Source organism: Astatotilapia calliptera, chromosome 16 (assembly GCF_900246225.1).
Source record: "Astatotilapia calliptera chromosome 16, fAstCal1.2, whole genome shotgun sequence".
NCBI classification, from domain to species: Eukaryota; Metazoa; Chordata; class Actinopteri; order Cichliformes; family Cichlidae; genus Astatotilapia; species Astatotilapia calliptera.
Genome location: NC_039317.1, coordinates 15,101,745 through 15,223,640, shown reverse-complemented (window position 1 = coordinate 15,223,640; position 121,896 = coordinate 15,101,745). Strand labels below are relative to the sequence as shown.

Below are 121,896 nucleotides of genomic sequence, written 5' to 3'. Positions count from 1 at the left end.
CTGCTGCACATCCTTTTTTGGAACAGCCTAGTAAGTGATACTGAACACAAAACGAAGCTGAGGATTGTTAAGGCATAAAATTCAAAACAAGAATACATTAAATATTCAAGGTTTTCCTCAGATTACTCAATTAAACATAAGGTTTAAATGTTTTGCAAATCACTGCATTCAGTGGGGTTTTTTTAAGTTGTGGAAGGAAGTTTTTTTGCTTCAAGGACAATTTGTATTTTAGGAAAATATTTAGTACTGACTTATCGAGTTCTCCTGTGAATCATTTGCCCTCTTAACTTTCTCTCTTTACTTGTCCTCGGGCACTTTTGCAGACTGCTTCCTCACACTGACGCACACAGGAGCACATCCTTCGCACTAGACATATTTAATCAGTGTTTGCAAATTCAGACACAGATGCACTGCATGTACAGAGTACATCCTTATTGGGAAAGGTGCGACATAAATATTAGGTGAAAGGTCTTCCAGTTCATACAGTAAAAAGACTTTTTTTTTTACAAAGTAGTAAGACAATTATTCGGCTTTGAAAATAATAATAGAACAAATAAAATACAGACAAGACACAGGAATCAGTATGACTGTAATGCACTGTGTGATTAGCACCATGACTGACATCCAAACTTTTGACACACACACACAAACAAACAGACATGCTCGCGCACACAGGATACAGGGCAGATTTGGTTCAGGTAGGAACGTGTGACATGTGGATGGAAACGGGAGATCCGAGTCTTTTCTGCTGTGACGAAGGAGGGAAAGCTCAAAGATGGCTGACAGTCCATGGAAGTGTACTGGGCGTTTTATGACTGGCAGGTCTGGCCCGCCTCCTGCTGTACCAGCATCTCGTCTTTGCGGAGGGGGAAAGTGTCGATGGTGGTGAATAATTCAGCCGCTGTGATTGGAAACGGGTAGCGTTGTTTGTCTGTGCCCTGCTTGTCTACCAGCACCATTTGGAAAGACCTTTGAGGAATCTGGAGCAGTAACCTAAGAAATGCATTCAGTTCAATGAGCAGGAGCGAGCAAAAGTCACACATGCTGAAGTTAACAGAGGTGGGTGTGTTTGCATGTTAGTACCTGAGCTGCAGGGCCAGTCCTGGAGAAAGCAGGTTGTGTCGAATCCGGCCGACTTGTGCCGGGTAAGTCCCGACCAGCTCGATTACTGTCACATGTCTCAAGTCCAGGCCACACTGAGCTTGCTGTTCTCACAGGACACAGACACACAGATCCATCAGTTTTATGTTTTTGATTACGTTCAGCGCCACTCGAAAACAATGCTGTCTCTGTGCATGTGTTTTCCACATGTACGTATGACTACACTGTTTTAGACTGTGACTAATTTGGAGCCAATCTTGGCTCTGTTTCAAGTTAAGAGCTTGATCTGGAATCTCAAATCCGCAGCACACTAGAGAAAGCAGAACTGGGAGACATCGTGTGTCCAACAAGTATACACACTGGATTTTTGTTCATGAAGAGAGGGGGAAATTTTAATCCAGTGGAAACCCCACTCCTGTCCTTATTGCATGAACAGGAATTCAAACAATCTGGCAGGCTGTTGATGTTGGTCAGCAGGTTAAAGTTAACAAAAATAGATTTTAAATGAGACATTTTTCACACCAATAACTGAAAAAAAACAATGTGCCTACAGTGCTGTGCAAAAGTCTTGAGCCACCTCTTAGGTCCAACAATTTATTTAAATGTCCGGGCTTCTTGAAGGACTCCCAAAGCTTTTCTTTGGATGTTTTGTGCCTCTTGTTCCGTTTTCTGTCAAGATGATCCCACACTGCTTCGGTAATCTTGAGATCCGGGCTCTGGGGAGGCCAATCCATGTCTGATAATGTTCTATTGTGTGTGTTTTTTCTATCCAGGTATGATTTTATTGCATTAGCAGGGTTCACTGCCATGCTGAAAAATGAAGCTATTGGCAATCAGACTCTTTCCAGATGGTACCCCTAACTACATGGTGGATTAAAATCTGAAAGCACTTTTTCTGCATTCCTATTTGTCCTTACTTCTCTTTGCTCTTTTCTCAGACAGCTCATTTTTTCTGGTTTTGATTAAGTAATATTGTAGAGTCCTTACCTTCCAATATAATACTCCATGAGGTGACTGCTGCTGTGAATTGGCACTTTGTAAGTAAAACCTAACTGAATAACTATTGCAAGCATATTAATAAACAATTTATTGTAATATTGATATTTCGACTCATCCATTTATATAAACGCACGAATGCTACAGGATCCCTGCGTACGTGGGTTATACATCTGTGAATGTACAGGGGGATTTTTGTCAGTGTTTCGAATGATGTTCAGGTGATAGAGAACTTGTACAGCACTGCAGTTTGCTACTTATTTAGTATTAATATACTAAGGTAAGTATTAGAACAGTGTCTACACATGTGCTTATCTTGCTATTAAAATGTGAAACTATCTGAGCTAATTATTAGCCCTTTATTTATCCAGGTAAAAAATCTAATTGAGATTAAAATTCTCATTTCCAAGAGACGCCTGACATCATGGCTAATCTGCTATGTTATTATGAAAGCATACAGTTTAGTACATTTACGCTAATTTACAGCTACACTGACACTCCTTTTGCTTTTTAAGCTGTGAAGTTGTGGCACACAACACAGATAGATTTGGACAGACTTCACTGAGCCCTGAGGGGAAAATCTCTCCACAGTTTGCATAAAAACTCATTTCAAGTTAGATCTGCCTACTCCACACAGCCCAAACTTTCTGACAGTTCCTTTGTCTGCTACTGCAGCAAGATGATTTTTAAAGTGTTTGCAGTGAATAAATAACCATACTGATGGGTCAGTTGTGTAATTGTGTAAAATTATCACCATTTTCCCAAATAAGGTGAAAATGAACTGTTTTTTCCTTCACTTTCAAACTAACTGTAGAAATTCCTGATAACCAGTCGACAGACTGCAGGACCGATCAGTCATCTTGTTCACAAACTGACACCGGTTTATCTTTCAGCTGATATCCGAGTCACTTTGAAAGGTCAGGCATTTAAAAACAGCTCTGACTTAATGCTGTCTGATGATGTGGGAAAGCATCCACCCCAGAATAGCCTTATCAGAGCCAGTGTCACTATCATTTATTCACTGCCGTGACATTTCGTGTTCATCACCACAACACCCTCTCTCCTATTTATTTATGTCACCACTTTTACCCACTTAGGTGGCAAATCGGGCGAAAAAACCCCCCACAAACACACTGAGGCTGTCTTTGTGTGCATCATCACAGAGGACGCAAGACGCTCCGGCGTTGACTTCCACCCCTCCATCTCAGTCGACTCACATTCAGCTCATTAACTGAGAGTCGTGCCTCACCTGCAAGTTAGTCATCTGGAAGCGGTAATTATGATTGGCAGCCGTTGGCGCGGAGATAACGAGGAGCCTTCGCTTCTCATAGAACTGGTCCAGCAGCGCAGCAGCCGTACGCACTCCCACGTTGATGTTCATGGCTGTGATGACATTGAACGGACAATTTAAAGTGATGAGACAAGGCGTGACACACACGCTACAAAGAAAAGGGTGCTATTACAACACATTATTTCTGTGAGATGTTTCATCATTGATTGTTTTTGGCTGCTCAGGTGATAAAATCAAATTAATGGCTCACGGTCTTTGACCCTTGTTTTCGATTATAATCCTTACCTTTTAATGGTCCTTTGTGTTTCTGGAGGGTTTTCCTCGTTTTCTGTGCCTCCTATGTTTCCTCTTTCTGCTTTTCATCGTTTGTCTGTGTGTTTGTTTCTGAAAGTCAGTCCCTCCTGTGGCTGTCTCGCCTTTGTTCCTTTCCCTGCCTTCATTATTGTCTTGACTGAGTCCATCCCTGCCTTATCCCTCTCCCTGGTGTGAGCATTTAGTCTGTGTCCTCTGACCCACAGTCCTAACCCTGTTGTTGTCCCATCACCCTCATGTTTTTTAGTCGCTCTTGATTTCTCCAGCTGGCTCACTGCTTTCTTTTAGTCTCTTTGCGATTGGATTTTATTTCTGTATTGATTCTCGTGCCACAATGCGCATCACTTTTTACGTTTGGTAAACAATAAAAGCACTTTTTATATTTATTCTGCGTTCCAGTCTGTCTCTGTAGGTCCAACTTATGAGTTTCATTGGAAATGTGACAGAACCGAGTCGAACACATGACTTTTGTTATTCAACTGTTGCACTTTTTCTGTCTTCTTGAACATTTAATGGAGGACCGTCCAGTATTGATCTGTCCAATCGATCGGTAAGAGGCGCCATATTGTCCTCATTTTGGATTCTCATATAAAACCAGAAAAGGTTACAGGAACTATATGAAAAAAGAAAATGCACTCCAATATCTCTGCATTAAGCAGGATCCCTCTGAGTTTCTGTAGTCAAAAAATGACCTCCACCTCTGTTTTGATTACATTCAATGGTGAAGAAACCCACTTACATAAATATCAGGCCATATAATATTTAACAGGACAGAATTTCGATTTTAAAACGTCATATTGGGCTAATAAGTAAGCAGATTTTGTAAATGAATGCAAACTAAATTCTCTAAAGTCCTTGAGCTCTCTATTGAGTAATGTCCAAGGCTCATGGTTTCAGTTTCTGTGATCATTCACCTTTTCAGACTTCAGGATTCCCTCTCATACTGCAATATTTCTACAATTAATTTAATCATCAGCAATTTCAGCTACTTGTAAAAACTCCCAGCAGGTTACAGGACAACAAAGTGTCTCTCTTACTGACTTGTTGCACGAGCAAGCTTTTTCCTCTGAAGATTTCATCCCAAAAAGCAAAACTAAACAGTGAAAATGAGGCTTTTAGGGAAGCTAGATAAAAGCTAGTGGTATATATATTTTTTAATTGCCAATTTAAATTGTATTTTATTATTTTAAGTTGTATCATATCGACAAAAAAACTGATCTATCAGAAGTTTGTCTTTGTCTTTAAAGTCACTGTATATTGAACCTTCTCTTTAATGAAGTAGAGATTCGCTGCATTTCAGCCAGATGGGGGAAAAAAACTGCCAGACAAAGCAGCCAAAATGACGGCAAGACACAAAAACATTTTGACAGCCAAACCATATGAAAAACAGACAAACTGAGTAGAAAAAAAAACCACCTAATGAAAACCACTGCATATGATTCAAATGGTTGGAAGTGAAGCGTTTATACTCACAAAAACATAAAGAGACATAAAACAGAAACCCACTGGAGAAGATGTGAGCAGTGAGATGAAAACTACTTGCATGTGTGTTGGTTGTTACTACAGATTTTGTCTTTTTAATAAATCCTGAAGTACACAATGTCTACTTATAAATACAGGCTAAGCACATGACACAGTGATGGTAAAACGAGTAAGAAAGGTCTATGTCTATGTTTATCCTTCCATTTCTGAATGACTTAAACTAATACAATTATTAAATGAAGATTGTCATGTCTGTACGAGAACAGCTTGTATGGCTTGAACAGGATGCAGTACTTACGTGCACAGGTTGTGTCTGAGCCCGACCAGGTGAGTCCATACTGACACACTCTGGCAGCGCTGCCCCGTAGCTCGGAGCCGCCGGTGCAGGTGAATTCACAGGTGGCTCCGTAGTTGTCTTTGTCACTGTCACACTTCATGTAACCGTTGTCCGGAGGAAAGAGAGGGCTGCAGCGACGCACTGTTCACAAAAAGAGACGGTAAGATTCTGGAGAATTAGCTTTTTACAAGCCTGATTAACTCTTGCCTAATAGATATTTGCCATATTAGTCTGTATCATACGTTCAGACTTGGCTTATGCATAAACCGTTGTGCTAAAGGGGAAAATAAAAGCTGGAGTTGCATTCAGGTAACTGCCACAGTACTGTGCAAAGGTCTTGAGCTGCCCCTAGTTTCTATTTTGCTTCCAAGCAGCCAGTCTTGTCATTTTTTTAAAAAGGGATCTTTGGAGATTACATTTTCAGAAAAACGAATCATTCAAGCATAAATAAGGTACCTTACTCAAGGAATGAACCAGTGTTTAGTCCCCTCATAATAAATTGTATCTTTAGCCACTTTGATATGGCTATTTTATCACCACCAAGGTTTTTAGCAGAACCTCTGGCATATCTAGACATGAAAAAAAAATCTGAGGAAACTAGACAAGAAGAATAAGCAGTCCTAAAAAATGCTATCTACAGCAGATAGACATTATGGGCATTAAAATTCAAGCAAAGATCTGAAACAGAACCAGAGAGATGGATGTATGTAGGTGGATATATACTGTATTTCCATATATTTTTGCACATGTTTATTTTTGCAATAAATCACTGCACTTATTTTGCATTATACTGCAAGACTTTTGCACACATATTCTGTATGTACCGTACATCTGTTCTGTCTTGATCTAACACGTTTAACACGCATCCTAGCAAATATTGCATTGCATAATGTTAGTCTACCAATTAAATATATATTTCTATAATCTTTGGAGACTTCTTGGAGATAACCCCCTGAAAAAGTGTGTGACCAAAAACCCTGTTCCAGACAAACGATCAAAATCTTATCCTCTGCTTTTAGAGGCTCACCTCGCACTCTGACAGTGAAGCGGCAGGACCCTTTGTTCCCAGCCCGATCAAACACAGTGTAAGACATTTTATGGAGCCCCTCTGGGAAGTTGGATTTTGAGGGCTTTCCTTTAAGGATAACACTGGGGGGGGGGGGGGGGGGGGGGGGAACAAAAAACACATTCTCAGTTTTAATCTTTCAACTTGCTCTTGGGGGCTTAACAAGGAAGCAGAAAAGCAACTGACTCTGTGAGGATGCCGTCTGCAGTGTCAACACCCTCTGGTGTGTCCCAAGTCACCCTCGCTGTCAGCTTTCCAGGTTCTGCCCACTTATCCTTCACATTTGGACACTTGATTTTTGGAGGATCAATATCTACAGGAAATTTAAAAAACAAACAAAAAAACTTGTCAAATCTTGTCATCACTGTAACTCTTGCAACATAAAGTTATACGGTGCATCCTCCTAAACCAAATCTAGCCTAGATGAAAGACATGCTTGAGGTACATGAAAGCCATCTAAAAAATCTTTTAAAGCAATACAAAAAGTAGGATGACTGCAGAGACAAAGATGAATCTTGTGAGGAAAGTGTCCTCACAGATTCAGGTGATGACACTGTCACTGGCTTTAGTTCTGTGACACTATGACACTATGTACAGGTCACAAAGCTGAAAGCCATTTTTAGTTCAGATTGGCGCAAAGAAATGAAACACATTACACACTGGTGACGGTCAAAGTCTGCGTATGTGTCTCTGAGTATAACACACAGAGTTCTAACTTCGCCAAACACTGTATCAGGACAAATAGTAATAGAGATGTATAAGTGAGAGCTGGAGCTGACGGTGTGCCTCTGGCAGCTAATTACTTGTTAGCAGCTTAGAGGCTTCAGTCCTCTGTGGGAGATCAAACTGTACACAAAAGAACAACAACAACAACAACAATGCAAACAGTCTTACCAACACAGCTGGGCACTCCTGCACTCCACACCACGTTGTAGCGGCACGTTGCCGTCTTCTGGCCCTTCAGAGTGAATCCGGGTGAGCAGAAGAACTCACAGCGAGAGTTGAAGTAAGAGCCGTCTGAGCACTTGTAGCCACCATTAATGGGCATATCCAGCTTAGGACAACGGATCTCTGAAAGCAGGGTGAGCTCATTGTCATTGTGGTGCTTGCATGAGGGTTTCATTGCAAGAGATGCATTTAAATACTTATACACACACACACTCATGTCTCAGGAGGTGGCAAAGCCTTCAGCTGCCAGACTCCTCTCCTATGGAACGAGCTCCCAGATCAGACTCAGGATGTAGACGCTCTTTCCACAGTTAATGTTTGGTTTGAAACTTTGCTTCTGCTGCAGGTTTTTGATCCACAAACTTCTTTTGAGTCTGGTTCTCCTGGTTAATGTCTTCCTGTTAAAAAAGGGAGTTTTTTCTCCTAACTGTCACTCACATTGTAGCATCTTTACCTTACAGCGTTGAGTACACTGAACTTGTGAATTGGACCAGTATAAATTAAACTGAACCGAGTTGCTGACGTTTGCATGCATATGCAAATTCCTAAGGAGACAAGTGGCACACAAAAGTATAAAAAAAAAAAATCCAACAAACTACATCCCCTAAAGAAGACTGTGATATGTGGTTCAAAGCATATAAAATTTCTACTTCTAGAATCAGGAATGAGCTCTAATCACGCAGGAATCACTTTGACGTGATGCTTTAATGTGCAGCTACAAGCTATCTGGCTGCACTCAGAAACAAAATCTCTCTAGAACAGTCAGTACGGTCTCATTTGCTAAATTTGGGCCGTCCACAAAGCGTGCCTGTGGTCATTTTGGATGACGGCTCTGTTAATAAGATTTGAAGGCTTATAGACAGCTTTGGTTTCTGCAGTTTTTCTGCTGATTGGCAGCTCTGTGGAAGGTTCTGGCTCCAAACAGCGGCATCTCTGGGTTCCCAGTTTGATGATATCCCACCTCCCTTCATCCATTTTGATAAGCATGGCTATAATGCGTGTGTTGAATACATGCATGCATTTAAACAGTGAGAAACACAATGTGTGCGCATGTTCAAGTGGACTTTCTCACCTCGGCAGGCGTAGTTAGAGGACCAGTGTTTGCTCGCCATGCACACCACCTCTGAGCTCTGAGCTTCATATCCCTGCTTGCAGCGGATTTTACACCGTGTCCCCATCACGTTCCTGTAGTGCTCTCCTCTGGGTGTGCGACAGCTCACGTCACCATGTTTAATTTTAATGGGTGCGCACCACGGGGTTCCTAAAAAACAGCAGAACGAGGCACTGACCTTTTCTTCATCGTTTTATCTCATGTCTTTATGGTGTGGCCTTGAGTGACAGACGCTCAGTAACAAGCACTTACCTGTGATCATAGAAGCTTAGAGAGAGACTTCCACTGCCAGAGTGAAAGAACAAAAACCCACCCATCACCTTGAGTACAGGCAGATACAGTGGATTTCTTATTACCTTTTCAGTGACTTCCATTATCCAACAGTCTCATGAGGCAAAGGAGATAGTCTCACTCGAGTAAAAGACTGATAATAATGTGTGTAGAGAGCACTTAAGTTTTTGTGTGTGCGCGTGGTTTCAGAGCGTGAAAGGCACCACACCAAATACAGTCTTTATTAAGAATGCAGCTCTTTTTTATCCTTATCCTTAACTGATTTAGGAATCAAAGTTTATGGTACCCTGGATCCATTATCATCTTTCCCTGATTAGGACTGTTCCTGATGCTGATAAGGATGACCAGGGAAAGTTAAAGTCTCGAAAAATAGTGCCTTAATTAAAGGAAGAGTTTGACTTTCTTGGAGATCTTAGACAAGACAGTTAAGAAGTCTATTTCAGGTTTTCATATGGAGCTACAGTACTGTGCAAAAGTCTTGAGCCAACTATTATTTCTTTGTATTATGTTTCAAAAGCAGTCTTGAGCAATTTGTCTTTGAACACTGGCTGCTTTTTCACTCATTTTCAGTCCAGTCCTTATACCTGACCATTTCAGATGTATGTTTTTTGTTTGTTTGTTTGTTTGTTTTGTTAAGCCACTTAAGACTGACCTATAAATTATTCAAACATACAAAGGGCACCAAAAGCAAGGAATGAACCGGTGCTGTGTCTACACATAACAGACAACTTAGCAAAACCATTTTTTTGTTTCTTTAGGCACTTTGTTAATAGCAGCCTGTCATAAAAACACATAATTTGTTTCCATTTCTTTGGTTGAATTGACAAGAAATGCCAAAGATAGAACATCTTGACAGGCATAAAATAGTAATTTTGTCCCAAGAACGTGACTCGCAAAGAGCTATTAGCTGAAAACTTGGCATATTTCTAGGCACTGTGTGCAGTGTGTCCTTAAAGACAGTAAGGACCCAGTGCACATGGTGTGAAGGAAAAAATAAGGAAGTGGCAAAACAATCTACAGCAGATGAACTGTATCTGAAAGTCATGTCCTGAAGAACTAGGAGAAAATACAGCAAAAACCTGTGGGAAAAACATCAGGTAAGTGAGTCGTGACTGGTCCTTTGGGCCAAAGTTGAATCATCATCAAAATGTACAGAGGAGGTCAGGAGAGAGGTACAGCAGTGAATGTCTACATCTGTAAAACTATGGCGTTATTTTTGTGCCACTATTCTGAGCGCACGTAAAAATAAATTGCAGGTACAAGTGTTGCATTTTGAGGAGAAATTTATTATTGAGCAAAGAAAAGCTAAATTTGAGTGAACAAAATTCATTGCTGCGTGCAAAAAATGTATTTCAGTGTTTGCTATTATCCATACACACGCACACAATAGCAGCCCCTGTCGCTCAGTTTTTGCACTTGCGCTCGCTCGCAATGTGTTGCTCGCGCTCTCAACATTTCGGAGCAGCATTTTGGCAGTCGTGTTGGAGATCGTGTCTGTCTTATTTATCAGTCATGTATTGGCCTCCCCAATACATGACTGGACCTCAATGGCAGTGTGGGATTATCTAGACTGAAAACAGAACAAAAGGCAGCCAACATCCAAATAAGAGCTTTGAATGTCCTTCAAGAAGAAAGTATATCTAAGTGATTTCAGGCTGTGCTGAAGAATAAAGGTGGTCGTACCAAATATCGATTTTTAAACTTGTTTGAATTGTACAAACTCAGTTTTTGCCTCATATATTTTCCATGTATGTTTACATATGTTTCAATCATTCATTACATCCATTTTCCATTTTTCTAGCAAAGTATAAGGAATTGAGGAATTACTACTACAAGACTTTTTGCACAGTGCTGCACTTTCAGTGACTCCGCATAAGCTAAACTCTGCAGACTGAATTCAGTGTTCACTTCTGATAGATTCGTTTATTAAAGAGACTGAATCAATCTTCTAATCTTCTCAACAAACTTAAAGTAAGAAAGAAAGTATTTCTTTAAAAAAAAAATCAAACTATTCCTTTGAGATCTTTGCTTGAAATTGCACATTTCAACTCGCTTCCTCACAGAGTGGATAGCTGCCCATCTCTGTGATGCTTGTGTAAAATTTCTTGAATGTTGCCAAATTTAAGGGGCCACAAGGTTCTTATTCCAATACAGGAAAATCAAAATCTGCAGTTTATTTCCTGCTGGCTCTAGTTGAACATTGAGCCTGCAGACCACCACAAACACACAGAGGAGAATACACACAAGCTCAGGCTTACTTCCAGGTGGAGTCAAAATGAGTTTTCATTACACAGCAAACCACCCTTGCTCCTTCTCTCTGTGCTGGTGTGTGTGTTGGCAAAACTTCCACAGCCAACGAGTAAGAGAAAATATTATATCTGAGCTTTTACACGAGGGGAGAGTGCGGTTTGGCCGGGATGATAATGTTCCGTGTCTAACTGACCCTAGATTTAAAATGGGAAGCTACTTTGACGTAACAGTGTCAGTTTACAAAACTGGCTGAATGAGCTGGTGTTGAATTAATGGAGGAACTGAAATGAGTTCAGCTATTTTTGTTCAAGCTAAACAATTTTTTAGTATTTTATCGAAAATTTTATCCTGTGAAATTCTTGCCTCAATTTAAACTTGGGTGTATACACTATCTGACCACTTCATTAGGTACACATTGCTGTGTATTCGGCCTTCAGAATTACTTTAATTCTTCATGGCAGAGATTCAACAAGGTGCTGGAGACATTCCTCAGAGATTTTGATCCATATTGACATGATAGCCTCACACATGCATGATGAGAATCTCCCATTCTACCACATCCCAAAGCTGCTCTTTTGGTTTGTGGAGGCCATTTGAGTAGTAGTTACGCCACCAACAGTAGCATGAACCACTGATACATTACAGGATGGATCCATGCTTCCGTGTGGCTTACACCATCTGAATGTTACAACAGAAATTGAGACTCATCAGACCAGGCAACATTTTTTCAATCCGCTTCCTGTTTTCTGAGAGGAATGGCATCTTCTGCTGCTGTAGCCCAGCTGCTCTTATGCATGCCTTATTTATAATGAGTGGTTTCCATTTTTGCCCAGGAAACTGAATATTTTCTCTTTTTTCGATCACTCTCTGTAAACCCTAGAGATGGTTGTCTAGAGAAAAGCCCAGTAGATCATCAGTTTCTGAAATCTTCAACAATACCCAACAACCACGCTACATTTAAAGTCACTTAAATCCCTTTTCTTCCCCATTCAGATGCTCAGTTTGAACTTCAGGGGGTCATGTTTACCATGTTTAGATTCACTGAGTTCCACCCATATGATTGCATTATTGCACAGCTGAATAGGTGTATCTAACAAAGTGGCTGGTGAGTGTACTTTCTTAACTATAGTGCATTAATTGTCTACTTCTAATGTAAAAACGTCTTGAATTCAAATGCGAGTTAAGTTTAAACTGATCCTGTATGTCTGCGTGCATGCTGTGGCAGTGACAAACCAAGTGTCGTTACCTCTATAGGTATGAGAATACCAGTCCTCGTCGTCTCCGTAGGCGTACCGTCCTGACCCTGGGGGTAAAAGAAAGCAAGAAAAAAGCAACTAATACAATGAAGAGCTACGTTTATGTTGGGCAATGTTTGAAAGCTTTGTCCTGAGCTGACCTGCAGGGCTTTTATCCGCCCTGCAAAACAGCACCAAGAACAGCCTAAAAGTATTGCTCAACTTCATCTAATCCAGATACCACGGGTGGGAGTAATCAGAATCCACTGGACAGAACACATGCAAGAAGAATAAGTAAGTCCCAAAAGATCTCTGTTTTCCAGTTGGCTTGGAAAAACGAATCTTTTTAACACAGGGATACACTCTGTGATCCTCATTTGAAACGTTTTGCTACAAAACAGCTCCTAAACATATACCCACCATAGCCATCGATATTGTGTCATCTTTAGCAGTGACACATTACTGAGAAAACATGAAAAAAAAAGCTGAAATGTGACACATCATTGAGAGGCACTCACAGCCAATCTGTGAGGAGCCAGGGGGATTCATCTAGGAAAGAGGATGAAGGGATAGGGAAGATAGAGCAGGCCTGGAGCTAATAAAGCTGAGAGGAAATGAGTAAGGATGGGGTTAAAGAAGCAGGAATAAAACTGGCTCAGAGACGTTATGAAGCCCGGCGTGAATGTGTTCTCTGTTCAGGGTCCACAAAGGAGGAGTGTTCAGACCTCCTTCAGCACCGTATATCGGCCACATGTCAGTCAATGAGCCCAAGATAAAAATCACCAGTAGCTACCACTCCTTCTTCCTCAGCGTGGTTTTTCTGTCAGTCTAACAAATGCTGTCTGGGCGAAAATGCTGCAAGTCATATAGCACACAGTTACACACATGCACACACACAACAAGCTTTGAGGTTTCAGCATTCAGATCACACAGCATCGACTGCACAGAGCAAACCCACATACTGAGTGAGTCAGATTTAGCTGTCTAATGGGAAAACTTAAGTGTCTGCTTCTTAATGGGGCGAGGGAGGGAGGAAAGAAAGTTATGGAAAACCAATTACAGGTGTGTCTGTGTGTCTCTGTGTGTGTGTTTCAGCATTATAGTGAACACTAGTTAGAACCACATACACCGTCAAAGTTATCAGCTCTGAAGGAATTTGCAGCAACTGCAAACAAACAGGATGTGATCATTTACACTGTGATGCAACTGGCACTCATAACCCTATTTTTGTGCTTTTTATGGGTAGACTTAAAGATACGTTCATTTATAGAGAATTTGAAGGACTTGTGCATTTGTTAACGTTATCTAACTGATTAGAACCTCGCTGTTTACTAGATTACTAGTTCAGTTTGCAAGACATGCAAAAAACGTGTTTTTACAACTATCAGTTAAAATGTAATTGCTGTGAATCAAAAGGTAGGAAAAGCAGTGCATTTGACACCGTTGCTAGAGCTGTGTTTACAAAAAGAAATAAAAATCATCACTGGATCCTTTTTCACTTTTACTGTGGAGTAATGTACCAAGATGGAGCAGTTACAGTGAGAAATTGCTTGCACTTTGCATAACAAGAAATCTGCTAATTAAATATTGGGAAAAAAGCAATTATTCACAGACTTATTTATTAAAACAGGTTGTTTTTTCACCAGTTACTAGAAAAGTAGCTGCCTAAGGGGTGCCAGGAGAAAGCCTCTTCTCTAAAAAGAACATGGCAGCACAGCTTAGTTTTGTAAAGCTGCACAAAGAAAAAGACTTCTGGAACAGTGTCAGCTGGACTGTTAAGACCAAAGTTAAGATGTTTGGCCTTAATCCACTGAGCCACGGTTAGGGGATCCATCCACGCGTTTGTGTTGTTTATGCCAAACTCTGATCCATGCAGAGCTGAGTGATTCCCTTTGGGTTTCCTAACACACATAAACAGGCTTTAATACAATAATCTTACTCATCTTTAACACCTTTTTTAAAAAATTGAGTTCCCATTCCTTCTGCAGTTTTAACATTAGTGAGCTAATTTATTCAGTCACCCTTTATCTTCCTGAGTTTTACTTCATTTAATCCATTTTGTTCTAAATTGTGTTTTTTGGTAACTGCAGTGTGAGAGTTTCAAAGCTTGTGACATAAATAAAGTGCATTCTATCGTATTCTATAAAAATGTGATCACTGTTTTACAGCCACTCATTTTTCACTGGCTGCATGTTATCAGAATGGGTCAGTGTGTCTGACATGATCACTGAAGTTGTTGTAATAACACAGTTTGCCTTACTAAAACCACAGACAATATAAAAGATAGATGTAGCTTCATAGTCGGAAAAGTGAAGCCACGAAGTGCCTTAAATTTGCATTCTTTATGTGGCCACCAGGGGGCAGTGCTTGTGGCTGCAAAAATGCTCCCTGTCCTATTGAACTGTGTGAACTTTTCTGCTGAGTTTATGGACCCAGTTGCTAATTTTGGTTCATACTGAATTAAAAAATAAAGTCTCCTTTCTAAATCTTGGTCATTCTATATTTTAGAAATGAGGATAATCTTGGGTATGTTCATTGGCTAATGATATGTGATTGGCAAGGTGTTAGCAAGTGAGCATGCAGTTTCACAGTCATCCCGTCTCTGGACACAGGAGGGTAATGAGACACAGGTGAAACCAATAAGGACACAAGTGAAAGAAAAGCTAAAGACAAATGTGTATCTGAACTTTTACAGGAAATACCAGGAAAGGCTGGGAAACTTAAAACAAATGGATAAAATAACCTAAATAACTAAGAGGATGAAAATAAGTTAAAAGCTTCACAATAATCCAAAAACAACTAACAAATCATAAAAACAATGAGACCATGACAAGTCATGCACATCACTACTTTTCATAAGCTTAAGGTAAAAAAAAAACCATTTGCCTCACTGTGTAACTTATAACTCCTTATCATTCACAACTAAAACAGCCAACATGTGTAATAAAGATCAATAAAACAAACAGAAATGCTCCTCTCAGTATAAAAAAACGCTTTATGTAACACTTTTGTAGCTTGGTGTTACCCAAGAGTGTGTTATGGTGTTTCTCATTCACCCATTCAGAAACACTCACACATCAAGGTGGTCACCTGCCACCAGGAGCGACCTTGGTTTAGGAACAGCCTCAGTCTAAGGACACCTCACCAAAAGCTGCATCTTTCAGCTATATTGGCTAAAAGAATAATAATTTTCTTTAAAATGGGATCAGATACAAAATCCATGATGAATGATAATCTCACCACCAGGAGAGATACAACAGCCATAAATCTTAGTCGAGCCGATCAATAGCCTCTCCCCAAACTCAATTATTAATCTCTGTATAATTAAATAAGATGAAACGCTGTTGTGCCACACTGGCCTGCAGGGAACAAATAGTTAACCCTTCCCACTCTCTAAAAATGCTTAGCACACATGTAACTTATTCATCCACTTTGTTTACACGTTGCAGAAACCAATTTGGGTCTTGGCTCTGTAATAAACAAAAGCAACTAAACAAAAGCATTGGAGCTCAGATATTCATCTTCAAAGAACAAATAACTTTTTCTTATATTGTTTACTTTTGGAGTAGACATCTTTTTTTATCTTTAGACAAACAAGCAGCCATGAAGGACGGAGGGCACACAAGGATGCTCAGAGCAGCGTGAACTCTCCCATCACTGATGTCTCCATCTGCAGCTCTCAACAGCTGCTGATACCTTTCTCACCCATAGGTGGGACAGATTTGATTGGATCACAGCAGCTACGCAGCTGGAATAAATGGACTGGGTCTGGTTTGTGCTTGTTGATGAGAGAGCTCCACATTCAAAGGATTTCAAAACAGGGATTGAGCGATCTGAGACTTTCCTTCATTTATATTTAACGAATCTGTCAACGCGATGAGGAGGGGATCGGCAGCCAGCATCATCTTCCTGTCCATCTCCCTTACTTCAAAGGAGTTGTCAGTGTTAACAGTGCAGGAACGGCAGGAGCTTGCCTTCCTGAGAAACCTCTGGGAGTGAATATGCTTTAAATTACAGAGCCTGATTCTCCAATTAGCTGTTCTCTGCAGGCTTGTAATACAAACCGTCATTATGTGGAAGAAGCTCTTTTCCGGTAAATGTGGAATCGTGGCTGCAGGCTACTAGAGGGGAAGAATAATAAATAAAATGCGCTGTCATTTCTGTAGAACTCAATTCAAAACGCCACGATTACAAACTTACATAATTCCCTTTTTTCTGCACTAATGACTTGTGTCTCACTTACACTCACGTCTGCTTTGCTTTTCTCATTACATCAGCAGTTTCTGACCCTGAGGAGCAAACTGCTCCGGGTTTCATCTCCATTACCTTACATAGAGGTACAGTGTTACACCCTACAACCCACCACAGCGAGTGAAAACCTATTAAGGAAAGTAAACTCGCCTAAGTGCTCTCAACTGATGACGCCTTGATGCATCTGGTTTGTGTGTCTCGTGTAAAAGCAAATACTTATATCCAGTAAAACCTCTGTAGGTACTAGCCAAGCAGGATGAAGCACTTCATCACCTGAGAGATACAAAATAACTACAAGCTGTTGGCAGCTGAGGTGTTTGACTCATTCAGTTAGTGTTCACCAGGTTCACTGCTAGAAACCAATCATTCCACACCGGGTCTTTATTTAGCATCTGTTTGTCCATTCGTAAAGCAGAGACAATCAATATTTCTGCATCAACAATGGGTCGGATGGACCCCAGGAAGGATAGTGAACACTAAGGGGGGATGTGGGGAACACTGCAGTTTCTCCTGTTTTAGTGTTTCAGTTCACTCAACATTTTCAGAGGAAGGCAACAATTTTTAGAGAAACATTTGATCAGCACCACACAGACACATGCCATTCAAATGGATGTATGCATCATGTATCTTCAGGATTCACAGTCCAAAATAATCTGCATTTATCTTAAAGTGACCATTGTTGCAGCCCTTCATTTCATCCACCTTCTCAGACAAGCTGTTGTCCCTCATAAACAGCAGAGCGATAGACCCATACATCGATATCCGGTGATTTAAAAATATAACAGAGTGATATTTAGACACACGAAACAGATTTCTCTAAAATTTCTCAAACATGTGTTTCTCTCGTCACTTCTTTACTCTTGATTTTAGGTTATTGGTTGTTATAAATGCTGATACCATTATACCGACAAACAGCTAATACTGGCTCATATATCAGTCCAGCCAGTATTGCTCGGACTCTAATAACCACCAGGCTTGGATATCAGTTTAGTGGGAGAACTGTGTTCCTGAGATGACCTCATGAAAAGTTCGTGAGAGTTTGCAGACAAGACGGCATCTTCAGGGCAAACTATACTGACCACTGCGATCTGCTAGCAACGAAAGCAATCAAAAAGAGGTTTTTGTTGCAGCATCCTCTTTGCAACCAATTTCACAGCCAAGAACCACTCAGGCACACTTCACCTTAGCGACTGGAGGTAGCCAAGGGCCCGTCTCACACTGAACTTATTGAGTTCACTCTATTAATCCTTACAAATATGGTTTTAGTACATCATGGCCACAAGTGAATAATGAAGACTTCATTGAACATTTTGTAAATCCTCCTGCTGCTTTCTCTTTGAGCCACATGCAAACGCCTCTAATAACACTTCAGTCTAAAACTAGCTACCCATTAACCAGAAAGGCATTTGGAAAGTGCATCCTTCACCAAGGTCAATATCCCTGTATTGCAATGAAGAACGTGAACCAGATCCACCCTCAACTCAAATATTGTGGATCCAGGATGGGAAATTTAAGAAAATTCTAAAAAGCTCTAGCACTGACTGAGGAATTACTAGAGAGTTCTTGGTCTGGTCCTTGTGCATTGCTTTGTAATTATGCAGGTTGCGTTCAAGCAGACTTCCTCAATGATGGTACTTGCTGGCATTTCCTCAAACTACTCCCTTCATGAGGTGTATGACCCACATCAGTAAAACATACCCTCATGGAAAATGTGATCTGGCTGTGATTGAGTGACTACATGGCCGTACAGTAAGCCCCCCCCCCCACACACACACACACAAAAAAGAGCCCAAAAGGAGCAAAAGCAACTGCACATCTCTAGATTTGACTCTGGTGCACTGCCAAACAACCCTGGCCATGCCTAACTAATAAAAGGCTTACTAACCAAAAGAAAAAAACACAAACAGAGCCCAGTAAAATAAACTCCTCATAATAGATGCAGGCGCATACACAAGAACAGACCAAAGTCCTGACTGTCGGCTCAATGAGCAGTTTTTAGTGTGTCAGTATGAATCTGCTCCACAGCTTGTGTTCATGTTTCAGCCTGTATGATCATACAGCAGCGGTGAGCCACTCTCAAACCATCTACAGGCACACAGCCACTGCAACTGGCTGCACAAGCTGGGACACACACACACACACACAACACTTCATCCGGACGTACGCTTAGAAGTCGTTTCAGCTTCTCGCTGGAGGCTACAGGCTTTATGTTTCTGGATCTTGCACATCAACGGTGATTAGTTGCATTATGGAGTGACTGCTGTGTTGGACAACGTCTTGTTTCATTCATCCAAAGAAAAGCAGTTATTTTCCACGAAGGAACAGTGATAGAAAAGTTAACAGGGGCAGTAAACTCTTTGGAACTATATGTATTTGGAATTCAACATTAGAACAGAAACTCTTTAGTGTTAAGTAGTGTAAATAATTCCAAACACCCAAAGCCAAAATATGTGAAGGCCCTTTGTTTATTTTAATTCAAAGCTCTTAGTTATTGGGGTCTTTTCAGCCTCTTAGCGCGGTATCAAAGATTAAGAGGTGGAGGCATGAAGAAGCGAAAATTAAACTTTGAACGCAGATCAGCTGCGGGCCTGTGATTAGTGCCACCGACCGAGCTGTGCGCACAGAAACGTCCCCCACATGCACACTGCACTCCCCCCGCTCACCACCCCCTCCACGTAAACACAGCCGCGGTTCACCAAACACCAGCAGCAGGGAGGACGAGAAACCTCAAACTCAGTTCAACTTACAGTCATCTCTAAGCCCAAAGCGCATAATTTAACTACACTTACCCTTCCACCAAGCCACTGGCACCGCCAGAGTCTGTCCATGTGGACTCTCTCTCAAGATAAGCTGCTCTACCATTTGATATTTCTTCTTTTCAGCACGGTTAAAAACGTCCGGAAGATGAATGAGAGGCTGTAAGTTGCTGTTTACCTTCATACCCGGAGCAGAAGCAGAGCTGGACAAACAGGAGCAGCAGCGGCCACATGTCCATGTCGGGACGCGGGACGGACGTTCCTCAACATGTGAAGGGGAGCCTGCAGGAAAGCTTCAGTGCATTCCTTCTTTCTAAAGGCCCGCCTCTTGCTCCAGAAACAAGGGAGGATTCTCTCCACACAGCCTGGCCCGACCACCGGCATGAGGGAGCCAGACAGGGAGGACAGTGCCAGGCTCAAGGCTAAACTGTGACCCAAGTGCATCAAATCAGCCCATTTTATTTTTATTCCTTTAACTTGTTTATTTACTGATATACTTTGTGTATTTTACTCAAGTGACTACTGTGCATATATTTATTTTATCTATCTTTAAAATACACGAAAAACTATCAGTTGTATAGATAGCTAAGTTTATTTGGCCCCTTAACGACATTTGATTGGAGCATTTTCCCTACACCAACATGGATACAACACATGCACATTTCATTGTGTGTTGCTCATATTTAGCTGATGGCTTGAGGAGCAAAATAAAGTTATAAAGTGGTGGATAGGTTTTATTTTGAGACTGAAGTCTCAAAGTCACAATATTTTGGTTTACCTGCAAATGTTCTGTCATCATGTTTGCCTCTCCACGTTTTGGTGCCCCTTGTAAGGTGTGAGGATTGGTCCAAATACCGATGGTATTGGATCAACACTAGCACGATACTTGATTTTGATCCTCTAAGTTCACTATGAATTAATATATATTATTTTACTTATTTATTTTTTAAATAGTTTTATAGCTCATCTGCAACCCAGGTCTCTACAAAAAAGAAAGCATAAATTTGCAGTATCCCACCCCACCACTTTATTGGTGAAATAAGATTTAATGTCACCCCTGCACATTTCACACTTTTACAGCTTCGCTGCATCTCAGAAAAGTAAGTAAATGAGTACAGTTTTGTGCTATGTGCTATGCAGCACATCTCAAGACAAATATCACAAAGTGCTTCACAACAAAATACTAAAAACATGGAGTCCAAAAAAGTTACCTGCAAGCAACATTTTCAGCTCCTTTTTAAAAGAGACCACAGAACTCGGCTCAGTGGGAGAGAGTTTCAGAGTGTGTTGCAATAGCACTTTGTACAGAGTTTCAACATCTTTAACAGATTTTAGATTTCAGCCTAGTTTAAAATCAGATGGACACTTTTCAAAAGTGACAAGTATCAGCCAGTTGTACAACCAGTTTGTAATTCCAGTGAATCTTTTTAAAGTTTTTCCAGAAAAAATCATAAATCTTCAGAAAACTCAGAGCCTTTCTTGCCTTTTTTTAGCAAGTTGATTTAAAATGAAGATAAAAGTAGCCTCGCAGCAGTGTTTTTCACACACATCATCAAACAAGCTTTTATTAGAGTGTGAGTTCTTTAATCTATCACATTTAATGTGAGAAATGGAAGGGGGCTTTTATGCACACTTGGGTATATTTAATTTTATTTTACAAACATGTCCAAACTTCAAAATAATGAGGTCAGTAATCTCTGTGAGCCAAGAGTTCAGGCTTCAGACTGGCCAAACGCGTTTTGTTTTGTTTTGTTTTTCACTTTTAACTCTGTGTGACGTCAGTGAGAGCGGATATCCCTAATATGGTCATCTCAAGCATACACGCCTGACTGTGAGCACACAATCCCCACCTACCTGCTGTTTGCAAGGGGTAACCAATCAGAAGCAACTTGCCTTAAAGAGAGAGGGAAATAAGCTAAAATAGCTTCTTTAAGACAGTGGATGGTAGTAGTATTAGACATAAAATTATAATTTTGAGCTGTGAATCACAGAGCAACCTTAGAGTCCAAGAATTAAAAAAAAAAAATCAGAGATATGGCACTTTATTTTTTGTCCTGTCTCCTTCTGCTCTCTTTTCTTTCCCCTCCTCTTACCACCAACCAATCGCAGCAGATGGCTGCCCCTCCCTGAGCTTGGTTCATTATGAGGTTTCTTCCTGTTAAAAAGGAATTTTTCCTTCCCACTGTTGCTATGTGCTTGAGTCGTGTGATTGTTAGGGGTTCTTTCTAATATTGTAGGATTTATCTTACTATATAAAGCACCTTCAGGGAAATGTTGTTGTAATTAAGTCCAATATAAGTAAAACTGAATTGAATTATTAGGTGCTATTAAGCCTCCAAATGCCTTTTCTATCACTGATCTAAAACTGCAAGTAGAAAATATTTATGGTTAACTTACAGAGTGAACCACTGAATAGTATTTTATAAAATTAGATATAACTGGAGCCACAAAGCTTTTGTACTTATGACTCTGCAAACACATCATTTTAAAAGTCTACAATCAAGAGTTCATGAATGTAAATACAGAAGATCTTACAACAAGGTGCAGACAGCTGGTTACGCTAATGAATATGGGGCTAGATTAGACTTTGGCAGCAAGCATTTAAAGGCGCTTGCACAGTTCTGATGAACTTGTAGCAGAATGATGAGCAGAGACAAGTATGGAGGAGGAGAGAGACTGCTCATCATCCAAAGCATCTGTCAAACACAGTGGAGGCAGTGTTATCGCATGGCTGCAAAGGCAACCCAGGAGTTTCTCAAGGCCAAGCAGAAAAGCAAGGAAGGTCAAGCAGAACATCTCAGTGGATTCTAGACTTTATTCAACTATTAAGAACAATGTGCATCATCCAAACACTTAACGAACCTAAATGTGACAGATATAAAATTACGCATGCACATACCGCACTGCTGACACTTTTATTTATGATCTTGTTTGCATGTAGAATAGTATAATATTTGGTACTCTTAGTTTAGCGAAGGCAGGACTTTTGATCTTTGTTTGTTTGCTTTAAGTTTATGTTCAAAGCATTGCATGTTTCACCAGAATATAAAATAATTCAGTAAAAGTAAAGGTAAAGTAAAATAAACATTAAAAGGTTGTAGTTAGTAAACCGTTACAAATTTTGTCTGAACTTCTGTATATTTGTAAAGTTGAGTGTTAATGAAATCATTTATGATTGGAAACGAGTATTGATGTGTATTGTTGTGGCCGTTTTCTCTGCTCTGTTCCCTTTTGGAAGCTGAAATATTCCCCCGCAGAGAGCTCTTGTTTCTTTCTCGTCCCCTTAATAAGTCACATCCATTCTGTCTTAACAGTTGAAAATAATATCACATAAACAATGGCTGCTTACAGCAACACAGCTCAGCACTTAGTAATGTTAGCCGTTCATTGTGTTTGTGATTCACAAGTCAAAATGTCTGCTGTGAACCAGCTCTGTTTACCTGATAGGGTTTAAATTATATTAACCTTTATGCTGAGCCGCTCTGCTCTTTCATCACCACTGGAGAGCTGCAGAAACAGTGCAACATGGAAACTTGGGCACAAGTTTGCTCCCTGTTTCAGTTTCCTAATGATGAACATTTTATAAGAAGTCGAGCTGAATCCAAGTTGTTTCCTAGCAACAATACTCTGATGAGATGTTCTATAGTAACCATCATGATCTGTCTTTAGTGTTTTGTCTCCTATAGCTGAAACAGAAGCTGTTTCTGTAGTATGTTTTTTGCAAGATCTGACTTGACGTTTACTTGACAGTCTTCTAGAGCTAATGATTGCTCTGTTTCATAACACGTGTACATGCACGCACTGCAGAAAAGCTGAGAGAGTACAGAGCTCCTGCAGGACTAATTGGTGTTTAATTTTCTGTCTAAGACAAGCATGAGGTTTGGATAGAAACCCTGTGTAGTGTGTAGTGCAGCAGAGCGAGTCCACACATGAAGGTGTCAAAACTCTCCTTGTCTCGACAGGGAACAGGAAAGAGGGGCGTGCAGTGAAACGACTGTGAGAGGATCTCCAGAGCAGTAATTATATGTGGGTTCAGGTGACCGTCTTGGCTTTGGTTGATTCGTTTAACACTTTGTTGTGCTGGTTACCACCAGTAATTTTGTCTTAGGACTGTCTCTGGATTTAGTCCGATGAGTTTAACTGTTGTTTACAGGCAAGAGCTGCTTTCTGATCCAGCTCAAGACAAGAATTGTGCCTAGTGTAAACACAAAGTAGTGTTGCAGGAATTTAGTCAACATCAAGGTAGCAAAGAATAACTGAACTTGAGCCATATGCTGAATGTAAAATTTGAATCAGTGAATTATTACAAATAAATAAGAAAGATTTCTACATAATTTTTATGCATCCTGATAAAATTTGGGCTTTTGATGATTTCTTTGAGCTGCAAGTTTAACCCCCAGGGTGCTTTAGGGGTTCGGTTTGTAGGGTTTGATTACGGGTTTTGAGAAAACATTTGGACTTGCTCCACTGACAAAAGGCAGGAGACTGGAGACCAATTAACGGGGTTCAGCTGACAGCAGGAGGGAACAGAGAGAGAACAGATTATTACTGATCGGGGCATGGAGGTGAAGACAATCTGGCAACGTGTGCTGCACACGCCCACTTAATGTGGGGCTGCTGTCCAAGTGTGAGGAGAAGAATTGAGGTCTTTGACTCTGCCCTGAGGCAGACCTGCACTCCCGAGGAAAAAGTAAAAAGCAGTTTTAACAGCCCAGAGTATGCTACTATCACCTGCCACCATGCTTGACAGCTGTTCTTAGGTTTGAAAGCCTCACCTTTACTCCTCCAAGCATACCTTTTCTAACATCTGAAACTCCTTGTAAGCACTGTAAGCAGACTTGTGGGTAATTTTTGCAGAATGTTTTTCCCAAAGAAGAAAAACATGTGCATTAAAAAATTAATTATTGTCACTCAAATGCTGTCCTATCTTAACAATAACATTTGTCTTATTATTCTAAGCTGAGTGGCCACAAATTACTCATTTTACTCTGCAGCAGGCAGCAGTTTCTAATGAAGGTGCTCTGAAAACCCCACTGTAAAAACTCTGTTCAGCATCAGATAACAGACACAGCTGGTTGATGTAATGGAGCATGTCTGAAGAGCCTTAAAACAGAAATATGTGTGCATATTTAACTTAAGCCCAACTGAATGATGTTTTTGTCTTAAAAACAACACTCACACATCAAAATGCTTTCTCTATTATCTATTATCTTTTTCTATTAACTACACTGTGATCAACACAAGTTTTCTCCTATTTCTGTGTGACATGTTTCAGTACTTCATTGTACACTTTTTGCTGCAAACGTAATATGTTTTGACAAATATGAAATATTCTGAAATAACTGACTCATAAAAAAGCTGTTTTCAGTATTTTATATACATTCATCAGAACAGGTGGAAGACTGGAGCCTAGATATACATTAGAAAATTATACAGTATTCAATTCAAGGCTCTATAATAAATACATAAACACTCTGATTAGGGTTAAGACAATAGGAACATACCATCACCAGTTACTTTTAGGTACATTTGCTAATGACTGTCTTCATGGCATTCCTCAGAGATTTTGATCCACATTGACATGATGGCATCTCACAGTTTGTTAGCTATACATCCATCCAAGTGACTCGTGAGTATAGCAGCGTAATTAGATACACTGAAACCTGGAAATATATGTGTCCATTGAACATAATCATGTTATCTTAAACGTTCATTTGTTTCAACAGCTGCAGCTTTTGAGCTTCTTTGGAACCTAGTGTGTCGTACCTCCATATCATCATTATTATTATTATTAATATATGTCATTCTCAGTGTGTTTTCTTTATAAATATCAATGTCACTCATGTGCAAAATAAGCAAATTCGCAAAACAGTTAAGTCATGTCAAGTCTATGTGTTCACATTTTGGCTTCAGTGCCCTCAAGCTAAGGTTTAAGCTAAGGTTGTCAAGAAGCGCTGTGTGGAAGGCAGGAGCCAGACCCAAAATGCAGGCGCTCAGGCACAAGGTTTAAACACAAAGAACTCAGCTTTATTTGCTGGCAGGGGAAGTCATACAAAACTAAACTGGGGAAAATATGAACTACAACTTACAGAAAGGAACATGAGGAAACACACAGCTTGAGGGACAACACGACACTGACGCAGAGAAACACAGGGTTTAAATACACTGGGAAGTAACGAGGGGAATGAGACACAGAAGGAGAGCACAGCTGGGAGAAATCAGAACTGATGAGACAAGGAAGCAAAGCAGAACACATTCACATAAGACACAGACCTTCAAAGTAAAACAGGAAGTATAACACGGAGACGCGAACTTGACACGGTGGAGACAGCAACTAAGAAACACAGAGACTTACATGGAACAGAGGGGGCACAGAGAAACATGAAGGGCAGGGGATCAAAACTAGAAACCATAGAATAAATCACACGAGTACAAAATACAAAAATCACAAAGAACTAAAAACGCTGGTTCAGGAGACCCAGGATCCTGACAAAGGTAGTGCCAAATACACCACTTTAGTGTTGTTCTACACAGAGCACCACATGGATATCAATACGCACATGAAAATAGTTCTTGACAAAACTTAGATTGCAGTATAAATGGCTTGACTGCCTTGGACAGTGTAAGGGTTTTTGAAAAGTGCTTAGACACACTTGTTATGTGTTTTCAGAGCATAAAGAATAACTCAGACGAAGCTCGTGTTTAGCTGAGATTTCTGTGGGTGTGGCTTCACCGTGGGCGTGGTCACTGAAGGTCTAGGTATTGAGGCAGGACATCGTTCCAGAACTGCTGAGAGTCCTCAGCTTTCGCCCCCCCTGCAGCTCTCTGCCTGGTCCTCGGTGCTGGTTTGGGTGCTTCTTTCTGTTTGCTGCTTCTGTCTGGTGGCGGTTTCTGTCGCTTCTCTTTTTTTTTCTTTGCTAATTTTGCTTGGTCCTCCTCTTCCTCATTCTCCTCCTCCTCTTCTTCATTTTCATCTCCTTTTTCCTCTTCCTCAATTCCCTCTTCTTCTGCCTCCTCCTCCTCCTGGTTCTCATTTCCCTTTTCCTTATTCTCTTCATCCCTTTCTTCTTCATCACCCTCTTCCTCACTATCCTCATCTTCATCATCAGTTTCCTCATCATTACCTTTCATGTCTTTCCTTTTTCCTCTTAGCCTTGTCTGTTTTTGCTGTTCTTCCTCTTCTTCCCCTTCCTCCTCACCTTCCCCCTCCTCCCCCTCCTCCTCCTCCCCTTCATCACTCTCTAACAGATTTTTTTTAGCAGGCTCCATGCTTTTATTTTTTCCTTTTGATTTCTCCTCTTCCTCACTTTCATTCTCTTCCTCAGCTTCTTCTTCTTCATCCCCTGTATCCGCCTTCTCTTCCTCAGCTTCTGTTTCTTCGTCCCCTGTATCCTCCTCCTTCTCTTCCTCTTCTTCCTCAGCTTCTATGTCTTCGTCCCCTGTATCCTCCTCCTCTTCTTCCTCTTCCTCTTCTGCAGACTCTTCCTCCTCCTCACTCTCTTCTTTGTCCTCATCCTCTCCATCTTCTGTCTCAGCTTCCCCATCACCTACGGACTCACTTTCTTCCCTTTCCTCACCTCCTTCTTCCTCTTCTTCTTCATCACTTTTTTCATCTTGGAGTTCCTCTTCCTCATCCTCGCTATCTTCTTCTTCCTCTCCCTTATCACTGTCTTGCTCTCCTTCACTCTTATCTGCCTCTTCATCTTCAACCGAGTCCTTCTCCTCATCCTCATTTTCTGTGGAGGCATCATTTTGTTCCTCAGTTTCGCCCTCTTCATCTTCATCATTTTCTTCTTCTTCAGTTTTGGCAGATTCTGCAGTGTCTCCTTCCTCTCCGTCCTCCTCCCCCTCTGACTCTCGGTTCGTGCTCTCATCGCTCTCTGATTCATCACCGCTTTTCTTCTCTTCATCCTCACTCTCCTTCTCTTTATCCTCTTTACTCTCTTCATCACTGGACTCTTCATTTTCACCTTCCTCCTCAGCTCCTTCACTCCCATCAGAGTCACTCAATCCATCACTTGTCTTCTTACTGCTTTCTTCCTCTCCTTCAGTTTCAGCAGCATTAGTTTTATCACTTCCTTCATCTTTATCACTCCTGCTTGTTTTCTCGTCACCCTCTTCTTCCTCAGATACATTATCTTCCTCTCCCTCTCCCGTATTGCTCTCCTCTCCTGTTTCTTTGTCACTACTACTCTCACATTCTTCCCTTTTATCTTCACTGTCACTTCCACTCTCGACATCTTCATCTTCATTCTTTCCCCCATCCTCAGAATCCTCATCCTCTCCAGATGCCTTGTCGGATTTCTCCTCCACTTCTTTTTGTGAATCTTCCATGTGTTCACCCCTGATATGCTCAGACAGGCCCCCTTTCACTGCCTCCCCCTCTGATGGATCACAACTGCTGTCATCATTTTCTACTTCTTGGGATTCATTTACAGATTCCGATGGAACACCAGCTTGAGCATCTGTCTTCAGGCCATCCTCCGTTTCATTCGAGGAAGAAAAATGTGACAATGTGGAGCACAAGGACGGCTCCGTAACTGCACTCTGCTTCGTGAATTGTCTGACTTTACTGAGCGTTTTAGAGGGTGTCGAGGTGGCTTTGTCACTGTCAGACTGCACACTTGTCACTGCCTCACGAAGGACCTCAATAGCTGCACCTGCAATCCCAGCAACTGGAAGAAGTGACGCTGAATTACTGAGAATTTCTCCCCAATTTGTTTTTCCCCCATTCTTGCCCCAAGTGTCCTCTTCATTTGTTTCAGAAACACGGGAATCCATAACAACAGGCTTAGCGCCTCGCAGGGGTTTTGCAGCTCTAGGAGAATCCACCTCTGGGCTTTGAGGGGAAATTGGGTTACCTCTCACTTCTGTAGGTGTATCCTGCTGAGATGACGGCAGGCTGGAAGCTTCACTCTTTGGTTTAGCCTTCATCTTATTCTCAGAGTCAACATCCCCCTCACCTTTAACTCTGATTTCCTCTTCCTTGCCTCCTCCTCTTCGTTTTGTTTTTGCCCTCTGTTCAGCACCGGATTCCTTTGCCGTCTTTTTGTCCTTTATTTTTGACAATTTCTGCTCATCCACAGTTCCACCTTTCATCTTCAGAGTGGCGTCTTTGGCACAATTTAACTCATTTTCCTCACACTTTTCTTTGCTTTCACCTTCAATGAGGGGATTTTCTGCACATTTACTTTGATCCTTGACTGGTGTTGGTTTAAGCTCTTGCAATTTTCCCTTAACTTGCAATGGTGTTTTTCTGGAGACAGATTTCTTGGTTTCAGCCTTAAAAGGTGTTGTGTTTTCTCCCTGTGCTGCTGGCGATTTAGCATCCACTCCTGGTACAGATTTAACCTTGTGCTGATCTTTTGTTAGAGTCGATTTGACTCGCCGTGTCCCCCGACTCGCCACTTCAACAGGTTTGACGTCATCACTTCCCCTCTGAGTTGCTTCATTTTCCTTTACGGCATTTTCTGTGGATGCTAGACTGGCTGCTTGATTCACTTTACTGACCTTGATAGAAGGAGATTTCGGATCTAAAGATGATGATTTCTTTGTCTCCTTTTTTGGGGTCCTTGTCAAGCCTTTCTTCAGAGAGCTGTTATCCTCTTCATTTGGTTCATTACTTTCTCTCAAATCCTCAGTTTTCCTCGTCTTGTGCTTCACTTCAGTCACTCTCTCCTGTGCATCTGTCAGCGTCTGTTGTGTTTTTGTGCTATGCTCTGACGGTTTCCTCTTATCTTGCTGTGATGATTTAAAATGCGGGAGCTGCTTTTGAGCTTGCCTGTTTTCTGAAGGTTTGATGTTGCTGGACTCCTTGGTGATGTTCTCTTTGCTGTTTGAAGTCACTTTGTGATTTTTCTTTGTGCTCTTCAGAGGAGACACTTCTGTCTTCAAGGTGCTGGGGCCCTTCATAAGCTCTGTTGGCAAAACCTTAGGGGAGTTTCGGTCGGTCTTCTCGTTAGTCTGGATCTGTTGTGCAAATGGTTCTTCTTCCTTTACTGCATGTCTAAAAGCTCTGCCCTTTTTCTTTCCCTGTAACAAATCACATAAGGATTCAGAAAGATATAATACGAAAAAGAAAAGTAGATTAAAGAAGGAAAGCTGCACAAGCGGAGCGGCCGTCAGTATAACTGCATATGTAATTTGTTCAATGTTTTATGTGTTTTTAATGCTTTAAATATCATCTTACCTACCTACTGTACTTGCACCCTACTATTATAGACTACTAGAGGTATATTTCAGTGGTTTTCAAAGTGTAAATAGAATGTCAGGGTAGACTCGTATAATTAGTTGCACTGAAGACTTTAGTAGGTGTGCACGAATAATTAGTGTCAGCAGTTTGGTGAAATATATTCCCCTTCTCTTCCCGAGTTATGGCACTGACAAAAAGTGAATGAAAAAAAGTGTTTCTGCTGAAAATTATGATGTCACAGTGAACCCGCCTTTTGACCACCAATGACTGTAAAAGTTCTGTTAAATCTCAACGATTTCAATGTCAATTCATGCTAAATTACACATATATAGATTTCATTTGTAATACCAAGAATCAAGCATAACACCACAAAGTCAAGCTCGGATACAGTCCCAGTGGATTACCTGATGCCAGCATAAATCCACTGTCTGTGATGTCTTAGCTGAAACTTTTCTACATATTGAAGTAGAAAATCTTTCACAGGGTGTCACTGAGGTGCTATTTAATCACACAGCAGCCAGTCTGCCATTGTGAGGTGTTTAAAAACAAGTTCAGCACCTCATAAACCTTCTCTCCAAAATTGATTGTTTTCATTAAATACCTATGTATAATACAATATTTTATTCTCTTGATTACTGATTATTTTAGAAAACATACTGGCAGGGATAGCTCAGTAGGTAGAGTGGTGGTTCGACTCCACTGAACGGCTACCCTGAGGTACCCCTGAGCAAGGTACCGTCCCTACACACTGCTCCCCGGGCGCTACACTGGTGGCTGCCCACTGCTTCACTGGGTGAATGGGTTAAATGCAGAGGAACTATTTCCCTATGGGGACTAACACGCACACTTTACACTTTTACACTGTCTCAGACTGACGCTGAAAAACTAGTTCTAGGCGGGACTACTGTAATTCGTTATAATCAGGATGTTGTAAAAACTTCCTAAAAGGCCTTCGGTTAATCTAAAATGGTGCAGCAAGAGTACTGACAGGGACTAGAAAGCAACAGCATATCTCTCCTATTCTGGCTTCTCTTCATCTGGCTGCCTGTTAAATGCTGGATCGAATTTAAAATCTTTCTCCATGCATACAAGGTGTTGAATAATAAGGCCCCATCTTATCTTAATGACCTTATAGCACTGCATCACCCCAGCACAGTACTGCACTGCCAGACTGCAGGTTTACTTATGGTTCCTAAAGTATTTAAAAGTATAATGGGAAGCAGAGCCATCAGCTTTCAGGCCTCTCTTCTGTGGAACCAGCTTCCAGTTTGAATTCGGGAGACAGACACTATCTCTACTTTTAAGATTAGGCTTAAAACTTTCGTCTTTGATAAAGCATATATTTAGGGCTGGATCAGGTCACCGTGAATCCTCCCTTGGTTATGCTGCAATAGGTTTAGGCTGCTGGGGAATTCCCATGATGCATTGAGTTTCTCTTTTTCAGCCACCTTTCTCACCCACTATGCGTTTATACACTTCTCTGCAATCATTATATGATATATTAATAAGAAAACTAGAACGTTATGGTGTCAGAGGGGTAGTTTTAGATTGGGTCCGGAGTTATTTAAGTGACAGAAAGCAGTTTGTGAAAATAAATGGTGGTTGCTCCTTATGTATGGACATTGCTTGTGGTGTACCCCAAGGGTCAGTTTTGGGTCCAAAATTCTTCAACTTGTACATTAACGACATCTGTAAAGTGTCCAAAGTATTAAAAATGGTTCTCTTTGCTGACGATACAAACATTTTTTGCTCTGGTGATGATCTGCAGAATTTATTGGAGGATATGACTAATGAAATAAGTAAAGTGAAGTTCTGGCTTGATAAAAACAAATTATCATTAAATTTGAATAAATCTAAACTGATGTTATTTGGAAATAGTAGTTTAAATACAAATGCAAAGATTCAAATAAATGGTGTTGATATTGAAAGAGTCAGTGAAAATAAATTTCTGGGGGTAATAATAGATGAAAAACTTAACTGGAGAGCTCACGTAAGATATATTCATTCCAAAGTATCACGAAGCATTGCAGTACTAAACAAGGCAAAACAGGTATTCGACAGAACATCACTTCATATTCTCTACTGTTCACTGGTTTCACCATACTTAAGCTATTGTGCAGAGGTCTGGGGCAATAACCAGTGTTGGTCAAGTTACTTGAAAAAAGTAATCAGTAACTAATTACTGATTACTCCCCCAAAAAAGTAATCCCGTTACTTTACTGATTACTTATTTTCAAAAGTAATTAATTACTTAGTTACTTAGTTACTTTTTAAAAACACGATTTACAACCTGAAGAGGTGATAAAGTGATAGATCTTTCAGCCCAATTCTACTTTTTCTACATAATCCATCATACAAAATGTAATCAAATGGAAAAGTCTCTTTTTTTTAACTTGTTTTATCGGTTTTAATCTTTTAACTTTATGCATCAAGCAAAACATTTAATTATATGCAACATTCTCTGACTTGAATAAATTAGTTTAACATTTAAACCTATTTTCTACACATTCCAGCACATAAAATAAAAATATTTTTTGTGTTTACACTCACTCTTTCAAATAGATGCAAGTAAAACACAGCAGAAAATAAATAAAGTCAAAGACTCAGCGGTCCTTTTGCTCTATTTTCACCTGTAAAGCAGGAGCAGGGTAGGCGGAGGGTTACCCTGGTGCAGGTGTGCTGCGGTCAGTTGAAGAATCCGCGCGAGTGTCTCTGTGAGTTTCCCATCATGTCGTAGCTACTCGGTGCTTGCTCGGAAGTTTAGGGGTTTTTTTCGCTGTAAAAAGAAGTTTTCTTCCCACGCACGATGGACGCTAATGTTTTTGTCACTTTTTATGGAATCAAACTCAAAGTAAGGTCAGTACTTCCACGCTTTAAACGCTGCACGCTCATACTCTCTCCCGCACTCAATATATTATCCATTGTTGATCTGCACACAGCTGCTGTCACCAACGTCGCACTTGCTTACGTCACTGTCATGAGACATTCTCGCAAAAAAAATCACGGTTTTAGTAACGCAGTAACGCAGCGTTCCTACGGGAAAGTAACGGTAATCTAATTACTGATTTTGCAATAGTAATCCATTACTTTACTCGTTACTTGAAAAAAGTAATCAGATTACAGTAACGCGTTACTGCCCATCTCTGGCAATAACTATAAAACCACATTACATTCACTTTTTACTCTTCAAAAGAAAGCAATTCGAATCATCCACAATGCAGGTTATAGGGAACATACAAACTCACTATTTTTGCAGTCTGAAATATTGAAAATTGACGATATAGTGAAATTCCAAACAGCACAAATTCTATTCAAAGCAAAAAATAAAGAACTGCCAGGTAATATTCAGAGTATGTTTTTTTTGAAAGAAGGAAGTTATAATTTAAGGGGTTTTTGTAACTTCAAAACAATGAAGGTACGTACTACAAGAAAAGGCTTTTGTGTTTCTGTTCATGGAGTGAAACTATGGAACAAACTGAATATGGAATTAAAGCAATGTCCAAACATAAAACTGTTCAAAAAGAGTTATAAAAATATGATCTTCTCAATCTATAAAGAAAAGGAAAATATTTAAATTAAGTGAATGTCTCTATTTAAAAACAAACAAACAAAAAATTCATGATGTGATATTATAGTATATAGTATATCAGAAATCTGTTCACTATTTTTATTACAAATTATATCAGTAAGGAAGCTGACTAAATATTCACTGATAATTTATGGGACAGAGGTGGGATTAAATAAGTGTATACTTCTTCCCACTCCCTTTCAACATGTAAATTAATCAGAATGTTTTTTTGTATGTAATTTGTATAGTATTTTTTTTCTCTCTTATTTCTTTTCTAAATGTACTTGTATATTGTTCACATGTTGAAATAAATTACCAATCAATCAATCAATTAGTTATTAGTCATCTCTGGAACTCTGCCACTGCGCGTCTTTGTACCATCTTTCTCCCCTCACCTCCAACCGGTAGCGGCAGATGCCAGTCCCTCCCTGAGCCTGGCTCTGCTGGAGGTTTCTTCCTGTTAAAAGGGAGCTTCTCCTTCCCACTGTCACCAAAAAGCTTGCTCATAGGGGGTCATATGATATGTTTTCTCTGTTTTCTCTGTGTTATTGTAGGGTCTTTACCTTACAATATAAAACACCTTGAGGCAACTGTTGTTGTGATTTAGCATGATATAAATAAAATTGAAATTTCTCTCACACTTAAAACCCACACATGTGAGGACACACATACAGTACTGTGCAAACACAAATACACAAATTTACCCCTGCAGTGAGGACAGGATTGCTGGGGGGGGGCACCACATGTTGCAGTAACCCATAGCACACAGCAAAGTAGGAGACTCTTTCTCAACTTGCTTCATCACTGGTTGTGGAAACACTGATGAGATGTGGCAAGATTCCTGAGAACTTTTCCAAAGCACTGCATGTGTGTGTGTGTGTGTATCCGTGTGTGTGTTTGTGCATCTAGGGGCTGGAGCACAAACAAATTTGTGTATCAGCAGAAGCTGTCCAAATATCTGAAACTGGCTGATGAAGATTCATTAGAGATATTCAATTTTATATTTTTCTTCATTGTTTTACCAAGTGGAAAATTTCTTTACACACACACACACACACACACACACACACACACACACACACACACACACACACACACACACACACTTGCAAGAACACACACACATACAGTATACACAGCACGTATGCTGATGTATGCACATTTCCTGGAAAAAGTCAGTGTTCTACGTTGCTGCTTCCTGCCCTGCAGTGCATTTAATCCAAACCAGAGAGAAGAAGCCAGAAGAGGAAAATAACAGTCGTCTCACTCTACATTTAAGACTCTGTGGACTATACTGTATTTATCTGCTCTATCTAAGAGAAACCATCGCATAATGAGCCATCAAAAATGTCTTCTCTCACCATATATGGTGAAAAGACTTCTTTCTCCTCCACTTCTTCAGTGATTATTTGTCTCTTAACATTTCCTGAAATAACAGACAAAATTAGGTTAAACAGCTTAAACCCGCTCAAGCATCAGCTAAAAGCTGGCTATAACATTTATTGCCACTTGTTGAAACCATAGAATTCAAGTACCTGTTTGTGTTGGGGCAGAATGTTCTTCCTCCTTTAGATTTTTAATGAAAACATTACTGGGGGGTCTAGTCGGGGTGTAGGGCTCTTTAGGTGGCACAGGAGATGAGAATTTGTTACTTAGAGGCTTCTTAGTGGCTGCTGCTCGGTTTAGTCTAGGCTTTGCAGTCATTTTAGTAGCTACAGGACTGCTGGGGTTTAATTTTGTTATAGACTTTGGTAAAAGCAAAGGAGAGGGCACCTTTTTGCATTTAGACTTAGAAGAAGCAGACGTGGATGCTTTACTTTGAAGCGTGAATGATGATTGTGAATGTGGGGTTGATGCCTTAGAGGATAACAGTGGACTCTGAGGGGATATGGATCGAGATCTGGGGGAGAGAAGTGGGCTTCCTGTCACCTCTGATTTTGGTTTAGGGGATGATGAAGGGGTAGTAGCATCATTTGAAAGGGTTTTCAGAGTTAGGGAATTTCTGGATCTTTGCCGAGATGTGTTGAGAAAGTCAGAGTTAAGCCGTGGGAGGCTCTGAAACTTATCCCCAAACAACTCCACAGAACGAACCTGAAAAATAGGAAACGAGATTCTCGAGTTTAAGTTTGGAAATGTATCTATGGAGCGTCAGCAACCAGTGGCAGATTTGCAGTGTGGTGCAACACTGCCCCCTATTGATATAATACAGGTCATACAAGTTTTCCAAGGGGTTCTGCAAGCATGGGTTTCAAATGTTTAACGTTTTATTATCGCATAAAATACACTTAAATACCTGTTTCATGACTGCACAGGTCAAATAAAAAATAAAAGAAAAAAAATCAATTCCACCCCAACCCCTTTACTGATTTCTTTTTTCAACATGCCTGCATGTTTATCACACTCAGGTCCTCAAATAAAATTTAATATTAGACAAAGATAACCTGACTAATTACAAAATGCACTTTTTAAATTCATTAAGGAAAAAAGGTATCTAAACATGCCTGGCCCTGTGTGAAAAAGTAATCTGCACCCTTGTTGAATCATGAATTAACTGTGGTCAACCACATTTTTTTGGAAGTCTGATCCATCCATTGGAGAGCACCAAGGAGAAAACCACTGCTGATCTAAAACAACACAAAGGTTCGTCTCACTTTTGCCAAAAAACATCTTGAGAACCAGGGGACATGGGAGAAAAAAAAATTAAGACGGACTTTTGCGAGATCTCGCAAAACAAACTCGGGACTCGCAAAAGTTTTAGCCGCATTCTTAACCTCCCGTTAACGGGAGGTCGAGACCTACTACAGCCGGGTGGAACACCGCTTTCCCGGCACATCGTGCCTCGACCTCCCGGTTGGCTTCGAGCCGGCGTCCGAAGAATGCGGCTAAAACTTTTGTGAGATCTCGCAAAAGTCCGTCTTAATTTTTTTCTCTCCCATGTCCCCTGCGGGGCTCCGTAGAAATCCAATGGAGATCCAAAATGCTAGAAAAAAACCCTCCAATGTGGCTGAATAAAAAAAAAATCCTGCAGAGTGGGCTAAAATCCCTCTGCAGAGATGTAAGACTTATTGCCAGTTATCACAAATACGTGAATGCAGTTCTTGCTGCCCAAGTGTGGCACAACCAGTTCTTAGGTTTAGGGGGCGATCATTTTTTCATTCAGGGCCAAATAGATTTGGGTAACTTATTTCCATGAATTAAACTATAACATAAAAAACAATTATTGTAGGGTCTACCTTACAATATAAAGCTCCTTGAGGCAACTGTTGATGTGATTTGGCGCTGTATAAATAAAATTGAATTGAATTAAGTGTTTTAAAAATGAGCAGTAAGTTGAAGGGTCTCACTCTGTCTCGGTGGCGTGCCCGGGCTGAGAGGGCTGAGAGTGGTGATGGTGGAGTTGGACTGATGAACTTGTTTTTAAAGATGATTTTGGTAAAACTTGACTCCAGAAAGTAGTCTGCGATTAAGACATCCTTCTCTGGCACCGCTTCTTGGCTCTCTGCTGGCCTGGGTGTAGCCACGACCAGCATGTGGTGACCACCGCACGACACCTGACGGGGAGAGAGGACACAAGAAAACATCTTTGTTACATTTAGCTGATTAACTCTCAGTCTGCTCTTCACTCATTTACCTGCTGACATACAGGATATTACTCCCTCAAGGCTACAGCAAGATTGTTTTCGAGATTACGTTTGCCTTACTTTGAGAGAAGTTTACCTCTGATGTATCTAAGAATACTGCTCCCTATGAACAATCAGCTGCCAAATAGGAGAAAGCCTGCAGATGCAAAGAAAGGCGATATGATGTGACACTACACGATCCATTCAGAGCTCATTACTCATTAAAAGGCTGATCTCTGAAAGTATCCAGGTGCTGGCTGTGAGCACAGCTTCAGCTGCTCTTCCTGGGGTGATTGGTGAAGAATATTCTGTTATCGATCACTGATGGTGCTGTGGATACATCCTGCTGTAGTAGGCTTCCTGTTACAAGCTGTGGTGCCTCTCATACATTTTATGGCCTTTTTGGAGGGAGTTGACTGATTATGAAGATTACTTTTAAAGCCCTTCACATCACCTTCACTTACTGACTGAACAGCGTATTGAAGAAAACGTGTGCAGAGTGTCGGGCTGAACTGGTTGATGAAGTTTTCCTCCCCTAACCCGAGTTTTCCATGACGACCATCACCAAACGTGTACAGCAGCCCGCTGTCTGTGGAGCAGGGGGAGGATAAATGCATCAAACACAGACTGAAGGTTTTCTATCCTGGCTGAAGTCGTTTTGCTTTTAACACATTTTATAAACAACAAAATCCTTGATTTTTATTTAATTCCCTTTTTAAATGCACATAGGAATGAAAAGTTTGAATACTGAATATTGGTTTTTAGTACATTGTTTGGCTGAAATTAGATTTATCATTTAGTTAACTGACAAAACTTGGATTTATCTACCCCCTCGAAAACTGACTCACATGTGGTGATAATCAACTGAATACCTCTAGAGGCAGACAACATCTGAGAAAGTTTATGAAATTAGTCACTTTAGCAAATTCTAGAGAAAGCTTGTGAGTTGCTGAACTTGCATTTGAACACCTCACAGTGGCAGACTGGCTGCTGTGTGATTAAACAGCACCTCAGTGACATGTTTATGCTGGATGGGGAAAAAAGAGATTCCACTTCGTCTTCATCATCAGTTAATTTGTTTTATTTACCTCACTAATGGTACTTTTAACCTGATTACAGGTTTGTTGCTGTGTGTTTAATTATGCGTGGTACACAAGTCATATGTCCTAAAGAAGTTTGTTTCTTGAACTTATCACAGAAAAACTTTTTTAAATAATTCCTTCCTTAAAGCTTGTAGATATATTATATTCCATTAAAACAGTTATTATTGGCCTTTATATGCTTTCATATATAAAACATGCATGGACATCTAAAAAGGTGAATGGGAAATGCTACTTTTAAAGTCACAATGACCTTCAAAGATGGCTTACCTGTGACCACAGCTGTGTGGTTCTCTCCACACGCGATGTGTCTGACCTTGCTGTTACAAAAGTGCTGCAGCGCTTTTGGCAAATGAACCTCAAACAGAAATGTTCCGTGGCCCAGCTGACCGTACTGACCTCTGCCGAATGTGTACACGTTCTTCTCTGGCACAGCAAAGCAGACAGAGGGAAAGAACCCTTTTGATTCAAAGCGATGTATAGTACATTTACTCAACTACTGTACAAGAGCACTCAGGGGAATTTATTTTGATGTTCTTCTTCATTGTGTCTGTGCTACATTTGAGCTGAGATCACTTATTCTGTCCCTTAAAGTGTCTAACATAATCAAACAAGTTGAGTTCTGTGGCAGATTTTAAAGAAGGAAACACGATGTGATCACCACATGTGTTTTACAGTTAAAATCAGCCCTACTTTGATCAGCTGACATTAAATGTTGCATACATATTAATGCATACAGTAAAAGCGATTGTATTTTCTCCTTATTTTTTCCCACAATAATGTGAAAATCATTATCAGGCACACTGATACTTTTGCTTAAGTTAAAGACCTGAATACCTTTTCCATCGCTGTTTAACCAGCTCCTTTCACAGATGTTTTATGCTTTTCTTTAAAAATAACAAATTGTTAGCATACCTGTGAGGACCACTGTGTGCTCTCCTCCACAGCACACTCGGGTGACATGACCCAGGACTCCCTGCACCTGCTGAGGAATTCTGTGATTGGCCAGCTGCTCCTCCTGAAGACCGAGTCTTCCATTCGCACTCTCACCAAACGTGTAGAGACGACCATAAACTGGGACAAATCCAACACAATAAATGACACAAGTATTGAAGACTGGTTCATTTAACATTGGACCTACTGCAGTGATGCATGTGGCTGGACTGCGTTGTACCTGTCACAAAAGCTGAGTGCTTATACCCACAGGACACCCATATGACTGCTTCTCCAACGTGGACCTCTCTGGGTTCTGCAGCAAATCCCTCGTCCCCAAAAGAAATCTGACCCACAGAGTTGTCCCCCCACATGAACAGCCTCCCATCCTCTACCAACACACATACGTACATACACTTTACATATGCCCAGATCATCTTTTCTAGCAGAGAAACTTATTATATCGTCATTGTTCAAACCTGTTAAGGCGGCTGAGGTGTTGCATCCTGCAGAAAGCATTTTGATTGGTGCCCAGTCGCAGAAGGGGCGGAGCAGGTGAAAGCATGTAGACTTGTCACAATGGCCTAAACCCAGCTGCCCGTCCTGGTTGCTACCTGCACTGTATACACTGCCATGAACTAAATATACAAGTATACTCATTTTGAGGACAACAGTGTTCATGGAAACATCTCTCACGTGTAATTAAATATTTGTTTATTGTCTCACATGTGCAAACAATTGTGTGGTCTCTCCCACAAGCTGCAAGCTTCACCTTCTCAGACTTCAAGGCTGGAAAGGAAATGCAGTAATTATAGTGAGTAAAATGGCTTCAAAATACCACAATTATCTTCTTGTTAATGGACTAACAAATTCTGGTTCTGGTCATTAGTTAACAATTAAAAATAATTCAAATTTATCACACATTTTCTCAACTTTCTGCCTTTTTTGTCTCACATTTTTTTGTCTTTTATGTGATTAGAATCACAATACCAGAGGAAACTATGTGGTCACAATTGCTCCAAGACAGTAAGAACAGTAACAATACAACACAACTGGTTACATACAAGTAATATATAAGTTACAAAATATAACAAAATAGCTTGAATAGATACAAATAGCTCTAATTATAAAGATCCCAGTATATAAAACTGTATTGCACTGTACTCTATATTTTGGGGCTTAGATTAACAAAATAAGTCATGTGGGCTTATTTTTTTTTATGCTTTACACAAAAAATAACTAGTTTGATGCAATATGACCCAGCCACGGTGAAAAATACTAACCTTTCACAGAGGTTGGTTTCCTGGCACTAGGCTTAATTCTCAACCCCAGCTGGCCCCATGTGTTGCCACCAAACATCAGCAACCTCCCATTTTCTGTAACGCCATTGCAGGCACAAAAAGAATGTTATTAGTGAACAATGTCAGCTTTCATTACTAAAATATACATACAGTGTACCTGTGATAACAGCAGAGTGCTCTCCGCCACATGACGTTTTCTTTGGATGGTCATTCTTCAGCCAGAACTTGCTGGGAACATTATTAGCAAAGCTGGTCCTTCCAAATGTGAAAATTGCTCCTGTTTCTGGTAACAGATGGACAAATACAGAGCTGTGCAAAGGTCTTCAGCGACCTCTCTTTTTTGTAATATATATTTTGCTATGAAAATGGGAAAGAGGTGCAGTTATCTATTGAAACATGCAAACATACATGGAAATACACCATTATAAGGCAAAAAACAAGTCTGTGTAATTCTTACAAGCTTGGAAGTTGATATTAGACCACCTTTATTCTTAAACACAGTCTGAACTCTCACAGCCCCAAACCATGACACAGGGTTCACACAGGGTTTTACAGATGGTTGTACCTCTTTCCTGACCTCCTCTGTATTTTGGCAATTATTTGAACGAAAAATTTCATATTTGGATTCATCACTGCATAAGAGCTGCTGCCAGACCAGTTATTTTGCAATTTGACCTCAGCCTTTTCTCCTGGTTTCACTTCTTTAATAATGGCTTCTTGACAGCCACCCTTCCACTGAGAATATTTTTGATGAGACTTCAGTGAACAGTAAATGGATCAGCTGAAGGGCAGATGCATCTCTCAGTTCCTGTGTCAGGTCTTTGCTGGATTTCTCAAGGACATGATTTTCAGATACTGCTTATCTTCTGTAGATGGTTATTAAGCCTGCTACCTTCTTTTATCTTACAACTGTAAAGTTTCCTCAAATTTTTAAGAACACACTGCACACCATGATAAGATCTTTTTTAGGTTTTTGACAAATAGCTCTTTAGGAATCATCTTGTGGTTGCAACAATACTGTTTCATGCCTATCAAATATGTTTTCTTTGACATTTTTTATATGATTTAAGGTGCCAAAGAAATGGGAACAAATTGTGTTTTATGACAAGCTGTTAAATTAGGTGTCTTTTTAATGCTTGTGTTTCATAAGTCAGTGTTAACTGGCTTAACAACAATAACAAACAAACAAATAAAAATTAAAATATCCCCCTGAAAACGGTCAGGCATAGAGACTGGACTGAAAATAAATGAAACAGCAGCCAGTGTCCTAAAGAGAACTATTGCTTAAAGAAATGGTTTTAGGTGAGAAGCGGTTCAAGAATTTTGCACATTGCTGTCTGTGATTCATCTCTAGAAAGCCCAGGGACAGAAAGTTTAAGTACTTCCCGAACTTAACACCCACTAAATCCCAGCCAAGCCTGCTGTCAGAGCTCAAGCCATTTAAGTATCAGCAGGCTGACAGAAATAGAAACATGCTATCCGTGAGCAAAATGGAGCCTGTGTTAGGTATGATTAGGTGTGCATGAAGCCGAGGGCTTTATAATATGTAGCAAGGCTCACCTGGTATGTCGACATCGGTCTGCCCGGTCATCTTCACTGCTGGCTGTCTCCCTCACACCTCATCACCCTGCGGCTCCCTGCTGATTAGGTAGATCAAACCCAGGAGGACAGGTGAGAGAGAGGGGGAAAGAGAGAGAGAGGCAGGAAGAGGCTTAGCCACAGGAAGATGCTGCATTACGGTCATTTTATTTTATTATATATTATTGTTCCCCCCAAAAAATATTCCCTGCTTCCCCAACAAGAAACTTTGGGTAACCAAAGACATTAAAGCTGTACTGAACAAGAAAAAGACAGCTTTTAGAAACAGGGACAAAGAACAGTTGAAACTGGTGCAGAAGGAGCTTAAAGCCAAGATTGCTGAGGGAAAGGAGTCTTACAGAAGGAAGCTGGAAAGCAAACTCCAAGAAAACAACACCAGGGAGGTGTGGAAGGGAATGTGGACCATTACTGGCCAGAGACAAAAGAAAGGTGTGGGAATAGATGGAGACGTTGAATGTGCAAACAAACTAAATCTGCCTGCGTCTTCTGTCTCCACTCCCAGCTCTTCCGATCTTCTCCATTTTCCTCCCCCCTGTCTTGCCCCCTCAGCCTGTCTCTCTTTGTCCCTCTCAGCAGATGAAATCACAAGGGAACTGGGCAGACTCCATTCCAGTAAAGCTGCTGGCCCTGATGGTGTGTGTCCCAGAGCCCTCAGGTGCTGGGCTGCCCAGCTGTCTGGAGTTCCAATTCAAATTTCAAAATCAAATTTTATTTGTCACACACACAACCATACACAGTATGACATGAGGTGAAATGCTTATTGCTGTGCAATGCCCGACCATTAAATTATAGAATTGACAGTAATATTTACAGATTACTACAAAAAATTACAGCTTTAATTTAGAAATTTACAGTAAGATGTGCAAATAACAGTTTATGTAAGAAATTATTAATAAAAAGAAATTATAAATTATAAGAAGCGTGCAAAAGGAAAAACCAGAGTGCGTGTGGAGATGTGAGGTGTGTGAAAGAGTCCAGTATCTTATGTAGTTCATATGTATAATCCACAGATTAAAACAGTTGTTTGGCTAAAAATTGTCGAATTTTTTCCAGGTTCCTGGAAAAATGGAACACGAGTTTTAAAGACAAGGTAGCCAGGGAAGCCAGAGACCTTAAAGAGACTTGTCTTCTAAAAAGATTGCTGAAATCGGCCTTGAACAAAGGAAGGGATTATGCTGATGAGCCAGGTAGTGTCCCAAGGTAACATTTTATTAATGTAGTGATTTTAGTTTTCATTTTTAAAAGTTATTTAAAAAGCAGTAGTGTGCATAATGTGTGTATGGATCACTTCTTTTCTGCTCATACCCTCAACCAGACATGGCTTCTCTTCTTGTTTTGCTGCATCTTCTCACGCCACAACCAGCTGGAAGGAAACGTCCTAAGAAGATGAGTGTTGGATCCAGTTCCACATACTGTGGTTCATGGAACACCTTTTCTTAACCTAAGGGGCTTATAAAGTTATGCTTTTTATTGTGTTTCAGTCCTACCAGAGCCTTGAGGATCACCTCATGAATAATGAAGGAAACCCCCAGCCATATCTCCTGGCCACAGGGACTTAGAAAGCACAGGTTTTCAGCTTCTACATTGTCTACGATCGGAAGCTTCTTCCATGTCAGTCATGCACATCACTGCGTGCATTTGATGAGCTGTTCAAGTGTCACTTCGTTGACGTGTGAAATATGAAGACACTCTGTCCAGCCTGCACACATTTTTGCAGACCTCTGTGTACAATATTGATGTAGGCACAACAGCGGGAATTCATTCATCTCATCTCATCCCAGAAGATGATTTGCACTGGCATTTGTTGCACATTCTAAACATCGTTTTCCCAATCTCTATCACTGAAGGAATGACTGTGTATTTAAAGCACCTGATTATTGTACACCATAGACTCTTTAGAGAACTATACCCATCAAGCAACTTAATTCCAAAACATCATTTCATGGTCCACTATCCGAGGTGCGTTCGAAAGATTGGTCCTCTCATTCATATCTGGACCATGAGATTTGAAGCCAAACACAAATTTTTCAAAGACTGTATTAAGAACCTTAAGAATTTGACTGCACCACTTGCAAGGAAACATCAATTTGCATTAGCTTATCATTGGGAATGTATGAGTTTAAAAGCAGTTGAGTCTGGTCCAGCTAAAATGTGTTTGAAGAATACTCAGAAATTATATCTCCATATCTTCATGTTGATTTAGACCACTGTCAAACTCACACACTGGGTAATGTGTATTGGTGTTGAATATATTGTTGGGCTTTTTGTTTGCACAGGTGTAACATGGTAGACTAATGTGCCTGGATTAATTCATCTCCATATTATTGTGTGAAGCTGCACTGGGTTGGGAGTGGTTGTGTGTGTCACATTTACAGTGAGCCAATGGCTATAATGGAGTTGGACTAATTAGAGGCAGGTGTAATTGATTGCACTGATACATTGGTCTACTTATAGCCCACACTACAAACACTGCTGTGTTAGTTTGTCTCTCTGTGCAGGTATGTAATGTGCTGAAACCTGTTCTGTTTGGGATGGATGGGTTGTGTGCTGTGAATTATATAGTGAAGGTGCTATTTTGTCTCTCTGTATAGGCCAGTGCCTATTATATGCCACAGCCTAAAGGCAGCCGAGTTGCAGAGGCCGGAGTGACCACTGGCTATCTATTTACAGGGTGGTAGGTCTCATAGGACAACTGCTAACCCTGTTCAAGTTAATGTGTGGAGTTCAACTGGCTTTGTGGCATAGCTGGCTCCGGACTTGGACTGTGTGTTTTTACTTGGTCCACAAATGGGACACTGGACTGTTTAATCTGTTACCTTTTGATTATTGTGTTAATAAATTATCTTTTAGAATTTTATTAACTGTCATCGTTTTACCCACGGCTGAGACAGTTGGTCAGACCTAGAATCTTTGTGTGTGTTACACAGGCACTTATGAAAACATGTCAGCTTTCAGCAAGATAGCTTTGATCATTTTGCATGATGGTAAAGCTGTTTTTGTTATGGTTGAGCATGAAACATGTTTCCATGATCATTTTCATGCTTTTCAAGTAAACGAAACCATTCTTAAGAAGATACTGGCCCTAGAAAGGGAGAAATTAAGACCTTTCAAATGTTTTGATGCCCAAATGTTATATGGGTGTGATTCACAATTTCATGTTGTGTCAGAGAGTTGTATTATTTAATTTGTTGGCTTAATGGAGACTTAGTCTTCCTCATGTTAACACTGCATTACAAGTGCTTTCTTTAAGCTTTCTTTAAATTACAAGTTTTTTCTTTAATTCTGTTAGGCCTATATGATCACACGTCTCAACTGTTTAGCTGCCATTATAATAGCTGTTTTAATGGTGAATGTTACACTATTACAATGCTGTTTTAATAAATAAATTCATACATTCATAATAATCAGTATGGTGTTTTTGTAGTATTTTATACCGAAAACCTTTTTTTCATTTGAGTAACACTATAAAATATCAAAATGAACTCTAGTTATGAATTAAATTTTACTCTGTGGTAGTAAAAATGTAACTCCATGAGAGTTTAGTTTTAACTCCTAAAAAGAGTTGAATAGTTACTGTCACTCTGCACTCAAGGTTATTCAGTGGTCACCAGTGTTGGGAAGGTTACTTTTAAAATGTATTCCATTACAGAATACATGCCCCAAAATGTATTTTGTACGTGTTACGTTACTCAATGAGAGTAACGTATTCTGAATACTTTGGATTACTTAATATATTATCATTCAATTCAATTTTATTTATATAGCGCCAAATCACAACAAAAGTCGCCCCAAGGCGCTTCATAGATACAGAGAAAAACCCAACAATCATATGACCCCCTGTGAGCAAGCACTTTGGCGACAGTGGGAAGGAAAAACTCCCTTTTAACAGGAAGAAACCTCCGGCAGAACCAGGCTCAGGGAGGGGCGGCCATCTGCTGCGACCGGTTGGGGTGAGAGAAGGAAGACAGGATAAAGACATGCTGTGGAAGAGAGACAGAGGTTAATAACAGATATGATTCAATGCAGAGAGGTCTATTAATACATAGTGAGTGAGAAAGGTGACTGGAAAGGAAAAACTCAATGCATCATGGGAATCCCCCGGCAGCCTACATCTATTGCAGCATAACTAAGGGAGGATTCAGGGTCACCTGGTCCAGCCCTAAATATATGCTTTAGCAAAAAGGAAAGTTTTAAGCCTAATCTTAAAAGTAGAGATAGTGTCTGTCTCCCGAATCCAAACTGGAAGCTGGTTCCACAGAAGAGGGGCCTGAAAACTGAAGGCTCTCCCTCCCATTCTACTTGCTGTTTACAACTACATGAATGTGATTTATTACTATTACTGAAGGTCCGCGGCTCATAGCCGAAAACTAGCTTTACTTTGTTGCCTGGGTCAGGTTTGCTAGCGAGAGACAGAGAAAGGCTGCTCCAACGGAACTTATTGTTTCAGAGGAAAACAGGAACACCGCGTACAATTGAGTCTTAATAGCTTACTTACAACTGGGCTCATCAGGCACTCTTCTTGGCTGCAGTGGTTATTATTATTATATTTACATGCTTCCAGCTAGAGCTGGGCGATATGAGATTTTTTCATATCACGATTTTTTTTTTTTTTTTCATTTCAGGCGATAACGATATCTATCACGATATAAGCCAAATAACTATATTTGTAAGATTTAAATGTGCCGTTGCTCACAAGTAAAATGTGAAATAATCAGCAGCTTGTTTTGATTTAAATATTTATTTCCCATAATAAGTTCAACAGGGTAGATGTACTTAAGGAACATGAGACTTTTTCAGATAAATAAAGGCAAATATTGCAAACTACACAAAAGGCAGCCGCTAAAGCGTTTAAGTTTCAAAATAGAACAAACGAAACAGACTAAATTGTCAATTCCACTTAGAAACAAAGTATTAATTCTAAAAATAAATCTTAGTTTGTTTTACAGAAGAACAGACAAAACTAACTTTTGTCAATATCAAATAAACTGAGAACTAAAAGGAAATTCTCAATCTCTCCTTGTTGTATAGCTGAGCTTTTCAAACAGTTTTAACAGTTACTTTAGTCTGACAAAAGCCGAATGACGAATTAGTGCTTCCAGTCAGAGACTGAGGCTACGTCCACACGTACACAGGTGTTTTTGAAAACTGAGATTTTCCGTTTTCGTTTTAAAAAAATAATCCCATCCACACATAAAGGCAGAAATGAAGGAAAACGCTGCTATGAACATGCCAAAGCAGCAGGTGGCGCTAGATTCCTAACCGTGCAGAAATGTTGGCCAATCAGAAGTCTAGAAGCCTCGGTGGGAAAAAGTAAACAAAGCTGGGGCATAGAAGCAGAACCGAGTCGTATGTGTGGACGGACAGTAACTGTGTGTATATGTAAGCATTTAAACACTGCAGAGAGTAGAATTAACAGTATTGTAGAAATTCATTTCACCGAAACAATAACGTGGCGCACAGTGTGACGCATGCACCAGTTTATTGTATTTCCCGACTTGCTTTCGGCACAATTTACAGTGAACGCTACTCTGTTTTTTGTCAGACTTGAAATAGCCGAAATACCTTCACACTACGGAACTTCTATGGCTCTTCCGTTCGACAATCTCTCCGGCATTGGAACCATCATCGGTTTTCTCTTCGGTCACGCTCGGTTGATTTTTCTAGTCGGCACACTCATTTCCCCCATTATGCGCTGGCTCCATTACCCCTGGCTGCTTCCCAAACAAACACACGTGCGGCTTGGCACTTGTGCTGTACGTAACAAGTCACGCGACGTGACGCTGCGGCTGTGATTGGTTCGGCTCTGCGCTACTTAATTTGGATTGGCTGACCTTTTTTTTTTTTTTTTTTTTTTTTTTAGAGGACAAGAGCGGCGAGGTCTATCGCGATAGCTTAATTTCTCTATCGAGTAAAAGTTATATCGCGATACATATCGTTATATCACCCAGCTCTACTTCCAGCTCCCGTTTCTGCTCAGTGACAGCTCGTACTTTTCCTTTTTCTCCCTCCTCGCGCTCACAGACACATAACGGGTATGGCAGTCCATTCTCGCTGCAGCACGGACTACACTGCCCATGAGGCTACATTCTTTAGGGCTATACAGTCATTGGGCTATGCCTGTAGCATTCTGCCTATTAGCTTAGCACAACAACAAGGCGCTCTCTCACCCAGGAGAAACACAGTCGCAGAGAGACCGCAGACCAATAGCGGTGGTTTTGTTTATTAACTTCACCATTCACATAAAAGTTCGCCTCATCACTGAACAAAATCTTCTGCGTGAACTAAGGGTTCTGTTCCAATTTTTGTTTTGCCCATTCTGCAAATTCTGTGCGCTGATCTGGGTCATCCTCGTTGAGATGCTGCAGTAGCTGGAGTTTGTAAGGGTGCCATTTGTGAGTAGCCAATATCCACCAAAGGGATGTTCGACTAATGCCACTCTCCAGTGACATGCGGCGAGTGCTACGCTGTGGGCTCTTGCTGAATGAAGCTAGGACAGCCACTGATGTTTCTTCATTAGTGACAGTTTTCTTGCGTCCACATTTTGGCAAATCCAACACTGAACCAGTTTCATGAAACTTAGCAAGCAGTTTGCTAACTGTAGCATGGGAGATGGGTGGTCTCGTAGGGTGTCTTGCATTGAAATCTGCTGCAACGATCCGGTTACTGCGTTCACCAGATATCAACACAATTTCAATCCACTCCTCACGTGTTAACCTCTTCGACATGTCAATGGCTGTGAACAAAGAGAAACTTGCAAATAACTCATGAAAGAATAAAGTTAAAGTTAACACTTTCAATTCTCTTAAAACTTTGTCACCAACTTTGAAGACAACATCTCTCGTCATCATTTTTATTTTGCCCTTTGTTTTTTCCTGTGCTTTGACCACACTGTCCTTCACCAGTTTCAACAGCTTTTGAATGTCTTGCGAAAGCAATGTCTATTATTACTATAATCTGTGTAAGACACACAGATCATAGATAAAAGAACTGAGAAATAAAGTGAAAATTAACATTAAGTGTCTTTGGTAAGGTTTTAAGACACAATGCGTTTCTGGTACAGCTTCAGTCTATCTTGGGATTGATTGTACATGAAGAAAACTTATTGGGGGATGGAACAATCCATAAAAATATTCAGTGGTGTAGTGCTTTTATGCATGCATGTATTGAAACTGATCTGCCTGTGCCTCAAAAACTTACACAGGTTCTTTGTGGGATTTTCATGTAGTTTGTCACAGACAGAAAGACATACCATGTACTCTTCTGGGATTTCGGCTGGATAATGAGCCTCTCTGCCAAATATCAGGTAATATGGTGAGTATTTGGTGGTCATTTGCTTTTTAGTTCCAAGGTCCAAACATCACAGCATCCAGATACTCAACCCACAATTCTGGATGGTCACCAACAACCTTACAGAGGCCTCTGACAATGAAAGCACATGGAAAACATTCATATGAAAGATCATTTTAATTTTTTAATAGTTAAATGTCATGCATTAATGTTTTAGTTGAAGTGAATCCCATAAAAGTATAACATGTTATGCATTAAGCTGCATGCACTCCAATTTACCTCTGAATGGTGCCATTCATTCTCTCCGCCAAGCCATTGTTTGTGGGTGATAGAACGAGCAGAGGCTTCTTTTAATGTTTAACAATCTGCATACCCTTCTGTTGAGCTGCAAAAGCAAGTAATATACACTGACTATAAGCACATTACAATAAGAATTTAAATATACAACAGTCATACTAATATCTCAAAAAGAGATTTATAAAGACCAGAAATGGAACCATTTTCAAAAAGTTAATCAAATATGTGTCCAAATATTTTTGCCAAAGACTAAAGTACTTACAGAATTGACAAATTTTTTGCCTTGGTCACTGAGAATCCTTTTTGATGCTTCGAACTGGTGGACAAATTTTATGAGACAGTTTGTCACATCCTTGGCTGATTTCGACCTCAAAGGGTGTGCTTGTGGCCATTTTGTGAAATAGTCAATAAAAACACAAATATACTGATGTCCGCTGTTGGTTTCAGTAGGTTTCCCAATAATGTCCATCCCAACCAATTAAAATGGCTGAGAAACCTTAAAAAGAAAAACATAGTTACATTAATTAATTGTTGCAGCACTTGCCTGACAAACTGCACACTGGGAAACCTAATCAAAAACAAAAGCAATTCAGTAAGAAACACAACAGTAAATTAATTTGAGAGATACAGAAACATTGCTGTGTTCATCTTAAAATAAGTTAGCTGTAGTAGAATTACAGAGTTTCTTTTGAGTACCCACCCAATTATTGACGTCCAATGACATCCCTGGCCAGTAGAAACGCTTTGAAATGGCTTCTCTTGTTTTTGTTTAGGTCAAAGAAAGGTCAAGCTAATTAAGACTAATTAAGACTACACATTTTGCCATTGTGTGTGTGTGTGTTAATATGTATTGATGAGGTTTATAAACGCTACGAAGTTGCTGTTATTACCTTCAATGTCGTAAATAGCAGCTTTTCTTCGGAGAAGAAATTTCTCTTTTTTCGTGAAAAGCGCTGGATACTCGCCTTTTAGTTTATTTGCAACCAAACTCTTGTACTCGTCTGGTTCCATCCTCTTGTGGTGTTGGTTATAAAATAAATTATCTTCTCGTTAGCTCAGAGGAACTCGGGTTTTCACAACGTGAACTAATTTGAATAATTAACGAGGAAACCCACGTGACCTAAGATTTTGGAAAAATGTGTCAATGTTGGAGTCGAATAGGCCTACGAAAGGTTGCCCAAAACTGACTTGCAAATTTTTGAAAAGCCCTGTTACTGACAAAGACGTGTATATTTATATGTTTTTTTTTTTAATTTAAATTATTTATTGTCAAAGAAAAACTGCTAACGTTTATTATTGATGGAGAGGACACACATTTTGGCAGACGCTGCCACACAGCCTGATAAAATCTGTACCCCTCCATAACTTTTGCTGGGAGAAGGAAATCATCTCCAAAGTTACTGTGGTTATTGGTTATACTCTGATTTATTTTGCAAATAAACTCCTTCGTGATAGCACCGCTAGTGTACATTACAGAAATGTAAACCATAGTATCAACGTCTTTGTTTGGACAAACTATTCCCAGCAGATACTGGGAAGCACTTACTTCAATAGTCTTCCGCACGGCACATTACAATGTTAAAATCCATTCACGAATCGAGTCTGTTGTTTGTTTTCCAGGTTTACGCTTTATTGCGCGGATTGCAGATCAGTGACAAGTAGCGTACAGAAACGAAGCTGGGCAAGTGGCTCCTCCTCCTTTGCGCGCTCTCGTAGATTGGGAAACAGTTTTTGCCGGGGGTAACTACTTTTGGCAGGACACCTGAAACACAGGAGGCATACAGAAGTTGTTCCTCTCTGATGAAATATCCACATAGCATTGCGCTCCCGCTGCACTTACCGTGAGCCACCATGCCTCTGAGGCTGTCTGCTGCAAAAAGCCCGCTTTCCAGATATTTCCAATCTCTGCACAGCTGTTCAGCACGAGCGTTTGGGTAAGATAAATCCGAATGTGGAAGAAGAGCTGTGAAAGTAGGGTGCGGGTGATAAAAGATAAAATATATTTGTTGCTTTTCCAGCGCCGGAGCCGCCTGCCTCGGCTCGGTGAATTTAAAAGGTCGCAGCTGTCTGACTCTGAAGGATTTCAGCTCAGATGAAATCAAGAAGCTGCTGTGGGTCTCCGGAGACCTCAAGCATCGGATCAAGCACGAAAAACAGGTATTTAACTTTAATTGCAAAACTTCAGTACTTATAGTTGGTGTACTCTGTGGTCTCTGGATGTGTAATTAAGAGTCATTTCTATTTCAGTATTTGCCTCTTCTACAAGGAAAGTCGATTGCAATGATATTTGAGAAGAGGAGCACCAGAACAAGAATGTCCACAGAAACAGGTGTCAGTTTTTCTATGCAAGCATATGCATGACGTGGCTCAGGGTATGGGATTTGACAGAGGCAAGATATTTCATTGCTATATGTAGTGGTGTGGAAAGGCTTTTGTCCCCCTATTCTGATTTCCTATTTTTTTGTTTGTCACATTTAAAATTTTCAGCTCATCAAACAAATTTAAATATTAGACAAAGATAACGCAAGTAAACGCAAAATGCAATTTCTAAATAAAGGTGTTTGTTAAGAGGAAAAAATCCAAACCTACATGACCCTGTATGAAAAATTATTGCCCAATAAAACCTAATAACTGGTTGGGCCACTTTTAGTAGCAACAACTTAAATTAGGTGTTTGCGATAACTGGCAATGAGTCTTTCACTGCACCGTGGAGGAATTTCAGCCGCTGATCTTTGCAGAATTGTTGTAATTCTGCCACATTAGAGGGTTTTTGAGCATGAGCCGCCTTTATACGGTCACGCCACAGCATCTCAATCAGATTCAGTCTTCATTTTGTTTTGCTTGTGTATCTTTATATTTTTCATGTGTTTGGTTACTCATATATTTCAGGGTTTTTTTTTTCCCTAATAGTCATTCTTTTTTATTTAATATTATGTTAAATTAATGGAAACTTGCTTCCACCACTGAAAAAAACAACATTTTTTTCTGTAAGTCACAAATTTAGGTTGTTATTGTGTATAAATTGAGCAATGAAAGTGATTCTGAAATTTGCTGTGTGTTTCTTTATGCATATAATGGATGCTTTCTCCCATTGGAAAAACAACAACAAAACACACACAAAAACATTGTTGTTATCCATAACTGCACACCTTCATGACGACCGTAACGAAACTTGGAATTTTCTTAACCTTAATTTAAAAATTTCAAGTTATTTCGTTCAATTTAGACGTTTTTAGTTAACTATGTCAAGATGCGAAATTAATAAGTTACACAATCTTTTGATAATAACCCAAAATTTTTATTTGTTTTATTTTTTCAGAGGCAGAAAGTTGAAGTTTTTCCATAATTACTGTTTCAATTATACATCCCAATATTTGCTTTGTAGCTTTTTATTTGTTAGTCAGCTTTTTTATTATTTATATTGATTTAATATTGGCATAGATCCATACAGTTACACCCTACAGTGAGTAATATGGTCTTGTCACATCAGGCCAAAGTCAGTCTTTGTTTACATAGATGACATGTATGAATGAATGCTTGCTTTATTTCACTGATGAAAACATGCTAATGTAGCTTTACCTATAGGGATTAAAAGTACAATGGTTTTAACAGTGGTATCTTACTGCATGGAAGGTCATTAAGCCAATAATTACATAAATTAAAAAACTATCCTTGTGCAGGAGCCCGGCTAATGCCATTCAGTGCAGTCATTGTTAATGTAGTCACAAAAGAACTGCTGAAAGGCGACTTTCAGTACAAACCCCCACCAAAACACTGATCAGCACTCCTCATTTCCCCTCTCCACCACCCCCACACTCCCCTTAGTGTGCACTCCTCTATATATTCCTGCCTGCACATTTACTTTAAGTACACTTTTTAAAGCACTAGTTGACTTTTAGGGAAACTAAAAGTACCTTAATCTTGTAACTCCAGGATTTTCTCTGCTGGGTGGACACCCCTGTTTCCTTACCTCACAGGACATCCACCTGGGAGTGAATGAGAGCTGCACAGATACAGCCAGGTGAGCCGTTGGTTTATCTCAGGGAAATAAAAGCAGCTGCAGGCTTTAACCTTTTCTATAGCAGTCTCCTCATGATTTTCATTGTTGTATGTAATTGCTGAAGAAGAAACGCAGTTTTTCTCAACAAGATTTCCCTCCTGGCTCAGTATATAAACCACAAAGTCCTTGTGCATGTCTGATCTTTCACAACAGGGTCCTCTCTGGATTCTGTGATGTTGTCTTGGCTCGTGTTTACAAGCACTCGACGCTGGAGGAGCTAGATAGGGAGGCTTCAATCCCCATCATTAACGGACTGTCAGATCTGTATCACCCAATCCAGATTCTGGCTGACTTCCTCACCTTACAGGTACTCTTACCCTGTGGTATTCTGCAATTTTAATGCACTAGTTGATAACCATGCAGTACCTGTTTTCTTTAAATCCAGGAGCATTACGGATCCCTTAATGGTCTAACGGTGAGCTGGATTGGAGATGGCAACAATGTTCTCCACTCCTTCATGATGACTGCAGCCAAACTCGGAGTTCATCTTAAGGTTGCTACACCGAAGGTTGGTTTCTTATTGCGCTATTGGATGCATGTGATCTCTTTGTTACTCTGGTCTTTGTATCTTATGTGTTTTTGTGTAGTTTGAGGTTAAAGGCAGGCAGTCAGCCTTGAGCTTCTTATCTGCGCACTTCTTGTGTCAGTAAGATAAAGTCATATCTTTGTGTTCAGGGGTACGAGCCAGACAAGGGCGTTACTGAAGAGGCACACAGGCTCGCCAAACAGGTGAGGTCCTCTAAAACCTGCCATTAATGTCTTCTAGTTTCAAGTATTCTGCCAAGGTTAATGTTAATAAATAATATTATATTCTGTCTCAGCATGGTACTCAGTTGATTCTGACCTCTGACCCCATGGAGGCTGCCCGTGACAGCAATGTCTTGGTCACTGACACCTGGGTCAGTATGGGACAGGAAGAGGAGAAGAAAAAGAGGCTAAAAGACTTCCATGGATACCAGATTTCTATGCAGGTAAAGAAGGACATTACTTTCAGCCAAGTAGTTACTCTCACCTTTTTACCTGTTTTTAAACACTAATATTTTTCAGATAAAAATCATTTATTTGCTATATGTTTGGGTGTGTATATGTGTATTAATGATACATGAATATATAACAAATCACGGAAAAGTATTGTTGTTGTTTTTTTAGATAAAGACAAGAAAACTGTATAAAAATGGTTTTTGAGAAAGTTTTGTTTTTATGCATCATGTCACCACCTATTGAAACTGGTTTTAAATGGTTTTAGTTTAGTTTTTCTGCGTATACAGGGAGTGCAGAATTATTAGGCAAGTTGTATTTTTGAGGAATAATTTTATTATTGAACAACAACCATGTTCTCAATGAACCCAAAAAACTCATTAATATCAAAGCTGAATGTTTTTGGAAGTAGTTTTTAGTTTGTTTTTAGTTTTAGCTATTTTAGGGGGATATCTGTGTGTGCAGGTGACTATTACTGTGCATAATTATTAGGCAACTTAACAAAAAACAAATATATACCCATTTCAATTATTGATTTTTACCAGTGAAACCAATATAACATCTCCACATTCACAAATATACATTTCTGACATTCAAAAACAAAACAAAAACAAATCAGCGACCAATATAGCCACCTTTCTTTGCAAAAGCCTGCCATCCATGGATTCTGTCAGTGTTTTGATCTGTTCACCATCAACATTGCGTGCAGCAGCAACCACAGCCTCCCAGACACTGTTCAGAGAGGTGTACTGTTTTCCCTCCTTGTAAATCTCACATTTGATGATGGACCACAGGTTCTCAATGGGGTTCAGATCAGGTGAACAAGGAGGCCATGTCATTAGTTTTTCTTCTTTTATACCCTTTCTTGCCAGCCACGCTGTGGAGTACTTGGACGCGTGTGATGGAGCATTGTCCTGCATGAAAATCATGTTTTTCTTGAAGGATGCAGACTTCTTCCTGTACCACTGCTTGAAGAAGGTGTCTTCCAGAAACTGGCAGTAGGACTGGGAGTTGAGCTTGACTCCATCCTCAACCCGAAAAGGCCCCACAAGCTCATCTTTGATGATACCAGCCCAAACCAGTACTCCACCTCCACCTTGCTGGCGTCTGAGTCGGACTGGAGCTCTCTGCCCTTTACCAATCCAACCACGGGCCCATCCATCTGGCCCATCAAGACTCACTCTCATTTCATCAGTCCATAAAACCTTAGAAAAACCAGTCTTGAGATATTTCTTGGCCCAGTCTTGACGTTTCAGCTTGTGTGTCTTGTTCAGTGGTGGTCGTCTTTCAGCCTTTCTTACCTTGGCCATGTCTCTGAGTATTGCACACCTTGTGCTTTTGGGCACTCCAGTGATGTTGCAGCTCTGAAATATGGCCAAACTGGTGGCAAGTGGCATCTTGGCAGCTGCACGCTTGACTTTTCTCAGTTCATGGGCAGTTATTTTGCACCTTGGTTTTTCCACACGCTTCTTGCGACCCTGTTGACTATTTTGAATGAAACGCTTGATTGTTCGATGATCACGCTTCAGAAGCTTTGCAATTTTGAGACTGCTGCATCCCTCTGCAAGATATCTCACTATTTTTGACTTTTCTGAGCCTGTCAAGTCCTTCTTTTGACCCATTTTGCCAAAGGAAAGGACGTCGCCTAATAATTATGCACACCTGATATATAGGGTGTTGATGTCATTAGACCACACCCCTTCTCATTACAGAGATGCACATCACCTAATATGCTTAATTGGTAGTAGGCTTTCGAGCCTATACAGCTTGGAGTAAGACAACATGCATGAAGAGGATGATGTGGACAAAATACTCATTTGCCTAATAATTCTGCACTCCCTGTAGTATACACAGTTAGATACTTTCATATTAAGAAAACAAGTTCAAGGAAGGGAAGGAAAGTCTAAGTCACATCCCTGAAAATCCTTACACTCCGTGGACGATAACACTTACCCGTGGTTTGATGCCCTTCTGTTACAGACAGGAAGTGTGGCCAAGTCAGACTGGACCTTCCTGCACTGTCTCCCTCGGAAAATGGAGGAGGTGGATGATCAGGTGTTCTACTCATCCCGTTCTCTCGTTTTTTCGGAGGCAGAGAATAGAAAATGGACCATCATGGTGGGCTGAAATGTTAACGCACAATGTGCTGTTTGAGTTTGTTTTAATCCCCTTTTAACTCCAGTTTAATTTTCTTTCAACTGACCATCACAACTGTCTTCTGTCTTTCAGGGCCTCATTGTTTCTCTTCTGACCGACTACACGCCACAGATCCCCATGCTGAAGTTTTAACATCAGTTATTAAGAGGGACTAAGCTTTTCTGTGGCATGGGATGACTTCAAAGAAGACTTTTGCAATGCTGTCATATTGTAACTTCAGGATAGAGCTGCCATGTGGGAGCGTGGGGCTGTGGTGTGCTTCTGTTTATGTGTAGTAGGTCTGTGTGTCAAAGTGCAGAGAACCCAGGAATTCCCAGGACTCGCTTATTGCTCACAGTTCTTATTTCACTCTTGTGTGATGTGTCACCACAGCTGCCTTAAAACTTCAGTGACGATTAAGAACTAGAGGTTAATCCATAAATAAAATACCCCCACTGATTTTGTAAATGTTTAGTGCATATCTGGAATTTGCAATACACCAATGATACAGAGATACTGTTTAATAAAATGTATTTTGTGACCAAGGGCCTCACTTGAAGCCACTTCAGTCAATTGTTCAATTACTTTTAAGCCTCTGAAAATGGGGAAGTCTATAAAAATGCACAATATTTTATCATAAAACCCTGTAAGTTTAAGCTGAAAGCCTGCACTCACAAAATCACACTATGACACCGCTTTATATACTACACTTGCAGAACTAAACATGTTATGTGCTATTGGCTGAGTGCGCCCCCTATGGGATGGAGCCGTGAAGCCTTCAGAGTTTTTTCATTGGATAAGCGGAGGTGACGTTTTAGTGCGGGAAGCTATGATCTACGTGGGTGGTCCAGCTGGATAAAACGATGCAGCTCAGTAATTCATTCATAAACAAGCCGGCCTGTCATCAAGTAAACACTCACGCACACATTCACATGGCTTTGTAAACACTACTATAAACGCACACGGTGCGTGTGGCATCCGCGAAAGAATACACTATACTTTCATCGTTGTTCTGCACTTGTCATAAGGATTTGATCACAACAAACTCCACACGGTTAAATTAAATAACGTAAGCTGGTTCAATGGCAATATGAAAGCAAGACAATGCTCTTAAGCGACCACCCACGTACGGAAGGAGACTGCTCGGGGAGGGAGTCGAAGCTGAGGTGGGAGGTGGATGGGGAGGAGGACGCCATTGCAGCCGCAGCTGGCCGTTTGTGAGTCGGCGGAGGAGAGAGACATTACCAAAGTGAACAATGTCGACTGGCTTTCAGGGATTTCCCTGGCTCGGCTCTCTCTTCTGGGGCTGTGGTGTGGAAACAGAGGAGTAAGATGGACGTTTTATCCCCGTCGAGAGTGAAAATGTGGAGCCGCAGCGCTGAGCCTAAGCAGGTCAAAAAAAAAAGAGCCGAGTTTCAGGGGGGACAATGGGGGAAAGTTTTGGCTAACTAACGGTAGTTTTAGCTAATGTTAGCGTTACCGCTAACTCACCGTGCTGCACCTTCTTCACATGTGCAAGATGCAGTTTTATTTTGTATTTTTTTTACTTCCATATTCACGCTAAATCAAAAGGTTAACACTAACAGGGAAACAAAATAGTGAGCTTTAACAACAATTACGCTTTTCCGATGCGAAATAATGTGCAAAGATAATGCTTTCCACTAGTGAAAGGCTTTAACTGTGACCGAAGACTGTTTAATAGTGAAAAGTTTACCCTGGCTGTAAACAGTCTTTTAACGTGGTGAAATCTAGTGTTCAAATCCTCTATAGTTTTTTAAAACTGCAGTAAATTGTTGCTGGAGTCATTGTTATACATTAGTAGAGTTATATTGCTAGTACATAAACACGTATGGTGGGAGGTGGTACAGTAACCAGTGTTTGTTAGTTTTATTTCTGACATTCTTTTTCACCTGTAAACATTTACTTTTGTACTTTGAACCTTAATGTGAAACGTGTGTGTACCACTTTACTTAAAGCCGTCACTATTTAGTATTCATATGTAGCATACATATTTTATAAATATGTAAAATTTGTACCATGGAGCAAAATTTGGGCAAATCCAGGTAACTCCAGAGTTTAGCCTCGACTGTGAAGGCAGTTCACTTCTTACTGCGGTATATCCCCGTGGATGAGCTGCAGTCCTAACCTGTTCTAGATGAGGTTATGATCAAGATTAGACCTCAACCACGTCCTGTCCAGTTAGTTCTCTGGAATATATCACGCCAAGAAGAGTGATATCTACTACCTACTAGCACAAAGGGTGCTAGTAGGTAGTAGGAAGATCTGAGGTCTTTATCTTTCTCTAAAGACCATCTGTAATTAATATTTAGTCTTAGATGCATCTTTATTCTGTAATGTTAGTTTTCTCTGTTGGCTGTAAACAATTCTGCAACTTGTTGTTGTTGTTTTTGCTCTATAAGCATAAATATTTGATGTCAAACCAGGGCATCTGTTTGGGGATTGAACTTGGCTGTAGATTAGTTTGAATTCGTTTTTTTGCGTTTATTCTTTTCTCACAGAGCGTTAAACACTATTGATAGTTTGTCTGCAGCAGCTGTATTATGTGTTTAACCTCTGAAAATGACCTGTGCATGTTTTTGATTGCTCAGATGCTTCCAACGCTTTAGATTTGATAAATCCTGGATTGACTACTTCATGTTACCCTAAGCCCGAATCCTGTTGTTGGGCTAACTAAAGCGAGATAACAATATCCTGCGTGTTATCAAACTTGCTTCATAGTACAGGTCCCTGGTCTTTGCTATTAGTTTTTGTGCTGCAGAAAATAGTAAAATCCATGAGTTGAGTTCCAGCTGCATGAATGTAGATTGAGGGTTGAAGGGTTGTTTTTCGCTGTAATTCATGATATTGTTTTGTTTTTTTCTTTGTCTTAGTTTGGCAATTTATTTTGTCTAATAATGCCTTCTCCTCAGCAGTCCCCCACCATTCCTTCACCAGTCCGGTGGCCCAGCTTCTCACCATGAACACGAGCAGGAACTGTACCACAGTGGGGAATGGCGAGGGTCTGGCTGCCCTGGAGTCAGTCTCCATTGTGACCATCACGCTGCTCGCCTGCCTCGGGAACTTTCTGATTGTGGCAACCCTTTATCGCAGGCCTTATCTGCTCACACCCAGCAACAAGTTTGTGTTCAGCCTGACTCTGTCCAACCTGCTGCTGTCCGTGCTGGTGCTACCGTTTGTAGCTGTGAGCTCAGCAAAGAGAGAGTGGATGTTTGGGGTGGTGTGGTGCAACTTCACCGCCCTGCTCTATCTCCTCATCAGCTCTGCCAGCATGCTTACCCTTGGAGCTATCGCTATCGACAGGTTAGTGCCAGATTATACTGTATTATATTGTAGCCCTATAATCAATCTAAGCATTTAACTTGAATTCTTTTAAAAAGTGAGCCCTTACACTGACATTAGGACATATGGTTCCCTCCAGCGGAGAACCTGTAGCCCATTTTTGGTCTCTGCTAATTTCTGAGAAAGATTTAGCTGATTAATGCATCGCTATATTATTAATTTATCCCAGATGTTGGGAGATTCTGGCATCAAATGGACTAGAGCATGAAATTTAGTGTTGCTTTAAGTCCTGAAGCTGAACATAACCAAGACAGTAAAGTTACAGTAAGCATAGGAAACTGAAGGTTAGCAATTTTCCACTTCAAGCTCAGATGAATGTTATGCTGAATAAAGTTTTAAAAAATGCTCTTGGTGCATTTCCCTCTAACGTCACACTCTTGTAAATAAGAGAGGTTAACCACAGACTTAATTTGTGGTATTTTCCTGTAGATTTCTCTGATCAGGTGATGAGCATGGGCTTAAATGCTTGAACTTTAAATGCCTGCTTAAACAAATACATGGAATAAAGCCAGTAAACATATTGCACAAAATTTATAGACAAAAAGTTATAGATATTTTAAGGCACTTTATTTATTCCAACAACAAAAAAACATCTTTGATATTTGGGGTTTCCTAGTTTTCATTTTCTGGTTCCAGTTTTTAGACTCGATCGTATTTTGCCAATATTTTGTGCAAGTACTTTGTGTAATAACAAACTCAAATGGTTATTCAGACACAAAGTTCAGTTTATTTTGCTTTGCTTGTAAGAAGGGGAGAATTGTTAATTAATTTTGGTAATCAAAAAATATACAGTAACATACGATACCATCTCAGAAAATGTCCTTCCAGCCCCATTATTTGTCCATCAAACATTCCCCGGCTGTGAGGTTTTCTCTATGTATCCATGTTTTGTTTGATTGCAAATTTAAATTCTTTGGGTTGTGGCTTATTTGTTCAGAAAACCATGCAATTAGGAGACACCTTTGGGACTCGAGGAAATTGTTAGCAGCTGTTCTGTTGTTTTCCTAAATGCTAGAAAACGCCTGAAATGATTAATCTGATGTTCAGACCAATAATCAACAATTGAATGACTTTTGAGATTAACACTAAAGTTTCAGCACTTATAATAACTTCTTATCCACATGCACTGCCTTTCAGATTTTCTGGAGCTACTTTTAAACCGCTGCAGTTGAATACTGTTTTAATTCTGTTGGGTGTCGCAGAGCTACCGAGAGCTACTGTAAATTTTCTGTGTAGCGCACAGTTCCTGCTGTTCTCACTGCTCACCTAATTATCCTCAGCATCCTTTGGGAATTTTAGATTACAGAGCCTGTTTTTGTTCTTCTGCCAAGCCCGTCTGTTCTCTTCTGTTTGCAGCTTTTAGGAAAACATTTCACAGGATTGTCGGGGAGAGAGAAAAGTGCAGCTTTTAGCTTTTGTATCACTGACTCCAATCTCAGCAGCCTGTGTGCTAGTCTGATCAAAAGTCTCCCTGGAGGACGGTGTTGAGTTCCTGTTGTGCAGATTTCTTCATCGTGCTCATGTCTCCTCACAACAGGTACTACGCCGTGCTCTACCCGATGATCTACCCCATGAAGATCACAGGCAACCGGGCGGTTGTCGTCATCGCCTACGTGTGGTTTCACTCGTTGGTAGGCTGCCTGCCTCCTCTGTTCGGCTGGTCCTCCTTTGAGTTCGACTGCTTCAAGTGGACGTGCGTGGCGTCGTGGCACAGAGAGCCGAGCTACACGGCCTTCTGGGTCACCTGGTGCATCCTCCCACCCTTCTTCATTATGCTGGCGTGTTACGGTGTCATTTTCCGCGTAGCCCGCATGAAAGCCCGCAAAGTTCACTGTGGGACTGTTGTTGTGGCCCAGGACGACTCCACTGGAGCCCAGAGGAACGGGCGTAAGAACTCGAGCACCTCGACTTCCTCTAATGGAAGTCGGCGGAGCCTCGTGTACGCAGGGAGTCAGTGCAAGGCTTTAGTCACCATCTTAGTGGTGATTGGCACCTTCCTCATGACCTGGGGGCCATACGTTGGGGTGGTGGGCACTGAGGCCTTGTGGGGTCAGGGCAGCGTGTCTCAGTGGGTGGAGACTCTGGTAGCGTGGCTGTCTTTCTGCAGCGCGGTGTGCCACCCACTCATCTATGGCCTGTGGAATAAAACGGTGAGGAAGGAGCTGCTGGGGATGTGCTTTGGAGATCGGTACTACAGAGAGTCGTTTGCCACGCGCCAAAGGACGTCCCGCCTCTTCAGCATCTCCAACAGAATCACAGGTGGGACTATAGCTGGGGCTCTCTGTGTCATGCAGATGTGTGTGTATGTTGCTGGTTTTATCTTTAGTAAATGCATAAGGCTGGTTTAGATTTATATTCCTGCGGGATGTGATGATCTCATGAGAATTTGTGTTTTCAGACTTGGGGATGTCCCCACACCTGACTGCCATGCTCGCGGGTGGAGGACAGCTGTTGGCCCCAGGAAGCAGCACAGGAGACACTGGCTTCAGTTTCACTCAGGACTCATGTAAGTTGCACACGGAAAGGGGGAAATAATTGCTTCATATCAAAAACTCCAAGCAATCCTCAAGTGCTGCCAAGAGCATGCCAAAGCAACAGGTGGCGATATAACCCTAAGCGTGAAGAAATGTACTATGTACTAATAAAAACGGTGCACAGTCTGATGTCCACATTTAAGTGCAGAAACTAAGATTTTGGAAAAACTTCATCCTGGCAGGAGTTTTTCAGTGGTCGAAAGGCAAATGCACAGAAAAGCCATATTTACCAAAACACCCATGTACGTGTAGATGTAGCACAAGCTGTCTTACCATTGTGTCCATTTTTAATTTATTTATTTATTTTTACAAACAGGACATGATATTAGTGCATCTAATTAAAATTCATACATTTCCGAACCTGATCTTTCAGCAGCTCCTCTGTTTTCTTTTTTGCCTGCGTTGTGAGCTTTTGTATCCACAACACTGTTGTTTCAATTCGTTTTTATAGGGAGTTGACTAACTTCAATAATCATTGCAGAAAAATTATAAGTGTATGAAAAATTTTAATTTAGTAAAAAAAAAAAAACCCCGCATATTATCATGCATGTCTATTAGTCCAGGGGTGCTGGAGCCTATTTCACCTGCCAAAGGGTCAAAAGGTTGGGTAGACCCTGGATGCAGATGAGGATCTGAAAAAAATGACAATTTGTCATGTGTACCTTATTATTATCTCTTCTATGTAGACTTTACAGATCCCCAACCCCGAGACTGAGGCAGTTTGATGATTGTAGGATTATCGTGTATTTTATCCCTACAGACTCATGAATAAAATGAAACATCCCTCAAAAGGTTGATTCTGTTCATCTGGACGTAGAATTTTTCAGTGGGAGAAAGGTTTCGTCACTCATCCAAGTGACTTCTTCAGTCTCAGCTGACTGCAGGTTACCCCAATCTTATAAACAGTACATTTGCATAATGATTGAAACTAGCACCACTGAAGGAACAATGGGCTGGGAGGTCTGTTCCATGATCATTAATATGTAAATTCTCATGACCATTGATCAACAACTACTGATCAAAGACCAATGCACTGTTTATAAGGTTGGTCAAAATGTCAAAAGTGTTTGATTGGCCACCATAATCTGCTTAAGTTTTTAAGATGACAGAAAAACTGAAGGTATTCTGAAAGTTAAGAATATTTACATTTTTCCAGCAGCATTTGACAGCTAATCGAGCAGTTGAGATTCTTCATAAACATACAGCATTGTCACACAGTCATCAGCCTACAGAAACTTACCAGACCGTGGAGTTTGTTAAAAGAGCTCTTTCCTGCAGCAGACCGAAACACAGTGAATCACTGCTGTTTGGCTTCAAATAGAATTGAAAGCATGTTCCTATGGGTGAAATCCCTTCAGCGCCTGGTCGTTTGTTTCAGAATACTTTCGCTCTAGAAAAAAATGCTACATAAATACCTTTTCATTTAAGAACATACTGAGGGCTTATTGAGAACTTTTTGTCCAATTATGCCAAAAACATGCTGCATCGCCTAACTTTGATTTAGAATTTATGCGTTTCTAGAAAGAAAAGCAGCACTTTTTTTTTCTCAATTTTTTTCTACAGTTAAGTTTAAAATTAAAAGAGAACAAAGCTGTAAAGATGAAGTTTGAAAGCCTTACAAACCTTACTGCATCATACACCTCTTTGTTGGGCAGCCTTTTTGTTTTCCAGCTCATGTTTTTAACTGATCCTGTAGGGAGGGCAAGTGGTGTCATGTTCAACACAAACAAATGTCTTGTGATCCACCTTTGTGTGTACATTTGTGGCCATATGGTATGAAGATGACTTTTACTGCAACTTTCCTGCAATCTCTGTTAAGTTCTGCTTGCAGTTAACTTGCAATGATCCTCTTTATTTTCCTACACAGGCACAGATGTGATGCTGCTGGATAACTTCTCCACAGATGGCTCCTCCCTCGCGCAGCACCACGGGCCTCCGTCCGGGAAAAGGAGGAGCTCAGTCACCTTTGAAGACCAGGTGGAGCATTCCAAAGGTATCCGTCATTCATTTCCCGCTTCTACAGAAGATTAGAGAGCAGGGAAAATACCTTAGACTTCACATGATACACAAATGACCAAAAAAAGAAAAGAAAAGGGACCAGGCAAGAGAATTGTTTACTGTAGCTTGTGTTTACCAAAGCTTTGACTGATGTCTGTTGATTTCCCCAGCTGAAAACACATCCTCAGTCCAGATCCACGCAGAGGTGCACAAATCTCTCGACATGTTCGCCTCCTGCTTGGCGAAAGCCATAGAGAGCGATGCTAAGCTCACCCTGTTTGGGGAGAGTTCAGCTCTGTCAGCAGGACTCCTCACAGCGAGGGCCGCACCGAGGCCCAGATACCTGGAAGGCCAGAGACTGAGGCTGGAGAGTATTGATGAAGGGATCGTTAAGGATGACAGAGGTGAAGAAGAGCAGGATGGAGAGGAGAAACCCACCTGAACAGCAGCTTTCCCACTCTTGACTAGGGATGGGTACCGGTGTTCTGACGTAAACGGTAGTAACCAGACCGAAAAGCAGCGCACATTTCAGTGCTTTATTTCGGTGCTTTTTTTTCCTGAGCTGTGATACACTTTAGATTCTAGCCAATCATTTTACGTTTCCGAGGATAGTAGGCGGGGCCAGGTGCGTACGTTCTTTTAGAGCAGAGCTACAGATTAAAAATGCCCAAGGCGAAGCGGTCAAAAGTCTGGCTGTACTTCACAGCAAAATATGCAAACTCAGCAGCCTGCAACAAGTGCTTCAAGCTGATACTGTGATACTGTCAAAGGAGGTAACACCTCAAATCCGATGAAACAGCTGGCGACGCATAGAGGTTTTTTTTTTTAAAAGCCGAGAAATGCGCCGTATTTGATAGCTTGCTGCGAGACCTCACACCGAGCGCATCTACTGCGGGTGTGGTGCCTGTTATCAGACCCGGAGTTAGCAACATCCCCAAAAACACGAAGAGGAGAGTCCTGGCCCCTAGCCCTGCCAGTGTAGCAGAAATGATGACTGATGATGATGCAGCAGCAGCCGTTCTTCTCTGCGTGAGTAGCTTAATGTTGTTCATGTGTAATTTACGTTGAGTAGGCTAACCACGTTATTACATGAATGCAGGTAAGGTGAACTAGCAAACAGCGTCGTAGTTACATGCGGCTGTCTTCTTGTTTGATGGCAGATACTCCCTTCACCCTGGCCAAAAAGGCTAAAATGACCAAAGAAAAAGAGGGAAACAGCTGAACATGAGAGGTTTTTGGACAAAGTTTGTGTTTTTTCCATTGTTTAAGCTCTGCTTCCAGCCAAGAGTGATACCATATATGCCCCATAGCTGCAGAAAAGGCTGTTATCTTTTTATAAAAAACAGCTGAACATGAGAGGTTTTTGGACCAATTTTGTGTTCTCCATTCTTTAAGCACCGTTCAAGCACCGGCACCGTTTCAAAAGTACCGATTTGGCACCGGTATCGGATAAAACCTAAACGATACCCATCCCTACTCTTGACACTGTTATAGAGCTCTGTGGTACCGCTGATGAAGTCTGCCCTCTTTACATGTGGATACTCCTTACTTGAAATTATTAGCGAACAGGAAGAGGCACGTTATTCATTCTACGATGTTGGACCCAGTGCATAGCATCAAATCTAATAGGAAGCCTTAACTACTGTAACTTCATTGGTCTGATCATTTTATTAACTTCTGCTATAATATATATTATGTTATTGTATGTTTTTAAGCTTAATAAGAAAAATTGCCTCAGTGGGCAAAATGAAAAAAAAAAAAAAATAACAGCATCTTTTGACAGATTAGCTCTTTTCAGGTAGAATTTCTCTCCTAACATTGCACTCAGTAAATCCTCACTACAGGTTTTCCACTCACTGTGGAGAATTAGACTGTGAGGTACGTGTTTACTCAACGCAGGACAACCTGCACCGTTGTCACTCTTACTGGTACAGGATGAACTCCAGTAATTTGAATTTGCATGGGAAAGAGTCATTTTCAATATTATTATTATCACCGTCACTTTGCCTCCTGCAACAGTGAAGTTTTACTGATTTCAGAGGCATCACTGGTAGATTTGGACAAAGGAGTCGTTGAAATTGCTTTAGTTTGCAGATCAAAGTGAAATTAAGTTAGACTGAACAGCTGTTCTGTGTTCTAGTAGCTGCAGTTTCAACAGAGTCAAAGACACTTGGTATAACAACATTTACACACTTCTAAATGACCCAATTAATATGTGCACATTCCAGTGACAATGGGATGCAGTTTGCATTTTGTTCAGTGATGTTAGTAAAGGTACGGCATAACACTTTGCATATATGAACATATTCTGCCAGCAAAAAATCTAAAATGTCTGTTAATATCTGTAGTATGAATAAGGTGCCTGCTGTAAGCACGGCTGGAGGCCTGGTATTTCATGATTACGTGCGACTGTGGGCAAACAGAGTTATTGCACTTAAACACACAATGGGTACTCTTTCACTGCAGTTTCTTATCAGTGAAGACCGAATGAGCTAACAAGAAATGGAGATCATAGGAAAATGAAGTCCAGAATCAATAATCGATCTTGTTGATGTCAGAAATGTTTGTGTGTTTAGTGTTGAATCAGGAAACCTGAGCATAGGGAATATTCATTGGTACACTGGGTTGTACCTCATCTTATACACTCTCTGTATTAGGAGACAATTTTTTTTATACATAGAGCCCAGTTGTGGTGCTTCAGTCTTACCTCGTATGTTGAACAGGTATTATGTTTGTAAGAAAAAAAATGTACACCTGAGTGATGTAACCTTTTCATATACAGTAAGTGTTAATACAAATGTTTGCATTAAATTTAGTTTTTACATAAAACATCGTTTGAATTCTTTGTCTGCTGTGAATGAGAGCTGAAGCCAAACAGCAACCAAAACATTGAATCACTGAGCCGTTTGTTTTTCTTGTTCTGCAAACAAGCCGCACAGTCAGCATCACCTACAGCTGTGTTGACAGCTTGTTACCTGGATCATAAAATACTTTATGCTGCAGGGAAGAATAAAAGCTGATACCCCAAACCTCAAGACATCAGTAACATTAGTTTATCACCTCTATAAATGTGAAATGACTTTAACGAAAATGTTCAATGTGTTTCTTCCTTAAAGAAAAAGCTCTTGTTTGAGCCCCAGATTTGGGCCTAAGGTGAAAGAACCTCTTGGTCTTCTTTCCAAAATGAGCTAAATCTGCACTCGTCTCTATCAGGCAGCCAGGAGTAATCTTTGGCTCTGATTTCACTTAATACATGTCAAACTTGTGTTTCACTCTTGTTTTTAATCACTTGTAAATTATTGCCAAGTTAAGTCCCATTGAGTTACGCTCTGAACTGGAAATTATTATTCATGTACTTATTTCATCACATGTGGATTACTGTAATTGTATTTTTACTTGTCTAAGCAAAAATGTCCTTGGAACATCTGCAGGTTTTTCAGACCACTGCTCCGAGGCTTCTCACTACATATTCCAAGTTCTCATGTCACACCATTGCTCTGCCAGCTACACTGGCTTCCCATTGATCAGAATCTGCTTTTCACTTTTAGAGCTCTTCACAGACCAGCACCTGTCCACCTTTACACCCCATATCTGCCCAGCAGGGATGCATGGAGGTAAAAGGAGGCCCCCCAGAACACTCTGCTTCTGAGCTTGAGATCTGTGGACTCTGTGGTCTCATCTTTTTAGACTTGAGGTGGGTTAATTTTTTATGTTGATTTTGTTGTTAAGCGCTTTGTGATGTTTATCTCAAAAGGTGCTATAGAATGAATCACTTTGACGAGTCACAGGGATTGCTTGTCCAAACACTGGTTCACTTTTAAGTGATTTCCACAGGAAACTGGGTTTGGACCAACAGAGCAGCTGTTCAGTAGAACTGTATGACACAGGTTTGACCCAAGAGCAGCTGCTCTGTACACCCACAACAGCTGTCAGTATCTGTCAGCAGGTGCCGTCTGTTGCTGAAGTCAAACACTTAGTCTAAATTTTCCATCCAAACCCAAGTGCAGATATATTTGAGATACCATTTGGCTTTATTTTTTCCAGGTTTTGTAAAACATATTTTTGGGGAGAAGATCCACAGCTTTCTTCCCCCGCCCCCCTTTCTTCTTCTTCTTTATCAACAAGAAAATTAAAGCATCCGTGTTTTACTTTATGTCTGTATTCACATGCGTAACTGCCGGAGCAGCACATCAACATTTCTCAGCTGTGCTACAGTTTCAAAAACGTCAAACGTTAACACTGATCAAAGCTCACCTTCTCCTAACAAAATAATATTGCACTTAAACTTTCACACCAGCCACCACTTTTCCTCACACTTATATTTTGACGTCCTTGCCTTTACATTCACACAAATATAGTTTATCCTCATACAGACACATCAGTAAGAAAGTCTTCTTAAAAAACACAAGGGGCTAGAAATTACACTAATTTTCAAAAGGAAGTTTTTCTACACTATACTTGTACAAATCTCGGGTATTTTTCAGGTGCTATACAGCAAGAAGAAATAGTGTTTATTTTAAAATAAAATTCCAGCTGGCTACTGCTCGTCCTCGTTTTCCTGGCCTGAGCCTTCGGAGCGATCGCCTTCTACTCGATCTGCAAAGAGGAAGAGGCAAATATTAAAGAGAGGCTGAGATTGGTCTAACAAAAACAGCGTGCTACATGCGTGTGTGTGTGTGTGTGTGTGTACCTGATCTGATGTGGTTGAGGGAGGCCAACATTCGAAGCATGAAAGAGGCCGGGACTGTGATCGTGTTTCTCGTTTCCTCCAACATCAGCTCATTCCGAGTGATGACCTTGACGAGAAGAGAAGAAGAAAGGTTTTACGGTGGGTTTGGTTTTTTTTCTTTTCTTTTCTGTGGGTTGACTCTACCTCCTCAGCGAGGACTCTGTTGAAAGACGGCGATGCTTCCAGTGGCGACCAAATCTTGATATCATAATCTATCCCTGAAGAAGCCAGAACTGAAACAAAGCAGGAAATGAGAGCAATGTCAACAAGTGAAGAAACATCGTCCGGGTTCAGGCGGGACATCCGCGGGACTCACTGGGGTCGTAAGGGTGCGGCTGCAGGCAGTTGACCACGTGGTTGTCGGCTTCAAGTAGCATGAGGTGCTCTGCGGTGTGTCTGTCCCAAATGAAGATGTGGCCGCAGTCTGAACCACTCATCACAAAGTTGTTGCCCCAGAAACATGACTCCTTTATCTACACACAGTTAAAAGGGAACATTGAGTATTTTGGAAACTGTACTCTTCAAATTTCACAGTCTGACAACAGTTAAAACACTGATATCAGAGCCAATGGATTAATATGAGTTCAGACTAATACAACACGCGTGGCCCGAGGTATACCATTGTCCTGGAGTTGCGGTGGCCTTTGTAGACCATTTTGACTGAAGGTCTCCTGATATTCTGAGTCTCGCTCTCCTCCATCTCCCTCCTTTCTTTCCTCCTGCGGAACAGCTCCTGAATACGAGCTGCTGCTGATTGTCTAAGAAAAACAAAACAAAAAAGAAGAAAGAAACCCCAGACTCATACACGTGCCTGAAAGCAAACAAACCCATGCTGTCAGTGCTGCCTCAAGTCTCATGCTTCAGACCCAAGCTACACGGATATTTTTTTTTAAAACCATTAACAAGATTGTAACAAACAAGCTCCAAGCGAGAAAGCAGCCACTTGCAAGCGAAAGCACCTGCCTGATCCATCATAACCGACTCAAGCCAATAAAAGTTTGTTCTTCTCAACCTTAGAGTGACTTCAACCAGATATACACTGTAACAGTATTGTACACAAAGCTAAATCCAGAAATGTTTTAATGATACAATTTTCATAATTTTGACCAGACAAGCCACCAGAATAGATCTGAAAAATAAAAGAGAGAGAGGGGGCAAGAAAGACATAAAGCAAGTGTAGCCTTTCAACTTTAATTTGAGGAAGGTAATGGGTTAGCATTTATGGAATTATGCACACTGCCTAATTTTGGGGTTGTCAACTAAATAATTCACTCAATTGGCATAGAAAAAATATGTTATTACTACTTGAATTTAACAAATAAATAAATAGTCTAGAGGGGATTCCATTCTTGGCATTTGCATTTGGAAGCTGTTGCAGTAAAACCATAACACGGGCTCAAAGAAGCTCTAAATGAAAGGAAAACAGGCCACCATTAGGCTGTGACACTACGAGTGGCCTAATAAACAGCCTGGATGATTACAGGATGAAGAACTCCACCACCAGAACGTCTGGTCGAGTGAAGAACTCTCAGCCACATGCAGTAAAGATCACGTCTTCATGGTCTCCTTCACGTATCCAGTAGTCATGGAACACGACTGCAGAGACAGCAACTGGCTTCCTCCATCAATCCCAGTTCTCAGACGCTCTCCCATCTCTTCTTCTGCCTCCTTGCAAAATTGTTTTGCAAGGAAGACCACGTTACATAACCACACAATCTCATTTCATTATTAATTTCTTCACTACAGACAGAAGCTCTTCTGGAACTAGTGGCTTGCGTCAGGTAGGGGGTGTAACAGGGAGGTGATGGGTAAATGATAAATGGACTGATTCTTATGTAGCGTTTTTCTACTCTCCTGGAAGTACTCAAAGCGCTTTTTACAACATGCCTCATTCACCCATTCACACCCACTCATACAAGCACTTCCCTTCTGTACTTAAGTGCAATCTAAGCATTCACACACAGATGGACGCATCGGAGAGCAACTTGGGCCGCATGCCCAAGGATACTTGGCATGCAGACTGGGGAAGCCAAAGATCGAATCAACCTTCCAGTCAGTAGCTGATCTGCGCTACCACCTGAGCCACAGCCACCCCACATGGGGAGGTCTGCACAGAGGTAGCAAGGTAGTCGGGCATTAATAGTCTGCATACATCCAAATCTCCTAGTAGAGAAAGGAAGTTCTTAGTGAATCGACAGTCAGAGGCTGTCAGTCAGCTCGACAGCTTTGTGCTCATAATCAGGATGAGCCACCAGGGGGAGGAAATCTACTTTGATCAAGTTTCCAAAGGTAAAGAGTTGAATATTCTGCAAAAGGCACCATAAAGGTCGAATTAAATCAAATATGTTTTATCTTTAAAAAAAATAATTTGCGGACAGGTTATTTAGTTACATGTTCAACTACATTTGAGTCCTAAAACGGTTAAATAATTTTTTTCAATCCCCTCAAATTAAAGCCAAAAGTGCTCATGAGCTGCCACTTTCATTTCAAATCTACTGAGATGGCATACAGCGTGAAATTTATGAAAATGCCACTTTTGTTTAAACCTTTGACCTCGCTGTGTGTAAATGTGTCCGTTTTATATTCGTTTGGCTCCTTTCTGCAAGGATTTCATGCATGACACTCATTTCTTCTCCATCTGTTCTACACAAAATGCAGCTGTGATGCTTCTGTTCACACCATTTGTGGAGTCAGTACTCACATGCACGGCACTCTACAGTCAGCTGTGTGTGTTATTAGTGCACTGTGAGAGAAACCGTCAAACCAAGACAAAAGAAAAGAAGTTATCCGATTACTGCACATCACGTTGTGCTCTTAATTTTAAATGCTCCGCAGCATGTCACACTCCTGATGCATTAGATGCGTTCACTTTCCAATGCAAACAGATTACCTGATCATCCTATCTCCTACTGCAGATCCTCTGGAATTAAATCTATATTTGTAGTAAAACAGTCAACAGCAAAGCATCACAAATTCTAAAATCGGCACACCCACCCCCTTTTTAACTGAACTAAGGAATGCGAAATGATCACCTGCATTCAAACAGAGTTTTTCTTACTTGTAGTAAGAAACATTATGCTCTCAAACACACCTCTGCCCCTGTCCTCTGAACCTTGAGGGGGGGATAAGAATAGGATCATCATCACTGTCATCAGAGTCCTGGTTGCCGCGTGCGGGCTGACTCTGGCCCTCCACGCCCTCCTGCCCCTCCTCTGTAGAGGGCTCTGCTCGCCGACAGCCCCCTGACCTCTCCTCTGTACCTTCCGGCTGACTCCTCTCCTGCGGCGAAGACGCCATGCTGTCTCCCTCAGAGGAGCCCTCTGCTGGAACCTGAGCTGCTGAGCTGCTGGGGGCACTGGAGCAGGAGGCATCACATGCTGGTTCTACGGAGGAAGCCAGCAAACTCATATCATCGCAATCAGGATTGGAATACAGAAAGCCCTTCATTGTGTCATGTTTATTGTTCTAGATCAGACAATGTTTGAGATCGAGGCGTTTTCATGATGCTGTAGGAGACGACTCACCCTGCTCTGATACCGAGCTCTCTGTCGACAGACTCTCTCTGCTCTGTACAGCTGCAGCTTCTGATGTTTTGGGGCCTCCACTGCCCATCGAACTGGACGTGCTGCTGCTCCTGTAGTGGAAGAACAAGAGTTACCATCAGTCCTTTTGGGGTGTTTTTTCCTGAAAATTACTCATATTTATCTGGGGAAAAAAAAATAAATAAATATGGGAAGACACAAGTATCATGCAGTTGCCCCGACTATAAGAAGGTAACTCCTATTGAGTTACCTGAATTTGAATGGAATGAGTGAAGTTGCACTGGAGACCTTTGCTTTTCATTCTGTCTGTAAACAAGACAGCTCGAAAAGTTCTGAATGAATTCTGATAAAACTCTGTCAGGGTGTAAGGTGGGTTCATGTTAACTCTCCATTAAAGTTTGGCTTACATCCACCAACGTCTTCACTGTCAACTTATTGATTTATTTGTCAAAAAAATTGACAAAAAGCCTGATAACTTAAAAACTATGACTCTCACAAGCATGGTGTGTGTTGTCAACACATACAAACGTATACAAAGCACCGTATGAAGATTTAAATGATCATGTCAACCTTATTTATCTGAAGGTCAACATGAGCCAAATTAAATTTTATTGTCATTTATTGTATTGACATACAGGTATACAGAGGAGGAGATATGAGCATTATAAATATGAGATTATAAAGTTAATCCAAGTATAATGTCACATTCAACCTAAAAAGCTGACACCCACTGGCCATCACTCACCACTCATCAGTGAAGTCCAGTTTGATAGTGCTGGTGGTGGTTCCCTCTGAGCTGTAGTGCAGGCTGAGGACAGGCTCTGCTGCACTGGGTCGACTGGTGGAAGTAGAGGTGGAGATGGATGGGATGCTGCTGGCTGGTGCAGCAGCAGATTCATCAGCAGGTGAAGCTGTAGCTTCGGCTGCTACTGAGAGAGGAAGAAGAATACACACAGGCAAAACAAGCAAGGGGGGCTTACTGAGACGCACTGGCTGTACAGACTAAAACTCTGATCAAAAGTAACTCTTCCTGTCGTTTGCAGTGTGCAGTTGGTCATTTAAAAACACACCACAAATATGCAACTCTGTGTTGCATCCATTCCCTCTGATAAACAACATTAAACAGAAATGGGAACATGCAGCAAACGTTAGACAAAACCACAAAGGACACGTCGTAAAAGACACGTATTGACAGACAGCCACAACAGCAAGACACAAGACGCACACAAACACACACATGTCAAAGGCCCTAAAGGGTCATTACACCCGTTAGCTGCTAGCTACACTGAAGAAAAGGAACAGGTTTCCAGGGAAGATGAAAATTTGAGCTGGAGGACAAAGAGGGACTTGTTGCTAAGATGCTACATGCTATATCTCTGTCAGTATGCACTGTAAATAATCACAGATGTAGTGCTTCATATATAAAGCTATACAGTACACACAAAGTAGCTTGATATTATACTGTTGGTGTTGTATATAAAAAGTATTATAAATACCTCTGGACTCAGACCTTTGTCCTAGAGTAGTTAGAAAAGTTATTTATTAGTAGTAACTGATTGGCTGCCCCTAGCAACCAGAAGGAGGTGGGTGGAGCTTGGGAGTGTGCCGATGGAGGATGATGTCGGCGATCGTGAGCAGTGATAGCTCCAATCAAAGCAATCATTTTCTGTAATTTCCCCAGTGATCCATTAACTTATCATTATTATGAGAGTCATATTAAAGTGAATGTGCCTCGCTCCATTTTCCCAGTTGCATCTGCACACATAAACATCTGCAGCACAGGCGTGTCTGGGCATGCACATAGGCTTATGCCTGGCTTCTTAGAAGTCAAGTAAGTGTGTAAGTGTAATAGTTACACTGATCCACCATCACGAAATGAGACAAAAAGATTTTTCTGACCCCCCTTTTTTTGGCACATTGTGCATTATGTGGTGCGCAGTGAGGATTTTATCAACCATCAGCGATACCAAAAGGGGACTTTACTACTGTGCAAGTTGTTGAACCCTAGAGCACTGATCATAGGTATACCTGCATATTCTAAAGCCTAGAATTACTAAGATAGCTCAATATCCAAATCTCTGATCATGCTTAAGATGAGCATCATCCACTTTTAATTATCCTCTTTAAATTACAACAAAGTAAAACGTTTAAATTAAACTGAATATGACATTATTTTCAAATTAAACAAAGCTGTGTAGATGGTCCACTCTGATCAAGAGAAATCAAGAGTGAACCATTGGGGCTTTTCAGGGTTCTTGTGAAGTGTTTATGTAACAACATATGTGCCTTAGAAAGACCATTGTTTTGCTTTGGCACTATACAAATAAAACTGAACAGTTAAAGATGAAGCCACATTAAATCTGACTACCAATGCTAATCATTGCAAAGGAGAAATGTCAGACGTAGTAGGGCATTTTAGAAAAAGCTAAATATTGCACAGATGGTTCAGCAGAGAGCACTGAAATGTATATGTCTGAGTAGTGCTTTTCTTTGTCATCCATTTGAATTTTGGAGATATTGTTTATTACATTACTCAAAGCTCTAACTTCTTAAACAATTGTATTAAATCCTTTGGCCAGAGCAACAGTAACAGTCAGACACATCCACATCTGGACAGTAGAATATTGAACAGTAAAGCAGTGGATACAGAGAAAACAAAAACATGAAATCGATGGAGGACAAACAGTGGAGTGAGACAGGATGAGGGAAAGTGGTTAAGACAGAAGGTGGAGAAGACAAAGCGAGTGGCAGGGTGAGGGTCAGGGAATGGGGTTGGGGAAGGGAAAGACGCACCCTGCTGTTCATCAAGAGTCATGGATCCCAGCTGTTTGTTTACCACAGACGAGGGGGAATCTGGAACACAAATGAGACCAACTAAACATTGAACAAAGAGGTCAAACGTGAGGGCTCACACGGGTTAAAAACTTCTAAATCATGTTTAAAATAAATGAATAAATAAATAAATCCAAGGCCAAGCAGAAAGAGCTTTCACATCAGCCAAAAATAAAAAAGCTCCTTCATCTGATAACAGCTGTGATCGGTTTACAGAGTGTTGGGGAAGCTCAGTGAGAATCAGCGATTAGTAAGTCTGAACGGAAACAAGAACATGATTTTCATGCATGCTTTTTACAGATGTGCAAAGAAATGTTTTATATCTGCTGTGTTATGTAGAACCTGGAAATCCCAACCATCAAGAAGTGCTTACTTGGGCTTGCCACAACAAAACAACAACAACAACAAAAGAAAAAAAACCCAATAACATCTGTTTGTCTGCTGGCTACACAACACACTTCTCCAAGATATCTGTGACCAACTAAAGCCAATTAAGTGAGAAGAAGCAATTTAAATATTGTGTCTACTGAACTGCACAATGACGTGTTCAATAAAAGCTTTCATAACAGATGCCTCATTATGTAAAGCCAGTTTTGTTGTGTGTTTAAAAATCGGTTTATATCTTTAATATTAAAGTTGTACCTACATTTTTAGAGAAAAAAGCTGAAAGTGAGAGAAGCTCTTCGGGTTAACTAAATGCTGTCACATTAAAACTGAAGCAGAACAAACTTAAAAAATAACTTATTAATAAACATATATTACATAATCATTATTTGATTCGAGGGTTTTACTTTATTGCTTTGCGCTCGTGCACAGACCAAAAAAAAAAAAAAAAAAATCTGTTGAAATGTTACAAATTGTTGCAAATAGGAAAACCGAGCAATAGTTTTGCGGTCTTTCCGAAGCTCCTTCAGAGTCAGTCTGTGGATTCCAAAGTGGATGCTTTTTTGCTTATTTTCACTCCAGCATTTCAAAAAAAAATTATTATTATTATTATTATTTTTTGTTTCAAGCATTTTAGTTCAACTCAAGCAAGTAAAATCACTTATGTCTGTTTATTTTTTCTGTTTGTCCACCGGCTTTTGAGTATCGAGACACATTTACAAAACGGGCAACACTAACTGATGGAAATAACCTTAATTTTAACATCAGCAGTAGGTGAAGCCAGTAATGTGACCTATCCAATGACATTGAAGAAAACAAACAAAACAAAAAAAAAAGGCAAGTTATATCATCAAACATGGTTGAACAACCATGAGGCCAAAGCAAAGCTTCATACCGTCTGGTGCCACTCCGGCAGGAGAGTTTGCAGGTGAAAACTCAAGCAACAAGTGGAAAGATGGAGTGAGAGCATTAGTGAGTTAAGGGCTGAGCAAACAGTGGAGAGGCGACACACTGGACTCTGGAGTTTAGAGGAAGTAAGGGGTGAATAATAAGAGAGCGGGGAAGATCAGTGTGTGGTTAGTGGTCAGTAACAGCAAGACTGGGTCTTTCTGGAGCCTCTCTACAACAGACATGGCTGTCTTTGCTTAAAAGGCGGGGACGGGTTAATGGCAGGGGAGCAGCCCTTATGGAGGGATTGCTGCAGGGTTGATGAGCTCGGAGGGGTGGGTAACCTGTACAGGGTTGGTTCTCAGGAGCAGCAGCGGCAGAGGTAGCAGCTCTTTGCGACTGTCTCTCAGGGGCTGCAGAGGAAGAAGAAGGTGAAGAAGAAGAAGGAGAAGGGGCCGCTCGCCGACCCCGTCCAGGTGGGTCAGCCAGCCGGAGCAACCTCTGCAAACGCCTACACACTAAACTTATGGGCAGCCGATGAGGACCATACTCTGACAAAGGGGCAGAGGAAGAGAGGAAGAGTGGATGCACGATTAGAAGACTGACGGAGGATGTGAGGAGAAGATTCGGCACAGAGAATTGGGCAAAAATGAAATAAACAAGCAGGAGGAGGAGGACAACAGGATGCTGAAGGAAAATAAAGTGAAGTGAGGCTGCTGCTTGAGTGGAGTGGCTCCAATGAACACACACCCACACATACACACACGCGGACACACACTCATACACCGAGCAGTTAACCCTCCTCATTGGACTGAAGGCTTACATGTGAACAGTGAGTGCGAGTGCGGTCCTGGTTTCTTACCTGAGAGTGCGGGCTCAGAGGTGGGCGTGGCCGTCGGGGTCCCAGTTGTGTCACCCTGACTCCGCTGCTCTGAGTCGGGGGACGACGTGAGAGGGGAGGAAGAAGTGGCCGAGGTCTCCACTGATGATGAGCTGGAAGGAGGAGGTGCTGTGACTGTTGATGATGACCCTGAGGAGGAAGAGGAGGTGGATTTAGGCATGGGCGCAGTGGTGGCCGCTGCGGGACTGGCAGGTACCTCTGGGGAGTCCGTCCCCACAGGCCTCTCGGGGGCGCTGGACTCCTGACTAGAGTCGCCTGTTGCGGCAGCTGGAGCATTCAACGTCCCCTCGGGACGAAGAGCTGTACCTGAAGACAAAAAATAAATAAATCAAGCAATGATTTTAGATTTTGGCTAGTTTACGGTTTATTATCACAGAAAGATTCTTAACAGTCAGTCTTACTGAAGTTACTCCGGCCCGTTTGAAGGCCGGAGTATTGAAGCCTCACCTCGGGGCCGCGTTTGAGGTCGGGTTCCTCTGCTACTCTGGGCTTCACTGGCCTCCTCAAACCACCGGGACAGCATGTCCGACATCCTCTGCATCAGAGACACATTCGGACTCTGCTCTCCTGGAACAAAAAAAAAAAAAAAAGGGAAAACGTCTTTAGATCCTGTCAAGCTTTTCATTTTGACACAGTCCATATTTATAGAAATGAAAAAAAAAAAAATTGGAGTATTTGTACTCAAAAGAAACTGCTTATCATAACTGATCATATGCAAGCAGAGGCTCATTAAGACCTGCACAAGGATGACTCATTACACAAATTATTAATTTAATATATGAGAATTTAGGGAAAATTTATCCCCAAAAAATGACAAACAAGAAATCCAACTAGAAAAGAAAAAAACCCAACTTGTGAACAAAGTAAAGCACTCTGAAACAGTCATCACCTGAAACCCGAAGATGAGTTTTTCCTCCATTTGACTGATTTTTTTTAAATTTTATTTCTGAACAAAATAAACCACAGTAACAAAATAGATTAAACAACTTAAACTACGTTCATCTATGGTGGAAAAAACCCTGCAGCAGGAGACCGCTCCAAGTCATTTGCCTCAAAGTGAGGTTTCTACTCTCTCTGACCCAAGCAAACTTTGATACACTATAAAGAAGTTCAGCTTTTTACACACATTTTCACCTGAATATGTGAAATATAAGCTGTTACTATTGCCCGAGAGCTTTTTTTTACCATTTTTCAACCCAACCATTATTTTAGTTGGATGTTTGTTCACTCTTATTGCTATTGTGTCTAGTTTGGGCCACTCTGCATCAACTATATCAACTTTAAAGGAAACACTTTAAATCAGGTTTACATACTCTGAGCTCCAGTTCAGTTTAAAGGGTAAACTTGATGGATGCATCAAGAGAACTGAAGCTCAGGAAGAACAGCAGGACGTCCAGAGGTCAGGTTGGCTCTACGAGATAGTGAACCCTAAAAACTCAGATGTATTATCAGTGGGAGTGTCTGCGCCAGAGAGAAAGCACTGCATCAAAGAGAAAAAGTGCTGCATGAAAGAGCCCGTTACCAGGTGAATGTAGCTTGTGCTGAAAGTGCTCTGAGTGTTCAATAAGATGGGAGCTGGGATTTAAATGCATTTACCACAGATCACTGCACTGTTGGTTCTCTTTTTATTGGTTATGTTCATAAGTTGCAGAGTTGGTGATGAGACAGTTTTATGGCCTGATTTCTTCTTCGTCTAAGATTACAAAATCAATATGGGGAAAATATATTGCTAAAAATGAAGGAAACGCTTGAACAACTTTAACTTTTTGGTGTGATTTTGAACCCAGTCCTCAAAGAGTTGATGATTTTTACCACTGAATGGCAGTCAAGATTTCAAACTTGAGGATTTCGTTCCTAAGAGATCCAATGTGTGATGCAAGTGTTCCCTTAATGTTTTGAGCAGTATGTAAAAATATATTTTACAGGTTGGAGTCTTCTCAGAGTTTGTCAGAGGTCGGGCCTGTCATACGAGACCGTCGCTGTAGACGAGCAGGAGCACATACTGTGATCTTACCATCTCTCTCCCTCTCGCTCTCAGGGCGAGCTCGGGGTCCAGTGTCAGACCAGTCACCTCGTAGACGGAGGCGCTTCACTGGAGGCTGCCTCAGCTGTGGAAACACACACACATTCACAGAGATTAGCAGTTTGTCAGTCAAGGCATGGTCAAAAATAGCTGCGCTGCCAAAGCAAAACACTACTCGTCTCTATCAGTGTCCTCTTTAAAGTGTTCCCCCCACCCCACCCCCTCCTCCTGGCAGCATGACTGAGGTTGCCTGCCACTTTCCAGTCCCCCTGGCTGCAACAGGCTGAGAGCCAGAAATAGGAAAAAGAGGTTCTTAGAGCAGGGACTATCCACCGCTTCAGTCAGGAAATGTGTGGACAGGTGGTGAAAAGGAGCAGAAGCTGAAAGACAGTTGAATAAATCAGATAAAAGGATTAAACAAACAAGGTCGCAGGTAGAGGAAAACAGAGGGGGTAAGGAACACTGCTCCTCGCCTGCCCCAAAATCAGCCTGAACTATTTTGGTGGTTTGAGGAACGCTGCCTGCGTCGCTCGCTGTATTTGGAAAGGAATGCGTGTGGTGGTTGCATCTAGACACAGCTGAACTCGCCATGGCACCGTGACCCAGCACATTCGGACACACGTGAAGACCACCACCGAGCGTAAACACGCAGTTTCCTTGATTGTTCAGTTGTTTGAATCTCAAAACTAACAAAGGAAATATAACTAAGAGCCAAACAGATCAGGCAGTAATTCATGACGCTGTTTCCATCCTCAGTGCGTTTCTTCCTTCTTTGTATTGGGTTTGTTTTTCTCAGGGTCATTTGCTCCCCTCCCTGCACTGCATCAGCCACCACAGATTTAGCACTGATGTCTGCAGGGCCCAGAGGAGCAACAACAAGGTCAGTTCTGTTTACAACAATCGGTCCTATTCGCCCCCAAAAATCAGCCGCATGGACACCTCCGCTCAGCCAGACGTGATTATGTTTATTTTCTATAGAGTCAAAAGGCCGTTAGCACTCTTAACAGGAGACATAACATGTGAGGCCTCCATTAACCTTCTCTGTACATGTAACTTGAGATCTACACTCCAGTAGTCAGTCAGCTGATCAACAAGAAAAGACAGAGACTCTTGATTGTTTTGGGTATTTTACCCATTTTTTAAAAAGTGGTAAATATTTTTGGATTTTGCCTTAGACTGACAGATAAGGCAGATTTTTATTTTGTAGATCAATTATTACACACTTGGAATAATGGAAAACTGTCTAAATGACAGCACAGTGTCTGAACCGATATAAACCTTTAAAAGACACAGTTTGGGAGAAAAGAATGACAGAAGAAAAGTTCCCATTGGGATCTCACCTCCTCTCTCCTCTCCTCCGACGGGCCCTTGAGCTCTCGAGCCTGGTCATCTTTGGGATTGAACAGGTAAATGTAATCGGAGGAGTAGCTGACCAGCACCTCCTGACCGTCCTCGCTGTAGCAGAGAGAGGTCACTCTGCACGACTTGTTGGCCAGGTGAGCGGGAACAAACCGAACACACATGCCCGTGGTTCCCCGGCCCATGTAATTACCTAAAAAAAATGAGAGAGTGTGTGCAACTTAGCCAATGAGTCGGTGAACAAGATTCTTAATTATATTTGTGGATTTGGTCCAGACGATTCGGTGGGTTTGATATAAATGATATGTCAAAAGCAATTGAATGTGTTGAATGGAAATGTCTATTTACTGTGCTGAAAAACAGTTTGGTTTAGTTCAACATTTTTGACCTGGGTCAGAACAATCTAGTCTTCACCACTGGCTTTACTGCACACCAACTCTGAGGTTTCAGGCTGTTTGTTTTTGCGATACTTGGCAGCGTTGCTGTTTTTCACTATTCCTCTATAGAATCCATAGCCACTGCCTTTAGAGCCGAGGAAAGGGTTACTGATGTGATTAGATACACATCCTGTCAGTCAGTTGGAATTTGGGTCAGATTTTAATCCTTTCCCTTTCGTTCAAGCCACACAACTTACCTACTTGAGAATCAAACTCACGTGTTTTAAAAGGAATTCTAAAAACATCATTTTAAAACTCTGTTACAAAACAAGAGCTGGCGTGCTGAGCTTTACTGCCCATTAGTCACTGGAGGAGTGAATATAATCAAGATGAAAGGTTTACCATGCCATCCCCGTGTCTAGAAGTACCCAAGTCTATTGGGCAACACGAACAGCCAAATTAATAGACTGGACTTCTGCCTGAGGTGAAAAAAATCAAAGTCCTGTCTGCGCTAGCAGGGGATTGGATATCAATCCAGTAACTGTTTGTTTTTTTAAATGAGATCAACAAAGGCCAAAGGAAAACAACTTCATATCCTTAACCTTGTTGTAGAACGCACCTTAAAAACCTGGTTCCAGTTTGGAAAACCTGTTTGCATCAATCAGCTATGCTTCGTTTCTCCTGTGGTGAACAGTTGTCTTTTCTCGTTGTCTCAAACTGACGTTGTTTTCAAACTTGCCACAAAAATGGTCTGTATTTATTTATTCACTTTCTTAAGGATGTATTTGTGTTCTAAGGAACACTCGTTATTTCAGGCATTACACAAAAGTTATAACAGTCCAAATGACAGTTTTACAGATGCTCATAAATATGAATTTTTCTTATTAAAACATTTTACTCTCCCATATTTGCTGGCCAATAATATTATTAGCGATATACTAGATTTAGACCCCGGCACAAAGAGCAACACATCTAAAATGTACAGTAGGATCCAGAGTAATAATCCACCCTCATTATCTAAACACTGAACTCCTGGTGGAAGTGTAGCAACACTGCCGAGAAATGGCCCGAAGACTTATTCAATAATTAATCAGACAAATCTCCATCTTTTAATAACTGGATCTATCGACCTGGTCACTATGATAACGAAGCTACTGCTGGTCTTGTTAGTGTATGTAATTGTGGTATACTCAAACTTATTGTTGAGTTAAGGAGAAATGTCCATACTTTTTTCGTCATACACATGTACTGTGTTTATCCCATTAATATCCACATCGATTTATTAAATCAGTGTTATTCTTTTTCTTTCTCCATTATATTTGTAATCTCAGTGGGATAAGCGATAGGGAGAATTTAAGTGTTTTGTTTAGCTTTGTTTAGAAAAACTATGAATAAAGTTTAATAAAAAAAACAACTTGTTGGCATGCCTCACACCCTACTATTTAAACAGTCTGTTTAAAAGTCTCTGAATAAAAAAACTGACTTGCATTCTGTGTAGGAACAACGCTCCATAAATACCTTTTATAAGCAGTTGTCAGAAGGATTTAAAACACACAGGAAGAAGTAAAAATACTCGTGAAAGTATCTAAAAATAGAAATGTCCAACAAGAGACGAGGCACAGCAGGCTGGGACCAAAAACTCAAAGGGAGATCCTCCCCCCGCTGCCTTCATGTAAACGAGAAACTGGTTGAACATTCAAAGCAAAAACGGACATTGCAAGTTTAGTTTCTCCACCACAACAGGCTGCGTTACCTACACATTAACACGAGGATAACGAATTTGTGACGTGTAGAGTGGCTAAGTCCACTGTGCAGGGCTGCTTACCCGTCGCTCTTGTGCCCAGCATGCGTCTGTCGTAGATTCGTACTGAGCTGTCGGAGCAGCCCACGGCCAGGTAGTACGGCACCAGCGGAGAAATTGATATGGAGGTCGCTGCTCTTCTGCAGTTTATCAGGATGTCCTGAAATGAAAGAGCGCAATGAGGTCTGGAAGTCACTTCTGCTCAGTAATGGCAGATATCACTGATTGAGAATAAATTTTTTTTAAAAATGATGTAAACTAATGTAAAACTGATGCCTGCAATAAATCCTGTGTTGATTCAACTGTAATCATTTTGAGAGGTACAGTTTTAGAAGCTCAAGAGGTGTTTCTGTTGCTTTATGAGACTTTATGAAACCACATTAACATCACTGGTCAGACTAAAGATATTTGATGTCAAATCCCAAACTGCTGTATCACTCTGAAGTAGTTGCACCTAATAAAGTGGAGCAACTGCACTACCAGGTCTGACTACTGCAGGCTGATGATGGGGAGGCAGAGGGGCCGGTGACAGCAGCTGGTAAAACTCTTCTGACAGTTTTAGGGTAACAGGTTCTCATCTGGAGCACGAAATACAAGAAGATGCAACATAATCTAGGAGGACACGGTTTCTCTCTCACACACACACTCATCTATCAACTGAAGCACGCTGGTTTAAAGCCAAAGAAACCGCTTCCTAGAGGAGAGACCAAAAGCTGTTTGTGAAGAAAGCAGTGAAGTAAGAAAGGGAGGGGGGGGGGGGGGGGGGGGTCCATTATCAGTCCTGCATGAATACAAAGTCCAGTGAGCCATTTTTGAAAGAGAAAAAAAAAAAAAAAAAAAAAAAAAAAAAAAAAAAGATATCCACAAACTCTTATACACTAAACACTGTGAAAAACTCAAGGTCAGGTTCCTTAAATGGGCTATATAAAGATTACTTATATAGCTCAATGAAAACAACAGTACAATATAAACTTATATAGCCCCAGGAAAAGCTACACTAAAAAGCAGAAAAAAATAAACATTTAAAAAAAAAAAAATGTCACACTGGAGCCAAAACCCAAAGAGAATAAATTCATTTTTAATAAAGACTATATCAACTAAGCTGTGCAGACACAGAGAGGGAGATTAGTCCATAGATCTGATAGTGTTGCTGCAAAAGCTCGATCACCTCTCTGTTTTAATCTGGTTTTAAGGGCACCTGCCAGGGTTTCACAACAAAAAGATGGTTCTTCAATCGATCCCTCCCCAAAGCTACAAACACATTGATCCTGACCCTGACTGGTGATGAATCACAGACAGAAAAAAGACAAACATCACAGATGTCACCCGTACATCTTTGCAGTCTTCTTTAGTGCAGCTAGTTTTCATGCGAAGGTCGAACCATCGCACCGTGCCGTCCTCCCCGCAGGACAGGAACGTGTAGGGGTCGTTCGGTACCGTCATAATCTGAAGAAACAAAGCGAAGCTTAGAAGACAGGAGGGTAACGAGTAAGAGAGAAACCCTTTTCATCAGCTTCTGTGAATCAGCACCTCATAAGCGGTTCCATAATGGCAGGTGAACTGACACTGTCTGTTGTACTCGGGACTCTTCTCAGTGTGGGTGTAGTAGATGATGCCGTCTCCAGAGCAGGAGATAATTTCCTGATCGTTGGTGTGGGGCATGAACTTCGCACTGAAGATGTTTGCCCGATGACCTGAACGTATTGACTTCTTGACCTGAAGCAGAGAAGAAGAAATGTATGATGACAGCTGCATCAGAGTGGATGCTCGACCAGAGGCAGCAAATCAGCAGATGAAAGAGTATAAAATGTTGACATCCTGGGGGATTTTTGCACACATTTACATAATTTTAGACACTAATGTGTTCATTTGTAGTATTTAGAGTTGCTGGTAAGTGGTCTCTGGGAGCAATGCCATGCTTTTTCTGACTGTTTCCAATCTTTGTCTAAACCCAAGCTGAAGTCAGATCCCTAAGTATTTGGACAGATACCATTTTTGCTGTTTTGTTTCTGCACACTGCCACAGCGGAAGTTCAAATAAATAAAGATGTGACTGAATTCAAGGTGTTTAACAAAATTATTGCATTTAGCAATTACAGCCATTTTTTATATGCAATTGGCAGCTGTTTGTAGCTTTTTATTTTATTGCACAGCAAAGAGGCCCAGCATGAACTACACAAAGACAAGAAGGCATACTGGGATTATTTAGCGGTTAGCCACAAAATGCGACTCTGCTGCTAGGTTTGGCGTTTGACATTTTGTTTTGTTTTTTTTCCTTTTCCCTCATATGACATCATTTGAAAGTCAAAGTATGTCAAAGAAAGAGAAACTAAGGGAACCACAGAAACTTCTCTTACCACTTTTGTAATAACAAAGATGAAAACACTCAAGACTCTCATAGATTGTTAGACACTTATGTAATTTTAATGTTTAAGAGTTAGAGTTTTATGATGAATACAGACTCAAACTGGAGACTCGGCTTAATTTAGATCAGGGGTGGGCAATTCCAGGCCCCGAGGGCCGGTGTCCTGCAGGTTTTAGATCTCACCTTGGGGTCAACACACCTGAATCACATGATTAGTTCATTACCAGGCCTCTGGAGAACTTCAAGACATGTTGAGGAGCTAATTTAGCCATTTAAATAAGCTGTGTTGGTTCAAGGACACATCTAAAACCTGCAGGGACACCGGCCCTCCGGGCCTGGAATTGTCCACCCCTGATTTAGATTAACCTAACTAGACAACTACACAGACCAGGAGATCTCCTACCTCTATATTAGATAACAGTCACATTAAAAAACAAAAAAAAAAACCATACAAATTCCTGCTCAGCATCCCAGTTTTAAAGACTAGCACCACCCTCCAATTCACCACATTTCTGTTTCAGAAAAATGTGGGCAGATAAAAAAGGTTCAGAATAATGTGGGATATTTTTGTCCCAGCGAAACAAACCTTCAGTGGGTGGACATCCCTCACAAAAACAGTTGTGGAACATCCATCCATTAAATAATTCCTTTAGTTTAGTATCTCAACTGTGCTCTGCCAATTTAAGCTTTTTGTCCTGTTTTATGGCTAATTGACCATTTATGCAAAGAATAACAGTTAAAAATGATCAGTTTGGTGTTCATCCATTCATCCAACCTTTTTGTTGTAAGGGTTGGTGATGACCAGGAAGGTATCGTCCGACCCTGACAGGATGTATTCGCCCGTGTCGTTCCATGATATAGTGTTGACCTGAGGAGAGATCAGAGAGAGCGCTTACATGGTGTGTACACTGACAAACGCAAGTTAAATTCCGACATCCATTCATTACAGCTTCATAAACGTGACGACTTGTTGAATTTCTTCATTTTATGTAATACGAGATTGATGTAAAACAAATAGTTAAAAAATAAATAAGTAACTCAGTCCAGCCCCAAAATGTGGACACGTGAGAGAGGATTCTGCATGACGAATGTGAATTACTATCAGAGAAGCGAATAACAAGAAATGGCATGTCCCTGCACACAATTACATTTATATTATTGTCTTTTCTGTGCTTGTTAAGCATCAGCAACAAAGAAAATCCCTGAATGCCTTTGCTTCAAATCAGTAAGAAAATATGGATGCCATCGTCCAATTCAAATTAGGTTCATTAACAGTTCGATCAACTGAAATAACCACCAACATAAGGCTAGAGAATGAGTTAGCTGTGGATCTAAGGAACAGCAAAAGAAGAGTGATGCATCAGGTCAGTGTTTGCTGTCACTCTGTGGATCAATATTTCATTAACACCTGCAGCCTCCGTCAGCGCCTCATCGTGTCAGACTGCCTCTGCTGAGACATTACACTGCGTGTATTCCTACATGCAGACCTCACGTCTGAATCAGGTTTTTAACATGTTTGACTCGGTTTCTGAGACGCTGCACATCATCTATAGTTAGATTTGAGGTGGAGTGTAGGTGAGGCCCCTCCTCACCTAATGAAAGATTAACAGATGGTGACAGATGAGGCAGGAAATGGTGTTATTTATTTATTGTGATGGCATTTTTAAACACAGGCTAGGGTTAGCATCTCGTGTAATGTGGTACAGTGCAGAGTCAGAACAGGTCAGGTATCTCACGGTGTCCACTGAAAAACTTCTGTAACTCCAAGCTTAAAATTTCTATAATAAAAAGTAATCAAAGTATTCACAATAATTCATATTCACTAATATTATTCTTCTGATGCTAAAATCTGCTAAATTGACACATTTTAGGTGGTGCAAATAGAAAGTCTTTATCTGATTAATAACTTAAAGTGGACCTGTTACACTTATTGTTTTCTGTCACATATACATTGTTAAAAAGGTGGATGTTCATATTGGCCATGGCCAAAGCCTTAAATAGTGAGGTCAGCGTATATACAAGTAATCCCTATGAGCTTACAGCTGGGGTTTCAGGCTGCTCTGAATGCTGCGTTTCAGACTGTTTTTTCCACTCTTGGATGCTTTAATGTCAGGATGTCTGATATCCCTCATAGACTGACAATGAGCACAACAGCCCCTGCTTGTTCAAGTCATCTGTTTATAAGAAACAGTCAATCAGTAAAGGAGCTAAAACGGCTCATTTCAGAACATGGCTGAAGGCCAAGTATAGCTAAATAAAGATTATTTTGAAATGAATCATACAAGTCTTGTAGAGTCCAAGACAAAAACAAAACATACACCGTGTTAATACAGAAGCTCTTAGCTACTTAACTAAACGCAAACTAACATATTCAGAAAATGCAATAATAATATCTCAATCATTGTGGCTAAGAGCTGCACTTTAATGCAGCTCTCCTGAGACCTGCATGCATGCAATGCTTGTTGTGGTGTCTTGGACAGGCTGATGTCCTGCCCTGTAGTGTGACAGGACGTGTGACTGTTATGTCAGCTTCAGGTTTCTCAGAGGAATTAACCACCTGACCTGATCTGATCTGTTCAAGGCTCCACCAGCAAGCTGAGAAAAAGTGACGTGGCGTGTTTGGCAGGGAGAGGACTTCAACCAATAAACACGAAGAGACGGATAAAAATGTGGGGCACTTACGCAGCCATCGTGTACGTTCAGTGTTGCTTCGAGTTTAAGCCTCTGGACAAATTCTCTTCTACCTGTGAAAACAGAAACATGTAGATTTGAGAAGGCTGTCAGGCTTTAAACTTTCATTTGAATCGCATTTATCTACCAGTCTTCACTTAAGTGCAACAGGAATAAAATGTCACGTTAAACAGTGGCTCTGTAGCTTGTGTTCCATTATTCATGCAGTGGAAGCCTTGTTTGCACCAACAGGAAGAAACGAGGCGAGTACAAACAAAACCGCTCTGCAATAAGACTCGAAATGCAGGAACAGTGGTTCCATAGTTCACAATGTCAACCCTTAATATTTTATCTTATTTTTGTGAACATCTTTCTATTGTGACCTCAGGGCAAACACACACACACACACACACACACACACACACACACACACACACACACACACACACACACACACACACACACACACACACCTACCTAAGATTTCCCAGGTGTTTGATTAATTTAGCAACAAAATGACATTTAACTGGACGAGAAATCAATTCAAATAGCAGATATTAAAACACAGTTTTGGAGTAAGCAATTTAAACCTTGACATGATATTTATTGGTAGTCCAACACAAAGAACAGAGACGTAAGTGACCCGGAGGCATTTGAAAGGTTTTACAGGAGGGGAGGTAAAGAGGACACAGTAAAACAAAAAGAGATCAAAGAGTCAAACACACAAAGGGGAAGGAAACTGAAGTAATTACCTGATTAGCAAATCACAGGAAGATTCAGGCCTCTGGATAAGTAGCAACAGGATGTGTGTTCTTCAAAGCACGTGCTATTCTAACAAACAGCTTCAGGGTCAGGGTCTCACTTTCTAAAGTCATCAGTTTTGCAGTTTTTTCATTCAGTTACAATCACCGCATGATGAACAGCAATATGGTCGTCCTGATGGATAAGTTATAAAATTCTGTTTTTCTGATCATCTGCGTGCAAGCACAGCTGGATTTCTCACTATCTAAGGCATGTCGTCAACAAAAAGATAAGAAATCCAGATAAGGTGGTTATATTTGGCAGTCTCCTGGATCCAATAACATTTATCACACTGTGCACAGAAAGCTGGTATGCATCACAAGCATCTCCATCAACAGGTTCAGGCCAATAAGCGCACACCCTGAATGAGCCACACATGTCAAACTACTTCTATTAAAAGTCACACACACGGAAGAAGGAAAGACGTTCAAGGGTGCCGTTGAAACGTTTAAAAATTGGCTCAACCTCTAATGGTGGAACCGGGTTTCCACTAATAAACTTCAAGACAATCACAGAGGAAATCCACAATAACGGTGGTAAGATCAACTCAAAGACAATCAACAACAATACATCCAAGGATTTGAGTGAAAATGGGAAAATACCCATGACAAGGCAAAAAGCCGTTCATTTATTATGAGCCCAATTTCCGTTAGTTTATCTGCTGTTCCCAACTTCCCCTCTATGAGTTTCACAACTTCGTCACTCTCATTTTTTTTTGACAAACACCAACATGGCTCACCATGTAGTAGGGCCTACAGGAAGTCTACCTGCAAGGAGTCCGTTAAAAGCATCTGCATGTTTGAATCAAACTCAGTAATCACATCTAGGAGAAGGTGAGAGTCCAGACTAAAAGAAAATGTTACTGGGAGGCCTGGAAGGAAACCAGCACAATCAGGACAATCCTGAAAGGAAGAAATAACCAACCTGTGCCTCAGATAAAAAAGGAAGAGACGCTTCAGATAAACCTGAATAACATGTTTGATATTAACAACGCTGACGCGGTTGTTTTAAGATCACACACACATCGTGAATTCCTTAACATCCAATGTGAGCCAGGGCGGTGTGTTTCACTGTCAATGTCAGCAAAGGACTACCAGAGAAAGCAAGACATTCCTTCATCATTGCAAACTGTCACTTAAAGGGTGAAGCCTGACAGGGAAAAGCAAACTGTGCCAAAGCTAATGTCCTCATCCAGCAGCAGCAATCAGGCCACTGATCATTATTATAGCAGTACTGCACAAATGATGAGCAGAAACGGCAGCATCTGCTACAAGACGCTGAGCAGCAATGTCTTCACATCCCTGATGGGGTGAGTGCACAGGCTCCCATAAGAACTGATCATACTTTATGGACTCTTCTTTGTCAGTCAGTGTGGTTGGACCAACTACTAGTCACCTCAAAAACTAAAACCCCATGTAACAGTAGTCAATAAACTTCTTTGTGCTAATATTTTTCTTTTATAAAGGTGAACTATTTTAATCCAGAAGAATTTGCTGTCACAATTAAGCATTTATTGTATTAAATAAAAACATTATTCCAGTGTGAAAACAGCCTTTAAGGGAAGAAAAACAGAAATATTTAATTTTAAAATAAAGTAGCTGCTTTCCTTATGTTTTCCTTTATATTTTTAACTACTTTAGTAATAATGAAATGACTCAGTGAGCTGTTGCAAAAGTCTGGTGGCTTATATACTAACAAGAGCCTTAACTTGCTTCAACAGGTGTTATGAATGTTGCAGAAATAGTCTGGGAGTGATTCACTTCAAAAGCTTCTCTGATATCACCAATCGCAAGCACAGTCACGTCACCTATAAATGGATTAATAATGAGTAATGTACTAAGTACAGTCATGCCTAAATCTGCAACAATACTCAGATTCGCTATCAGTTCACAGAATCAAATGCAAGACTTTTTACATTCTGTTTAAAAATGTTCACACACAAAAAACAGTGCAATCAAACTTGTCTCTGCTTTTTTTCAGAAAAATTGGTCTAAGTGGCTTCATCGAGCCTGGTCCGCCAGCTTCCACTGAAGTTTTATAAAGGTTTTATAAGAGCACCTCCAAACCTGAGGCCTTGGTTGTCAGTTAGAAAAAGCTGGATTGCCCACTTGTTGGACCAAGTGGACGAGTCCAAGTATTTGGGGTTTGTTTACGAGTGAGGGAAGGAGGGAGCAGGAGACTGGCAGATGGACTGGACCAGAATCGTACCAATCTGCCTCTCTGTGTAAAGAGAGCCGAGCGTGAAAGCAACGCTGCCGATTTATCGGTCGATCAACATCCCAAACCTCACCTTTAGCCATGAGCTGAGGCTAGCGACCAAAGGAATGAGATTGCTGATGCAATTGGAGGAAATGAGCTTACTTTGCAGGGTGGCTGGACCCTCCCTCAGAGCTGAATGAGGCACTCGTCATTAAGGAGAGACTCACAATGGAGCTGCTACTCCTCCACATTAAAAGGAGGCAGTTGAGATAGTGTAGGCATCTGACTGGGATGCCTCCTGGCACCTCTTAGTTGAGGTGTTTCTGCCTCCAACTGGGAGGAGGACCCAGGGAAGACCAAGTACACACTGGAGAGATTATATCTCTGCCTGAACAACCTCACTTTTTGAATGCCTCAGTATCCCCCCCTCAGGTGGCTAGGGAGAGGGATGGCTGCTGCCCTCATGAACCAGACTCAGAGAAGTCATGAAGCAGACTCAGACTCGAAAAAGAGTGGTTGGCTTTTAAAATGCACTAAGTCTGCCTGTTATTTGTTTTCTTTATCATTTATTTGTAATTTCTTTTTTTAAACGATTTTGTTCTTCTACCTATACAGCTTTTGTCAACAATTGTTGAGCTTAAATTTTCTTATAAATAAAATGACTTAGCATGATGTAACTTAAGATGAGTAAAAATAGTAATTCCTAGTTATATGAATCATCTCTTAGGCGTTTCCTATCACAGTTCTAGGAAAACCCTACAATATAGAAGACTTTAAACCTCACGGGACGTTTCTCAGTTTCAGCTGAATATAAACCCCCAACTTGTTCCCCTCTAACGCTTCTTCTAAGCTAAATTTATCCTCCAGGAGCTGTGACCCACACATCACAGCATGTATCCTCTACACGACAACAGCTCTGACTATCTCTCAGACATGCTAAATACAGGACTGACTAAACCTCTGAGGCACCTGCCCCACCTCTATGGGCTTATAAAGCCGTGAGGTACAGACTTTCTGACAGTTTTAGCTCTCCGAGTGCACCACGGGCAACATCCTCTGTTCTCCTGCACTGCGCTCTCACAACCAACACTCGAAAATAACTATATCTGCACTTTAAAAAAAAAAAAAAAAGAAAAGAAAAAAGAGACCTACCTTTACACATTCAAATTATGACTGAATAATTTATCAATATAGCAACTTTCAGCAACCAGGACTTTAAAATTTCTATTTTTTTAAAGTCTTTTCCAGAGGACTTTAAAAAAAATAAACAGACTGAAATATATGATAGAAAAATATCTTCCCCCCAAGTTTAAATGCATTTAATGCAGCAGCAAAGAGGAAAGCCTTAAAATTCAATGATTACATTTCCTAGCAGATCAGTGATGAGCAGAACCGGAATGCTGTTTCTGCCTGCAGGAACCAAGGATGTAAGAAATAATCAACGCAGTGCAGCGCTGCGACACATTTTATTGACTGAAATTATGCAGTCCTATTACTTTTACTTACAATTGCATTAAAACCTTAATAAGTTGCTGCATTTCATTCAGTGTGAGATATTTTCGCCTTCACCATTTCCAGATATTTACCATATATATATATATATTTACCATATACCATATGGTAAATATATATAATATATATATTTACCATATATATTTACCATATGGTATATGGTAAATATATATAATATATATATTTACCATATATATATATATATATATATATATATATATATATATATATATATATATATATATATATATATATATATATATATATATATATATACACACACACACACATACACACACACACACACACACACGTGTATGTGTGTATGGATATGGATATGATGCTACAACGCACAAAGGACGTAGTATTACTGATAAATGCTCACGTAATGTAAAAAGCATCAGTGCTCGAAAGTTGTAAATATAGGCAATTTGGATTGTTACCTAGATGTAATATTATTATTATTATAGCATCTTTACTAGCTGGACTTATTTTCCTTGTGTTCCTTTCTTTTGTACAATTTAACCTTTCTGAGCCATTTTCCTTTGTCAAATGTAAACTCTGGTTATGTGGCGTGTTAAATGTTTTGACTGCTGTAACATGGGAATTTCTTGGCTGTAACGATGAATAAAAATATCATTATTATTATTATTATTATTATTATCATCATTATGTCATCTTAGCTCATTTATTTTGATAGTCAAACAATTGCAAACTAAACCATTTTAATTTCCTCTTCTAATCCTTCCCGGCCCTGCTGGTTGTGCTACTTTCAGCACCTTGTGGCCTTTTCACGCAGCAGTAATGACACATCGGTTTCTGTGAGTGTCTTGAAAAGAAAGCCTGATGCTGTCAGCACTTTCTACTGTAAACAGACTCCTGCCAAACTCAGAGCGCTTTTATTTTTAATGCACCAGCCTCTCATAAATGCATTACATGATTGAACCCTGCTTTTATTGCATTATTTGTGCCATTACAGGGATATACTTCAGACTACTATATATGGGGGTGCCTTCTACAGATGATTGCACAATCCTGCGATTGCACTGAAATGAGATCTACACTGCATTTCCTTTGAAAAAGTAACATTATGTCTGTATGATGTGATGAACAGGCCCGCACTGCTACAAATTAAGCACAAGTCTGAACCTCGTCTTTGTACTGTTTTAGCTCCTTCACTATAAATAAAAGGTGCAGGCTGTGTTTACACTGTGTAGGTTGGGGGGACGGGGGAGCGCGGATAGCGGCAGCTGTCTGTTATTAAGCAGGTAGTGTCTTGGACTGGGACACAGTCTTCCTGTCACTTCTTGTGATTCTGCAGCACACACACAGTCTGCAGATGCACACTGCTCCTACACGTTTCTTCATACATGTCAGCGTTAGCAGTAAAGAGGCATTGCTTTGTTCTTACCTAAATAGTTGGTCCTGATGGCGTTAGGCTCGCTGTATCCAATTAGGCGTTTGTTTACATCCCAAACGAGGTTGCCAGTGCAGGACATTGTGACCATATGTGGTTCTGAATTGACAATAACATTGAAACAGAGCTAACCCTTCCCCTTTTTTGATGTCGCCTTTTATCTCCCGTCGCCTCGGAGCAGTCCCTGCCCGTTGGGACGCCGTTGACGTTAGCTGGAGGAGACACTCAGTGTCCGCATTGCTGGAAGGGAAAGAGTCGCTCCTGTCCGGTCTCCACTGTTCCCCCCCCTCCCCACTGAGCTGAAGCCCGACTGTGTTCCTGTTCTCCGTGCTGCTGCTAACTATGTGTCCTGTTAGCCTAGCCTGGTTTATTTCTTCAAGCGGTCAGCTGTGTCCAAATAACGCGAGAAACTGCGTGGTTGGCCACAGAGGGGAGGCGCGCTCGATTTTAGCGCCTTGAAAGCTGACGGTGCGGGTGCATCCAGTTTTTATTAGTATTTCTGTCAGTGGCCAAGTTAGCTACAGGCTTGTCTCTTATTCAGTTATTACCGGTGGCTATGAATTGAATAAATGTCTTAACGATTTTTAAAAACAGTATTGACATAAGTGACATTTTGTATATGTATGTATAAAGGGGTGTATTACGGTGGCCCGGAGAGGCCAAACGGACTGCAACTTCAGAAAACACTTGCAAAAAGAAAAATGCTGCAAAAAGAAAAACACTTGCAAAAAGAAAAACGCTGCAAAACGAAAAAAAACGCTGCAAAAAGAAAAACGCTGCAAAAATAAAAAAACGCTGCAAAAGCACACACAACACAACGGAAATAGGAAAAAAGACAACGGAAATGTTTCTGGGGAGACAATAACCGAACGGTTCAGTTGCACGAACCAAAACATGTATGTATGGCTGTATCCCAATTCAGGGACTGTTTCCCAATTCAGGGTCTGCAGCCTTAAAGTACGCAGCCTTAACGGTCCTCAAGGGCCGCACTCAAAGACCGCTGAGGCCGGAAGTGTGAGGCTTGTAGGCTTGTGAGATGGGACGGTCTAGCCTCTGTCACGCTGCCCAGGTTGCCTAGCAACCATGATACTAACAGCTGGAAACGTTTCATACAGCTTTGTTTGACAGAAATGAAGGAGAACATATTTTGTACATTTGTTTCTACACGAGCTTTGTGTGATTTGATAAGTATCTGAGGCTGAGACCACAGGACAGTAAAACATGATTTTTGGGCTTCATTTCTGTACTGAACAGTCATTTAAGATTAGTTAGTAAATAACAATTAGCTAATGTTGTTCATGAGACTAAAGTCATCTCACTTTGGTAATGTAAATATAATATGGCCAATATTATATTAATCATTATTAGTTATTACAGCAGTGAACATGAACTCTGTGCCAAACACTGAGCTTCAGTAAAGATTCAAGTTGCAGTTATTTATATTTCCTTTCACCTTAAATCTTCACTTAAAGTCAAGTATCTGTGACAGTGTATATATAGATGTATTATATATAAGAGACAAATATTGTTCGTTTAATTTGTTGGCATTATTACATTTGGCTCAATGCTTACATATATGTGTAAAAAGAAAATGTACGAGCTGTGATAACTGTGTCTGATAAAATGAAGAGTAGACTGATATATGAAATATTCCTTTATTGGGTGAGAAAATCAGACCATGTCATAACTGCTTTAAGTCATACAGAATAGATATCAGAGCCTTAAACAGGCTGACTTCTGTTAAATGGGTCAAACTGGGCAGAAAGTATACAAACACATAACATCCTTATAGAATATGATGTAACACTATAGATCAACTTACCTCAGAATATATAAAGCATATAAACAATTACAGCAATATGATGCAACAAACACAGCAGTGCTACTAATCCAAAATACTCAAAGCTTCATAGAACTGGAACAAACATTTATTTTTAGCTCCATTCTGCTGCTGATACATACTTTAGGTTTCTGAACATTAAACTTGTTGCTGCCTTTCATAGTGTGTAACTTGAAGGCCCTGAGTACTTTCTCCCACACTGAAAACACTGGAATGATAAAATTATTTGAACATTACCTAATAAGACTGATTCAGGACAGACAATTAGTTATGTTAAACTTTCCTAGCAGTCCTTCACAAACAGGGAACAGTCTGTCTATTCTCTCCATCTGTCAGCTGCTGCTGGCTCTTCCTCCTCCTCTTACTCACACACTGCTGAGTTTCTCCTGGTGGATCATCAGGGGTGCAAAGCCTCACAGATGATGTGCAGCAGTGGGTCCCTCAGTCTGTCCTCACTCTGGACACTTGCAGTTGTCACACATGGAAATCAAATGTGTGATAAGCTGCAGGATTCAAACACAAGTGTAACTTATAAACACATGTTCATACTTTTATTCCACAATCAGAGAGAAAGAAACAGAGAGAGAGTGCAGGACAGACAGACAGGTGACAGTCTCAGGTGTATACACTGCTACAAAACAGCACAAGAGAAGGAGGATTTAGTGTTTGTGTTATTACGAGTGCTAAACAGGAAGAGTTCCCAGATGGTACAGTGGACACATGTGTGACTCCTGTGATTAAAGCATCTTTCTTTCAGCTTAACGAGTGAACCGTCAGCTCGTTCAAACACACGTTAAAGTCCGTTTGGCTCGACACCACCGAACAGAGGCAGCAATGTAACATAGCTAACATTAACAGTGCAGTGGATCCTGCTTGTGCCGTGATATTCAGGACTGCAAACCGAGCAGCATCACTGACTTTCAGCCTGTTGTGTTTGTGGATATATGACTGACTTTAATTATCCACAAAATCATCAGATTCTCTGTAAGATTAAGGTCGACTATCTAACGGCGTATAAATAAAGGATTTAAAACAAAGTAAATGCTGAAAGTACAAACATGGCTAATGTCACATAACTTTGCCGGTGTTGTGCCAAAAAGTGATTGCCTGCTAAAAACTGATTTCCAATGTTTCCGTGTATTTTTTATGTGTAATATCTTTACGTATGTTGGTAAATAGACTTCGGTGAACAGCGTTTACAAAGGGGTTATATATAGAATTAAAAAATCATCTGTTTTTTCAAGTATCTTTACAACTCTGTGTTATTGTACTTACATTATAACCAATCCGGTCCTTTATCCCCACTTAAAATATTTTTACAGAACTATTGTAATATTTGCTGCCATTTCTCCTGTCCTCTTGGCCAACTTACTCTTACAAAAGACATTTGTAATGTTAATGAGATTTTTTTTTTTTTAACTGCATAAATAAATGTTATATAAAAGTCACTGCCAAAAACTGATTATGGCTTCTATCTTGTTACACGAATGTTGTTTGTGGCTCAATATGACTTTATGTCATCCATGAGGGATGCATTTGACATATGTTTCACATATTATAGCCCAACAAGTTACTAGCAGTTTAAATACCAGCAATCAGTTTTTGGCAGACGATCACTTTTTGGCACAACACCGGTATGTGGCCAACAGTAATGTTTTAATGTTCCTCATTATTAAACATTTGCACATAAATAAGTGACATAATATTCAGAACTTACTTTTGAAAGTTTACTCTTTGGCCGCTCCACTTCTTTGAAGTGTCTCCCAGTCCCAGTGCAATTGTTAGCTTGTTTTGGTTCGTGCAACTGGTCCGTCCGGTTATTGTCTCCCCAGAAACATTTCCGTTGTCTTTTTTCCTATTTCTGTTGTGTTGTGTGTGCTTTTGCAGCGTTTTTCTTTTTGCAGCATTTTTCTTTTTGCAAGTGTTTTCTGAAGTTGCAGTCCGTTTGGCCTCTCAGGGCCACCGTACCTTACTTTACTATCACTTACCACACTTTATAATTTTATCAAAACATTTCTTTCTTATAGCATTTTGTGAGCTGATTTTGGTCCAACTGTAATTATTGCAAAAGGACATCTTAACTGTATAATCAGTGTGTTGTTTATACAGTTAAGATGTCCACAACCAACAATGAAAAGAATAAAAAATAAACTTTTGAACCTCTCAAGGCGCACCCTTGTAGTTTGATCAGGTGCTTGTCGGTTTACAGAACTTCTCTGAATGGCTGACACCCTTACCAAACGCCGGGTAAGTTTACATTTCTTAATCATACTTGCCCCTTAAAAACCCTCAATAAAATCTGAAATTCAAGTTGGTCTCAGCCGCTCTCCACTCTGGATTCTTTAATAATTGAGATTTCAGCGGTGACTCTGTCTGATCTCAGTTGCCACGCACTCGCCTTCTCCACACTTTGCTCGGACATAAGCGCTCTTTCAGACTCATTGAGTCTACCTGCAGGTTTCCTGGAATCAAAATGAAAGTAGAGAACAAAAATCACTCAAGAAATCTCATCCTCGTCACCAAGATTGTTGTGGAAAAATACACTGAGCATCGACCCAAACTGACTCAGATTTATCGAAAGAAACTTCAAACCTCTGCAAAAGGATCAACACAGCACCAACGGGGTTCGTACCAGCACTGACAAACAGGCAAAATAATAACAGCTCCTCTATAGCCATACAGATACAGTGAAAATGAAAGTGTTTTTGAATTTTATTTTCTGTAAATCATTTGATTTATTTAATAAATTAAATATTATATTTTAGAGGCTGTTCTAATCTGATATTCCATTCTAGGCAAATTGACAGCAAATAAAACTAAGTACACTTTTAAAACTTTTTTTAAAATTCATTTTTATTTGAATTCAATTCAATTTTATTTATATAGCGCCTAATCACAACAACAGTTGCCTCAAGGCGCTTTCTATTGTAAGGTAGACCCTACAATAGTACAGAACCCAACAATCATATGACCCCCTGTGAGCAAGCACTTTGGCAACAGTGGGAAGGAAAAACTCCCTTTTAACAGGAAGAAACCTCCAGCAGAACCAGGCTCAGGGAGGGGCGGCCATCTGCTGCGACCGGTTGGGGTGAGAGAAGGAAGACGGGATAAAGGACAGAAAAATGTTATAATGTAATGTGGTGAAATTATTATCAACCAGGTGGTTCATGAGACAATTATTTTAAAGTAGTCTGGTTTTAACATTAACAATGAAGAATTATAATAAAAATGTAATGCATCTAGGCTACGTCCACATGTACCCAGGTATTTTTGAAAACGCAGCTTTTTAGATGCAGGTGTCAGGTAAACTTTAACGTGTTCGTGAGAAAACCCTAGAGAAGAAATTAGGTCTCTTCAATGGGGCATTTCTTTTGAAACTTTTGACAATCACGTTTTCAATATTGTCTTGGCCATTAAACATTAACTCCAGGACAGTGTTTGGATTTTTCCACTTTTGCCGGAGTTCATTGTACACTTTCACACTGACTTCTTCAGTGTTCTCTAAGGACATTTTAAGCTTTTGGGACAAAATTTTAGCCCAAATCCTGTGGGTAAACCTGTTCATGATGGCTTTATCTGCCCCTGGAGGCAATTTCCTTGCCTCATTTGCGTTGCTTATAGCGTGCAGAACCAAATCTTTAGTGAAGCTTTCAACAACTTTTACGTACTCTTCTCGGTTTTTATATATAGTGAGTACTCTTTTTGGTAAGGCCAACAGGTGTTTTGTAAATGTTGGGACAGTAATATCGTCAAGCTGTTCCCTCAGACATAAAATCAAATACTTCTCCTTGCAGTTATGTGCTTTGCAAAGATTGGTGAAAATGTCCTTGTTGATATTGGTCAGCGTTTTTGGAGATAGATCCAAATCCCTCTCGTCAATCTGGGGCCAGATTTTTTCAAGCAGGCGATCGCTGATAGAGTCGGAGTTGTGGCACCGTGTGAAGTCCTTGTATTTAGACGAGGCTTTGCCTGCGGCCTCTGAAACTACCAACTGAATAACTTTATAAACACAAATCTTTTCTTCAGACAGATAATCAGATGCCAGAGTGACATCATAAGAACCAAAATCTGAATCAGACTTATGGACTGACCTATGTAGTGTTTTCTTCACAGGCTTTTCCAGGGGGGAAGCTTCTATGTTGTCCAAGTCTTTTGAGTAGTTTTCCTTCAAACAGCTCTTCTTCGGTTCTACTGTGGCTGCGGTGAGGGTTTGAGGAAGAAACATCTGGGACGACACAGACGCTTCTTCCTCAGATGAATCACTAAAACCAATAAAACATTTAGATATATGTTAGGTGGTGCAGGTGCACGATGCAGTGTTAATTTCTCGGATTTTCACTGTCAGCTGTGGATGTTTTATCAAGACTGCTCTCCTCTGCAGTCAAATGCAGCTTGAGGTTTTTTGAGTCTGAAGAGTCCTCCAGTCCTGGAGTTTCTGTTTCTTCATTATCACCGTGGTCATCTACAGAAATTTCTTTCAGGATGCTGTCCTTTGCTCCTGTTTCTTCTGTTTTCTCAGGGGACTCTGTTTGCACTGAGTGAAGAGAGAGCTCATTATTCTGCGTGGACACTGGATCTCCCTTCTCCACGGTTGTGTCCATTGCGTCCTCTAACATGGAACAAAGTTTCAACATGTCTTTCAGCAAAGTGGAAGGCAGCTCAGTGTTGCAGTACTCTGGGTTGAACTGCAGAGATTGCCACTGTGGTACAATTGTACCAAAAAAGTGGTCACTTAAGGACTTCCATGTTTCCACTGAGGTGTTACTGTGTGGAGTTGTCATGTTTAAGTTTGTATTACTATTTCTCTGACTCTGAAATGTAGAAGAGGAAATAAATTGTTGGCTGGTTGGAGTTGGACTAGGCATGTGTGCTCTTTGTAAACCAAATGCTTGGGAGTCTGGACGGCTCCTTTATATAGGTTTAAGCCCCGCCCACGTTCGGCTGCAGCCACTGTGACGTCATCCACTTTTCTTTGACGTTGAACCTTCAAAGGTTTGGGGGCGGGGTTTAAGCTAATCTCTGACACAGCTGCATGACATTTAAATGGCATAAACTATTAGTTTAAATTACCCATTGTAACTGTTGTTCTTAAAGCAGACTGGTTAATAATAATTTCACCACATGATATTTTCAAATTATTTTGTATTTGCTTAAATAAATGCATAATTCAAAGACTGTAATTTTTCATTGTATATCAAATTACAATTGGACATTTTAGGTGTTCCCTAAATTTTAATGTAGGCATCAGGAAATAGATATTTTTTATTTTGCTTCTTTTTATTCAGATTCAAGCTGAGTACGATTAAAAGTTGTTGGGGTTTGTTTTTACTTAGACTGAAGTTTGTATTCATATCTACTGATATTAATTCATTGTTATCTTAATATAGCTTAAGGTGGGGTGCATGCATACCCATATGGAAACGATATATATATACATCTTATAAAGTCTGTATCTGTCTTGTGTGAAACTTGTATGAAAAGCATACAAGAGTGAAAACAGATATAAGATCCCTTGAAAAATTATATACATGAAACTTGTATATTTTGGATACTTACTAAAACAATATATGAAAGTAATGAGAAAGTGGCCACCTTCATGAGTGAATCGCATAAGCCTTATATGATTCACTATATGAAGTAGGCCACATCTTATGCAAGTCTTTTATAAGTTTTTTCTATTTCTTTTCCATATGGGTATACTTGAGCTTGTATGTATACTTTTTACCCTGTGTGAATAAATTCAAACTTCTGCACCCAATTCTTCCTTTTTAAAGTCATTAAAATGTATACTGTAAAGTTAGAGAAATCATTAAAAGCCCCAAACTACAATATAATATTCATAATCATTATAAGAGCCTCTAAACTTCTCACCACATCTGTATGAAACTCCTGGCACTATTTTTGGTGATCCCAGCATCTGTTGACAAATTTGGGGCGGACATCATAGTAATTTAACCTTAGTTATGGTTCATACTAGGTTTTGCAATATTATTTTATAATTTTACACATTTGACTTTCTTATATATTTCATTATTTTACTATCACTTACCACACTTTATATTTTATCAAAACATTTATTTCTTATAGCATTTTGTGAGCTGATTTTGGTCCAACTGTAATTATTACAAAAGGACATCTTAACTGTATAATCAGTGTGTTGTTTATACAGTTAAGATGTCCACAACCAACAATGAAAAGAATAAAAATAAACCTTTGAACCTCTCAAGGCGCACCCTTGTAGTTTGATCAGGTGCTTGTCGGTTTACAGAACTTCTCTGAATGGCTGACACCCTTACCAAACGCCGGGTAACTTTACAGTTCTTAATCATACTTGCCCCTTAAAAACCCTCAATAAAATCTGAAATTCAAGTTGGTCTCAGCCGCTCTCCACTCTGGATTCTTTAATAATTGAGATTTCAGCGGTGACTCTGTCTGATCTCAGTTGCCACGCACTCGCCTTCTCCATACTTTGCTCAGACATAAGCGCTCTTTCAGACTCATTGAGTCTACCTGCAGGTTTCCTGGAATCAAAATGAAAGTAGAGAACAAAAATCACTCAAGAAATCTCATCCTCGTCACCAAGATTGTTGTGGAAAAATACACTGAGCATCGACCCAAACTGACTCAGATTTATCGAAAGAAACTTCAAACCTCTGCAAAAGGATCAACACAGCACCAACGGGGTTCGTACCAGCACTGACAAACAGGCAAAATAATAACAGCTCCTCTATAGCCATACAGATACAGTGAAAATGAAAGTGTTTTTGAATTTTATTTTCTGTAAATCATTTGATTTATTTAATAAATTAAATATTATATTTTAGAGGCCGTTCTAATCTGATATTCCATTCTAGGCAAATTGACAGCAAATAAAACTAAGTACACTTTTAAAACTTTTTTTAAAATTCATTTTTATTTGAATTCAATTCAATTTTATTTATATAGCGCCTAATCACAACAACAGTTGCCTCAAGGCGCTTTCTATTGTAAGGTAGACCCTACAATAGTACAGAACCCAACAATCATATGACCCCCTGTGAGCAAGCACTTTGGCGACAGTGGGAAGGAAAAACTCCCTTTTAACAGGAAGAAACCTCCAGCAGAACCAGGCTCAGGGAGGGGCGGCCATCTGCTGCGACCGGTTGGGGTGAGAGAAGGAAGACGGAATAAAGGACAGAAAAATGCTATAATGTAATGTGGTGAAATTATTATCAACCAGGTGGTTCATGAGACAATTATTTTAAAGTAGTCTGGTTTTAACATTAACAATGAAGAATTATAATAAAAATGTAATGCATCTAGGCTACGTCCACATGTACCCAGGTATTTTTGAAAACGCAGCTTTTTAGATGCAGGTGTCAGGTAAACTTTAACGTGTTCGTGAGAAAACCCTAGAGAAGAAATTAGGTCTCTTCAATGGGGCATTTCTTTTGAAACTTTTGACAATCACGTTGTCAATATTGTCTTGGCCATTAAACATTAACTCCAGGACAGTGTTTGGATTTTTCCACTTTTGCCGGAGTTCATTGTACACTTTCACACTGACTTCTTCAGTGTTCTCTAAGGACATTTTAAGCTTTTGGGACAAAATTTTAGCCCAAATCCTGTGGGTAAACCTGTTCATGATGGCTTTATCTGCCCCTGGAGGCAATTTCCTTGCCTCATTTGCGTTGCTTATAGCGTGCAGAACCAAATCTTTAGTGAAACTTTCAACAACTTTTACGTACTCTTCTCGGTTTTTATATATAGTGAGTACTCTTTTTGGTAAGGCCAACAGGTGTTTTGTAAATGTTGGGACAGTAATATCGTCAAGCTGTTCCCTCAGACATAAAATCAAATACTTCTCCTTGCAGTTATGTGCTTTGCAAAGATTGGTGAAAATGTCCTTGTTGATATTGGTCAGCGTTTTTGGAGATAGATCCAAATCCTTCTCGTCAATCTGAGGCCAGATTTTTTCAAGCAGACGATCGCTGTTGGAGTCCAGAGTCGAGCACCGTGTGAAGTCCTTGTATTTAGACGAGGCTTTGCTTGTGGCCTCTGAAACTACCAACTGAATAACTTTATAAACACAAATCTTTTCTTCAGACAGATAATCAGATGCCAGAGTGACATCATAAGAACCAATATCTGAATCACCATTACCGACTGACACATGTATAGCATTCTTCACAGGCTTTTCCAGGGGGAAAGCTTCTATGTTGTCCAAGTCTTTTGAGTAGTTTTCCTTCAAACAGCTCTTCTTCGGTTCTACTGTGGCTGCGGTGAGGGTTTGAGGAGGAAACATCTGGGATGACACAGACGCTTCTTCCTCAGATGACTCACAGCTGAAACCTATTAAAATATCTGGATATACGCAAGGTGGTGCAGGTACACGATGCAGTGTTAGAATTTCTCTGTTTTCACTGTCATCTGTGGATGTTTCATCAAGACTGCTCTCCTCTGCAGTCAAATGCAGCTTGAGGTTTTTTGAGTCTGAAGAGTCCTCCAGTCCTGGAGTTTCTGTTTCTTCTTTATCACAGTGGTCATCTACAGAAATTTCTTTCAGGATGCTGTCCTTTGCTCCTGTTTCTTCTGTTTGCTCAGGGGACTCTGTTTGCACTGAGTGAAGAGAGAGCTCATTATTCTGCGTGGACACTGGATCTCCCTTCTCCACGGTTGTGTCCATTGCGTCCTCTAACATGGAACAAAGTTTCAACATGTCTTTCAGCAAAGTGGAAGGCAGCTCAGTGTTGCAGTACTCTGGGTTGAACTGCAGAGATTGCCACTGTGGTACAATTGTACCAAAAAAGTGGTCACTTAAGGACTTCCATGTTTCCACTGAGGTGTTACTGTGTGGAGTTGTCATGTTTAAGTTTGTATTACTATTTCTCTGACTCTGAAATGTAGAAGAGGAAATAAATTGTTGGCTGGTTGGAGTTGGACTAGGCATGTGTGCTCTTTGTAAACCAAATGCTTGGGAGTCTGGACGGCTCCTTTATATAGGTTTAAGCCCCGCCCACGTTCGGCTGCAGCCACTGTGACGTCATCCACTTTTCTTTGACGTTGAACCTTCAAAGGTTTGGGGGCGGGGTTTAAGCTAATCTCTGACACAGCTGCATGACATTTAAATGGCATAAACTATTAGTTTAAATTACCCATTGTAACTGTTGTTCTTAAAGCAGACTGGTTAATAATAATTTCACCACATGATATTTTCAAATTATTTTGTATTTGCTTAAATAAATGCATAATTCAAAGACTGTAATTTTTCATTGTATATCAAATTACAATTGGACATTTTAGGTGTTCCCTAAATTTTAATGTAGGCATCAGGAAATAGATATTTTTTATTTTGCTTCTTTTTATTCAGATTCAAGCTGAGTACGATTAAAAGTTGTTGGGGTTTGTTTTTACTTAGACTGAAGTTTGTATTCATATCTACTGATATTAATTCATTGTTATCTTAATATAGCTTAAGGTGGGGTGCATGCATACCCATATGGAAACGATATATATATACATCTTATAAAGTCTGTATCTGTCTTGTGTGAAACTTGTATGAAAAGCATACAAGAGTGAAAACAGATATAAGATCCCTTGAAAAATTATATACATGAAACTTGTATATTTTGGATACTTACTAAAACAATATATGAAAGTAATGAGAAAGTGGCCACCTTCATGAGTGAATCGCATAAGCCTTATATGATTCACTATATGAAGTAGGCCACATCTTATGCAAGTCTTTTATAAGTTTTTTCTATTTCTTTTCCATATGGGTATACTTGAGCTTGTATGTATACTTTTTACCCTGTGTGAATAAATTCAAACTTCTGCACCCAATTCTTCCTTTTTAAAGTCATTAAAATGTATACTGTAAAGTTAGAGAAATCATTAAAAGCCCCAAACTACAATATAATATTCATAATCATTATAAGAGCCTCTAAACTTCTCACCACATCTGTATGAAACTCCTGGCACTATTTTTGGTGATCCCAGCATCTGTTGACAAATTTGGGGCGGACATCATAGTAATTTAACCTTAGTTATGGTTCATACTAGGTTTTGCAATATTATTTTATAATTTTACACATTTGACTTTCTTATATATTTCATTATTTTACTATCACTTACCACACTTTATATTTTATCAAAACATTTATTTCTTATAGCATTTTGTGAGCTGATTTTGGTCCAACTGTAATTATTACAAAAGGACATCTTAACTGTATAATCAGTGTGTTGTTTATACAGTTAAGATGTCCACAACCAACAATGAAAAGAATAAAAATAAACCTTTGAACCTCTCAAGGCGCACCCTTGTAGTTTGATCAGGTGCTTGTCGGTTTACAGAACTTCTCTGAATGGCTGACACCCTTACCAAACGCCGGGTAACTTTACAGTTCTTAATCATACTTGCCCCTTAAAAACCCTCAATAAAATCTGAAATTCAAGTTGGTCTCAGCCGCTCTCCACTCTGGATTCTTTAATAATTGAGATTTCAGCGGTGACTCTGTCTGATCTCAGTTGCCACGCACTCGCCTTCTCCATACTTTGCTCAGACATAAGCGCTCTTTCAGACTCATTGAGTCTACCTGCAGGTTTCCTGGAATCAAAATGAAAGTAGAGAACAAAAATCACTCAAGAAATCTCATCCTCGTCACCAAGATTGTTGTGGAAAAATACACTGAGCATCGACCCAAACTGACTCAGATTTATCGAAAGAAACTTCAAACCTCTGCAAAAGGATCAACACAGCACCAACGGGGTTCGTACCAGCACTGACAAACAGGCAAAATAATAACAGCTCCTCTATAGCCATACAGATACAGTGAAAATGAAAGTGTTTTTGAATTTTATTTTCTGTAAATCATTTGATTTATTTAATAAATTAAATATTATATTTTAGAGGCCGTTCTAATCTGATATTCCATTCTAGGCAAATTGACAGCAAATAAAACTAAGTACACTTTTAAAACTTTTTTTAAAATTCATTTTTATTTGAATTCAATTCAATTTTATTTATATAGCGCCTAATCACAACAACAGTTGCCTCAAGGCGCTTTCTATTGTAAGGTAGACCCTACAATAGTACAGAACCCAACAATCATATGACCCCCTGTGAGCAAGCACTTTGGCGACAGTGGGAAGGAAAAACTCCCTTTTAACAGGAAGAAACCTCCAGCAGAACCAGGCTCAGGGAGGGGCGGCCATCTGCTGCGACCGGTTGGGGTGAGAGAAGGAAGACGGAATAAAGGACAGAAAAATGCTATAATGTAATGTGGTGAAATTATTATCAACCAGGTGGTTCATGAGACAATTATTTTAAAGTAGTCTGGTTTTAACATTAACAATGAAGAATTATAATAAAAATGTAATGCATCTAGGCTACGTCCACATGTACCCAGGTATTTTTGAAAACGCAGCTTTTTAGATGCAGGTGTCAGGTAAACTTTAACGTGTTCGTGAGAAAACCCCTGTGAGCAAGCACTTTGGCGACAGTGGGAAGGAAAAACTCCCTTTTAACAGGAAGAAACCTCCAGCAGAACCAGGCTCAGGGAGGGGCGGCCATCTGCTGCGACCGGTTGGGGTGAGAGAAGGAAGACGGGATAAAGGACAGAAAAATGTTATAATGTAATGTGGTGAAATTATTATCAACCAGGTGGTTCATGAGACAATTATTTTAAAGTAGTCTGGTTTTAACATTAACAATGAAGAATTATAATAAAAATGTAATGCATCTAGGCTACGTCCACATGTACCCAGGTATTTTTGAAAACGCAGCTTTTTAGATGCAGGTGTCAGGTAAACTTTAACGTGTTCGTGAGAAAACCCTAGAGAAGAAATTAGGTCTCTTCAATGGGGCATTTCTTTTGAAACTTTTGACAATCACGTTGTCAATATTGTCTTGGCCATTAAACATTAACTCCAGGACAGTGTTTGGATTTTTCCACTTTTGCCGGAGTTCATTGTACACTTTCACACTGACTTCTTCAGTGTTCTCTAAGGACATTTTAAGCTTTTGGGACAAAATTTTAGCCCAAATCCTGTGGGTAAACCTGTTCATGATGGCTTTATCTGCCCCTGGAGGCAATTTCCTTGCCTCATTTGCGTTGCTTATAGCGTGCAGAACCAAATCTTTAGTGAAACTTTCAACAACTTTTACGTACTCTTCTCGGTTTTTATATATAGTGAGTACTCTTTTTGGTAAGGCCAACAGGTGTTTTGTAAATGTTGGGACAGTAATATCGTCAAGCTGTTCCCTCAGACATAAAATCAAATACTTCTCCTTGCAGTTATGTGCTTTGCAAAGATTGGTGAAAATGTCCTTGTTGATATTGGTCAGCGTTTTTGGAGATAGATCCAAATCTTTCTCATCAATCTGAGGCCAGATTTTTTCAAGCAGACGATCGCTGTTGGAGTCCAGAGTCGAGCACCGTGTGAAGTCCTTGTATTTAGACGAGGCTTTGCTTGTGGCCTCTGAAACTACCAACTGAATAACTTTATAAACACAAATCTTTTCTTCAGACAGATAATCAGATGCCAGAGTGACATCATAAGAACCAATATCTGAATCACCATTACCGACTGACACATGTATAGCATTCTTCACAGGCTTTTCCAGGGGGAAAGCTTCTATGTTGTCCAAGTCTTTTGAGTAGTTTTCCTTCAAACAGCTCTTCTTCGGTTCTACTGTGGCTGCGGTGAGGGTTTGAGGAGGAAACATCTGGGATGACACAGACGCTTCTTCCTCAGATGACTCACAGCTGAAACCTATTAAAATATCTGGATATACGCAAGGTGGTGCAGGTACACGATGCAGTGTTAGAATTTCTCTGTTTTCACTGTCATCTGTGGATGTTTCATCAAGACTGCTCTCCTCTGCAGTCAAATGCAGCTTGAGGTTTTTTGAGTCTGAAGAGTCCTCCAGTCCTGGAGTTTCTGTTTCTTCTTTATCACAGTGGTCATCTACAGAAATTTCTTTCAGGATGCTGTCCTTTGCTCCTGTTTCTTCTGTTTGCTCAGGGGACTCTGTTTGCACTGAGTGAAGAGAGAGCTCATTATTCTGCGTGGACACTGGATCTCCCTTCTCCACGGTTGTGTCCATTGCGTCCTCTAACATGGAACAAAGTTTCAACATGTCTTTCAGCAAAGTGGAAGGCAGCTCAGTGTTGCAGTACTCTGGGTTGAACTGCAGAGATTGCCACTGTGGTACAATTGTACCAAAAAAGTGGTCACTTAAGGACTTCCATGTTTCCACTGAGGTGTTACTGTGTGGAGTTGTCATGTTTAAGTTTGTATTACTATTTCTCTGACTCTGAAATGTAGAAGAGGAAATAAATTGTTGGCTGGTTGGAGTTGGACTAGGCATGTGTGCTCTTTGTAAACCAAATGCTTGGGAGTCTGGACGGCTCCTTTATATAGGTTTAAGCCCCGCCCACGTTCGGCTGCAGCCACTGTGACGTCATCCACTTTTCTTTGACGTTGAACCTTCAAAGGTTTGGGGGCGGGGTTTAAGCTAATCTCTGACACAGCTGCATGACATTTAAATGGCATAAACTATTAGTTTAAATTACCCATTGTAACTGTTGTTCTTAAAGCAGACTGGTTAATAATAATTTCACCACATGATATTTTCAAATTATTTTGTATTTGCTTAAATAAATGCATAATTCAAAGACTGTAATTTTTCATTGTATATCAAATTACAATTGGACATTTTAGGTGTTCCCTAAATTTTAATGTAGGCATCAGGAAATAGATATTTTTTATTTTGCTTCTTTTTATTCAGATTCAAGCTGAGTACGATTAAAAGTTGTTGGGGTTTGTTTTTACTTAGACTGAAGTTTGTATTCATATCTACTGATATTAATTCATTGTTATCTTAATATAGCTTAAGGTGGGGTGCATGCATACCCATATGGAAACGATATATATATACATCTTATAAAGTCTGTATCTGTCTTGTGTGAAACTTGTATGAAAAGCATACAAGAGTGAAAACAGATATAAGATCCCTTGAAAAATTATATACATGAAACTTGTATATTTTGGATACTTACTAAAACAATATATGAAAGTAATGAGAAAGTGGCCACCTTCATGAGTGAATCGCATAAGCCTTATATGATTCACTATATGAAGTAGGCCACATCTTATGCAAGTCTTTTATAAGTTTTTTCTATTTCTTTTCCATATGGGTATACTTGAGCTTGTATGTATACTTTTTACCCTGTGTGAATAAATTCAAACTTCTGCACCCAATTCTTCCTTTTTAAAGTCATTAAAATGTATACTGTAAAGTTAGAGAAATCATTAAAAGCCCCAAACTACAATATAATATTCATAATCATTATAAGAGCCTCTAAACTTCTCACCACATCTGTATGAAACTCCTGGCACTATTTTTGGTGATCCCAGCATCTGTTGACAAATTTGGGGCGGACATCATAGTAATTTAACCTTAGTTATGGTTCATACTAGGTTTTGCAATATTATTTTATAATTTTACACATTTGACTTTCTTATATATTTCATTATTTTACTATCACTTACCACACTTTATATTTTATCAAAACATTTATTTCTTATAGCATTTTGTGAGCTGATTTTGGTCCAACTGTAATTATTACAAAAGGACATCTTAACTGTATAATCAGTGTGTTGTTTATACAGTTAAGATGTCCACAACCAACAATGAAAAGAATAAAAATAAACCTTTGAACCTCTCAAGGCGCACCCTTGTAGTTTGATCAGGTGCTTGTCGGTTTACAGAACTTCTCTGAATGGCTGACACCCTTACCAAACGCCGGGTAACTTTACAGTTCTTAATCATACTTGCCCCTTAAAAACCCTCAATAAAATCTGAAATTCAAGTTGGTCTCAGCCGCTCTCCACTCTGGATTCTTTAATAATTGAGATTTCAGCGGTGACTCTGTCTGATCTCAGTTGCCACGCACTCGCCTTCTCCATACTTTGCTCAGACATAAGCGCTCTTTCAGACTCATTGAGTCTACCTGCAGGTTTCCTGGAATCAAAATGAAAGTAGAGAACAAAAATCACTCAAGAAATCTCATCCTCGTCACCAAGATTGTTGTGGAAAAATACACTGAGCATCGACCCAAACTGACTCAGATTTATCGAAAGAAACTTCAAACCTCTGCAAAAGGATCAACACAGCACCAACGGGGTTCGTACCAGCACTGACAAACAGGCAAAATAATAACAGCTCCTCTATAGCCATACAGATACAGTGAAAATGAAAGTGTTTTTGAATTTTATTTTCTGTAAATCATTTGATTTATTTAATAAATTAAATATTATATTTTAGAGGCCGTTCTAATCTGATATTCCATTCTAGGCAAATTGACAGCAAATAAAACTAAGTACACTTTTAAAACTTTTTTTAAAATTCATTTTTATTTGAATTCAATTCAATTTTATTTATATAGCGCCTAATCACAACAACAGTTGCCTCAAGGCGCTTTCTATTGTAAGGTAGACCCTACAATAGTACAGAACCCAACAATCATATGACCCCCTGTGAGCAAGCACTTTGGCGACAGTGGGAAGGAAAAACTCCCTTTTAACAGGAAGAAACCTCCAGCAGAACCAGGCTCAGGGAGGGGCGGCCATCTGCTGCGACCGGTTGGGGTGAGAGAAGGAAGACGGAATAAAGGACAGAAAAATGCTATAATGTAATGTGGTGAAATTATTATCAACCAGGTGGTTCATGAGACAATTATTTTAAAGTAGTCTGGTTTTAACATTAACAATGAAGAATTATAATAAAAATGTAATGCATCTAGGCTACGTCCACATGTACCCAGGTATTTTTGAAAACGCAGCTTTTTAGATGCAGGTGTCAGGTAAACTTTAACGTGTTCGTGAGAAAACCCCCTGTGAGCAAGCACTTTGGCGACAGTGGGAAGGAAAAACTCCCTTTTAACAGGAAGAAACCTCCAGCAGAACCAGGCTCAGGGAGGGGCGGCCATCTGCTGCGACCGGTTGGGGTGAGAGAAGGAAGACGGGATAAAGGACAGAAAAATGTTATAATGTAATGTGGTGAAATTATTATCAACCAGGTGGTTCATGAGACAATTATTTTAAAGTAGTCTGGTTTTAACATTAACAATGAAGAATTATAATAAAAATGTAATGCATCTAGGCTACGTCCACATGTACCCAGGTATTTTTGAAAACGCAGCTTTTTAGATGCAGGTGTCAGGTAAACTTTAACGTGTTCGTGAGAAAACCCTAGAGAAGAAATTAGGTCTCTTCAATGGGGCATTTCTTTTGAAACTTTTGACAATCACGTTGTCAATATTGTCTTGGCCATTAAACATTAACTCCAGGACAGTGTTTGGATTTTTCCACTTTTGCCGGAGTTCATTGTACACTTTCACACTGACTTCTTCAGTGTTCTCTAAGGACATTTTAAGCTTTTGGGACAAAATTTTAGCCCAAATCCTGTGGGTAAACCTGTTCATGATGGCTTTATCTGCCCCTGGAGGCAATTTCCTTGCCTCATTTGCGTTGCTTATAGCGTGCAGAACCAAATCTTTAGTGAAACTTTCAACAACTTTTACGTACTCTTCTCGGTTTTTATATATAGTGAGTACTCTTTTTGGTAAGGCCAACAGGTGTTTTGTAAATGTTGGGACAGTAATATCGTCAAGCTGTTCCCTCAGACATAAAATCAAATACTTCTCCTTGCAGTTATGTGCTTTGCAAAGATTGGTGAAAATGTCCTTGTTGATATTGGTCAGCGTTTTTGGAGATAGATCCAAATCCTTCTCGTCAATCTGAGGCCAGATTTTTTCAAGCAGACGATCGCTGTTGGAGTCCAGAGTCGAGCACCGTGTGAAGTCCTTGTATTTAGACGAGGCTTTGCTTGTGGCCTCTGAAACTACCAACTGAATAACTTTATAAACACAAATCTTTTCTTCAGACAGATAATCAGATGCCAGAGTGACATCATAAGAACCAATATCTGAATCACCATTACCGACTGACACATGTATAGCATTCTTCACAGGCTTTTCCAGGGGGAAAGCTTCTATGTTGTCCAAGTCTTTTGAGTAGTTTTCCTTCAAACAGCTCTTCTTCGGTTCTACTGTGGCTGCGGTGAGGGTTTGAGGAGGAAACATCTGGGATGACACAGACGCTTCTTCCTCAGATGACTCACAGCTGAAACCTATTAAAATATCTGGATATACGCAAGGTGGTGCAGGTACACGATGCAGTGTTAGAATTTCTCTGTTTTCACTGTCATCTGTGGATGTTTCATCAAGACTGCTCTCCTCTGCAGTCAAATGCAGCTTGAGGTTTTTTGAGTCTGAAGAGTCCTCCAGTCCTGGAGTTTCTGTTTCTTCTTTATCACAGTGGTCATCTACAGAAATTTCTTTCAGGATGCTGTCCTTTGCTCCTGTTTCTTCTGTTTGCTCAGGGGACTCTGTTTGCACTGAGTGAAGAGAGAGCTCATTATTCTGCGTGGACACTGGATCTCCCTTCTCCACGGTTGTGTCCATTGCGTCCTCTAACATGGAACAAAGTTTCAACATGTCTTTCAGCAAAGTGGAAGGCAGCTCAGTGTTGCAGTACTCTGGGTTGAACTGCAGAGATTGCCACTGTGGTACAATTGTACCAAAAAAGTGGTCACTTAAGGACTTCCATGTTTCCACTGAGGTGTTACTGTGTGGAGTTGTCATGTTTAAGTTTGTATTACTATTTCTCTGACTCTGAAATGTAGAAGAGGAAATAAATTGTTGGCTGGTTGGAGTTGGACTAGGCATGTGTGCTCTTTGTAAACCAAATGCTTGGGAGTCTGGACGGCTCCTTTATATAGGTTTAAGCCCCGCCCACGTTCGGCTGCAGCCACTGTGACGTCATCCACTTTTCTTTGACGTTGAACCTTCAAAGGTTTGGGGGCGGGGTTTAAGCTAATCTCTGACACAGCTGCATGACATTTAAATGGCATAAACTATTAATTAGCGTGGGTGGTGATTGTTCTTTTACTTTTCATATTCCGTATGTGTTTTTGGCATCTATCTCCGTTCAACTTAGAAAAACCATTCAACCACCGTTAGATTCCTCTTCTTTTGGACATGACTGCTTGTATTTTTCTCATTTTTAACTTTTATATTTTTTAAATTATTCAACTTCCTTCAACAAATATTTATGATGTATTTCAGTGGGGAAACCCTTCAAATCCTCATTCAAGTTACTCCCCTTTCAACTGTATCTACCTTCACATACGTTGACCTAGAACCACCATTCAAACTTTAAAACAAAGCCAAGACATTGAACTATTCAACTGGTATTTATCTTTTCAATATTGTTTATACTTTTTCTTCAGCTCTACTTTAAGTTTCATGCCTTTTTTTCACCTGTTTCAGAGTTTATAATGGTTGTGTGTGGGACGGAATGTTGGAGGAGACAGGTCAACTGCTAGAGTGGGAGCAGGGGGAAAATTTATCTTAAAATCTTCTCTTTAAACTGCTGCTATGAACACAGCGTTTGCTCTACAGCCATCATTTTACCGTCAAAACGTAGCCATCGTTGTCCTCTTTCATCCAATGTTATTATTATTGTAATAGATGTTATGGTTCTTTCAGAAATTTCACCAATGCACACCCTCCTCGCTGCAACTTTTCCATAGAAACCAATGTTAAAATGGCTCCCAAAATTCATCTGAAAATCAGAAGAACAGGCTGTCTTTACGCTGTCACTACATTCATAACAATCATATGACCCCCTATGAGCAAGCCCTTTGGTGACAGTGGGAAGGAAAAACTCCCTTTTAACAGGAAGAAACCTCCAGCAGAACCAGGCTCAGGGAGGGGCGGCCATCTGCTGCGACCGGTTGGGGTGAGAGAAGGAAGACGGAATAAAGGACATGCTGTGGAAGAGAGCCAGAGATTAATAACAAGTATGACTCAGCAGAGAGGTCTATTAACACATGTTGAATGAGAAAGTTGACTGGAGAGGAAATACTCAGTGCATCATGGGAGTCCTCCAGCAGCCTATACCTATTGTAACATTCCTGTGGTGACATTTTTTTTCAATCAGGTGGTTCATGAGCCTATTATTTTAAACTAGTCTGGTTTTAACCTTTACAACAAATAATTCTAATTAAAAATGTTATCCACTTAGGCTATGTCCACATGTACCCAGGTATTTTTGAAAATGCAACTTTCACACTGACTTCTTCAGTGTTCTTTAAGGACATTTTAAGGTTTTGCGACAAAATTTTAGCCCAAATCCTGTGGGTAAACCTGTTCATAATGGCTTTATCTGCCCCTGGAGGCAATTTCCTTGCCTCTTTTATTTTGCTTATAGCGTGCAGAACCAAATCTTTAGTGAAGCTTTCAACAAGTTCTTTCTCTCACCCTCTCTCTCGCACTTTTTTTCGATGCAAGGGGCAGTGTTGAGATTTTGTTACCTCGTGGCTACACAAGCCAGGAAGTACCAATGACCGAATTTGGTAAATAAACATTTTTTTACAATTATTATTTGAACATATATGAGTGTTTGTGTATAAATACACAAACAATACACATATGCTTTCAATTGTGTAAGGAAGTTCAGTTAACACTAGCAACATGCTTTGTAGTGTGTACGTGCTTTGTCTCTAGGGGCCACCGTATATATTTATCTATAAACATATATAAATAAAACCACTTTTTTTTTTTTTGCATTAGTAATTCCTTTTGTGCATAATTTTATATTGTTGTTAATAATAAATTAATTAAAGTAACAAAACAACCTGAAGTGCCTGTTGGCTATTGGAAGAGCCGGCACTTTTTAGTGAGTCGAGCTGAATGAGCCGGTTCTCTAAAAAGAGTCAGAATTTCCCATCACTAGTGTGGATAAGAGAAACTCTAAAACAAAATTCAAACTTCAATGTATATTGTTGAGTCATATTACTTAGGAAAAAGAACAGCTCCGAGAAATCATTAAAAGCTCCAAATTACCATAACATTCACGTCCATGATGAGTGCATCTTAATTTCTCACCACATCTGCACACATTTCAAGAAATCTCTGATCTTGTTTACCAGAGTTGCCAGCAAAAAATAAATAAAAAATATGGGGAGGCGAAAGACTTTGCACAGTAACGATATCTTCTGTGCATTAAATGTCTCATCACTTTTACAATATTATATGTGTAGTTCATGGCTGCACATTGGACCCATTGGACAATTTATTGCACATATTGCACATATATCTATCCTGTAAGGTTTTTCCCTCCTGTTAAACATTCTCTGGCCCTCAAGCATAAAATACAATATCTCATCATTACTATTTTCTTTAACCAGGCGTCTGGTCCAATGTTTCTTCCACTTGTTCTTACTTTTAGCTCCACCCAGTTGGCACAAACTGTGCCAATAACCTAACAGGCCTGTGTAAACCAATCACATCATGGGTATGACCGCAGTGCCCAATGAGAATAGCGCAAACCTATAGCCCCGCCGTCACGCGGTAGGTTGCATCGTACAGAAAGTCACCTCGTCGTGTCAGAGTGGGAGAAGCTACTGACAGTTAGCACCATTAGCAGCGGTCACAGTACCACCGGGAGAAGGTCGACAGCAGGATCCTCTCTGAGCCGTATCTAAATCTCACAAACAGCTTTTAAAGGTCTCTAGCTACTCGCCGAGCTAACAGTTTTGCGAGCTTGCTACTAAGTTTCCCCTCATCTCTCGCATTCATTATCAACACCTTCATCATGGCTGCGCTCAGAGCGTCCTATCACAGGATTTTGGACAGGATCGAGCACATGCTGCCCGCCAAGCTGAGACCTGTGTACAACCACCCGGCAGGTAAGACACAGTTGACCGTAATGAGTTTGTTTGGTATTGGGAGGTGGGTGACCGCAGCCGCCCTGTCCAGCCGTGATATGGGATGAGGATGCACTGACCTTTCTGCACCGCATCGTTCAGGGATCACAGTAGCACCTCTTGCGCCGATGCCCGAGCTGCATGAAATTAATTGTGTTTGCGCTGTCAGTGTAATCTGTAACCTTCCGGGATAACGCGGGCTGAGCCAAGAACCTCGGTCTGTGGAGGAAGCCAAACCCACTTTCATTCAGTTTATCGCGTTCTGGGTGTTTAACTGTGCATTTCAATCAGTCCTTTATCACTAAACTATGTAGTCGCATGCTCGGTTTGATAAGAAAAGTAGTATTGTGCCTCTGGAGAGTGACTATGAATGTAAGCCTGATTGGTTTCATATAGTTAAGGTTGGCTAAACAGAAGTTCATGCTGCTTCCTGGTCGTAACTTGGTTTTGAATAAATTAAGCCCAACTTGCACAAAAACTGATTTTCTTCTTTTGGTGGAAGGTCAAAATCTGTTTGATTGCAGAAGTAAAAAACCCGTTATGCTCTCTGCTACTTTTTTCTGTTCAGGCTTTACTTCTGTTATTTATCTACTTAACTGTGAATCACAGATATGTTCCATTCCATCTGAAATCAGAAATGCTGACTTCCAAGATGGAAGTTTCAGCTGGAATGCCCTCCAGTCAACTTAAAAGGTTGGCCTAATTTATGGTCCACCATTACAACAGTGGACAAAAAAATTAGTAAAACTTGGCTTGTGTACTGTAAGTGTTGTGTGTTTGTGACTTAATATACAGGGAACAGACCAAGCTCTATCTATGAACGTGCACTAGCTAGTGATGAATGAATTGCTCTACCTCGCAGGGTAGAAAAACAGATCCTCGCTTTTCCGGCTTTACAACTGGCAAGTTTTAAACTCAGGAGTGACATCATGCTCTGGCATAAAACTTCCGAGATAAATGGAACAGTGACCATGTCCTCCCAGCAGCTTGTTTGGCAGTGCCTCAAAGAATAAGCAGCTGTCTCAACGTAATCCAGATGCAGCCAGCTGTTTCAGCAGCACCTCCTTATTTCAGTGCCGAATCTGCATACTTACTCTTAAAATGTAATGCATGAGTTGCATGCATCAGGGCAGCTAAAGACCCTGTGGATTACTTCTATTTTTGAATGCGGTATCCTCTTGTTACTGCTGCACATCATCTGAGCTTGGATAAAGTGGGTAATGTTTCTATTTGGTGACACCCCTCCTTCTTTGTGCTCAGGTATCCTGGATATGATCCTTGCTAAATCTGCAAATAAAACTGTTCTAACTTACTTTTTTGTGTGCCTGGTATCAAGCACAGCAGGGACACAAACACAGCTCACTTCAATCAAATCTATGCTCTGCACAGCTGAAATCCAGATTTTGGCACCCACTTGTTTTGTCCCCCGACAAATTTGCCACACACCTAACTTAAAGGCCGTGCTGAGAAAGTTGGAGGCAACAGTTTGTTCTTAAAGGGATTTGTTGGGGACAACATGATCACTGTTGTTTGTTTTTATCATGCTGGCTAACCTCTCAGAACAGACTAGATTTCCAGGAGCGTGGCCGTGCGGCACCTACACTGAGCAGAGTGAAGTAGGAGGTGTAGAATAAACTTGACTACTTTTAGATGCTCGATTATTCTTCTCAAGGGGACCCCCATAATTGGTAGCTCCATATTTCTATTTGACAGTTTTGGTGTTTTTTGTTTTTTGTTGTTTGTTTCTTTGTTTTGTTTTTAACGATTTAAAGATGACGATAAACTCTAAATAAAACCAGACCCAATAACAAATTTGGCCATGTCTATATCATCCTTATCCAGTGAGTTGCAATGCACACTGAACATTTCTGGTATTTGTGCACTCACCTCCCACTTTCCCTCATGAAGGTATATTTTGTCACTATTTATCAGTCAGGGTAGTATAAATACAGAAGAATCGCCTACGAGTATAACACACTATAATTAAGCAGCAATGCCCTTCAGAACACTGTGCTAAAATCTTTAGCTCTCATTTGAAGCACAAACTAAACTGAAGGTGTTTCTCGTAAGTCTTGCTTATGTATTGAGGACACTTGATATTATCTAAAGGGATCTTGGTTAAGGAGTAACTAGTGTCACTGGTGATACTGGTCTTAGATTTGTCTGAGAGGGTACTGGAGCTCCGGGATTGTCAAGGACAACTTTTCTGATCAGGTATGAAGGGGTGGAGACAAAAGCCAACTCCCTCAAAGATGATTGGCAGCCACAAACGCTCTAGTTTCTGTTTTGCCCCGCAGCGCTGCTGGGAATGCTGATTCCAGACCAGCAGCTTTTCTTCACTGTGCTGTGGCTAATTAAGTCTTTGTGAGTCTCCTCCCAGTGGCTCACAGACACCGAGTGTCTGATCTGTGACACTCAGATCCATTGGTGTGGTTTTGATTTGAGCTTTTCACTCTTCCAGAGCTTGGATGTCTTAAGCAGGAAAAACTCAGTGAGCTCAAATACGAGCATTATATTTTGAGTGTTAACAGCCAGTGCTGTGATGTCCTGATCATCTGATGTTTTCTGTTGCTGCTTTCCAGTTCTGATGTAATAACGCCACGATTGCATCAGGGTTGTTGAGGTGGTATTTGTTTGACAGGAGTTCAAAGGTGTAAAGGTATTGCTATTTTAAAAAAAAAAAACAAAAAAAAAAACTGTGGCAATGTTATCACATGGTCTTTTATTACATTAAGGACGGCAGCTAGTTGTTGCTTTCAGAATCTATTAATGTGCTGATCTCTGAATTGGTTTTGTTTATAAAGTGACATTTAAACTTGATAACTGACCACCCAAAATATATGAAAGTATAGAAACAGAACAGAACATTTTTATTATCAATCCTCTTGACACAAATTATCTTTTTGTGAGCACAGAGAGTAAAAGTCAGCTTCACAGTATTTTCCTGTGGACAAAATGTGTAACGGTGATACTGTTGGTGATGAAAATCTCCAGACACCCCTCAATACAATGTTATCGCAGTACTTCTCTCCAGTTACAAGGTTCTTGTGGTCTCTAACATTTTGCGATATGTTGAGTACTGCAGTAACTCATAGTGAGTTTAACAAATTTTTGTTAAATGCAAATTGTGTCAAAGTTTACCTTTTTCAATATCTGTTTTAGTCAATAAGATAAAGTTGTGATTAAATCTGCCATAAGACAGTCGATCAGCCTGCAACTGAATGGGGTCAAGTTGGCAATTACACGCAGTTTGTTTCTGATAATTCGGCAGTTAACTGCGATAAATCGTCAAACATCCCATATCTCCTGCTGACTGCATAAATAGAAATTCATATTGACCACTGCATTTACGCTCAGCAGCCTTCCTCTTCTATTGAAACATAAACAGAATGCAACTAGCTGGCAGCCAGTTGATGCTAGCAGGAACGTATTCAGAGTGATGGCAACATGTTAGCAGTTTCTGCATTTATAAATTAGACAGCGATTATTTGCAAACATTTGAAAATCAGAGTGGATTGAGCTGACAGCATCCTGCCTGAAAAAAGGCGACCTGTGCAATCGCCTTGCAGTCAGGAGTAGTCGTGAGTGTGCGATGTCCTCAAGCTCTGGCCAACCAGCAACCACTTATGCCAGCATAAGTGTCATATGTTTGCTTATTTAATACAAGTCTGCTCAATTAATAGGAGGGTGGTACACGAGATGATGCAGTATCACTACCAAAATATAACACTTCTGTGCTGTAGCTATTTATTTATGTGTTTTTATTTTCCACCCCTCAACCACCAGTTTCTAAATGAGCTCAAACCTGGGTTGTCATTGTATAATTTTCTATAAGAGAAACAGCCTTCATATCAGGAGCTTTTATTTATCCTCAAATGTATTGTGTATGGTTAATACTGTGGGAAAGCTGGTTACCTCTGGAAAACTAAACGGTGTGATTTTATGTTTTGTTTTTTCTGTAGGTCCGAAAACTGTTTTCTTCTGGGCCCCAGTGTTTAAATGGGTAAGTGCACATTCACCCAGCTCGTAAGCCACAGCATAAAGTGCAGACAGACTTTAAAAATATGATTTATTTAAAACTGCTACCAAGCATGCCTTTATCCGCACCTCATCAGCAGACAGTCAGCAGTTAAGCCTCTTACCCTGTAGCTCGCACATTATCTGACACAAGTAGTTCCCTTGTTAACTCTTGACTCCTTCGGATGAAATTTGTCACACGTGGCAGTTCTGTCAATAAGAAGATTGTGTTATTTGGATGTTTTTTTTGTTTTGTTTTTTATGGGTCTATAGTTATTCCAGAATATTTTATTTTTTAAAAACCTGTCACTACCACTGTGTGATTATTGGGATTCTCATTTAAAACTGACTGATCATTAATGGAGTAAATACATCAGTCTCTTCTCTACAGGGTCTGGTTGGAGCTGGTTTGGCTGATATGACTCGACCAGCAGACAAACTCAGTACCTCTCAGTCTGCAGTGCTGACGGCCACAGGTGAGACGACACCGAAACTCAAGTCGACTTCATAATGTGTCAGTTTGGAATAAACGCGTACGTACATCCAAATGGGTTTTGTGCGAGACAATGGACAGTTTAATGGAAAAGTTTCCCTGGTAAGTCTTTCTCTGGGGCTTTTGCAGAATATTCCCCTTGGGCAGAGTTCACAGCTGGTCGACACCTTTGAGTCTTTTTCTTAATTTAGGGTTTTCAGTGAGTAAAAGGTTAACTGGAAACTTAATCCTGGTTTAAACTTTGAAAGAGGTAATGCATAGTTTGTAGTTCTTAAGCTCTGCCTTGAGTTGTTGTTGTACATTTCACATCTCGTTACTTGATCTCTGTTCAGTTTTCAGGTTTTTCCATATTCATTTTTTATTTTTTATTTTTTTAACCAATCTGTGTTAAAGGTCGCCTGTTTTGTTCCACTTTTTTTTGCACTATGTCTCTTCAAACAAATCTTATCTGCGACTCTTTGGCCAAAACACAGACTCTGTCCTGAGGAGTGACCCTGGTGTACCATCAGTGTGCGTCACGTTCACTCCTCCTGTTCTGT

The 121,896-nt window shown here is 40.3% G+C and overlaps 8 protein-coding genes and 1 long non-coding RNA gene across 23 annotated transcripts in view; 3 read left to right on the top strand and 6 right to left on the bottom strand.

The window, feature by feature from the left end:
* Positions 1-357: 357 nt before the first annotated feature.
* Positions 358-20,130, bottom strand: srpx (sushi-repeat containing protein X-linked). 2 transcript variants are annotated; one of them, XM_026145011.1, is made up of 10 exons: positions 19,606-20,130; positions 12,432-12,488; positions 8,606-8,794; positions 7,480-7,656; positions 6,772-6,898; positions 6,547-6,668; positions 5,481-5,660; positions 3,347-3,480; positions 1,084-1,205; positions 358-993 (listed from the first exon to the last, which is right to left on the bottom strand). In XM_026145011.1, the coding sequence occupies exons 1-10, from the start codon at positions 19,664-19,666 to the stop codon at positions 810-812; spliced, it is 1,353 nt and encodes a 450-aa protein (XP_026000796.1). In that variant the 5' UTR covers positions 19,667-20,130; the 3' UTR covers positions 358-809. The 2 variants fall into 2 exon arrangements, with proteins under 2 accessions (XP_026000796.1, XP_026000795.1); XM_026145010.1 differs by lacking the exon at positions 19,606-20,130 and adding an exon at positions 19,461-19,599.
* Positions 20,131-25,864: 5,734 nt separating this feature from the next.
* Positions 25,865-42,444, bottom strand: rpgra (retinitis pigmentosa GTPase regulator a). Of its 3 annotated transcripts, XM_026145638.1 has the most exons (13): positions 41,702-42,444; positions 40,299-40,424; positions 40,124-40,216; positions 39,567-39,629; positions 39,320-39,478; positions 39,082-39,231; positions 38,823-38,981; positions 38,178-38,333; positions 37,272-37,396; positions 36,532-36,738; positions 34,723-35,278; positions 34,549-34,613; positions 25,865-29,459 (listed from the first exon to the last, which is right to left on the bottom strand). In XM_026145638.1, the coding sequence occupies exons 1-13, from the start codon at positions 41,730-41,732 to the stop codon at positions 26,172-26,174; spliced, it is 5,178 nt and encodes a 1,725-aa protein (XP_026001423.1). In that variant the 5' UTR covers positions 41,733-42,444; the 3' UTR covers positions 25,865-26,171. The 3 variants fall into 3 exon arrangements, with proteins under 3 accessions (XP_026001423.1, XP_026001424.1, XP_026001425.1); XM_026145639.1 differs by lacking the exons at positions 40,124-40,216; positions 40,299-40,424; positions 41,702-42,444 and having other exon boundaries at positions 39,320-39,459; positions 39,567-39,628; XM_026145640.1 differs by lacking the exons at positions 37,272-37,396; positions 39,082-39,231; positions 39,320-39,478; ... (2 more) ...; positions 40,299-40,424; positions 41,702-42,444 and having other exon boundaries at positions 38,823-38,938.
* A 5,999-nt stretch (positions 42,445-48,443) lies between these two features.
* Positions 48,444-50,932, bottom strand: LOC113007309 (uncharacterized). The gene is made up of 5 exons (XR_003269900.1): positions 50,871-50,932; positions 49,587-49,820; positions 49,307-49,412; positions 48,990-49,159; positions 48,444-48,473 (listed from the first exon to the last, which is right to left on the bottom strand). It is a non-coding gene; the product is annotated as an uncharacterized LOC113007309 (long non-coding RNA).
* A 131-nt stretch (positions 50,933-51,063) lies between these two features.
* On the top strand, positions 51,064-57,066 carry otc (ornithine transcarbamylase). Its single transcript, XM_026143739.1, has 10 exons — positions 51,064-51,258; positions 51,343-51,481; positions 51,572-51,653; positions 53,258-53,345; positions 53,538-53,691; positions 53,770-53,892; positions 54,060-54,113; positions 54,206-54,355; positions 56,343-56,480; positions 56,592-57,066. The coding sequence occupies exons 1-10, from the start codon at positions 51,176-51,178 to the stop codon at positions 56,649-56,651; spliced, it is 1,071 nt and encodes a 356-aa protein (XP_025999524.1). The 5' UTR covers positions 51,064-51,175; the 3' UTR covers positions 56,652-57,066.
* A 232-nt stretch (positions 57,067-57,298) lies between these two features.
* Positions 57,299-68,507, top strand: gpr161b (G protein-coupled receptor 161b). Of its 7 annotated transcripts, none has more exons than XM_026143736.1 (7): positions 57,299-57,825; positions 59,432-59,819; positions 61,396-62,117; positions 62,257-62,364; positions 64,260-64,385; positions 64,561-64,794; positions 67,939-68,507. In XM_026143736.1, the coding sequence occupies exons 2-7, from the start codon at positions 59,476-59,478 to the stop codon at positions 68,037-68,039; spliced, it is 1,635 nt and encodes a 544-aa protein (XP_025999521.1). In that variant the 5' UTR covers positions 57,299-57,825; positions 59,432-59,475; the 3' UTR covers positions 68,040-68,507. The 7 variants fall into 7 exon arrangements, with proteins under 7 accessions (XP_025999521.1, XP_025999519.1, XP_025999516.1 ...); XM_026143734.1 differs by having other exon boundaries at positions 59,429-59,819; XM_026143731.1 differs by having other exon boundaries at positions 57,299-57,890.
* Positions 68,508-68,529: 22 nt separating this feature from the next.
* dcaf6 (ddb1 and cul4 associated factor 6) lies at positions 68,530-94,597 on the bottom strand. 5 transcript variants are annotated; one of them, XM_026143726.1, is made up of 21 exons: positions 94,184-94,597; positions 88,273-88,334; positions 86,366-86,458; positions 84,757-84,942; positions 84,559-84,672; positions 83,251-83,386; positions 81,030-81,241; positions 79,681-79,774; positions 78,114-78,233; positions 77,628-77,972; positions 77,110-77,316; positions 75,455-75,514; positions 73,407-73,590; positions 72,644-72,753; positions 72,211-72,502; positions 72,010-72,051; positions 69,739-69,877; positions 69,436-69,592; positions 69,264-69,352; positions 69,081-69,186; positions 68,530-68,986 (listed from the first exon to the last, which is right to left on the bottom strand). In XM_026143726.1, the coding sequence occupies exons 1-21, from the start codon at positions 94,278-94,280 to the stop codon at positions 68,928-68,930; spliced, it is 2,904 nt and encodes a 967-aa protein (XP_025999511.1). In that variant the 5' UTR covers positions 94,281-94,597; the 3' UTR covers positions 68,530-68,927. The 5 variants fall into 5 exon arrangements, with proteins under 5 accessions (XP_025999511.1, XP_025999513.1, XP_025999512.1 ...); XM_026143728.1 differs by having other exon boundaries at positions 72,010-72,039; XM_026143727.1 differs by having other exon boundaries at positions 73,407-73,587; positions 94,184-94,596.
* Positions 94,598-99,111: 4,514 nt separating this feature from the next.
* LOC113008274 (uncharacterized) lies at positions 99,112-114,006 on the bottom strand. Of its 2 annotated transcripts, none has more exons than XM_026145578.1 (2): positions 112,996-114,006; positions 99,112-100,091 (listed from the first exon to the last, which is right to left on the bottom strand). In XM_026145578.1, exons 1-2 carry the CDS (start codon positions 113,801-113,803, stop codon positions 99,340-99,342), a joined length of 1,560 nt encoding a protein of 519 aa, XP_026001363.1. In that variant the 5' UTR covers positions 113,804-114,006; the 3' UTR covers positions 99,112-99,339. The 2 variants fall into 2 exon arrangements, with proteins under 2 accessions (XP_026001363.1, XP_026001364.1); XM_026145579.1 differs by lacking the exon at positions 99,112-100,091 and adding an exon at positions 111,630-111,905 and having other exon boundaries at positions 112,265-114,006.
* On the bottom strand, positions 107,208-109,661 carry LOC113008275 (uncharacterized). The gene is made up of 2 exons (XM_026145580.1): positions 107,842-109,661; positions 107,208-107,483 (listed from the first exon to the last, which is right to left on the bottom strand). The coding sequence occupies exons 1-2, from the start codon at positions 109,378-109,380 to the stop codon at positions 107,463-107,465; spliced, it is 1,560 nt and encodes a 519-aa protein (XP_026001365.1). The 5' UTR covers positions 109,381-109,661; the 3' UTR covers positions 107,208-107,462.
* Positions 114,007-116,481: 2,475 nt separating the features above from the next.
* mpc2b (mitochondrial pyruvate carrier 2b) overlaps positions 116,482-121,896 on the top strand; it is a 7,898-nt gene continuing 2,483 nt past the window's right edge. Inside the window, exons 1-3 of the mRNA XM_026144383.1 lie at positions 116,482-116,829; positions 120,810-120,850; positions 121,256-121,340. Coding sequence (XP_026000168.1) covers positions 116,736-116,829; positions 120,810-120,850; positions 121,256-121,340 — 220 coding nt within the window. The 5' untranslated portion in view covers positions 116,482-116,735. The remainder of the gene's footprint in view (positions 116,830-120,809; positions 120,851-121,255; positions 121,341-121,896) is intronic.

What these genes read in the sequence shown, in the direction of transcription:
- gpr161b (XM_026143736.1), top strand. Translation starts at nt 59,476, where the DNA reads ATGAACACGAGCAGGAACTGTACCACAGTGGGGAATGGCGAGGGTCTG. An exon ending in CATCTCCAACAGAATCACAG is followed by an intron (nt 62,118 to 62,256) that starts GTGGGACTATAG and finishes TTGTGTTTTCAG; the next exon opens with ACTTGGGGATGTCCCCACAC. An exon ending in GATCGTTAAGGATGACAGAG is followed by an intron (nt 64,795 to 67,938) that starts GTGAAGAAGAGC and finishes TTTCACTTTTAG; the next exon opens with AGCTCTTCACAGACCAGCAC.
- srpx (XM_026145010.1), bottom strand. Translation starts at nt 19,533, where the DNA reads ATGGTAGAGCAGCTTATCTTGAGAGAGAGTCCACATGGACAGACTCTG. An exon ending in CTTCACTGTCAGAGTGCGAG is followed by an intron (nt 5,661 to 6,546) that starts GTGAGCCTCTAA and finishes TTTTGTGAACAG; the next exon opens with TGCGTCGCTGCAGCCCTCTC. An exon ending in CTCAGACACAACCTGTGCAC is followed by an intron (nt 3,481 to 5,480) that starts GTAAGTACTGCA and finishes ATGTCATCACAG; the next exon opens with CCATGAACATCAACGTGGGA.
- dcaf6 (XM_026143726.1), bottom strand. Translation starts at nt 94,280, where the DNA reads ATGGTCACAATGTCCTGCACTGGCAACCTCGTTTGGGATGTAAACAAA. An exon ending in CTGGACTTCACTGATGAGTG is followed by an intron (nt 72,754 to 73,406) that starts GTGAGTGATGGC and finishes CTTCCACTACAG; the next exon opens with GAGCAGCAGCACGTCCAGTT. An exon ending in GAGCTCGGTATCAGAGCAGG is followed by an intron (nt 72,503 to 72,643) that starts GTGAGTCGTCTC and finishes CTTCCTCCGTAG; the next exon opens with AACCAGCATGTGATGCCTCC.
- otc (XM_026143739.1), top strand. Translation starts at nt 51,176, where the DNA reads ATGCCTCTGAGGCTGTCTGCTGCAAAAAGCCCGCTTTCCAGATATTTC. An exon ending in GGATCAAGCACGAAAAACAG is followed by an intron (nt 51,482 to 51,571) that starts GTATTTAACTTT and finishes TTTCTATTTCAG; the next exon opens with TATTTGCCTCTTCTACAAGG. An exon ending in CTGACTTCCTCACCTTACAG is followed by an intron (nt 53,692 to 53,769) that starts GTACTCTTACCC and finishes CTTTAAATCCAG; the next exon opens with GAGCATTACGGATCCCTTAA.
- LOC113008274 (XM_026145578.1), bottom strand. Translation starts at nt 113,803, where the DNA reads ATGCCTAGTCCAACTCCAACCAGCCAACAATTTATTTCCTCTTCTACA. An exon ending in TAATGGTGATTCAGATATTG is followed by an intron (nt 100,092 to 112,995) that starts GTTCTTATGATG and finishes ATTCAGATTTTG; the next exon opens with GTTCTTATGATGTCACTCTG.
- LOC113008275 (XM_026145580.1), bottom strand. Translation starts at nt 109,380, where the DNA reads ATGCCTAGTCCAACTCCAACCAGCCAACAATTTATTTCCTCTTCTACA. An exon ending in GACCTAATTTCTTCTCTAGG is followed by an intron (nt 107,484 to 107,841) that starts GTTTTCTCACGA and finishes TTGCTCACAGGG; the next exon opens with GTTTTCTCACGAACACGTTA.
- rpgra (XM_026145638.1), bottom strand. Translation starts at nt 41,732, where the DNA reads ATGACCGGGCAGACCGATGTCGACATACCAG. An exon ending in GCACTCAGCTTTTGTGACAG is followed by an intron (nt 38,982 to 39,081) that starts GTACAACGCAGT and finishes GATTTGTCCCAG; the next exon opens with TTTATGGTCGTCTCTACACG. An exon ending in TTCTGCCCCAACACAAACAG is followed by an intron (nt 34,614 to 34,722) that starts GTACTTGAATTC and finishes CTGTTATTTCAG; the next exon opens with GAAATGTTAAGAGACAAATA.